Source organism: Sceloporus undulatus, chromosome 6 (genome assembly GCF_019175285.1).
Source record: "Sceloporus undulatus isolate JIND9_A2432 ecotype Alabama chromosome 6, SceUnd_v1.1, whole genome shotgun sequence".
Lineage (NCBI taxonomy): Eukaryota > Metazoa > Chordata > Lepidosauria > Squamata > Phrynosomatidae > Sceloporus > Sceloporus undulatus.
Window position 1 is genome coordinate 83,733,808 of NC_056527.1, and position 109,753 is coordinate 83,843,560.

General features: G+C 42.9%; 1 protein-coding gene across 1 annotated transcript; it reads right to left on the minus strand.

Annotated features, from left to right (window-relative positions):
• Positions 1-19,858: 19,858 nt before the first annotated feature.
• C1QL1 (complement C1q like 1) lies at positions 19,859-69,037 on the minus strand. The gene is given in 3 exon segments (XM_042471132.1): positions 19,859-21,978; positions 68,055-68,348; positions 68,350-69,037. Coding segments are annotated over 3 exon segments (798 nt in total). The 5' UTR covers positions 68,674-69,037; the 3' UTR covers positions 19,859-21,798.
• Positions 69,038-109,753: the final 40,716 nt, after the last annotated feature.

Genomic DNA, 109,753 nt, shown 5'->3' on the forward strand with positions numbered 1-109,753 from the left:
CATGAGAAACTCACGAAAAAATACCCTCAAAGGTCCACAGGGAGGAGAAAGAAGGGCAAAGACAGGCAGAACAGTTAAATGGTTAGATTCTGCATCATGAAGCTAGCACAGAAGTGAAAGCATTTGCTAATAGGGCTGGCTGTTATCCACCCAAATCTCAGCTGGAAACAGGCAGCCCAATGGCACTTCATCACCTCAAGCAAGGCAAAGGCCAGTGGGTCGTTGGGTTGTCTTGTGCTTCTCAGTTGCTCCACTCTGTAAAAGAGAATCTCTCCACCTCTCCCTGCCAAGAGGCAAGCTCATATACCCAAGGCTGGAGTAACTTGGTAGGTTGCCCCTCTCTTGCTCTCCTGCAAACTGTCCTCTGGTCATCCATGTGCCTGGAAAAGTGGAAGGCACAAGAAACAGACTGTCAGGTCTTGTTAGGCATCAACTATCTTGTGGAACGGAAGAGAATCAGTGAATCGTGCAAGCTGACAGATTTTTAGAGCTGCTACTAAATGGGAAAGATGGGGTGGAGGAGGCTAAGAAAATTAAAAGCGTGCCATAGATCTCCCCCTCTCTCTTTCCCCATTCTGACAAAGCACAGTATAGAGTGATAAAGAAGGGGGAGTAGCAGAGGCGGTTGGGAGTTTGCCAGGCCAAATCAAGTCCCATCGTTCTGTCCATCAGCATCTCTTGGAGGCTATAGCAGGCCCCTCATCTCCTCCAAAAACTGTGTAGGGTGTCAAAACCTTTTGCTCTCTGCTCAAGTCTCTCCTCCAGACTTGAATGTAGAAGAAAACTGGAAAGATTGGGGGGAAGGAAGGTGACTGCTCCCTGCCAAATATTCTCTGTATGAGTTATATGTACCTACTCCTTGCACCTCCCTGGCCGCCCACAGAAAGAAACAGCAAAATGAGGCTTTTTAAAAAAGTGATTAAAAAAAACTGCTGCAGAAATTCCAGAGCTTTGAGTTACACAGAACTCTTCAATATGCAGAATGCAAAAGTAGGAGGTTGTCAGCCGCACAGAGGGCAAAATAATGGTTCTAAGTGCAAATATAAATAGACATGCCAAGTCCAACTGTCTCTATGGCTTCCTATCAGGCCCAGCTGCCTCAGCAGTAAGAATACAGCCAGCATCTGTTAAGACTAAGCTCCTGCTAAGACGTACTACATGTCTGAGAAGCACCGGTGATTTATAATACAGTGTTTTGGCCTTTTTGACAACTTAAGGAACAAAAATATTAGGGGCCTGAGAAATGATTTGAAGACCGTGGCTCACACTGATGTTTTGCAATAGAAAATTATATAAAATGAAATCTAGGAGGAGGATTATAACTTCTGATTTGTGCTGGCAGTGTAATATTTCCCCAGTTTCTCTTGGGCATACATTAGGGAATTATTGTCAAATAAAATTCCATTTTAGTCAGAGGTATTTAAATACAACTAGAGGCTTACGGTCAAAGGCTTGGCTACTTATTTCAAGTAGCTAAATGTGAGGTTCAGCTATCCTTACTTCTTTGCTTTTTGGCCACAAATCCCCCTCTACTTAGCTTGCTCCGTATCCTTATTTCCCTTCTTCTCTCAAGCCTCCTCCACATCTTCCAACATTTCACAGATAAAAACTGGCACATTTGTGCCCATGGAACATCAGAGTATGGCCAAGGTGGCAAAAATTATTAATGAGGTAGAGCACACAACTAGAAGAGGGTGGAGCAGTTTGCTTTTGCCTGGGCTTCCTGGGAAGAGCAAGACTCCATTTGTTCCTCTCCTTCCCCCTGAGTTTAGTTGTTAGTGTGAGAGCCCTAGTAATGATAATGGGACCGTGTTCACTAGCACTTTTCAGGAGAGTGCAATCTCCTTTTGCATTTTGAATTCAGTTTGTAGCAACTGAAATAAGCTGAAGATAAAGAGAGACAGTGGGAGGAAGAGAGAAAAACCAGAATATTTTAAAAGTTGAAAAGGTGGAATGACAGAGGATTAATTGTTACTGTCCCTGCTAAATCACAACAGTTGAAGGATATGTGCCTTTTTTTTTTTCTAGTCTTCTCCAATCTCCTTTCTTCCATCTGACAACCTCCTGTTCCTGGTACAGTATCTGTGGCCCTACTTCTTCTGGCCTTCCCTCCCTACCCTTTGGGTCCTCTCTGCTCATCCAAAGTAATGTGGGGCCCACTGTTGGACAGCTTAGAGAAACTTTGCTGGGCTGCTCTTCTATGACAGGAAGGTGTTGGTGGTGGCACCCAAGAAACAGTAGACCAGTGAGCAATGGAAGGTAACAGTGGCAAGAACAAAAACAAATAAGTCTCGGGGAGACAATCCAAAACTCCCTTTAAAGGGCTCTTTCACACTACATAATTGCATTGATTCAACCATCCACAAATTCAACCTTCTTCCGGTTCAACCATCCATGGCTTGAACATATATATATTTTTTAAATCGAAAAAACAAACCTTGATTTTGCCATTGGCTCAGTGCTTACCTTTGGCAGCAGATACTAGCAGGAAGGAACCATAATGAAGTGGTAAGAGGACAAAACTCTTTGAAGATTATCGCACTGCGTTCTGAGAACGTTCCATATCATCACGTGATGAAAACGTTCCTGGAACGGATATTACCGCATTAGAAATCAAAACGGGATCAGAACGGGATCAGAACGGCAGTTTACCGCACTGCGATTCCTTTTTCTTGAAACCATTCTCAGAACGGTTTGCTGTATTAAGTTTTGTGGGCTGTCTTCTGATGACGTCGCCACTCAGTGGTTGGACGGCTCGGGAGAGGCGCTGCCCCCAGGAAAGAGGGAAAAGGGAGGCTTGGGCCATGGAGCTCGCCTCTCCTGAGTCCCTCGGCTTACTGAAATCCCTCACCTCCCTTCCCCATAGGAATCAATCCAAAAACGGAGCTTTAAAAGAGCAGTGAGCCCTATGGGTCTTCATCTGGGGGGGAGCAGAGGATGCTCCAAACAGAGGAGCTTTTGTGGGTTCCCTCTTTGAGGGAAGGAGGAGAAGGTCCTGGGCATCCCTGCCATCCTTGCCTCCTGCAGGCTGCAAGCACAGGAGCCCCGCTGGACATGACACCAGAGGCCCCCGCAGAAGCAGCCAGACCCTCTCCCTCTTGCTCTCTGCCCTGGTCCCCTCTTCCTTGAGGGAAGGAGGAGCTCCATGGAGGTCCCTTCAAGCCGAAGGAAAGCAAGTTGCCAGGGAGGGGACTGGGCCAAGGGCAGAGCCCCGGCAGCCATAGCAGCTCTTTAAACCGGTTAGAAAAGAAGAGTCCTCTGCTGTCATCCCATTTCCCCTTTTTGGCAGCTTGACACCCTTTTGCTCCTATGTGTGTGCATGTAATGTGTGCCTTCAGGTTGTGAGCTTCCCTCCCCGCTTTAACTCTTGTCTGGCTCTTTGCTATGGAATTCTGGGAGTTTTTTGCTTGCTTTTGTGTGGTGCTCCAAACAGAGGAGCTTTTGTGGGTTCCCTCCTGGAGGGAAGGAGGAGAAGGTCCTGGGCATCCCTGCCTCCTGCATTGTGACAGCACAGGAGCCCCACTGGACATGACACTAGAGACCCCCGGAGAAGCAGCCAGACCCTCTCCCTCTTGCTCTCTGCTCTGGTCTCTCCTTTCCCTCTCTTTCCCTGCTTTCCTCTTCTCTTCCTTGTCCCACCTTTCCTCCCTTTTTCCTCCCTTCCCTCCCTCCTTCTTTCCCCCCCCTCACACACACACACCTTCCCTCACTGCAGTCGCTCGCCTGCCTGCCTCCCTCCCTGCCTGTCATTCTTTCAGCCAATCAGAAGACAGAGGAATGAGGGAACGGATTTGAGAACGGATAAGAATACCGCACACACTTCTCTTGGAACGTTTTCATCACGTTTCAGCTCTCTGGGAACACATTCAGAACACATTCAAATCCGTTCCCTCCTGGAACACATTTGGAACACATTTAAGCGTTCTGAGAACCCGATTGGAACACATACGTGCGGTATTCTCAAATGCGTTCCGTTCTCATCACATGATCAGAACGTTCTCAGAACGCAGTGCGATAATCTCCTTTGTGTTAAGGGGCCTTTCCTGAGGTCCATAAACTGGCTCCAGTGCAGTGGAGGACATGGTCCGATTGCCAGTACTGGAGTAAGCTGAAAGTACAAGTCAATTTGTGGAGTATCCATTTGTGTAGTCATTATCTTCTCCTTTGCTTCAGGCAACAAAATGTCATGAGCAAGCTAGCAATGATAACAAACAGACCTTTGTTTCTCTAATCCACCCTTCATTACCCTTGTGTTAATCCTGTAAACTATAGAGTTTTGCTGAACCATGGCCCTATGGGAGTTTGGGATATAGAATCAAACTGAATTGGCAGATGAATATTCTTTCAACGCTGGAAATGGAAGAAGTCCTCTCCTACCTCTGAGGAATGCAGGTCAGTGGTGTGGCAGCCACAATACTGTACCTTACCAGGAATAAATCCCAGATTTATCAGGAATAAATGAGGCAGAAGACAGAAAGGTGTCACCTTTCCCCATTCCATCTACAGAAGAAAACTGAATTGGCAGCTGAATTTCACTTCAGTAGTGTTAGGGTTGTGCCTGAATGAAGCTGGGGACAGCTCCTGTACCTTTAATGGTTGTGTAGAAATGGGATTTTCAGCGGGAGTTGCTTATTGCCTGCAGAATTACAGCACTACAATTCCCCTTTAACTGCCATATTTCCATCCCCGGGAATCCTGGAATTGGCAGTCTAGAAAGGGGATTTTAGAATTCTCAGCAAGAGCAATCTAGTGCCCAACCAAACTATGTATCTCAGGGTTCCATAGGATGGGACCCTGGTAGTTAAAGTGGAATCATAGCACTATAATTGTGTATGGTTGCATGATGAGCATTTTCTTTGCCATACAACTGTGAAAGACATAGACAACCACACCAGTTGTTAGTGTGAGAGCCCTAGTAATGATAATGGGACCGTGTTCACTAGCACTTTTCAGGAGAGAAAGTAGGTGGTATGGCCTAAACAGTTCTGTCTTCCTACAAAGGGAAATGACCAGATGATTAAAGAGAAATGGTCGAGTGTTTGCTATGCTGCCTCCAGGAGTAGGGCTAACCCTGCATTCAGGTTTTGCAGCTTGAATTCACTTGCTGTGGCTCTCCCAACACTCTCACTTGTGTGTGTGTCAGAGAGTGTGTGTATGTGTTAAACCCACTCATTCCGGTGCCCGCTTCCTTTGCTAATCAGCCCTTGTGCCACCCAAGGCAAAGTGAGCTGTGTAGGGGAGCTGTTGCTGACAGAAGCAGGCAAGTGTGGAGGAGGAAAGGAGCGAAAATTTGTGCACTCTTGAAGAGGGCTTCATTGCAGCCAGACTCTGTCAATTTGACAAGCCTCAGTGGGTTCCCAGTGACACTGAGGAACTGTGATGCCAGAAAAGGAATTAACATAACACAACTGCCCAATAGTTAAAGGCAAAAGGTTTCCCCACAAATTGTAGTCATACACACATCGGGAAAGGTAGGGGCAAGTGCTTCTCATTCTCTTGGGCTTAATTTAAGTCAAGCAACGGTAAAAATTATTTCCAGAATATGCTTCCACTGGAATATGTGAGATAATTATATTAAAAAGGCATATTCTGAGCCTGTGCTGTGCTCTTCTTCCCCTACCCACCAACTTTTCTTACACAAAAAACTTATTTCATATTGATAGCTGCTTTCCCATACCCAGCTAGGGGTCTCTGAATGTTAAGAGTTTTGTATCAAAAGGCTTAAGCAAAAGCTTGAAGGGAAAACTTCATGGCTGACCCTACTTTTAGGCAGAGTGAAGTAACTGCATGAGATGACAGATGTTGAGGGAAACAGTTTCTCTGCCATCCCCTTCTTACAGAGGACAATGTTGTACATGCCAGTGTGTCTATCCTGCATGTGCTAGCATGGTCTCTTGAGTATGGTGAAGTACAATTTAGTCTATGCTTGGAAAATGTTCCTGATATGCAACTAAACCCCAAATCCTTACCCTTTAATTTAGCGCTCGATCTCTTGCATCTTCTTTGATTTCCCAGCTTCTGTGTCTGGGTACACTTTTCTGCTTCTCTCTCAATAGTCCAACTTTCTCTAGGCTCCAGGTAAGAACACATGGACCAGAAATTCCCAAAATACTTTGAAGTGTGCTCCTAACATCTAAATTGATGTATCATGATGTGCACAACAGCTACACCATTTATTGACATGATACAGCTGATACCTTTTTTCTCACTGGTTAGAATGTATGGGAACATTCCATGGTATCAGAGCTGTTCAGACAACAGTTCGGTGATGGCAATGATGGCACAACAAAATTCCTTCCTAAAGGTGTAGATGTGGGGGCATACTAATTCTTTGTCTTTTAAAATGTCTGAGTCAGGACATGGCTTTCTTCTCCCTGCCCCCCTCCTCTCCCCACCTGGCTACCTCCCAGTTAAAAATCTAAATAGCCCTGGGGTCCATCTTAGTCCAAAGGTTACTGCTGCAGAAGATCTGGCTGGAGAAGAGCCAGGGATTAATTGTCAGTTCCTCATCACATTTTACAGCTGATCTTGCAAATTGCTGCAGTGCTGAAGCCCTCCTCCCTACCACCTCTGCTAACAAATTCCACTTTGAGAAAGCACCTGTTTCTTTTCTCTTCCACACACTGTTTAATGAAACAGAAGACAAAATCCCACATGTCATTACTTAAAACGTTCAACTTCAGAATGGCTATTCAAACCTGCTTTAGTTGCAGATGGCAACACAACACAGGGTCATAATAAGGAAAGAGAACAAGGGTCCTCTCATGCAGTTCAGAGAACAGTTTGCATAAACTCCAGGGCTGATCTGATTGTTTCCACTAGCTGGGATAACAGTTGCTTCACCAACAATCAAGACAAATTTGAATATCTGCGCATTTCAGAAAGTAGCACTAGCAGGAATAGGCGAGGCCATCCCTACCACTAGGGCACCTCAGGCAATAGGTATATAAAAGAGGAGTAATGATTAATACTACTACTACTACTAATAATAATAATAAATCCTCATCTTCCTCTTCCAGTGTGATGTAGTGGTTTGAGCATTGGAAACCTGAGTTCAAATCCCAGTTCAACCATGTAAATCCACTGGGTGACCTTGGGCAAGTCACACTCTCTTAGGGGGCAAACAGGATTTAAACGAGAGTTAAACAGGAAATGCCAGGTGTTTATCACACAACATTTCCTGTTTAACTCTCATTTAACTCTCGTTTAAATCCTGTTTGCCCTCTAGTGTGATAAAGCAGCTTCAGAGGATGACAATGGCAACCCCATTCTTGGAAACTTGCCAAGAAAACTCCATGAGGTTGTCATAAGTCAGAAACAACTTGATAGCACACAATAACAACAACAACAACAACAGATAATCACCATCATCATTATCCTTTATTTTACTGCCAGGAGTGGGGAGAGAGGTCTGTTTCGTTCTGTGTCTCAGGTGCCAGATTACCTTGGCTGGCATTGGGTATTATGTGACTTGACTTGAGTGACTGGAATGGTTTGGATGTCATTTCTTGCTCTGCCTCAAGAAGCAAAATGTCTTACAGGGTTATGGATAAGGTTGCCAGAGTGCAAGAGGTTGGAAATGTTGCGTTTGATAGAAGACAACGTTTGGACTACAACTTTTCTAGATTACAATTTCCAGTGGCTATGCTGATTGAGGGATTCTGAGAGTTATAGTTCAAAAACATAATGTATCCCAGTTCTGAGAAGGCCCTAGGCCAGTGCATACAGTACCAGGTTATCTGTAAGTAACCAGCTAAAGATGGAATGGGACAAGTAAGATAGTCAAGGTTAATTTAGGTGATAGAACGGGCTATGCATTTTAAGACTGCAAGGAGAAGGGAACATATCTTTCAATATTTTCTGTGTGTTTGAGACAGAGAGAGAAGCCTCTTGGGTTGGTGGAGCTGATGATTTCACTCATAAACTGAATGAAACAAAGGTTTGCGTGGTAGCATAACTGTGCAATGTGAAGGGGCTCTTAGTGAAAAGCTGTTATAACTCCCTTCTACTCACAGGAAAGGGCAGAATAGGGCATATTTCTATATGTCATGTTAAAGAAATAAAGCAGATATTGTAAACTGTCATTTAACTTTTTAACCTGTTTGATGCTGGTGCTTATTTAATGTAGAGGCTGTAATTCGAATCCAAGTCATTGTGACGGTAACGATGTTCTGTACCCTTCAAGTAATTTCGAACATGTGGTGGCCCTAAGGTGGTTCACCTTAGGGCCACCATATGTTTGAAATGGAGTTTTCCTGGCAAGATTTGTTCAGAGTGAGTGTGCCACTGCCTTCCTCTGTGGCTGAGAGTGTGTGGCATGCCCAAGATCACCCAATGGGTCTCCAGGGCTGAGCAGGGATTCAAACCCCGGTTGCCAGCGTTGTCCTCCAACACTCAAAGCGGCTATGGGTTGCAATTCAAATTGTCTTCTCTTGGTGTGCCTGTGCCTTGAATAACACCCTGGAGGCAGAAATCCAAAGCATCCACTATTTTCCTGCACTTATCACTAAATCCTGTATGATACTTCCTACTCTTTTTATGTGGCAAAGTGAGTTCCCCATCCTGCATCTCTGTCCAGGATACAAATAAGGGCCTTGGACATTTATCCAGAATCTTCTGTTCTTGTCCTCTCCTGCTCTACCATCCCTGAAGAGTTGTTGAAACCGCATGTCCAAGCACAGCTGGGCAAATCCCCTCTTTGGGACTGTGGCTGGCAGCCGTGAAGAATGCCTGACAGATGGCACAAAGCAGCCTGTCTGGTCAGTTTAAAATTGGACAGTTGTTCTTGTCAGTAAAAATGGTTGTCCCTTCCCACAGCCGCATCAGCCAGTGTGTGGCTTCATTAGAGGAAACTATCTCTGTTCTTTCTCTCACAAACACTTTGGCAGATCTGCAGAGATATGTTTGGTGGAGCAAGGGAAGATAAATATAAATATGCTCAGTGGTGTCACTAAGGGGGTGTGTGGTGTGTGTACCACACCAGGTGACATCCTAGCAGGAGTGACACCATCGCTCCTCAAACATCTACCTTTGGTCAGAAATGGACTGTGGCGTGTCCCTTTAAAATGCTGAAGAGATGACGTGAGTGTGGTGAGGCTTTGTGGGACGAGAAAGGAGAGGCCCCAGTTTTTTAATTTTGCTAGCTGTTTAGAGAGCCAGTGTGGCATACTAGTTTGAGTGCTGGACTGCAACTCTGGAGACCTGGGTTCGATTCCCAGCTTGACCCTGAAACCCACTGGGTGACCATGAGCAAGTCACATGATCAGCCGCAGGGGAAGGCAATGGCAAATCTCCTCCAAACATATCTTGCCAAGAAAAATGCCTTAGGGTCATCAAAAGTCAGAAACGACTTGAATGCACACAACAACAGACAAAGTTGTTTAGGTCACAACTATTACCATTACATTCAGTATTATGCAGGAATTATGATTAATGAGTATCATTACTGTAGTACAAAAAACATTATTAAAGGATTCTGTATGGTGTGGTATGGGAGGAGGTCAATGGGAAAGTGACACGATATCACACGACTGAAATTGGAAGTATACTCCAGTGTCGTCCTGAACCGAATCATGCATATTCACGTTATTGTGCAAAAGGTTACCACACGCGATTGCTGGCAGTCCGAATGCACTCCGAATGCAATCATGCATCAGTCCACTCAGTGCACTGTTGTTTGGTGTGATGTGCACGTCTCCTTTGGTCCTGGTTTCCTCTCCCCCAATCTGGAAGGGGGGGGGTTCCCACGAAGCCATGCTGTAATTCCACTTCAATTTTGCTTCCGCTTGTCCTTCAACATTGCTGAGGGGGGGAGGCTGCTGCCTGCTAGTTAAGAGGCATGGACCCGGAGCTATTGGATGACCATTATATTCACGTTTTAATGTGACAAGAGTGAATATATGTTCATTTTAACGTGAATAGAGCATGTTCGTTCAATCATTCTTCTCACCCACCCCCCTCCAACCTCTTTTGTAAATTGTGGGGTTCCTTGGTTCCTCTCTCTCACTCGCCTAAATATGCTATGCTCCAGTCATCTGGAGTCTCACTGAGCATGCGTAAGGGTGCCAATTTGCAATTAAGAACCAACCGATGTGATGGCTTACTGTGCACAGAATCTGGGTTGCGTTCGGGGAGGACATTACAGCGAATTTCAGGTGTGATAAGTAATCACATAATTGCATGAATTTTCGAATTGACCTCACTATCTTCTCTTTCGAAATTGAGAGCCTCCCGTCCTGTTTGATAAACTCTTATGAGTGCTACACTGGTGCCAACCCTAGTGACGCCACTGGATACGCTAGACCTCTAGTCCAAGAAATGGCTTGTTCATAGTCATCTGATGCCCATCAGCACCAGTCTGCCTTGCCAATGGTCAGGGATGAGAGTGATGAGATGCCAATTCCTGATTTAAACCAAAACAAAATCAAGGTCTGCATTTTCAGAATCTCCCATCCTTTTCTGCTTTGTTCATGCCCGCAATACACTACATCTTCATGCTATCTAGTTTTCTCTAACCCAGTATCCTCCAAAGCAGTCAACTAAAACTCCCATCACCCCCATGTTTCTCACATACAAGCAGAGAACAGTAACAACCCTGACATTTTTGTACAGCAATTTCCTTCACCGTATGCTCCAGTCATCTTTTGCTCTTGGTCAAGATAGAGACACTGTTGGCTGATGCAGGTGATAATACTTACATTTGAAGGGACCTCTGCAACCTTTTACCTGGCACAGGTTCTTATTACTTTACTGAAGAGGCAGAAGTTTAGCAGTACTCCCTATCTCTGCATCACATATCTACAGCAACATGGTTGAGAAAAATTATTTCCAGATTCTAACCGTACTGCCTAGAGGATTTGGAGGTTTATATTTAAAAGAGTCACCTTTCCATGTTGTGCTAAGGTTATCTTTGTCTTCACTGGATCATCTTAAGCTAGTTACTATGTAAACACCCTACCCGAATAAGTTCCATTGGTGAATTATAGGCAGATAGGTTGGGATACTTTGGTTCATCTTAATTTTCTACCAGTGCTGCCATTTGATATTGGCTTCTTAAGTTTTAGGGGCAGAGATAGACCAAGTGTAGCCCTTCAGATATTGCTGGACTGCAATTCTCATCAATCTTATACAGTAAAGCCAATGATTAAGATAGTGGAAAAGGAAATAAAATAGCATTTGGAGAATTGCCCTTTGCCCACTTGTTTAAAAAATGATTAAGTTCAGTTTTTTAGTCTCTCTGCCCTCTTATTTTGAATGTCTCAAATACATATGTATCTTCTTTCTCCTTCCCTGTTGACTTCTGTATTACTGTTTGAAAGGTTAATACTTATTTCTTCTTTCATATTAGGGATCCTGTGTTCACTCACTTTTTATGGATGATCCTAATGACATTCTTGACAAACTGTTGTGTTCTGGTGTTATATATATTCTTTCCTCTTAGCTTTTTCCCAGATGTGTTCTGTTGCAGCATTTTTACTTAAACCAGGAATGATGCCTGGGCTGCACAGAGTCTCCGAACACTTACAGGTACCCACCATTTTTTGCTGTCTGAAAGCTCCCATATCTACCAGAAACAATTAGGGATTTTACATAGTAGATCACAGGACCCTGCTGCAACCTGTCAAACATCTTGGATGAGTACTCCAAAGTTACACTCCTGATATAAAACAATTACAGGCAGTATAGGCATGCATAGCACTATTGAGGTTTTCAAGGCTACTGTACTTTTAATTAGCAACTTCCTCCTCTGTAAGAAACTGCATCCTTTGCTTCTGATGCTTCATTCAGTGGGATCCTACATTGACTCTTGATTATCTTAAACAGTTCCTAGTCCCTGCTCCAGGTGGATGAGCTTTAATTACTGGTTTTCGGATTCAGTTTTTATTTAGAGAAAAATAGTGCTGTACTATTCACAACAAAGCAAAAAGACAGTTGAAAAATTAATAAGAAGGGTGAATCAAATTCCCTGGAGAATGTAAACTATTAATGACAAAGCAGTTAAGGGACAATTAATCATTAGCTCTTCCACTGGGCTCAGGAGGAAGCAACTAGAGAAAACTTCTACTAAACACTGTAGGAGGTCTTACCAGACTACATCTTATTTCCGAATAAATATTGTACAAGGAGCTTGAACATGGGAATGGGTGTTATTCAGTCATAAGCATCTTCTTAAATATCTTTTTATGCTTTTAATAAGTTTTAATTCTCACCCCAGCTGGTTGCAGAAAAGCAATGTTGTAGCAACACCAAAAGGCCTTAGTGAGATAGCAGCTATCGTTTCCTAGGATTACAGCAATTTGTCATGGTAAATGCTTAATATAAATGTTTCCCATGTGGTGAATGATGCGGTTTGTTACATCAGGGACTTTATGTCAGACTAATGCAGTTTGTTTGATAGAATTTATGTTCCTAGTCTAACATTTTTATACAGTACTTAACTGTCACGTCAAAGAGTTACAATTCCTTGAATTGAGAAAATTGCTATTAATTTCAGTCTGCAGTGAAATGGGGGCAGGGTATCTATATTTCTCTTCCCATCCTGATACTGATCTTTACATGTTTCCTGATCTGACACATTCCTTGACTTAGAATTGCAGGTTGCTGCTTTTGTCTGAAATGCATTCATGTATTTGCACAATTTTACTAGTGCCTCCTCCCCATTAATTTTCTTGGCTTCCCCATCCAGACAGCAAACAAAATATTCATCTTTACCCCAAACCTCTGGTGACTAGCTGGACTGGAGGAAAGGAGATAATTCTTCTGGTTTAGTCCATCTCCCAACAGTGGCAGATCAGTCCCTCCAACTGCCTGGCTTTGGCAGGAACAGTCATGTTTAATCCCCAACTATCCCACTTTTTTTTCAGCTGCTTTAAAAATGTCCCAATTCCTCTCTTCTTTTCTGGCTTTGTGGTCAGCTTACTTCCATTGCTGCAGACTGAGTTCAAAATGCAAAAACATTTTTCACTCAACTCAACAGATGGGAGAGGAAGGGGGAGTCTTGCCCTTCCCAGTAGACTCAGGCAAAAGCACACTGCTGTAGCCTCATCTTCTAGCATGTGTGTTTTTGACTCATTTAATAACCTTTGCCATCTTGACCACACTCTGATGTTGTTTGGCCACACATGTCCTGGTTTTCATCTGTGAAATGCTGGAGGTTACATAGGATGTGTGAACTAAGTTTTCTTCTCTCTTGATCATCTTGGGTAGAAAAATAGTGAAGCAAGTAATAAATCTAGACTGGAAGCCTTTAGATTTAGATTATAGGTTGCGAGTTCAAGACCAGCAAAAGGGCCCAAGCTCGACTCAGGCTTGCATCCTTCCGAGGTCGCTAAAATGAGTACCCAGACTGTTGGGGGCAAATTAGCTTACTTGCTGTTCACTGCTATGATCTTTGGAATAGCGGTATATAAATAAAACTAATAATAATAATAATAATAATAATAATAATAATAATAATAATAATATGTACTGTATTACTTCAGTTATTTCAAAATGTAGTAAGCCAGCTCAGCTGCATTTGGGTCCCTTCCTGGTCATTCTGCTGACTAGAGCCTTGAACCTCTGCACTGAGGTTTTGTGCTTATGTTTAATCTGGTGAAAATGATGGAAGCAATAGGCCCTTTTTTGTTCAGATTTGAACCCCCAGCAATGTTGACTGCTTCCCCCTCTACAACGGGGAGCAGAGAACCTGACATCCTCAAGATGTTTTGGCCTACAATTCCCATCAACCCCAGCCAGCATAATGAATGGCAAGAGATCATGGGAGCTGCACTTCCAAACATCTGCAGCGGCAAAGATTGACCACCTTTGTTCTAGATGTTGGCTGGACTACAACCTCCACCATCCTGGGCATTGGCCATGCTGGTGGGATTGATGGCTAGTAACAAAAATGTTACTTTTTTTGGACTACAGTGCCCTGAATTCCATGCCTGGAAAATGGCAGATTTCCCACCCCTCTCTGCACTACAATTGGTTTGCATTATTTTTTGTATTGTGTCTTGAATTTCTGTAAGAGCAGAGGAATTAAAAAAAATCAATTAAGATAATTGAACATGTCCTAAAAGTAAGGTACAATTACCGTAAGAGTGCTCAAAATAAAAAGCAGGAGTACAATTGAGATAGAATTGTTGCTTTTTTGGACTGAAACCTCCAGAATCCCCCAGGTAGCATGGTCAAGGACAGTTTACAGAACCCCACAGGGCATTGTAGTCCAAAAAAGTATCTTTTTTATTATTAGATTTCCTGATAGTGATAGTAATGCATTATCGTACTTTTCATTAAAATGAAAAAATACACTAGCTTTATATTCAAATAAATAATTGGCCGATAAATAGGGCCACATGCTACTAATAAATAAAGAGACCTATTGCCATACTAGCACACTTGTTCTGTATTCCTTTATCTCTGCAGTCAATGAGAAAAATCCATTCGGCTCCAAGGGATACCTGTACATTTACAAGGATCCATCTGGTCCCAGTGAAAACTTGTAATCAAAAGCATAAAAATCCTACATAGTCAAATAAATAACCATTACTTTGAGCCTCTGTGAATTCTCTCTCTGCATTTATACAGCTTTATAGTTGCCAGAAAGAGTGAGCATGAACCACATTATGCATAAGGAAGACATCTGTCTTCATTATTATGGAACCGTTCAAAAACATCGATTTTGAAATTAAATGGACTGCATAACACACAGGATCTTGGCTTCCATGCTTTCCTTTGGATATATGCTGTTTCTCATTTTTCTGCATGAATAAGGTTAATTCAAACTGGAACAACATCTGGTTTCAGTCAGATTTTCATTGTAATAGTGGAAAATGTTACACGCATTCATGGACTTCTGAGTTTCATTTTGACTCTTTTTTATTTTGAGCTGTCTGTATATTTGTGATTCATTCATTCTTATTTGTTTGATCATTATGTGAAGATGGCTTACCTCATTTGTACATTTAGTCTGTGCATACTTACCTGGAAATAAGTTTTATTGAACACAGTAGGGTTTACTGCTGTATAGGATCACATTAAGTTTCCCAGGGCTCTGGGCCTGGCCTTTCCTCACCAGTCCTCAAGGAAAGGGGAAGGAATTTTAGGTCGAGAGCATTGCCTCCAAAATTGTGTGTGTTAGATATTCCCCCCCCCCCCGCCCAAGTTTGTATGATATACCTTTGAGCAACTACAGTTAATGCTTAATGCATGTTGCTTAATGACATTATGAAGGTCTGCAGAACCTTGTGACGCCAGCTGCAGCCATGCTTGGGTCTTAAGTTTTGGCTGTGAAATCATAGGGCCTGGGATAGGATTAATCTGGCTACTTGATCTCATGCTGTTAGTGTGATTCCTATTATAGTAGTCCTTTCGTATCTGCAAGGGATCTGTTCTGCCCCCCTCCCCTCCTCCCACAGATAAGAAAAAACATAGGACCTCAAATCTTGTTGTTACCAATGGCAGCAGGATGAGCAGCTGCTGCATGCACACAATTGCATTAAAAACAATGAGGATTGCCATTTGCGGAAGCTCAAATCCATGGATGGCAAGACAGCAGATAACAAGAGCCCACTATACCATATATACTTATGCATAAGTCAACCTCATGTATAAGTCAGGCAGATCTTGGGACCAAAATTATGAATTTTGATATGTCCTGGGGTTAAATCAAGGGTAAAACTTAAGGGCATGTAATAAATGATGTAAAGGGCAAAACAACGAAAAACGATGCCAAAGAACTTACAGAATTCCAGCAGGCATAACTGTTTGTGCTAACCCTAAAGGCTGGATGGATAAGGAGGGAACTACGGTAAATGGTGGCTGTGTGATGTATGCAGGAGGCAACTATTCACAGGTGGGGTTAATAAGATGCACACATGTCAAAAAGGCTGTAAAGGCAAGAGTTGAGGTACAGTGGACAATGCTGCACTACACTGTGATAGCACTATTATTCTACTTTAACTGTTATGGCTACCTCCTGTAGAATCCTGGGATTTGCAGTTTAGGGAGAGTCATTTTGAATTCTCAGCCAGAGAGCTGTAAACTACAAACCCCAGAATGCTATGGGAAGCAGCCATAGCATTAAAAGTGGCATAATAGTTCTATAGCAATATGCAGTCACCCTCTGGTATCCACGGATGTGCCATCCACAGATTCAAGCATCTGCAGATGACAAGCTGCCACTGTGCCATGTCACTGTGCATGCACACAGCTGTGCTGTCATTAAGTTCTGTTGTCCCCAGTGGTGGCACAGCCACATGCACACACGCACTGCCACAGGATAACGGGGGCTGACCTGTGCATGTGCCGCCATTGGGGACAATGTAAGCTTGAGCATCTGCAGATTTTGGTATCTGTGGGGTTGTGGTGGTCCAGAACAGATCTCCCGCAGTATAAATTTTTATCAAAAAAAGAACCATCCCCTTCTCTTGAGTAGCATGGCAAAAGGCAAGAATCTGTCCCAAGAGAGCCTAAAAGAAACACCAGTCCCTCTATCCTCTTGGCGTTCTTTTGAGGAAAAATGCCAGAGAGCCACTGCTGCCATTTTCCTGCCCAGGCATTCAAAAAGGCGTGAAGAAGTGCCACGGAGGAGAGAGGAGAGGGGATTGGTGCTTCTTAGGTGCTCCTGGGATGGACTAAACTCTCACCTTGACCCATAGATAAGTCAACTCAGTTTTTTTGGTTAATTCTTTGACTACAATTTCTAGACTTATACACGAGTATATATATTTTTTCTTATTGCATTCAGTTCACATTTTTCTTTGTGTTCTGGGTTTCAGTAAGCAATTGGTGAAACTGACTTGGCAGGACACAATACTGTGGCAGTCTCAACCAGTATTGGGCTAGGGTTCAGGAGACCAGGGTTCAAATTGCCACTTGGCCATGGAAACCTGCTGGGTGACCTTAGGCAAGTTACACTTTCGCAGCCTCAGAGGAAGCCAAGGGCAAAGCCCCTCTCAACAAATCTTGCCAAGAAAACCTCGTGATATTCCACATCAGTCGGAAATGACTTGAAAGCACAAAGCGCGCGCACTCAAACAGATCAGTGCCACTGCCAGGCAACTACCTGAGATCCAGCCAGCTACCACCTCTTATTGGCCTTGGATACTTGACTTGTGTGACCACTCACAAGTTTTTAATTTTTAAAAATTACTCAAGATACTTGCCTGAACTCACTAGCAGACGATGAGAAGGGAGAAATACCATTATTTGGGCTCTAACTGGGCTGTTTTAGGCATCCCCTGCAACATTTCACAGATGAAAACTGGGACACATGTAGCAAAGCAACATCAGAGTGTGGTCAAGGTGGCAAAAGTTATTAATGAAGAAGACAAGATATGCTAGGAGAGGCTGCCACAGTTTACTAAATCTACAGGGAAGAGCAAGATTTTGTCCCGTCTTCTCTCCCCCTGTTGAGTTGAGTACGAACACCTTTTGCAGTTTGAATTCAATTTGCAGCAATTGAAGTGAGGGAGGGAAAGTGGGACGAGGAGAGAGAAAGGACATTTTAAAAGCCATTGAAAATGTTGAATGACAGAGGATCAATTGGGACTGCCCCAGCCAAACTGAGACAGTTGGAGGATATATTTTAGGCCCAACCCAGCCCTTTCTCCTAAACAGAAGTGAACTGAAAATCCACTTGTGGTTTATTTCTTGCTTTACTAAAGGCCATTTGTACACTTAAAGCAGCAGGGGAGAGAGGGAAACCTGATGAAATTGGCCAGCAAACCTCTTGGAGGACCATTTAGAATGCTCCTTCTCTATTTTGGAGGTTGGTAGGGGTTTTGTGGGTTGTAAAAAGGATTGCCAGTATGAAATCTGGAGAGGGCTTCTGTACCATTAATGATTATATAGAAAAGGGAACTTTTTACCTGGTTGCCTGACAAGCAATACCTGCTGAAATTCTACACAGTCCTTAAAGGTACATGAGGTGTCTCAGGGTTTCAGTCTGGCAACCCTAAACCAGACTTTGGGGAGAGGATTGCACTCACACTGCATGACAAGTATGATAGTGAATTATAAGCTTTCCAATAAGGAAAGATGTGGCAATGAAGGGCTGGAATGAGTTACAGTACAGTGGGGCCTTTGTTATCTGCTGGAGTTTTGTTCCAGGACCCCCTGTGGATACCAAAATCTGTGGATGCTCAAGTCCCATTGTAAAATGGCATCCCTTATATAAAATGGCAAAATTAAAGTTTGCTTTTTGGGTTTTTTTTAAATTGCAAGCCGTGGATGCTTGAATCAGTGGATAAAAAATCCATGGCTACAGAGAGCAGATTGTATAGGCTTTCCAATAAGGAAAAGGGTGGCAATGGGGGGCTGGAATGGATCAGGCATTACTTGTCACCCTTGACATTTAGGAAAAACAGGTTCTTGTCTTAACTGTATCTGAACACATCTTATCTACAAGTTGCTTCCCCTACATATATGGGAATTCTCTTTCCATACTCAGTTGTGGAGATTTTTTTTTTCTTGTGTATTAGAAATCAGCCCTGGCATGGAAAACAAATATGAACTGGAACCCAGGAATGAACGAATCTGTTAATTTTGCATTCCTTCAGGGTCAAAGTAGATCAAACATGGGCAACTGTGCAGGGGGCATGTAATGTCACTTCCAGCTGTCATTTTGTCTGATTTTGGGCAGATTGTTAAATGTCTTTTGTGTTTGGGGAAGTCTGGAGGTCTTTGAAGGATTAAGCAAAGCAAACTGTTGTAGTTTGGGTGGTTTGAGAGTAAAAATATTACCCCAATGTTAGCCATTCATTAAAAAAATGTTTAGTCTGTGTACTTTGGGTGGATTCTGGGAGGCTTCAGGGGACACACTTGGGATCCCAAGGGCAATATGCGGCCTGCTATTCACACTTTGCCTTCCCCTAAAGTAGATAATCAGTCTATCGGATTTATTGCAGAGGTGCTCCCTCCAGTGGTGAAATATGTCTATTTGTCATAGCATGTTGTTTCCCCTCATCTGTGTATCTTGCATGTATCATGCTTTGTTGGTCATTGCAAGGTAAAATGCTTAATTTGCAAGTATGATGGATGAAGCATGAATTTCTAAGCAAATCCCAATGTGAAAAATATATATATTTTTAATCATTTGGCATACCCGTTATTCTTAATGTCCAATCTGACCCTTGTTTTCTTAATTTTGCCAACATAAAGTTTGTTTCTTTCCAATCTTAATTTAGATCGCCTGAAATTTGGAAATTGAATTTTAAGTTCGTATGAAAAATTGTATACATTTTGTGTGCACATTTATCCAAATACTGTTTTATATGCAGTTTTTTCCAATATACACCTTCCAAGCAATTTTTAAATTTAATGTATTTCTGAACATTATTTTCACAAATATACATTTTGTGTGCACGCTTCCATAATATACACATTTTTGTACACTTGTTTTTTTAACTGGAACACTCAATTCTAAAATTCAGATAATTTTAGCAGATTTCAAAGGATAACTAAGTTTTGTTTTATGTAGTGAAACTGTAAAATTCAGTAAATAGGAATGAAAAGGTGAACTGGGCATATTTCTGCCCATCTCTTACTGAACTCCAAGCACTGATTGAGAAGATTGTCTGAAAATCTGCCAGTTTGGATGCAATACATCAGGACTGTATTTGGTCTTTTCCAGCTTGATTTAAAGAAGTATGACTTTTCACTGTTCAGGTTCCTCGGTTTTGCCAGTTGCCACCATCTGTGTGTCCATTTGTTTTATTCTTTATAAGAATTGTTTTTAGTGTTTTCTTGAATCCACACTAGGCCTCTTCCAATTGTTTTTTAAAAGCAAGGCATGGTTTGCTGAGGTGGTCCTATGGTCTGAAGAGTGAACTTTTTCCTCTCTGAATTTTAATTTTTTTCTTAAGAGTTACGGTGCAAAAGGATCATTTAACTGATGCACTATAGCACTATAATTCTTTGAAAAAGAGAGGGAGGGAGGAGAGAAGACTTTCATTCCGATGTCTTGGAATTCAAAAAAAGAAACCTACTTGAGGATGGGAATAAAACGTTGTAACTAATGCCAGGCATTTCCAGAACGGGATTGATGAAACATCATGTGGATATTTTTTTAACACCCCCAAAAGGATTCTCCATGCCATCATAGCAACTATAGCAACTTATACTACAACTTCCAACCTATACCCTATCTAGAGAAGCCCATTTTAACCTACTGGTATCCCATCCATGCCTGTTGTGCAAGTCATGTTATCCGTTTTTTGGCACATGAAAAAGAGAAATGTGAACTTACTCTCAGTCATTACACTTTCTTTTTCTATGTGTGTTTATATAAAGGCCACTGTTACAAATTAGTTTCAAAGGGGGGGGGTCCCTAGTATGAGTCTTATAACATGTGCGTTCATAGTTTTTTTTCTTGTTGTTGTTTTTCCCTATCTTTACAAAACAGAAGAAATAAGAATTCAGGTGAGTCTCATTCTCATTTTCAAAAAAATTCAAAGCCGACAGGAGACTGGCCAATAGAAGAAGAGACAGAAACTCACAGAAGATCACAGCTCTTATTAAGTAAGATCATGGATTTTTGCCTGGACATAGATTAAAAGAAACAAATCCCCCCATTGTGGTCCTATCCGTCACATTTCTCCTACCAGAAACCCAACAAAATAAAGGTCACCACTGTGATACTCAGTTGGGAAAAGAATGGTGAGAGATTATCCTATAGATTATGGATAGGGAGAAGACTGACAGATAGGAATCAAGGTAGATGCCACCTGTACCACTACTGCTGCTTCTGATGTGGATATAACATTCATGGAATAAGATCTATCTGAGTATATACACATATATTGTACATATATACACAATGGAATGATTGGGGCGAGCATTGGAATCCACCCAACTCCTGTTAATAGGGAATAGGTTAAATATGATTTACATTGGATGGATTTGGGTGTTGGTCCAGGAAGGCCACTTGGGTAGGGGATGGATGCCAGAGTTATACAGAAGGCCTCTGGTCTGCACAGTATTAGCCTGAAATGAACAGGGGATGTTTGTAGGGGAGTATTCATGTGCTAAGGCATCCAGTGTCCTTATGGATTAAAGGCGTGTATGTGTATGCATGCACATATACAAATCACTCCCCCTTTCCCCTGGAGAGGTAAAATGGAGGTGAGTGGACTGGGAATATTCCTGGACTCACGCAGTGAACATAATTTTTGCTATTCCATGTAAAGGGGAAAAAAAAAACCAGACCAAATTAAATGTTTTGCGATGTCACTGTTGACATTTTAGATAATTCCAAATGTAAATATTTCATTTAATCTACCCCTATTTTTCTGTATTTGAAAGGTGATGTCTTTCATGCATCCAGGTGCATGCACACACAAACACAGGATCTTCCACATGCCATACTCAAATCCAAATGTGAAGTTCTAAAATGTAGATTTGAGTATTTAAATTCAGACCTTTGCCTCTGGCACAAAGATGAAAATGTGTCTGTGGATGGTGAGATGATAAATTCATTAATCACTGTTTCAAGCAATAAGACTGTCCCTCCAGGCTCTACCTTAGATCATTTGGGAAAGACCTTTGCTTTCTTTTTAGCCTCTTTCCCCCAAATAAATACACCCTTGAAAGTGACCAGTGACGCTCCTAGAAGTGCATGAAGGAAAGGAGATGGGGATTAACGTGAATATCATAGGATGTTCATCCACAGTGCCCCTTAGGAAAAAGGGCAACAGGGACACAACCAGGGCACCCTGGAAGGGAAAGACTGGCTGTGTGCAAGATGGCAGTAGTGGCGGATTCCCCAGCAGACTTTGCCACATGTAGAAACCAGGTTGCATGTGGGCACAGCCCTCAGTCTGAGTAGATGATGAAGCCTGAAAAGGTGCTGTATTTGTTGTTATTGCCCCCATGGGCTTTTCCTCCGTCCAGCTTGATAAACACCTCATCACCGGCATCCAGGTGTAGGATGACACTGTTGCTGGCATAGTCGTAGTTCTGATCCGCATCTTGTGCAATGGCACTGGCTCGCACCTGCGGATGGGAAAGGGCACAGGCAAGTGGGAGAGAAACACAAGAAAGAGGGAGGGAGAGAAGCAGACATAAAAGAGTGAAAAACAGTGAGTGACTAATGGGAGTGCAAGTCATCTATGGCTCCACGCAGTACTTTAAATAAATTATTTCCTTGACTTTTAACTTCTAGGGCCACAGGCCATGTTGACTGGGGATTCTAGCTATAATCCAAACAAATAACATTCCCAACACCTACAGGATAGAGACATAGCAAGGAAGCACCGAGGAAGACCTATGCCTCTGTTGTGTGCCTCCTGTTTAATTTCATCTTTTAAAGTGAGCCTCTAATTCACATTATGTAGGGAACAGGACACGGTAAGGTTTTCAGCACAGTCAGCCAATTAGCTTCCTGATGGACCTGGGGCTAAAAGCCACTCATTTATTCAGAGTCCAAATTCTGCCACAGCCTAGATGTCTGTCCTTTTGCATGTTACAGTATGTGTGATCAAGGTTGATTTGGCCATGACACTAATGCAGGTCTTGGATGATGATGTTGTTGACAGCAGTCAGCTTCAACGTACAGCAACCCTATGAATGGGAGACCTCCAAGTCACCCTCATCAACAGCCCTGCTCAGATCTTGCAGCTTCAGAGCCGTGGTTTCCTGGATTGAGTCTACCCAACTGTAATGCAGCCTTCCTCTTTTCCTTCTACCTTGCCAAACAGTATTGTCTTTTCTAATGAATCATGTATCTCAAAATATGACCAAAGTACAAGAGTCTCAGTTTAGCCACCTTGTCTTCTAGGGAAAGTTCAGGTTTGATTTGCTCAAGGACCCACTAATTTGTCTTTCTAGCAGTCCACAGTATCCATAGAAGAACTCTTCTCTAGCACCACATTTCAAAGGAGTTGATTTTCTTCCTATCAGCTTTCGTCACTTTCCAGCTTTCACAACCATACATAGAAATGGGAAGTATAGAGGCATGGGGAATCCTAACGTTAGTATTCAATTATATATTTTTACACTTCAAGATCTTGTCTCGTTCCTTCATAGCAGCCCTTCCAAGCCCTAGTCTTCTTCTGATTTCTTGTCTGCAGTCTCTATTCTGATTAATGACTGAGCCAAGGGAAAACCTTTAACTATTGCAATGGATGAACCCCTTTCTTTTCTCCCACATAAGTCAATGGTAGCCATTAGTCCTATGAGGAAAACGAAAGCAAAACAAGACCTTTTGGGAATAATGAGGGAATCTACACACAGATCTATAATTCCCATGGTTGAAAATGCTTCAGCAAATTTTGGTTTGTTTGTTTACTTGGTTTTTGCATCACCCTCTTTGGTGTTAAATCAATGTGCATATACACACAAACACAGAGTCTTCCACATGCCAATGTAGTCATTCATATTACTTCTCAGAAACATGCCCTTTTCTGGCTTTTAATGTTTCACACATTCTTTCAGCTGATATCAGTTATCTCAAAAGAGGAGTGCATAGAAGCATGAACAATCTTGTGCAATAACCCTGTGGGTGCATATGCCCCTCCCTATATCTTCATGATATCCAGGCTGTATGATGTCTTACTAGCTTGATGAAAGTCTTCTTATTGAAAAAAAAAATCTTTGCTCCATTTCATTTTTAATTGCTTATTTTTCAATTATTTCTAGCCTTTTGAAGTTTTACACAGCAAAAGACTGTACAGTAAAACCCATTGGCTGTATTGGGACCTGCCCCCAGATTGATGCCTAAAGGAATTACAAATTTGGTGGCAATAATAATAGTAATAATGGTGGCAATAATAATAATAATAATAATAATAATAATAATAATAATAATAATTCATGTATATCTCATGGTTTCTCCAGTAGTGAGACCTATTGACAGCTTACAAAAATGAGAACAAACACAGTTAACAGGACTGACAAGTCATAAATAAAAAAATGTATAACATTATTATTGAAATGCAGTTAAATTGCTCATAGAATTGAAACCTTAAAAAAACACCAGTAAAGCAGAGATCAGTTACTAAAAGCATTCATTTATTGATGGAAGGGCCTCAAGGAGGGAGCCATCCAAAGTCTGGAAGCAGCCACCAAGAAGATTCTCTCCACTTTACCTTGTTGGGTCTGGCTACTCAAATGAAAGCCCAACTATCTTTACTGGGACTTATCTCAGGCTGATACATATAGGTGTGATTCCCAGTGGAAGTGCCTACTTAGGAGTAAGCCCCACTAACATCAGTGGGACTTACGCCCAGGCGGATGTGTAAAATATCACAATCTTGGTTGGAGGATCTTGCGTCTGGACCCATCATCAGTAAATGCTGTCCTCCTATCAGTAAGTGAAAGTCTGGAAGCAGCCACCAAGAATGTCCTCTTCTTTTTTCCTTGTTGGGTCTGGCTATTCAAAAGTAAGCTCAACCAACATTATTGGGACTTGTCTCAGGCTGGTACATATAGGTGCGATTCTCAGTGGAATTGCCTGCTCAGGAGTAAGCCCCACTAACTTCACTGGGACTTACTCCCAGGCAGATATCCCACAGTGTTGGTGGGAGAGGGATCTAGTGCATCCACACTGTGATTTCAGCATGAAACAAGCAAAAGCCAGTCGTAACAGTCACTCTCTGCCCTGAGGGAAAAAAGAAGTTAGGGTGAGAAGAACCAGGGGCTGGTGCACACACCAAATAGAAAATGGGCCTTATAATGTAGCTGGGAGGAAATAAAGATAGGCAAGACTTTGCTTATGGGGCAGAACATCACCAATATGGGACAAGAACAAAAGGCGTGGGATAGCAAAACGTGCATGCACCCCCCCACCCGCCCAAAGAAGCAATTGTAGATGCTTCATATTTCAGTTGTCCCTTTTATCACACAAAGGAAAGGTGCTGATGATAGTGCTAGACTACAGGAATTGTACCTGAAGGCTTCAGATTCTTGCATGCATCACATGAACGGCAAATCAACATGCAGAAACAGCAGTATATTATTAGGCATAGGTAGTATAACTTTCATCCACTTTGGATTCCCCCAGTGTTAAAAGATCAAAAATTGCCCCTTGTTGGGTCAGTCTATGTTGATAGGATGATGTACTATGCCTCTCTGTGAAAAACACAAAATCTGCCTCTCCCTTGAAATACCTGTCTCCTACTGAGACGTTCTGCCTTTGGATGTATGTATGCGTATTTGTGTATGCACATTATGTGTGTGTATGTGTACTGTGTGTCATACATCCTGAATATATGGGCTTTCTCTTTCTGTATCTCTGTACCATCTGCCAGAATGGAGTTTTCACTAGTAGTGAATATACAAAAGTATTGAGAGACAGTTTGGATGAACAGGGAAGTGGACAGCTGCCATCAAGCCTGGGGCAAGATGCGTGATTGGGCCTCCTCCTTAAATTTAGCTGCAGACATTAAAGCCACTTTTTGGAATGGAGCAATACCAACATTTATTTTGTAATTTACTGTTTGTTTGTTCACTGCTCAGGTCCCTGTGCCCTCCCTCCTCAGCCCTGTGGATAAAACATCTGGATGCATTTTGTGGTGTATGAGTTAGGCAGAGGATGCTGTTTTGAAGACTTCAAAGCTCCCCATACCTGACAAATCAACCATCTTAAATGTTTTACTCCGCATGTTGGGAAGTCAGATACTTGAGGCATTGTCTGTTAGTCTGTTTTGCTTTAACCAGGATCCCGATGCTTTATTCTCAGTATTATCAACTGCTGACCAATAAAGGTTCTGACCTGTTCTCTCCTGCACTACAGCACCACCATGTGAAAAAAACGTTTTTAAAAATTTGATTCAAATGTGCACATTGATGAAGAGGATTTTAAATATTAATATTCAGTTAAAACCAGAACTTTCTCTTTTGGGATTGATGGATGCACAACTGGAAAAGAGTCATGGAAGATTAATCCAATATGTGTGACCATGGCAGTAAGTCTGTTGTATGTGCAAAGATGGAAGAATTCAATAATATCTGCTCTGGAGGAATGGTTGCTGAAGCTGGCAGATTTGGCAGAAATGGACAAGTTGTCTGGTTGATTAAACAATGGTCATTTCGGTATAAATGCCGAAAGGAAGATTGGAAGTCACTTTTTTCTTCTTCCTTTTTCTTTGTCAATCTTAATGTATTTCAAAATTACTATATATATATATATATATATATATATATATATATATATATTAAAAAACAAAATGCCCAGTTTATTTTTAAAACAAGCATTTGGATATTTGCCCATCACTAGACTGAACAACATGTTGCTAAGGCACAGATGGAGCTAGTCTTAAGCTGCCCACACTAGTTCAGATCACTAGTAGTTCAGGTCACTAGTTCAGAGCGAAGGCACACACACACACCTTGCAATGCCCAAAGACAATGAAGTGTCTTTGAGAATATGGTCTCTGCCCACCACCCTCATGGTACACAGCATGGTCTAGTAGTTTTTGTGTTGCTCTAGAGCCCACACTTGGCCATGGAAACCCATTGGGAGACCTCGGAAAATCAGACTCTCTCAGAAGAAGGCAAAGAAAATCCCCTCTGAACAAATCTTGCCAAGAAAACTGCATGATAACCTTAGGATTGCCATAAGCTGGAAATGACTTGAAGGCAAACAAGACAAGACATACTGCCATGCAAATAGAACTTGCAAGTTGCTGGGTGGAGAATAGAGGCCTAGCTATTGGTGTGGGGTGTGGGAATTAAGGCTTTGCTCGTCCCAAATAAGAATTAATTTTGCACTCTCTAATGAAATTTTTCTTCATTCTACAAATTTCTAGCATTGTAGTAACTTAAAACTTCCATTGAACATTTAGAAATAAAGTGTAATAACCCAAAGAGAAAGGGAGTCAAAGTTACCAAGGGAATGCAAACTCAGAGAATACAGTGGACACTTCCCTTATGTGAGGGATCCGTTCCAGATCCCCCACCCGCCTAAGGGAAAGATGTGTATGTTTGAGCCCCATTGAAAACAATGGGGTTTGTGCATGTAGTGCAGCACAGCGCACGTGCCATGGGCACATGCTCCATTCTTTTTATTACAGCGCGGCTTCAGTGTAAGCTGAAAGCTACGTATGGTGCAGCCACGTATGGTGCGGCTGCACTGTATAGCTGTTCTAGGAGTGAACAGTTTTCAATGCCTCATTCTCTGTAATGCTAGAAAATTGAGGAACCAAAAATAATAATTTGTGGGGGCAGAATTCTTGTCTGAGGAGCTATGCCTTAATTTTGCCCCAACCTCTTGTAGCAGTATCCCTGGCGGTGGTGGTGTTGGGGAAGCTTGGATTTTAATTATGAACCAGATACCTGAAGAACTTTGGAGAGAAACCTGAGTTTGCATTACATTCTTTTTTAACCACAACTGCCAGAATACTCCAGCTATTCCAACTGGTGGAGTAACATTTCTCAATCTCTGAATGAATCACCCAGTCCTCACATATGGAAGTACACGAATATCATTTGTCAGTGGTTAAAAGGAGGAACTCCTTGGCTGAAAACATATTGGCCACAAGGTCTATTACTATCTTTTTCTTCCTACAGATCAATCAAGTGGCAAGACCATGGAGGTTAAAAATAACAACAGAAACATCAATCGTTGCCAGAGTTATGAGCTCTGTGAAACAGATGCAGAAGGCTTAATTTTTGCATTCAAGAGGAGAAATCTTTATGGCAGCACCTATGCTGCAGCCTGTGCTCAGAATGTACTGCAACTGTCAGAAACAAGAATTCACAACTTAATATTTTTGGTTTTGTAAAAGTAAGAAATAGCTAGTCCTCATGAGTCTAGGCACAGAATGCCAGCAGTACAGAAAACAAGTTACTGAGGTGAGGTATCAAAATTCAAGTATAGCCTTAGTACAGCCATCTTTCATTCACTTACATTTTGAAAAAGAAATTCCTGACAATGTCATTATAAAACTATTGAAAAGAGAATTCTAACCATGTCATTGTGAAACCATTTCGGTCCTTCCCTGCTGCTCCACCTGCGTTCTCAGTGTTGTCTTTTTGTCTTTCCCACTAGACCTAACTTGTGGTGATTATTTTACCTTGAAACGTAAATTGTAGCCCCAACTTCTCCGGTGTGTATTGGCAAAATTTCTGCTGAGAGTTTCACAGCTACTGTACCTTTAATTAGTAGCTTTCCCTTGCTTTGCGTTCATTTCAGAAGTGACAGGAACGATTATTAGGCTGTTAATTTCACTTTAACTAATCAATCCCCTTTTTCCAAGAGAGGTGTTTACTGACATTTTCTTTTATTTCTATATAGTACAATACAGTAATGTTATTTATCATTTTAAAGAGGGAAAAGAAATTGGAACGAGAGGCAATCTTCAATCAAGTCCTTCCTCCTGGCCAGAGCAGAAATGGAATAAATAGGATATAATGAGGAAACAATTAATCTGTAATATTGCTATTGCTGATGTTGCTGCTTTAAACTGGAATAAACAGAGGGAGCAGCAAGAGGAAGCAACTAATTTACATTACAGGGGATCTCTAGTGAATGGATTTTTCTTCCAAGCAATGCTTTGGTATGTGGGCAAGCAAGGATGTTGTGGTAAATTCCGAAGTGCTAGCACTCCTTGTGACAGTCATCACAGCCAAGCCCCCAAAGAGAATTTTAAAAATGCAATCAGCTGTGTTGATCTGTATCATTTTTAAACCAGTTCTATCAGTCTTCATCTCCACCAGGAGCAGATCTTTGTGTTTTAATTTCCTTTTCACTTACATTTTGTGAGTGACCCCAAAATATAATGCAGAGAGCACACGATAATACATCGTTGCTAGGAAAATTGATTTCTCCCCAGCTCCTGCAAAGACTGCAGGTAAGCTCAAAGGGAAGAGGAAAACCTGAACACAATGTGATCATCCTTGCTAATCAGAAAGTCCTGGCACTCCAACTCTATAAATCCTGCTCCACTACACTACTGGATATACATGTTGCTGGGTAACATATGGTTATATTAAGTATCCTGTAGAATCATTTGCTTTTAATCTTTATGAAGCCTTTGCCAGGGGGCAAAGCTACATTACAGGTGCCTGCCAGGCTTGTTTAATAATGGCAAGAGAGGAGGATCCAGGAAAGCAGTTACCAAGCTTGAGTGCACAAGTGAAAGTTTTGCAAAAGCAGAAATAAGGTAGGATTTCCCCCCCTCCTTAAATTGCTTAGAATCTGCTGACTTGGTACAAGTATTCCTCAGCACAGTAAGGGGGCTTTGCCAGCCATATGCCCCCTTTACTATGCAACTAGCAGATACGATGTCAGTCTCAGCATTCCTTACGCCTCCCTTTGCTGCTTCAGATGATGATCATTTCAGCAGTCATCTGGACTTGTTTGTCTCTTTCCATAAACCAAGTTTTGCCTCTCTCTGTGCTTGTACTATTGGTGAGAATTGCTTTCGTAGACAGAAAATCTTGCTCTGTGCCCCTGTGGCAAAAACACAGGGGCAGGCAATTGCATAGGGGTTGGGAGGCAATTCCCCCCTGAATTTCTTGTGTCCTTCACCCTCCCCTGATGACACTTTTCCTGGCCAAAAGGGCAATCGGAACTGGCAACATTATGTCACTTCCATTCACCGTTTTTGTCCAGGATATGGCTACAAAAGAAGGTACTGGAGGGAGGGATTCTAGGGGTGTGATATGGTGTGTGGGAGGATGTTGTCACACATTTTCATGTGTTGGGGGGGATTGATATAGTTTTCTGGTAAAACTGACCTAAATATTGTGCTGAAAACATTTTAAAATCTAGAGGGTTGAGAGAGCCTTAGAACATCGGGAGAGCACTTCATGGGCCACAAAAGTGGGCTACAGGGGCCACATGCAGCCCATTGACCACTTTCCTCACCATGACTCTAACAGCCCCATATCTGCTAGCATTGTCAGATAGTCATATTTTCCTTTTGTGCTTTCGCTTGCTGATTCCTGCTGATCAAGCTATTACAATGGCCAAGGGACAAGCAAGATTGATTTCAGGCCATGTAGGTTAGGGGATTCTAGGACGCATAGCCCCTCAAACTAAAATTTCTAAGCTCTTCTTTGGCACAGGAACCAAGGTTGAGATCTTGCACTGGCAACATAGCCATGATGGCTGTGCTCTGTTTCCAGCTTAACCTATCTAACCCACCTTAAATGACAGACAGCTGTATTGAGTGACAGAGTTCTGCAGCACTGGCAAGTGGGGTGCTGAAGGATGGCACATCCAGCTCCTTCCTGCCATTGAGTGGCAGTGTGCTGAGCAGAAGCAATTCCTTGTCACATCATTACTCACTGGCATGAGGGGAGCAGACATGTCATTCTTCAGTGTTCTGCTCACCAGCACTGCAAAACTCCATCCTTCCATAGCTGCCTTGATTTTAAGGTGAGTTTAGATTGTGTCAATGTGCCACAATCACAAATGTGAATACCAAACAGTTATGTGGTTATAGGTCTAGCTTACAAATGCATAAGTGCCTATCATCATTGCCAGACTGTGTGTGCAGTTTTACACATGTATTTCTATCCCAGGATGACCACAGCACTAAATAGTGAATTTCATGTCTGAAAAGACACCATCAGGGGTCAACTATGTTTCATGGCACTTGATATCAACTGAGTTTCAGTCTTTTTCATGAGTGTGGTTCATCTATTCAGTTGGGACGTTACCTTGGCCCAGCGTTGATAGATGGACATGTGAGACCCAGTCAAAGAAAAAACAATGTGGTATAGTCAGATTACTGGACTTGGTCATGGGAGTTCCAGGTTCTAGTCCTCACTGAGCCATAAAATTCACTGTGTGACCTTGGCCCAGTCACTCTCATCCTAACCTATCTCACAGGGCTTTTATAAGGCTAAAGCATTAAGGAGAGCCACATGTGATGCACTGAGTTCATTGGAGGGAAAATGGGATGTTGATTATGACAATAATGACAAGGCAATTCTCCTATTACATTCTGGTACTGATAGTATCACTATAGCCTCTTTGGCTGTCTAGGTATCTTCAGCACTCTTCTCCAGCCTCACATCTCAAATAAATTGACTTTCTTCTTGATTGTCATCTATTCCCATCAGGCCTCTACCTATAATGTGCAGCATTGGTGTTGGAGTTTTGCAAGATTAGTACATGTGTGTATTCACTGAATGCTAGTTTGCACATTTTAATAGATATTTAGCCAGAGTATATATCTGTAGTAACTTTCTATTTTATTATCTGTCTGTTTGTTTCCAAGATCATTCTCTTCCCACATCATGCTTTCTTTGTTCTCTCACCTTCCTTTCTCTCTCACCTCCATAACAGCATGTGTTATGCATATGGCTCAGGCCTAGGCTATTTGAAGGACAGGTATCTTCCCATACGAAGATCTAAGATCTGCAGGGGAGGCATTTCTTTCTATCCCACGCATGGCTGGTGGGAATACAGGAGAAGGCCTTCTTTGTGGCTGCTCCCACCCTTTGGAACTCTCTGTATAGGAATGTAAGCATGGCTCCTTCTTTGTTGTCCTTTTGGTGATAGCTTAGGACCTTTCTCTTCCAGCAAACTTTTGGAAACTGATTTTAACAAAAATGACTTTCATGGCATCATACTGTTTTTAATCTGTTTTAAAGTAAGATTTTAAATGGTTTTAATTTGGTTGTTCTTTAATACTGTTTTAATCTTGATTTTGTTTGTTTTTAATTATATGTGTTTTATTGTATTCTGTCTTTTTGTAAACTGCCTTTAGTCCCATCCTGGGAGAAAGGCAGGATATAAATAATGGGCTGAATGGATGGGAAAAGCCTGTCTTCATGAGAAGCTCCAACTTTTCTTATACGATGCAGCAACTTCCCCTTTTCCTTTAAGAAGTATTTATGAGTAAAACTACTTTTATATGAATTATGAAGATGGCATTGTTGATTTCTTTCTCTGCTAGATCTCTGTGTTGGGTGTTTGTGGGACTGGCAGTCGTTCATCTTCTTCTTCACCAGTTGATTGTGATACTAGAGAAATCCATCACTATTTCTTGGATTTCCCAGCAACTGAAGCTCTGCTCTCTTTTGTACTTTTGTATTTCTGTAGAAAGTGGCTTCAGGAAAAGAAATGGTTTGCTCCTTTTGGAAGGAGGAGTCACAGCTGGACTACATTGCTGCTGCTGCTACTTTTTTTAAAATCTACATGTGTCAGGTTCTTTGTGAACTGCCATGTTCCCACGCCTTTGGGCTGTAACAGGAGAGCAAAGCTGCTTCTGTGTCAAAAGTACCGTGCTCCTCTTATACAGTTATCTCTAGCCCTGGCTCCCTGGTGGGTGTTAAGAAAGTGAGAAAGCAGGCAGCTTTGCCACTTGGGAACAGAGGACACTGCGATCAACTTATATCTCAAAAGCTCTCTTAATTAGGACTTTGTGTTTCACAAAGGAAGACTGGATAGAAAGATAGTTGCAAGCTTAAGGCAAGAGGGATTCATTAGTTGGACAAGTCTGCAAAGCCTCTCCCTTCCCACACTTGGTCCTCTGCTGTGGGTACAAACATTCTCTCTACCCTTCATAGTGTCTTCAACACAGGTCAAGCATTGACCCATCAAGCAAGAGGGCTTGAAGCCTTTTCCACATGTTGAGCCAGCCGGGTGCAGTGGTTTGAGTGTTGGACTATGACTTTGGGAGACCAGAATTCGTATCCCAGCTTAGTCATGGAAACCCACTGGGTGACCTGGGGCAAGTCACACTCTCTCAGCCTGAGGACAGCAATGGGAAATCCCCTCTGAAGAAACTGCCAAGAAAACCTTATGAAAGGTTCACTTTAGGGTCACCATAAGTTGGAAATGACTTGAAAGCACACAACAACAACAACAACAACAACAACAACAGAAATTGGGTTGAAGCCTGGAAAAGTTCATTTTTTTAAACTATAGCCCCCTCCCAAATAACGTTAATGAATGGTCATATTGGTTAATGAATTCAAGGAGCTGTAGATCCAATAAGGAATTTTTTAAACTCTGAGTTGAGTTAGGAGAGAGTATGTCTAACATTAAGAAGGCCCCATGTTCAGCCTCCAGCAAATTCATATAAACCAGCCTTTGACAACCAACCAGATGTGTTCGGCTACTACCTAGCTACTACCACCATCATCCACAGTCAACACAGCTCATAACCATGCTGGCTAAGGATAATGTAGGCTGTAATACATCTGATCTAGAGGTGCCTGGTTGGGGAAGACTCATTTAAAGGAGTTTGGTAGCACTTGGGGAAAAAGATCTGCTTGTGTTTAGAGAATATGAGAACTAATGAACAGTATTGAGTGCTGCTTTGTTCATTTGTACAGAAATTCCCTGGGTAAGGCTGTAACTCTTCACTTATTTCATTTTTGCAGGCAAGAATTAATCATTATATTTCCCTCCACTGCATGAGAAGACAAGGCCTTCTGTGCAATTTTCAACAATGGTTTGCATTTTGCGTCTTTATTTAAAATAAAATGTACAAAAAAGTAAGGATTAATATTCACTATCATTCCTTCCCAAGTTGAAAAATGGAGTTCTCAATAGTTGGAAAATCCCAATGGGAAGAGTAACAGGCCAATGGGAATTATGTGCAGTTGTTTCACTGTATTTGAATACCTTGAAGTGTCATGATTTGTGGAGGAAAACATGTCAATTTTTTGTATTTTTTCCATTTTAAAATTTTTGCCCTCCCTCATTTTTTTCACACAGTGAACAGGTTTCTGTGCCATTCCCTCCCCATTTTATGTTTTATGTTTTGAAGAGCAAATTTTTCCTCTCTGAATTTTTGTTTTTGTCAGGTGGCATCCTGTTAAGCAGTTACAAGATCACAAATTGCATTTAACAATCTTGTAATTGCTAGAGATTCACGTTTACAATCATGAATGAGCGAATATGACCCCCAAATTGACATTTGCACGCCATAACTGAAGCATTTCTGAAGTGCTGAAGGTTGAGGTGCTAGGAAATGACATCTGCAATGCTCTCACAGTCATGGGCACTTTGAGACAAACAGTTGTGGCAGAACCACAAGCCTCCTATTCTTGATATGCACCACAATGAAAGAGTGTTGCAGACATAATTTCCCAGTGCCCCAATCTCCAGTGCCTTCGAAACACTTTGGGTGGGTACTGCCAGCCTGGAAGCTTATTATCATAGTTATGTCTGACAGTGACACTGTCAGACATAACTATGATAATAAGCTTCCATCATTGTAGTTACATTGTTGATGTACACGCTTGGGTATCATTTTACTGATGCACTATAGAACTAGAACTCTCCCCCTATTTTTAAAAGAGAGAGACATAGTAGAAGAGAAGGGATACTTTTCTGTTTCAATATATGTGCATCTATACTGTAGAAATAATAAGGTTTGACACCACTGTAACTGCCATGGCTTCATCCTACAAAATTTTGGGATTTCTAATTTTGTGAGGCACCAGCACTTTGGCAGAAAAAGCTAAAGACCTTGTAAAACAGTGGTTCTCAACCTTTCTAATGCCACGACCCTTTAATACAGTTCCTCATGTTGTGGTGACCCCCAACCATAAAATCAGTTTCTAAGACCAATGGTCTCAGGTGACCAAAGGGGTTGCGATCCACAGGTTGAGAACCACTGTTGTAAAACAACAAATCCCAGGATTCCATAGGATGGAGCTGCAGCACTTAAACTGCATTATTTCTACAGTGTAGATGCACCTTATGTCCCATTATGAAAAAAGAAACCCACCTGAGAATGGGAATAAAATATTGCAGCTGGTGCCAGGAATTGCCAGAAAATGGAAAGCTTGTTTGAATATTTAAAAAAGAAGGGAAAAAACACATTGAGAACTGCAGCAATAAACACCTCCAGCAGCTTCCAGCAACCTCCTGACACATTTGTCCTGTCTGGAGGAGCCCTCTATCATAAGGAATACAATGAGCCATAATTTATGTTGTTAAGTCCAAAACACACTGCAAAAATAATCCAGTTTGAGACCGCTGTAACTGCCCTGGCTCAGTGCTAGAGAATCCTGAGAAATGTAGTTTATTTTGGCACTAGAGCTTTCTGACAGAGAAGGCTTAAATGTCTCTCCAAACTAGTTCCTAGAATTCCCTAGCATTGAGCCAGGGAAGTTAACATGGCCTCAAACTGGATTATTTCTGCAGTGTGTTTTGAAACATAGATTGCTTATCTTCACTTGCAGAAGGAATCATCTCACAGAGCCTGAGGACAGGAGAAGCTGTGTGCTGGAAAGATGCAGAGAACAAGAGTTAAGGACAAGGGGCCAAGAGGAAAAGACAAGGGAGAAAGCCTCGCCTAGGGCCTATCTCGGGGTGCCAAACTATGTGACTGTTCTGGTGACTGCTATGCCCATAATTCTTCACTCATGGCTGTGCCAGCTGTGGCCAATGATAGTTCCAATCTGACAACTTCTGGAGGGCCACATGTTTTATCTCCCCTTCTCTCAGTGTAGCACATAGCTTGGAAGTTACTTTCTTTACTAATGAGAGACGTCAGTGCAGTAATAATTGGGAGGTCAGGAGATATTCTATTTTTAATCATTGTATCTTTTAAAAAAATGATTTTATAATGTTTTAAAGTAGAATTTCAGAAATAATGATTAAAATGTTGAGAGTTTAAGATGATATTATGATTGCATCATGTTTGGTATATGTAAAGATTTGAAGGAACAGATGCATGGATGCAAGAATAGTGAGGTTGTTTTGTTACTGTTATTTTATATTGGAAAAAGAAATAGAGAATATTTATACATTATTATATAAGTATTTTAATAGTGGTTTGATTTTATTACTATGTTTTTAGCTGATTTTTGTTTCATTGTTTGTGAGCTGCCTCAGGTCTTGCACTGGAAGAAGGGCAGCATATAGATGCAATAAATAAATAATTGGAAAAGAGTTCCTCTGTTGGCTGTAATGGCTATGGCTGTAGTTCCCAACTTTTCAGTGGAACAGGAGTGAGTTGTCTACCTATCGGGTGTGTGTGCTGAACAATTGGGGAGGAGGAAAGTCCACCTATGTGGCTGCCTCTCTTTGGTATTATTTTCAGGATTTTCAAGGGGCAATACAGTGTGCCCTTGTCATGCGCTGGGGTTTGGTTCCAGGACCCTCCACATGGATATCAAAATCCATCGATGCTCAAGTCCCATCAAATACAATGGCATAGTAAAATGGTGTCCCTTATATAAATTGGCAAAATCAGGGTTTGCTTTTAGGAATTTATATTTTTTGCAATATTTTCAATCCATGGATGCTTGAATCCATGGATAAAAAATCCTTGGCCGACTGTATATGGACCGGCTACTTGAGGGAAACAGAGAATCCCCCTCTGTATTTTCTAATGGCAGAAGAGTAACAATAATAGTAACTTGTTATGAATGTGTAATTCAGGGAGTTACCTTTCCAAACTGCTGTAACAGTTAACAAATAATGGCCTGCGGGATGAGCAGACGAATGCGACAAGTGATCTGACTAATGAGTCAAGTAGCTCCTTTTAAAAAGACACACTCAAAGCTTGGATGCAGGGGCCATTGCATGTTGACACGGGGTGAGTTGATAAAGGAAGTCAAAGCTGCACACTGGTTCAAAACCACTGGCTAGAACTTTGTCTGCCTCTCCTTACTCCTTTATTTGTAATGTTGGCTTTTAAAATAGACCAGGCTGAGAATCCTCATTACTAGACTCTTGAATGATGACGTGATACTCATCCAGACATTTTCCACTCACAGCCAGTCCTCTTCCTTTATTTTCCATTAAAACCATTCCTTCCCCCTCTGCTTTCTGCCTTTCTGCAATGCACTCTCTAGTTAAACGCCCATGGCAGCAAACAGCAGCTCGGTGCTGTCACGGAGGCCATTTATCTCCACTCGTTAAGGAGCTGCCTTGTCACAGCACATGAGCCCGTTATGACATTATCCTCTAACTAGTGAAGATAAATTGCGGCTCCAGAACCGACCTCCTGGTGTTGCTATGTCTTCCAAGGTGTGTGTGTGTGTGTGTCAGGGAAATGGGTTGGTGCTCCAGTCCTAGGGTTTCACACCAACGGCAGACTGGATCTGAGCCTCTGAGGCAGAGTCTGGTGACGGAAACATAAGAAAGACAGCTGGGAATGATGGATACTGAATCTCGAAACAGCGATGCAAAAACTGAAAGAAGTGAGCCCAGAGGATGCGGTAAACAGTTGGTCTTCCACATTTGCAACTTGGACTTTTGTGGATTTGATTGTTAATGGATTTGATTAATATGCTCTCTCTAGGAATCTCTAGATCCCCCATCTCGACTCTATGGCCAACGTTTGCCAAACATTGCACTGGAAGACCTAGAGATTTCTAAAGAGAATACTTCTCTAGGCATTTGTATGTCCTCCAGCACAATTCTATGATCAACCTCCTTCTGATGTTGACCATAGAGTTGTGCTGGGCGTCCTAGAGTTCCTAGATAGGTGCTCTCTCAAGTAAAAAAACACAACCATTAATGGTTTTTTTATTTGTGGTTTTCCCACTTTCACGGGGGTTCTGTGTCCCTAGCCTTAGTGAATGTAGAGGGCTCACTGTATATAGGACTCCTTGCCCTGACTCTGACGTGTGAAAGCTTCTCTGTGCAATAGCAAATCAGTCTGCACATGTTCAGGGACTTCCCTTCCTTTCTGACAAAGATAAGATGGAGCCTTTCCTAAGATCAAATCTTTACAAGTATCTGGTTTACTTAGATGTGAAGGGGAAAAAAGGTCATATCTTTCCCTTTGATCTGTACGTAGAGAGAACTTGTATCACCTTTGAGACTAACTGAGTGAAAGAAATTGGCAGCATGAGCTTTCGTAGACTCCAGTCTACTTCCTAATACACAATATACAAAAAAACAGTGGCAGAACATTTCAGTCTCCCTGGGCATTCCATCTCAGGCCTGAGAACAGTGGTCCTTGAACAAAAGAAATACAAAGGTTGATTGGAAAGAGAAACAACAGAATTGGAATTTATCCACAAACTACATTCCTCAGCAATGGATGGATTGAACAAAGACAATGGTTTCCTGACTCAGTACACACACTTCAACACCATCTGACCACATCGTCATGGAGGTGCTCTACCTTCATGTTAATGAGGCAGTGAATCCACTCCAGAGTTTAATCCAGGCTTTAAAAGAGGGCTACTTGAAGGCACACAACAACACAACAAATCCAAGGTGCTGAACTCTATTCCTGAATTAGCTACTTCAGAGCTAGCCAAAATCTAGAATGGATTTGCTGTCCCACTGAGATGGAAACTACCATCAGCTGCATTAAGTTTTCCTTATTGGCTACTTCCTGGGCGAATGCATGCAATCTACACCTTTTGGATTAATGCCTACATTGTGGCTTAGCTATCCACAAGATTCCACACATCCCTAGATGATGTCCTTGACATTTTCAAAATCTACACATTAAAATATGTATTGGGAGGGGAAAAATAAAAAGTAGGATATATTCTTAGAAGATTTTAAAGAAAGAACTGCAGGTTTGTTCAGGTCTGGAGTGGAAATGAATTATGAGTACAGTATAAACATATTAAAGTAATGCAGAACAGCAATAAACAGATTTGCCTATACTTAGCTGCTGTAATTTTGGCTTTCTTGCTTGTTATGAATGAATGCGTAGTAAATTCAATAAAGACATTAACAAGAATAATAAATGCTTCAACCCTTAAAGCTCCTCATAATGACTAGGGTGGGCTGGTTCCTCTAGCTCTATATAGGTTTTTAAAAAGCAAACTTAAAATGACATGCAGATTGGATGTCTGGTAAAGTCTATATACAGTAGTTGCAAAGTAGCATTCCTCTGACTTTTGGAAATATGAATGGAATCTACAGCTCAGAAGTGTCAATAAGAACTTAATACAGTATTTCCTATGTTCACATTGCTGTTTTCTTTTAGCAAGGCTGGAATACACCCTTCTGATTGAGATACCACTCACAGTCAGAAGGTAGGAGAGGAAATAGATTTTTCAATCAAGTTTTCAGTTTTGAATTTCAAAGTACAGTCTCCCCTCCATTTTTGCGGACTTGAAGTTTACTTCCCTCACCCGTTCACAGGTGGCAAATGGAGGGGGACAAAATGGCGCACGCACCAGCAGTGTATTCTCATGACTACCTCTGGACATGCACCACCATTCAAGTCAATGGGACTTGAATAATGGCGGTTTTTCATTTTTGTGTGAGGGTCTGGAGCAGATCCTCTATGAAAACAGAGGGGTGACTGTATTTAGTTGGAGAGAGGGGATATGATAATTGGGAATCTCAGGGAATCCAGAAAGAAAAAAGAAGAAAAAGTGGGGAGTGGGGAGAGACATTCTTAAGATGCTGACAGATGGTGTTTAACAGATAAAAGGCCATTGAGTTTTCAGCCGGTAGATACACAGTCAGCCCTCCATGCATTCATTATCCATGGATTCAACCACCCACATCTTGAAAATACTGTATTTTTAAAATATATAAATTAAAAAATAATAATCTTGATTTTGCTATTTTATGTAAGGGATGTAATTTTACTATGCCAGTGTATTTTGTGGGACTTGAGCATCCACTGATTTTGGTATCTATAGAAGCGGAGGTCCTCAGCAGATACCAAGGGTCCACTGCATTTTAAGGCTTTCTTGGAAGTTAAATCAAAAGTCTGAAGAAATTGCCCTTCAAAAGAACTCGGATACAATCTGTGGCTCCAGGCTTCTGTCCTAGCCAAGACTTTTCTCTTCTCCAGCTCGGATTCACCCTTTTCCACTTGCTGCCCCCTGTTCATGGAATCAACTCCCCAAACATCTGTGGACGATTACTTCCTTGGTTAATTTTAAATCTGAATTGAAAACATTCTTGTTTATGAAGGCATTTCAGATCTCAGCCTGATATTCGGACAGGTTAGATTAAGAGTACACTGCTGCTCGGTAATTCACAGTTTTAGAGTTACTTGCTGGTTAATTTGTCTATTTTAAAATTTTATGCTTTGTAATTTTAGACAGTAAGCCATTAGCAAGACTTGTTTTATTTTTACCTTGTTTGTATGATTATGTAAATCGCTGTGTAAATTGTACATCACTATATAAATAAATTAATAAATAATAATAATAATAATACAGATTTCAATTGCCAGGAAATTCTTTTAGAATCATCCTGAAAAGAAATTTCTCCAGACCTTTCCTTTAACCCCATGAAGAGAGCCTAAGAATATCTAAAAGTTGAAACAGGTTGGACTTTTTAGCTATTAAACATGTTATTTTTCAGCTTCTTGAGATAGGTCTCTCCCCTGCCCTTTTTTTGTAGGTTCTATTGGATGCTTTCTACTTTTCCTCCCCCTAAGAGACTGTGATGTCTACTGAGTGCCTTTCCCTCCCCTCTGCTCTGCTTGTAGATTTATAAATCAATATAAATTGCATGACAACTGCAACAGGATGACTGCAAATTTCCAGTGCTCTCTCAGCCAAAGGAAATTAAACCCTTGTAGCTCTCCATATGGAACTCCTCAAGGTTTTGGAAGATGGGAAGATGAAATAAGAAGCAAACCCCTAAATGAACTTCAGAAATGTCTTAAGAAGTATTCTGAAGATGTTTTTGGTAGTGTTTAGGTTTTGTTTTCATTTTGTATGCCAACTATGAAATTAACCCTATTTACAGATGACAGGAACACAATGGAAAGAAAGGCACATTTGACACTGGGGATATTTGCTCTACCTAGGATTATCACAGCAGCTGACCCAAACATTTTACAGTGTGAGATGAAGCATAAGATTCAGCCTCCACACTGCACACAGAAGCCAACAGCACTGTTCTTGTAGTTATTGCTGTTGTTGTTGTGTGCTTTCAAATCATTTCCAAGTTATGGCCAACCCTAAGGCAACCCTATCATGGGATTTTCTGGGCATGGTTTGTTCAGAGGAGGTTTGCTTTTGCTTTCCTGTGAGGAGGAGCAAGTGTGACTTGCCTATGGCTGAACAGTGCAGGAGCTCACCGCAGACTGGGGATAAAATGCCCTCCACCAGAGAGAAATAGCCAGGGGGCACAGAAGAAACAGCTAAGGAATTGCCAATTCTACTCCTAGAGGCATCACTATGAGGATGTGTGTACAGGGGTGCAGATTGCACAGTGTCACCCCAGAGGGGTGGAGCGCCCTGGTGGGGCAGTATACCCAGGGGGACTAGTGTGGCTACTGAGCGAGCAAGAAAGAGTGTCACCTCCCTTTCCCCCATGCCCAGCAGCCACGCAGGACCCTAACTGGGCCCTATGGAGGCTGCAGTATTGCAGTGCTGTCTGCCTCAATATCTGCTGCTTCAGGGTCTGGCATGGCTGTTCTTGAAGCAGCCATGCCAAATTCTGAAGGCCTTTCTGTGGGGGAGGCAATTCCTCCTGGATCTAGTTCAACTGCTGAGGGAGCAGCCATGCCTCCAGAGGCTACAGTGCCCCCCCCCCCTCAGAAGGGGTCTGGCCAGCCGAGAGGAGGCAGTTCTTCCCCCTTGCACCAGGTGTTAACAGTTCAGTGATGCCACTGGCTTCCCCCACCCTCATCTGCCACCTAAGCCAGCTGCCTCCGTTGGCCTCATGGCAGGGCTGGTCTTGATCTACATAATGGATTCATTCCTTTATTGATTTATGAGACAATGCTTTGATAGTATCTCAGGATCCCTGACATACAACTACTGCTGTGGGGATATACCTCCATGAATTCGGGAGAGTATGAAATTCATGGGGTTACATAAGTCAACAGACAATTTGAAGACACACACACACACAAAGAGAGAGAGAGACATAGACACACACCACACACACACACACACACACACACACACAATATGTTCAGAGTACAATTAAGGGCTACTCCCCAGTGAATAATGTTGTTATGGAGGGAGAATAAGGTGGTATTCAGAGCCAGTGCTCTATAGTAGTTTGGGTGTTGGACTAGGACTCTGGATACCAGAACCTGAATCCCCCTTCACCCATGGAAACCGACTGGGTGACATCTCTCAGCCTGAGAAGAAGGCAAAAGCAACCCCTTTCTGAAGAATTCTTGCCAAGAAAACCCTTTGATAGGTTTGTTTTCAGTTCTCCATAAGTTGGAAACAACTAGAAGGCACACACAGCAACAACAAAACAGGTGTTCAGAAGATATTCACAAATGTGTTTTATCATTTGTATTCAGTATACCAACATATGCTACAAGCCCCAGTATATTAATTGTGCAGTTAGTCAGCCTGGTCACAGAGCAATTGGGTGCTCAGTGAAAAGTAGTCTCCAAAAATAAAAAAATAAACCATAGATTTCCTGCTTGCAAATTCCCCATCCTTTAGTCTTTCTGCTTGGGACAAAGGGCCTGACTTCTTCAAAAATTAACCCTATAGCCTCCACATTGCACAGATAAAAACTAGGACACATGTGGCCAAGTCACATCAGATTGCAGTCAAGGTGGCCAAAGAGACTGAGGAAGAACCCACAAGCTAAGAGGGGCTGCAGCCATTACCTTCTGTCTGAACCTATCAGGAAAGTCAAGATTCTGCCTCCCCCACCCATCCTCCCCCTAACTAATTTAATTGAGTGCAAATTACTTTTGTCCTTTGAACTCAGTCTGCAGTGATGGAAGTAAACCTAGGATCAAGGGGGAAAGTGGGAGGAGATGAGAAAAAGGGGACACTGTGAAAGCAGCTGAAAAATTAAGAAGTCTGAGGATCAATCAGAAACTCTCCCTAGATGCCAAGGTGACTAAACTGAGACTGTTGTACTCTGGCCACATCATGAGAAGACATGACTCACTAGAAAAGACCAATAATGCTTAGTAAGGTGGAAGCAGTAGGAAGAGAGGAGGACCATATTCCAAATGGACAGCTCAATCAAGGAAGCCTCAGTCTCAGTGGTGTTGCCAGCCCTGGGGTCACGTGGTGCAGGGGGCATAGCTGCTGGGGGGTAAGGTCCAAAAGGCCACACTCACCCCTTTCCCTTTGTGGTGGTAGCAGCTTCCATATGTGGAGACTACCGGTGCCATAGAAAAACATGTGTCCTTAACCTTGTCTTTCCCCGCAGGGGCAGCAGTTTCCTTGTGAGGAATCACTGCTGCCACAGGGAAGCAGGACCGGGGTGCTCACCCATCCCATCCCAGTGGGAGAGTGACCCAATCAGGTGTCACCCCTCTTCTGGGGTGTCATCCAGTGCAGACTGCACCCCCACACCCCGTGTTGATGCCACTTCTTGGCCCAGAGTCTGAAAGACCTGACCAGGGTGGTTGCTGATAGGGTAACTTGGAGATCTTTCATTCACAGGGTCGCCGTAAATTGACATCAGATGCAAACTGATGACATAATCTGCTGAGGCCTTGGCAGATTTCAATGGATGATACATTCAGCCTGTGTCTGGCTGTGGGGCATAGCCAAACACCTCTCCAATGTCCCTCAGTGCTCTGACAGCCATGAGATGGCCATTCAGAGCAGCTACCACAGCAAAACCTTCAGTCCTAGGCATGATGAGCAGGGAACTGTATAGAGTTCTGCCTGTGGAACTCTTAACACTATGCTGGGATGTGTATGCTCTCGACTAATAAAAATGTTTAATATCAAGACTGGAACACACAGTTGCTCCCAAAGCATAAAACTGATGGAAGGGATGGATCTGGAAACCGAGAGAAGAATTGCATCAGGACAGTGAGTGGAAGAATGCCATGTGCCATGAGCATGACCCAGACATTACCATTTTCAGAAAAAATGTCAGCAAGTACTGAACCCTAGGAAACACTCCCACTTGCATTTCCCAGCAACTAGTTTTAAGAGGTTCTCCTACTGGAAGTAGTTATCGATAGCAGCTGGGTACTCTCATGTCTCTGGAGTGATGAGTCTGCTCTGAATTGTAGTCCTAACTTTAAAGGAACTATCCAAAAAGTGCTTAATCTGTTTGGGAGTAGAGCTCAGAGCCTTGGACAGTTTCTTTACAGTTCAGACTAAAACTTGTAATGGATTAACCACCACATTAACACAGAAGCTACCAGCTGCCACTGTGTAAAATATTTCCATCGGGGCTTGTAGTCACTGACTGCCTTGATTTTCCATTAATTGGTCTAGTCACCTTTTAGGGCCATTCAAGTTGGCAGCCATAACTACACCTTGTGGCAGAGGATTCCATAGTTTCACTCTGTGCCATGTGCAGAAGTAAGTTGTTTTTTGCTTGTCCTGAATCTCCCATCATTCAAAATAATTGGGCAGCTCATTCCTAGTACTGTATTATGAAAGAAGGTGAAAAACTGCAACCAATCTACTTTCTCTGCGCTTTGCGTGCTAACAAATGGGTACGATGGCAGCAGCTTTCATGAGCCAGAGTGAAAATTGTGTATGATGGACATACGCTTTCATGGGCTAGAGTTCAAAAGTGTGCACTTGTTTATGGGGGAGGCTTTGAGAAATTTGTTTATACCCATAAAAATGGGGTGGAGGCTCATTTTTGGTCAATTGATGCAAACAGAAAGAAACTGATTAAATCATATTGTTTTCCTTCTTTTTCAGATAGACGATCTCCATAGCAGCTTATTAGGTACTGGCCCAGGAAGAGAGCTGGCAACCTAGAAATACTAGGGCATTATCTGTCTCCCTGTCATAATCTTCCATGTGTGGCTGCAGCTCCTGTATATTCCTCAGGGGAGAGAGATTTGTTTCTAGAGGTGGCAAATTACCATCAAACAAGCACAATTGACCCAAAGTGGTATTGACAGTTATAGAGCCAGATCCTTCCTTGTTACACCAGGAAGGAAAACCACTGATTTACAGTCTGCCTCCAAGATAATACAGGGCATTTTTATCCAGAGACAGATCAGATTGTATTAACATAGTCTGACCTGGTAGGGCAGATTCCTATTTCTCCATCTAGGCCAGCACTGCCCCCTCTCATTGGCAGTGCCAAAGGGTGTAGAAGAGCCAGGATTCACAGGGTTGGCATGCAGGGACTTGCTTTTTGATTAGCACAGACAGTGACAACTTCCACCACCCTCACAGTCTCCAGATTCCTCTGTGCTTATCTGCAATCTAGTTGTGCTTGATGGCTCCATGTCATTGGGGCAGTGAATCCATTCCAGATTTTGACTAGCTTTTAAGGAGCTAGAAATAGGGTTCAGAACATTGGATAGCTCCTTTAAGGGCCAGATTAAAACCTGGAGTCGATTCACCACTCTGCTGACATGGAGCCACCAGCTACAACTAGAATGCAGGTAAACTCTGAGGAACCTGGAGACTGTGTGGGTGGTCATCACCCTAATGACATGGAGCCACCAACTGCCATTACTGCAATGCTCACAGTAGATGGAGGTGAAATGGATATTCCTAGCAATGGTGCATCATACTGAGCTGCTCCCATTGTAATGCAAAGTAATGAGGGGGGAGGGGAATGGCCTGAATAAACAGCCAGGACCCATTAAATTTATAAAAGACCTGGCCTTCCTGGAAATGAAAACTAGATCCAACACAGATTTTTTAAAAACTTTCTCTGGCAGCGGCTCTCCTGAGTCTCAGGCAGAGGCTTTTCCTATCACCTGAAATCTTTTTAATTGGTGACAGCAGGGATTCAGCTTGGGATCTTCTTCATGCAAAGGATGTGCTTCTCATCCCCTGAGATACAGCTTCTCCCCTTGGGATTATGATGCTTAAATGATCACTCAGGTAAGGAACAATAGTTGCAGGGGCTCCAGTGATGTATCATGAAAATTAGCACATAGGTTTATTTTCTCAGTGTTGCAAAGGATGTGGGACTGTTGCAACGAGGAACTTCAATATCCCTTTATCTACAATACAGGCTCATGCTGATTTTTCCTCTTCCTCAGGGAACTGTGGGATCTGTAGTTCAAAATTTATGGAGGTGCTGGTTCACTGGTTTTAAATCAACAGAATTTTGTGATGCAGATATGCAGAAATTATAGGGTACAGTGAACTCTTGTTATCTGCTGGGGCTTGGTTCCAAGACCCTCCGTGGACATCAAAATCCATGGATGCTTAAGTCCCATTAAATACAATGATATAGTAAAAGGGTGTCCCTTGTATAAAATGGCAAAATCAAGGTTTGTTTTTTGGAATTTATATTTTAAAAAATATTTTCAAACTGTGGATGGTTGAACCCATGGATAAAAAATAAGCGGATATGAAGGGCTGAGTGTATTATCACTGGAAAAATGCTATAAAGGATGTTGTATGATGGTATAAAGTTGGACCCAATACAAACTTCCTTCTTTTTGAACACCATCTTTAGAGGGTGATCCCACTGAAGACTTTTCTGAAAACCTTAGGAGTTTTTAAACCTTTCATGTGGAGCAATTATTATGGCTTGCCTCACTGAGTTTGCTCTAACTGTGTGTTTTCCAGGCACATCTGGAAGTATTACTCTCAGTAGGAATCAACACTCTAGAACCTGTGTTTAGAGAGTGGGACAGGACAGAAATGGTTGGTAGGTAGACTGGATTTCCTTACAACAGAGTTGGGGCTGAACTGGATGATCTTTGGATCCCACACCTCTAAATCCATTTGCAGCCTCAGGGCACCTGAAGGATGGATTCCAGGTACATCTCACATCCAGCACTACTATGGGCCTCCTGCTCTTCCTGTTCAATTTTAGTCATTGTCACATTGTAAGGTCACAGCAGATGCCATATGTGAACTCATATCTCCTAGCTGTATGGTCAACTTTCAGTCTGCAGGGTATAGTCCAATTGTCTGTATTTGGCTTCCTTGTGCCCACAGCAAGAACCCATTGGGCAGCAGAGAGTTGACATAATAGATCAAGAGAAAGATTATAGTCGCTGAGCGGTGAGTTATTTCCCGCCCCCTAGACCAGAATAGCTCTGATCACTGGTAGAGATAGCAATTACATGGGACGTTGGCGCTCCTGAACTGCCACGGCTGATTTACGATGGTAACGATCTTGCATCTTTCATCCATGGTGACCGGGGACAGGCAGTTTCACTGATTGTGAAAGATGGAAGGGCCTCTCTCCCGAAAGCCATTGAAAGTGACAGTTCAGGAGTACGGCAGAGGTGGATGCTAAAGCTCCACACACAGCTCCCTGTCAGTCCCCACACCTCACTTTATTATTCCTTCTCCTGCTAAATAAGCACCTTTTGCCCTCTAATAATCCATAAGAAGGATGGCAGTGTTCTTTCTACTAGAGTCTTGGAACACTTTTTGCACATTCTCCTGAGATCATTATTACAAATACCCCTAGAAGGTAAGACACATCTAGGGGATGAATAAAAAAGGTTTTGGTTTTTTTTAGCTAAAGAGAGAATTAGTTGTCAGTGCTAAATATTAAACTGTTGATGGCAGCTTTAAGGCCTTGTTCAGTTTCTCAATGGTCCTTGTTTTTGAAACCAAACTAGACTGGTTGTTGTTGTAGTAGCAGTTGTTAAATGCCCTCGAGTAAATGACTCATTGTGACCCTGTGGATGAGACATCTCTAAGACTTCCTATCTTCCACCAATCTGCTTCGGTCCTGTAGAGCCCTTTAAATACAATACTGTCCTCAGACACCTCTTCAGTAAGGTCTTTTCTAACACAAATGGGTCTTAATTGTCCAATCAAGAGATTGTCCTCTGTAAAGTCCCAGGACAGTAAAGTCCCACAACAAACTGCATTTCTGAGAATTCCATAGCATTGAGCCATGGCAATTAAAGCAATGTCAAACTGGATTATTTCTGCTGTATGAATGCAGCCTTGTCACCACTGACCTCCCCTTGGCTTCCTTCTTCTCTCTGGGCTTAGATGCAGTCCTCACAGTAGCTACTAAGGGGGCAGGATCTTTTTCCCCCTAATGACATGTCCTCTATACAGTCGGATTTGTGGCCATCTTATGGCCAGGCAGGATGTATTGCAGTAGGCAGCAACCAATGTCCCTGTCTCTGAATGGCATCAAATGTTCCATAGTTCTGGCTCCAATTAATAACCAGACAGCTGCTCTATTTTACTCTTTCTGTCATTCCTGAACAGTCTTCAAAGACATTTCTTTGAAGCAACACTCTAAGAAATGAAAAGTTACAAGTGCATGGATAAATGTGTCTAGGTGGGATCATAGCTGCCACACAAAGATCAATCTGTACAAAGTGCTTGAAGCCACAGCTTGAAGGCACTACTTCAGTGATAGTGAACCTTTTGGAGGCCGAGTGCCAAAACTGCAATCCAAAACCCACTTATTTATTACAAAGTGCCGTGTCCCTCTGGGGTTCTAGTAACAAACTCTGTGCTGGGGTGATGGCACATGTGCCCACAGAGAGGGCTCTGAGTGCCACCTTTGGCATGCATGCCATAGGTTCACCATCACTGCACTACTTCTTTGGACTATAACTCTCACAATCAGCCATCAGTGGCTATCCTGGCTGCAGGGATCTGAGTGGTATAGGCCAAGCCACAAAGTCCACTTGAGTCTTTCAAGATAGAGCCAAATCTAATCACACTCTCCAACATAAACCAATTTTAAAGTAGAATGTTACAACATATGCCAAATCCATTCCAGATATTCTATCTTCGGTACAAATAATGTAAACATCAACCTTCCATTGACTGGCCACCTTCCAGTCCATTACTGATTACAGACAATGATTTAGCACTTATGAAGCTTTTCCTGAATTGAATGAAAAAAGAGAAGTGGTGTCTTCGGCATACTAACATGTCCCACTGATATGGATTACACTGACTACCCCAAGATGTCTCGCATTAATTTTGATGGTTTAGTGATTTTAATATGATTTTATAATGTCGATGCTGTATGTATGTATTTTATTATTGTTTTTATTATTGTAATTTTTTACTGTTGTTACCTGCCTCAATCCATTGCAGAGGTGGGATAAAAATAAAATTTATTATTATTATTATTATTATTATTATTATTATTATTATTGTCAAGCCAGATCTCCAGATGACCATCCTTAGTGGCTTAAAATACATGTTGAATAGCATGTTGCTAGGGATAAAAGTGACCCTTCTGGAACACACTGGGTAATGATACCAGAGCAAAGCAAAGCTCTGGCGCCACAACAAACTGCATTTCCCAGATGTCCATAGCATTGAGCCATCAGTTAAAGCAGTATCAAACTGGATTATTTCTGCTATGTGAATGCAGCCTTGGTCATCTCTGACCTCCCCTCGGTTTCCTTCTTTCTGGGCTTAGATGCAATCCTCGCAGTAGCCAGTGGAGGGACAGGAACAGGATCTCTTTTTTCTCTAATGACATGGTTTGTGTCTGGGTTGTAACATAAAGTATTGGGGGTGATGGCTTAGTCAATTAGGCAATTAAGAACTATCTATATTACAAAAGACCTGCTCCTGGTGGGAATGAAAGCTGCAAGAAATATGCTTTTGAGCTGGAGCAGCCTAGCTGCCAGCATTTTTAGTCTTCTTGGGAGCATGGCTATGGGAACTGTTAAGATAAGGGCAGGAACTCCAAAATTAATCACTGCCAGAAACAGGAGTGAAATGAATCTAGATCTGGGCTAAGCAACTTGTCTCCTTCAGAAATTCCATATGCCATCAGCTCCAGAGAGCACAGCCAGTGGTGAAAGACCATGGGAGCTGTAGTCCAACACTATCCAGACTACAGCTTTCTTTCCCATATGCTGATCTAGATAAATAGTGTTATTTGCAAGTTTCTGGAGTTGCCCAACTATTGCTTACTGGGTGCATTAGTGACTAGCTGGTACTTGACACCATCCTCTTTAGGAGTCACCACACTACCACCTATTTCAACGCAGCTGTGACCACCCCTTATTCTGCAAGGAAGAATTGAAAAAGGAAGCTCCCCAAGTTCCTCCCGGACTCAACCAGTCAATCTATCCTGTCTCCTTTCTGGCTATTAGAAACCAAGGTGAGGATCAGAACAGTTTTTTATGGTACACTGTATGCCAGTCAGTAGGAATGAGGCTAGTCAGCAGGAGCAAAACATGAAAACCTATGTTTTTGGACTGTGGTGGTTATGCTGGCTGGTGGACTGTTGGATCTTAAGTTCAGAAAAGTATTGTTTCCAAGCTCTGGGTAGAATCTCAAGTGTAGCTCAGTTTTTAGTTTAGTTTCTAGACCAGGCTTTGGCAAGCTAGTCAACATTGCTCAGCCCCTCACCTGTGATGAATCTGACCTGTGTTTGCTCTTCATATCTTTAAATAGCATGCTAGCTTTATCAGCCAACCAGTTTCAGCCTGGAGTGTGAGGTGGGGGCCTCCACTGTGTGTATTGCAGCAAGTGGAGAGGAGGACGTATTGTTTGAGATGCCTGAGGGACTATAAATATCTCCCTGATATTGAACATATTCATTAAATACCCTCTCCTTCTTCAAACAGGATTAGGGTTAGGATCATGCTGCAAGAAAGGAAGCATGGAAAAAAAGCTAACTAATCCAGGGCACAAAAGAAGCACTCAAAGATTAAACTTCTCTCTCCCCCAGCTCTACAATTTAGACATGCAGGGGCTGCTCTCCCATAGGGACCAGCGTGAGGTTTGAATTGTGCCCCTTCCAGATCTCATGTGGCTTTGAGAACCTTTGACAGAAATACAGCTTCAATCTCTGTGTTAGGGAAAGCTATACCAGAATGGTATACCAGAATAGAATGGAGCAATAGGACGAAGAGTACAAGTGTTCAAGGGCCATTCAGAATCTGATAGTGGGACTCTGGATGGGGCAAAGCAGAGACATAACTCATAGCTCCAGGAACAGAATTGTTATCAAAAGGCCATGTTTGTCCAACTGGACTCAGATCTGATGACAGCTTTGTCTGCAGCAATAAGCCAATGATTCTTCATTAATGACAATAAATAATGTAAATGCTGCATATATATATATATATATATATATATGCGGCATTTACATTATTATATATATATATATTATAGATAGAGAAGAGAGAGAAGAGAGAGGTGGGGGGGGGAGAGAGAGAGACATAGAACTATTGGAGCAGGTGCTGCTCAGTAATTACACAGAATGGAATGAAAACCAGTGATGTTTTTAATGCTGACAGAACTGGTTCCATCAGCGGAATTGGGAGGCAGGCCATTCCCACTAGCCTCAACTCAAAACCTTTGGAACCAATTTTCATAGACTGCAAGAGTGAGGGGGGAAGGAAATGTTTAGGGCTGCCATGTCTCAGTGCACTGGCTAAAATCTCAAGGATGGTTGTGGTTCTCCGGGAGCCCTTTCACATTATGCAAGCATAACACTATGAGTCCACTTTAACTGCTATGGCTACAACCTTTGGACTTCTGGAGTTTGTAGTTTGGGGAGGCACTCAGGCTGAGAATTCTAAATGCCTCTTCCTAAACTGCAAATCCCAGGATCCCATAGGGTATTATCATGGTAGTTAAAGTGGAATCATACTGCTATGATTAAGCAGTGTGAAAGGGACCTCAGATCTCCAGGTAGAGAGCTGTCTTAAGGAATGTAGCATTCGAGTAATGGGAAGTTTGACATTTGTATGTGAGATGATCTCAGAACCTGGGCACCTACCTTCAGCTATCCCCAGCTGGTTCTATGGCTCAGCACAGAGACTGTTTGCCTTTCTTTGAAGGCTGGTAGGGAGTTTGCTATAATGTCCAGGGCCTGAAAATACTCCCAATGTGTCATGTGTGTTTTAGGTAAGGTGACATAGGATGTGAAACACAAAATGGTGTCAATTTCTACAGCTACTGCGCATAGTTTGCTGTCTGCTGGTTGGCCAGAAAATGCATCTTTCCCCAGTTTCCTGGGACTTAGGGTCCAAACAGACAGGCCAAAATAAAGCTACTTTGGGTCATTTTGGAGGTATGCTATTTAAATGGCACATGCATATTAAGAGGCCAGATGCTACGCCAAAGCCTCACTCCAGTCCTTAGGACTGGAGCGTGGCTTTGGTGCGGCTTCTGGCCTCTTAGGATGCATGCAGCATTTAAACAGCATTCCTCCAAAGTGACTGAAGCAGTTTTATTTTGGCCTGTCTGTCCAGGCCCTTAGTTGCCATATTATATACCCTCCAACTGTCCCAGTTTGACAGGTACAGTCCTGTCTAATCCCCCATTGTCCCACTTTTTCAACTGCTTTTAAAATGTGCCAATTTCTCTCTCCTTTTCTTGTCTTCTCCTTCATTTTCAGTTTACTTCGATTACTACAAACTGTTTAAAGTGAAAAAGTAGTTTGCACTCATTTAACTCAGCAGGAGGGAGAAGGGTATGTGTGGAACTTTGCCCTTCCCAGTAGACTCAGGCAAAAACAAATATCTAAGGAGTTTATCACACGGGAGGAATTTCTCTTTATTTCGAATGAAAAGAAAGTGGGACCAGAATGCATTCATTCAAACTGACTTCCCATTGCTGGAAAATAGCTTGCCATTGCCCGAAATTGCATGTGGTAGTCTATCACGCAGTAACGTGAAACCCCATGGTTGCGTTCGGACTGACTTCCCATTGCCCAAAATTGCGTGTGGTAGTCTATCACGCAATAACGTTAAACCCCATGATTGCGTTCAGATTGCCATTGGATTATACTTTCAATTTCCCTTGTCTGATAAACCCCTGAGCCTTTCCTAGCTTGTGTGTTCTCTCTCATTAATAACCTTTGCTATCTTGACCATGCTCTGATGTTGCTTAGCCACCCATATCCTGTTTCATCTCTTAAATGCTGAGGGTGTGGATAGGTTGAATGACAACTCTCACTATCCCCAGCCATGTAGGTGGGGATGATGAGAGTTGTAGTCCAAGATATCTGGAGAGCACCAGGCTGAGGAAGTCTGCCCTAGCACTATACAACTATGGGTGTTGGCAGCAGGAGAAATGAGATTTTAATCTTTTCTTGCATCTTCCTTTGGGTGGTATATGCAGTTTCATTTGATCTATGAATTCTGCTGCCCTCTCTTCCTCTTTCTCCAGCATACATTAAGTGCAGGCAAAAGCAAAGAGCTGCAACCTCTCCTTGCTTGTGTGTTCCTCCTCAACTGTATGCAAAGAGAGCTTATAGCGCCTTTGAGACTAACTTAAAGAAAGAAACTGTTTCTATCCCATTCATATTAAAAAAAAATCTCAGGGTAGTGTACAGGTATAATCAATAATGTTAAAATAATATAAAACAATTAAAATAATTTAAACTAAAATATATTAAATTCATTAGCAAGTTAAAAAGTTAAAGCAGTTTTTAAAAAGAAACCTAACTGTAGCATCTGAAGTAAAAGGAGGGCCAAATGAGTGGGGGCCAAAAGCTTTAATAAACAACCATGTTTTTACTTGGCACCTAAACGGAACTAGTGTTGATGTCAGTCAGGCTTCCAAAGGGAGGCCATTTCACAGTTTAGGTGCCACAGTTGAGAAGGTATTCTCCCAGTATATTGGCCTTATTAGTGGGTCACAGAGGAGAGCTCAGGCAGGCATATGTTGCAAGAGATGCTACCTTAAGTAGTGAGATTCCAACCTCATGGCTAATGTCAGCCTGACTGAGTTTGATGGTTCTGCTCTAAGTATCACTAACACTGGAGCCACACCATTTGCATCCTGGCTCAGCTATGTAAACCCACTGGGTAACCTTGGGCAACTCATACTCTCTCAGCCTCAGAGGATGGCAATAGCAAACCGCCTCTGAACAAATCTTGTCAAGAAAACCCCATTATAGGTTCGCCTTAGAGTCGCCATAAGTCAGAAACTGACTTGAAGGCACACAACAACAAAGGAATGAAAAACCAGTAGAAAAGACCAGAAACCAAAGATAGGAAGGAGAAAGAAAGCACTAAACACACACACACACACACACACACACACACACACACACACACATATATCCACCATCTCATACAGGGGAAAAAATCCTAATGAAAGAAAGGAATGCCATCAAAAGAGCTGAAGTACTTTCAAGGATTCAGAATTCAAGATCTTTCACCTGCTGATGTCTGCACATCAGACAGCTGTTAAAGGCATGGGAACAGGGGTTAGTTAAATAGAAAAGAAAAAGGTGGCAATCTGACGAAAGGTCCTTGTGTGTCGCCCCTGTCCCCACAGGTAGGACCATTATCTCCATATCTTCCTCCTGCTAGAATTCATACGGATCTTAACTAGATTTTTCACTCTCTTGGCCAGTTGCCAGGAGACCGTAAAACAAGTTGGGGAGGGGATGGGTTTTGTCAGTGTTTTTGCTACTAGTATGCATGCATGAAAATTCTCCCTTTGATGTGCGGCTCCTGTGGGACATGCATTGTCTACTTTTAATAGTAGCGTTGAAGGACACCAAGCATTTGGGGCCCCAAAATGAACATCACAGATTTTCCTTTCTGCATCCTGAATGGTACAATATTGTATTACAGCTAAAACAAAACCTGAATCTGTGCATGGGTGAGACATCTAATGTTCTCAGATTCTGAGACTGTCATGACTTTAGGAGGAGGCATTCTACACATGTTCAGACACAGTCCAGTCTTTAAAACGTCTTAATCCTCTTTTGGAAAAGGAGAAGGGAAGATGTTGAGAGAGGTTTGCATGTGAGTGTGAACATATATACACACATGCATTTGAAATGTGGGAGCCGCATGGTATTACTAGAAAACATATTTGAAAAAGGATAATTGTTTTATGTAACTGCAGGACACAACAGTGTTAGCAGTCATAAAGTGTTGTGAAACTGCAGATCTGTGCCTAGCTGCTGCACTGCAAACGTCCAACAAAGTATGATTTTAAAGACACAGGAGCTAAAAAATGGGATCATAGGAACTGAGGAAGTTGCCTTGTGCTACACATATGAAGAATACTTGCAGATTTCCATGTCCTCACTGGCAGAGGGAGTTGCAACACATGGAGACACCCCTTTGAAAATAATGGTCAACTACTGCAAGATTTTTTACTTTTGAGAGTTGTTTTACAACAACTCCTAAAATATGAGAAGTCAGTGACAAATGCACACTAATTCTCATCACTTTTGCAATCCTATGTTCTTGACTGTGAGAATGGAATAAGCAAACGTTTACACCATCCTTTATACTGAGTCTGACCTATAGTCTATATAACCTAGTAGTGTCAACACTGACTGGCAGCAATGGATCTCCAGGGCTTCAAGTAAGATTTTGGAGATCTCTGGTATTTCCTGTTGGTCTCTCATCAAGTGCTATCCAGGCCCAACCCTGCTTAGATGCTGAGCTCAGATGAGATTGCGTTTGGGATGGTATAGTGCTCATATTTATGATTAAAAAATTGCCTTGTTGTTAATGTTGTTCTTGTTTGTGTTGTGTCTTTCTGTTCAGGTTTATGGTGACCCTATCTTAGGTTTTTCTTGGCAGGATTTTGTTCATTATGGGTTTGCCATTGCCTTCCTCTTAGGCTGAGAGAGTATGACTTTCCTAATGTGACCCAGTAGGTTTCCATGGCTGAGCGAGGATTACAACCTTGGTCTCCCAGAGTCCTAGCCCACCATTCTAACCATTATACCACAGTTGTTGTTGCTATTTGTGTGCCTTCATTTCTGATTTATGGCAACCCTAAAGTGAACCTATCATGGGATTTTCATGGCAAGATTTGTTCAGAGAAGGTTTGCCTTTGCCTCCCTCTTAAGCCAAAAGAGTGTGATTTGCCCAAAGTCACACAATGGACCCTGGTTTCTAGAATTACAGTCAATGCTCAAACCACTATCCTATCCCAGCTCTCTCCAAAGTGGCTCTCCCTAAAAAAATGTCACATCTGTTGAATTGGTACCTGTCATGCAACAGCTATCACAGGTCCAAGAGCCCTTCTTGAGCTAACATGACAAAAAGTACCATGACCTCCCACCCTTTCCCAACAGAAAATGGTTGAGGGTCTTGAAAGCAAGCCAGTTAGATTGTGGCGATGACCAGATGCAGAAGAGAACATGGCTTCTCCACTTTTGACAGCTGGAATTTCAGCAAGAGTAGCTTGCATGAAAAGCAAATGAAATCCCCTCTTCTGCATAACAATTAAAAGCGCAAGAACCGGGTCCCTTTTTGTATCCAGCCACCCTGGAGCTGGCCCTGGAGCTTGAAATGTTCCTCCAGCTCAGGTAAAGAATGCTTCCAAACCACTTTAATTGGCTAAATTTGAGAGCAGCGGACTTCAGGTTTCAGCTCTAATTGACCACAAAACCAGAGGCCTGGAACGGAGCTAGCGAGACTGCTCTGCCCTGTGCCAGTGCCCCTGGGACTCTTCAGTCGTTTGGCACCCTTTCTCATGTGGGACACAGCAGAGAACGTGGTACTGCGGTCTATTGAAACATTTTCAAGTACATCCAACTCAAACGTAGGCCCATGTGTCATCAAAGCTGAGCTCATGGGAGCTGGGAAAGGGAAGCAAATATAACTGAATATGGATGAAGCTTTTCCCCTTCCACTGAGTAACACCTCTTCCTTTGTAACCAGACCCTGCTGTTGTACATTAGTTTGATCATTGAAAATCAACAAAGCTGCCATACCACATCAGCCCACCACACTCTGTATTGACTGGCAGTAGCTTTCCATGGTTTCGAACAAGAATCTTTCCCAACTATACTGCAGATTCAGCCATTGGGCTCAGGCAGTGGATTTGGGGTGGTATCATAAAATGGTACCTAGGTATTTAATTTGTTGTTCTTGCATCTTCACCAGAGGGATGGGGAGAGATGCTTGTGGGGGTTTCTGCCCCATTTGTCAAAATAGGTTGGCACTGGCAGGCTTTCAACACTATGTGCTTTGACTTAGGCAGGAAAATGTCTTTAGGAATCTATGGGGAGACATGTCTGGGAATGAACATGGATGTGCAACGGGTGTGCTGTTCCCAATATGTAATAAGAGATTTATGTGTTTTTAATTGCTTTAAATTAAAGTCATGTTTTGATTGGATTGATTAATGCTTTTAAAACCTTTGTACTACCTAATATCTTAACTAATTTGTTTTAACTTATATTGTAAGCTGCTTTGAGTTCCATTTTGGGAGCAAGCCCACAGATATAAATCAAATAAATAAACAAACAAAGGGACATTAGCATAGAAAACATGTGCTCTGCCTCTAAGCTATGGTCCTTTCTGATAATACTATGCTGTTAAAGAAAAGACCCGCTTCTGATTCCAGAAGTTCAAGATGCAAAGGACACTTGAGTAAGCCAGGGCCCTCCTTCTGTCTTTTATGATATCAGCTACTTTCCAGTGTCAGCTGGTTGTTCCTAGGTCAGTGGGACAGTGAATCTGCTCTTTAAAGAATCCAAGGTGCTGAACCTATTACACACTTGGAGAGTTTCATTAAAAACTCAAGAGTAAAATCTGGGGCAGTACTAAGCATTTCCGTTTTAAGTTCTTGGCATCCCAATAACCCTCTCTTTCTTAAGGACCCAATTCTGCCTACCCTAGCTGTAAATACTTTTCATGCTGATGTGATTTCCAGTTACATGAGCTTCTATGCCCAGCCCTCTAGTTGTTTAAACAGCTTATTCTGCTGATATTAGTAGTTTTCCATAGTCATCTCCATCTTAAAAAACCACAGAAGACCACCTCTGCTGGCTTTTACACATTAAGCAGTTGTATCACTAATAATGCAAGTCAGGCCATCTTTTCCATTCAGTTGGCAACACTATTGGTAGGAAAACTAACAGAGGAGAAAAGATTGTGAAACTACAGGGTAGGGAACTGGCTATGCCTCTAGGAAGGTTCAGATTTTCATTCTAAACACCAGGGGACTTTTCGGTATCACAATCTGATCTATTAACAATGAACATTAGCCACACAGATTGGGGATTCTGGGAGGTGAAATCCAAGCCCTGAGCCCATGATCTCAAGCTATAGGCAGACATGACTGGGTTTTCCATTTGTCTTCTGGGGTACACAACTGAGCCTTCCAAATGCAAATAGACGAAGGGAAAATTGAAAAGAGAAGGGAGGGAAAAATACATTTGCAGATTGGGAACTTATTAAATATTTAAAGTTGCAGAGCCCAGCAGCCTTTTAGACTTTCCATAGCTACAAAATGAAACACAGAAAGAGATATCCTTAACTACTCTCTCCTCTCTCTCTGTCTTGTGCACAATGATGAAGAAAATTCAGGTGTGACATTCGAGGTGTGACAAGAGCGTCCCCATTAAAAGTTGACAATCTGAGTTTTAAAAATCACATGCTGTTTCTAGCCTCGTCTGTCTGGTTTTTTTTTTAACAGCACAGAGAAGGGTTTCAGTGACATTGTGCGTTGCAGAGGAAACAAAGCGTAAGACGAACAGATAGACTGGTACTGAATAAGTATTCTGTGCAACACACTATAATAGGTACACAATGTATAATTGCAATATTCTGCAAAGTAAAGTATGATGAGATTATGAAGAGAAGTAAGACGAAAGAGACTTTATCATCCAGTCTTTTAAATATATATTTTTGCAGACCTCCCTTCCCTGTCTTTTTGCTTTTATTTTCCATTATATTCTCGCTCATGAACTTCCCTCATCCAGTTCTACCACAATCAGCATCAAAAATTCCATTGCTCCCTTAAACAACACAAATCATTTTATTTATATAGGATTTTGCCCATATATAGTGCCCAAAACAGTTCAAACAAAGCATGATTATATATATCTCCACATAAGAGGCAATTCAAAACTAAAACTCTTCCCAGAATCCCTTGCTGCTCCACCTTTTGTCTGGAAACTTCTTCAAGGATACAAGATTGGTGCCATACATCTTTTCCTCTGTGCCTTAAAAATTCCTCCTCATAAAGAATGATTTCCCTGTGATGTCTGTTATCCCCTGTGGAAATAAATGGTACACACTCAGATATGTGTACCAAATGGACCTATTCAGGCCCAAACTCTGGAAAAGTTCATTTTTTAAACTACGACTGCATCTGCACTGAAGAAATAATCTGGTTTGATACCAGAGCAAAGTCACAAACTACAATTCCCAGGATTCCATAGCATTGAGCCATGGGAGTTAAAGTGATCTCAGACCAGATTATCTCTTCCAGGTACAGGAGCGAACTTTTACTTCATCACTAACAATGGGTGGGATAAGTCACTCCACTACATCTGAGGACACCAGACTGGTTGAAAGAGGTCAGTGAAGGCCATGCAGATAGGATGACCATATGCACTGTACTACCTTGCACTGTGCAGTCCCCTGTTTGAAGGCATCTTCTATATAAGGTATGTGATGTGAATCACGTAGGCTTCCAAATACTATTGGACTGCAAGTTCCAGCAGTCCTAGTCATCACAGACAAAAGCGAGGAATACAGGAAGTTACAGTCCACCACCATCTGAAGAACAACATGATCCCAATTCCTGCTCTCTATGAAAGCCTGTCAAATCCAGGTGCTGTTTAAAGATTTTAAAAAAGCAAAAGAAAGGAAAACCTTTTTTCAGGCTGAACATGTCACCTGGCGATTGGCTCTCCTCCCATGGCAAGATATGCAGTATTTGTATAGGAATTATACAGTGGGCCCTTAGTATTCACTGGAGTTTGGTTCCAGGACCCCCATGGATACCAAAATCCATGGATGTTCAAGTCCCATCAGATGCAATGCTGTGGTAAAATGGTGTTTCTCATATAAAATGGAAAATTCAAGGTTTGCTTTTGGGGATTTATATACTCTATTTTAAAAATATTTTTAAGCCGTGGATGGTTGAATCTATGGATAAGGAATCCGTGGATATGGAGAGCCACCTCTAGTATTTACAAATATGTATGTATGTATTCAAACTGGCATATACAAGTTATCTCCAGACCTGTGGCTTCTTTTACTTTTACTCATCCGTATCTTATTGCTGCTCCCTGGCCCATCTCCCAGTCTCCGCTACCTGATGCAGCTGCTTTACCATAGCTAACAGTAGGGCCATCTCTTTTGCCTGTTTTTCATTGTAAAATGGTTTTATTAGCCTGATTTTATGTTAGTATTTTTAATTTAAAGGGTTTCTTTTTACATATTGGTTTCAAGGGCTGTTCTGACATCGATCGGAAGCCACACTGGGAAATGTTTGTTCTGAAAGGTGAGCCATAAGGTCTTAAACAGCAGATATATTTTCCTGATATTTATCCCCTTCTCTCTGCAAGAGAAGGTAGATCTACAAATGGCCAAGCAGACATTCCTGTTCAAATATTACATCTGGCAAATCACCACAAGAGGGCCTTCAGTAAGCACCCTTTATTTCCAGCCTGAGAATGACAATCGTGAAGGTCGTAAGGATTACTAAAATAATGCATGTGAAATCTGAGCACTAAAGATTGCTGCCTAAAGGATGATGGTGATGACTGATGCAGCTGACACCTCTCTGCAAACAAGTAAAAAACAAAGTAAAGGGAGCATACTAAGGAAAGAGCATGCTAGCCACCCAAGATGATGAGAAGTAAGTTAGAGGGAGTATTCTTTATATCACTGTGTTGTTGTTGTCTGCCTTGAAATCGTTTCCAACTAATGGTGACCCTATTATGGGTTTTTCTCAGCAAGATTGGTTCAGAGGAGGTTTGTCATTGCCTTTCCCTGTGGCTGAGAACATGCGACTTGCCCAAGATCAACCAGTGGGTTTCACAGCTAACCCAGGAATCGAACCCTGGTCTTCAGTCGTAGTTCAACACTCAAATCACAACACCATGCTGGCTGTCCTGAACTGGATTATTAAGAATCTTCCAAGATTCCTTGGAAGCTTCTCCTTAATGGGAGACATTTGGCAAGAGCGGACAATCATCCATCTTACAAGGTACAGATACAGAGAGGAACCTGTTCTAGTGCAGTTAAGTCACCAGAAGAATGTCTTCCTCAATCTGGCATCATCAAAATATGTTGGTCTACATTTCCCATAAACCTCCAAGATCCAATCCATCTCAAAGGTGGTACCAGGTTGAGGAAGACTGCCTCAGGGTGTAAGCTGGGCCCTGCACATCTGTGTGAGTGCCACAGGGACCTTCACACCCAGAACCATCTCCAGTACAAAGTAAGTTTGTGGGTAGACATGGAGGTGTTCTTCAGCAATGGAAGCAATGCAAAAATGAATGCATGGCAGGAAAAGTTTAATAATCAATACACTGTCAAAGCTCCAACTCTTGTCCTCCTCTTCCCTTTTCTCCTTCAAACTAAGGACTGCTTTAAATGCCACAGTTTTTGCATGTGCCATATGCTACTGTGTAGGGAAATAGAGAAAGGCCACATAGTACCAAGCATTTACTCCTCATTTTTGTGTGTGCACACTCATATTACTAGAGTGTTTGGTTAGACCGCCATCTTTTAGATTATGTGCTAATATGAAAGATAGGTTGCATTAAAGTTAAGTTTCTATCTGTGAGACCAAATGTGGTGGGAAGACAAAGTATCCCAAATGAAACTTGGATAAGTTTGATTTTGGGCTACATTTGAACCAGAGCTGAATTCCAAAACCAGTTCTGAGTGTGATGTCTCCAATCTAGGAGCAGTGTTGACTTCAGCACCTGGTGTGACACGGGTATGGGCTGATACTGCTCAATGCAATAGCCTCTTTTTCCTTTTCTTTAAAATTCATAGCTAGGAGCAACCAGTTGATCATATACATGGTAAGAAGTGTTCATTTTATTTTTACTTTGAAAGTTATCAACTTTTTTAAAAACAAAAGCTTGAGTATTCCTAGATAAAACTGTCCAGCAGTAGAGAACCAAAAGCAAACTCCATTTTATTCTTCTAGACATGCTGAAAATATTTTTCTTGTCTTTTAAAATAGGGGTTGACAAACACTTCCTGGTTCTTTGCTCTAGCATCAAGAATGTAAAGCATGAATGAAAGAAAGGAGAAATTTTAATGTTGTGGGGAGATTCTGAAACTATCACGATAGCTGAAAAATGATGGGAATTGTAATTATTTTCCAAGCTGCTACTAAAGCCATATACATGGCCATCTAAAGGCAAGGACAAGGGGGTCATAAGACCATGAAGTCTAAGGTTTAAAATTACCTAGCAGCACCATGACCTGGAAATAGGATATAGTAGTGAAAAGAGTGTTTTGAGGGTGTGCAAAGCAGAGCTATTCCCCTAAACCGAGTAGCCACTCTTGTCACTAGAACTTCACTGTCACTAAAAGGACTGAAGGCTGACTACCAGACAGGCTAGAACTGCCAACCCACCCCCATTTTTTAAATTAAACTTTGGATACCCTCCTTTGTGGCATTTACGGAATGCATCTCTATTTGAAACATAATAGATCAACAGACTATTGTAAAAAAAAAAGATTGTATATTGAATATCGTTAAAAGGCCAGTTGAAATGGATTTATGTACACCACCTGGGCAAACATCCCAGGGGGAAAATTCTTGCTCCGCTTGGCTGGCTTTTAAGATTACATTTGGCAGGTGGCAATAGAGATGGATCCTTCTCTTTCCCCCTAACGTTCCTGATATTAAAAAGAAGAAGATAGTAACTGGAATCCTTATAAATGCTGACTTCAATGTGAGTGGGATGTTGTATTAGTTCTAGGTTTTAAAGGAGCTATCCAGTGCTGAATGTTAACTTCAGCTAGGTTCAGCACCTTGGATAGTGCCTGTAACATTTGGAGCAAACCTGGAATGACTTCACTGCTCCCCTGAAAACAGAACCATAAGTTTTCTCTTCATCTAGACCAGTCTTTGGCTTCTAACTAGGAGGGCCCTGCCATTAGGCAGAGTGAGACAACAGCCTAAGGTGGCAGATGGACTAGGTAGCTAGGCAGATGGGTATATACCTTATGGCTTGCTTTGCAACCCTTAAACTAGCCTGCACACCATCAGGCGCAGTGGCAGAAGCTGTCTTAACATCAGTGATGAACTGAGATTCATTTGCCAGTGCAGTTCAACTTTGTACAGGGAGTAAGTGTGCACACATGTATCTGCGCATCTTTGTGACTGCCATCTTCTTTTTTTGCCTCACAACAACATTTATTTGGCTGACCCCGGTTGTATGGAGGTGACAGTGTTATGATTAAAAATAAGGCTGGCCCAAGGGATTTTCCTGCTTCAAATAAACCCACTCTAAGCTATATCTGCACTACAGAAATAATGCAGTTTGACACCACTTTAACTGTCATGGCTCAGTGCTATGGGGTTTTTAGTTTATTGTGGCACCAAAGCTCTTTGATAGAGAGGACTAAATATTTTGCAAAACTACAAATCCAGGAATTCTATAGCATTGAGCCATGGTAGCTAAAGCAGTGTCAAAGTGCATTATTTCTGCAATGCAGATACAGATCAAATCAAGGCACATAGGGCCAGCCAAATTAGTTTGGCACGTTAAGTGGATAATACCACAAATGCTTCTCTTTCTTGGTTGCTGTTGTGCGTCTTCAAGTCATTTATGACTTACGGCAACCCTAAGGTGAACCTATCATGGAGTTTTCTTGGCAACATTTGTTCAGAGAAAATTTGCCATTGCCTTCCCTTGAGGCTGAGAGCATGTGACTTGCCCAAGGTAACCCAGTGTTTCATGGCCCAGCAAGGAACCCAACCCTGGTTTACAGAGTTACAGTCCAAAACTCAAACCACTATGCCTTCTCCTTCTATCCAGCATCAAAACTCAGAGTATGGGGGATTTATTTTTGGACTATAGTTCACTAAACCTTACAGCCATTTTGGCTATTTCCAGAACATCTCAGCCAATGTGGGGAATTGTAGAAGTTGTAGTCCCAAAAAGCAGTTTTCCAAACTCTGTTAGGCCCTTATCACATGAACAAAATTTGAAGTTATCCCAGGGTCAATATGAAGGCAATGCAGGGGCAATCATGGGGTTTCAAGTTTGTTTATCACACAACGCCAAATGCAATCCGGAGCGATCCTAAACACAATTGGGTGTCATTCCAGGGTTAGGTAAATTCAGGGGGAAAGAGGATTTACCTAACCCTGGAATGACCCCTGATTGTGTTTAAGATGACTCCTGATTGAAACCCCATGATTGCCCCTGCATTGCATTCACATTGACCCTGGGATAACTTCATTTTGATCGTGTGATAAGGGTCTTAGAAAGAATGTAAGAATAAACAAGTTTCTGTCCTTTCATGAACTCCCAAAACTGCTGCGCTTTCACAAAACCCAAAATGAAGTAATAGCCTCATCCTGCCGAATGGTATGGCCATCCCTAGGCAAAAGCTCCAAGTGTTTGTTGGACAACCCCAAGAAACTGGTCGATGTAGGATTTGTCTGGGGGAAGTACAGTCAGTTGCATATTCAAGCATGTTTCCTCAATCACATACCATGTTTAGAAACTGCATATACTGTAATAATACCTCCACAGGACTGACTGGATATAAGATTATAACTACTGCCTACAGAATTCATCTCCATGCTTGAAGAAGATGTGCTGCCTGTGAGCAGAGACACAATACCATCCAAAATCCTCAAAGCGATAGCTTTATTGGGCGAACCAAAAATGCACAAAATATATCATGTAACCTTTCGAAGCTCTGTTGCCTTCTTCAGACCTCAAGGGTGCTAAAAATCATATAGGAGATTTTTTTTTAATGACTACGATAGAGTCACAAGTTGTGAGCAGAGCGTTTGAACTTTCACAGCTAAGATCTGTGATCTTTCACTGAGTGGGCAGCAGTGCCTCCTGTGGGCCAAGAAGCAGCTGAATATAGCCAGTTGTTGAAAGAGAAGGGCTAAGGGCTCAAGATGGAAGCAACACTCTCAGAGCTGTGAAGTTCTGCCTCCTGTTCCTTGTCTGGGTAGATAGGCTGTCAATACAGAGGCATGAAAACTGCACTTTAGAAATGTACAGAGGCACTGGCTTGTTCACACTGAGGCTGATTTTGACATTAAGGAGAGATTAAAGCGCATTTAAAGCATCCTGCAAATGCAACTGCACAAATCATGCATTGTTGCTGATATCCTGAAACTAAAAAGATGTGCATTAATGCTTCTTTGTGACTACTTTAAGGGTGGCTTTTGTGCGACGTTGTGTGAAATCATTATCCAAAATCATGCGATTTTCCTGGGATATTTCCAGGATAAACTCCCAATCTCCTTAGAATTAAACTCCAGAGTGAAGAGCTGAGAATTGGTCCTGAAAGTGGGGTGGGAACATTTTTCTTTCCGTCTTCCAAATTGAACGTGTGACCTTTAGTGTAAAAAATAAATAAATCTCTGTGCGTTGAATATTAAGTGTGAGGCCATACACACTCCATTTCAGATCATTTATAGAAAGGGAAAAACAAACACAATTTTGAGAGGTCTAAGTTGCAAGTATTAGGAACTGAGGCACCGGCAGCAGAGGCACTGACCTTTCTCTAAATATTATACATTGTACTTCCCTTTTTTAAAATTCTACTAGCACAAACACACACAGAAATGCAAACTCAGGATCAAGTTACACTTGCTAAGTTACCCTTTAGCACTCCTGATAAGGATGGTTTTTAAAAGGAGAGTTACCTTCCCTTCCAGCTAGAGGTAATGCGGGATAATTTGAGTTTAAACAGCGGACTCTCCAGTGATATTACAAACTAATACATTTATTACGATGCACACTTTTGTGGACTGCAATCCAACGCTATTAGAGTTCTTTTTTAATGCCACAAGATATGGTTGAATTTGCCGCAACAGCTTAACGCACCTCCTGGAAGCTATGGCTTGGGGTTAGTGATTCTGACAGCCGAACCGGAGCTGAGATAGTTTTCTTCTGAAGTAATTAATGGCAGGTACCAAGGCGTGCTCTTTTGTGTGCCGTTTTGAAGCGCCGCTGAGTTATTACCAGGGAGAAGAGTCACGCGGAAAAAGGAGACAGAGATGGATCTGTAACTGGATGCAACATGAAACGCAGTTCTGCGGAGGCCGGGCTTAATTATGAAATTCAATTAAGAAGCGTCAAGAATCCTTTGCTGGTCTCCCTCTGGCAGGATTAACTGGTGCTATCTCAAAGGGACAGTCTGATGAAGAAGGAGGCGATTATAAGGATGGCGGACAAGGACGCCGTGGATTGGGCCGCTGCCTTCTTTGGTAGCATCTTCCCCAACCCCTGCCATGTCTTCGTTTCCGTTACCTGAGCTGACTTTCAAAAACGGTTCCCGCATAACACAGCCCTACTTTGAAACACTCCCAAAAGCGGGGGAAAGGACTTCAGAGATAAAATCGTACCGGACGCGTATCCACTGGTTCATATACTTGATAGATGAAGTCCTGAAAACTGTACTCATTCTAAACTCTTTTATAATTAAAGCGACATGTATATCAAATATTCAACATGACAGCTAGAGGGTTTCCAGAGACAGGAAAGGAAGGGTTTCAGTGAAATTGATGAAAGCTGCAATCCAATGTGGATTTGCCGGGGAGTCAAGTTTCACTGACCGCAGTCCGGTTTACTTTTGGATAACTATGCACAAGCATGTGCTGTAAAATTCATCCGCCCAAAAGTTTAAGGAAGATCCCTGCCCCACCACAGCAGTTGGGTTTTTCCCCCTACTTAGTGTAGTTTGCTAAAGAAGGAGAGTAGTTGGAAGAAGCAGCCAGCTAAAAGAGAGGCAAGTTTCCTTGAATGCAAAGACTTTTTAATTGGACTTTAAGGTTCTTTGGCAAGGAGCTGAAGCTATGAAATTACCCTTTTGATTTTGAAGGATGGAGTCGTAATTGTATGTGTTCAGTATGTGTAGGTTCTTTGCGGTGCCTGGATGCAAAAACATAGTGGACTTTTGCACCCAGTTCCCTCTTCTGTGCAATGTAAAAGGTCAGGGAGCCCTCTCTTTTGCTTCAGGACACTGAAAGACTCCAGGCCCCATTGACTCTTGCAGAACTGACCTCAACATAATGTTGAGGAGTCCCCCATTTCATATTGCAAACCACATTCCTAAGAGATGGGTTGGGAAACATTACATAGGGATGATGTGTGTCACTGACATAACCTATAGAAAAGCTGTGCAATTTTTAGAGCATCCCCTCCTCCAATCACCAATGTCAATTTACAGTTATCCACGAATCTTACAAACCTATGCGCTAGTCTCACAGTCATTGATGTAGTGAATTAAGTAAATGGCTCCCCAAAGTTACTCCAAGGGGCAGCCAAGTGGTGAAGCCTGTGCCTTAATCTTCTCCAGATTACCAAACAGCGTGGTCCCATCCATAACTCTTCAGAAGTCACTTCCCTCCAGTTTCATGGGGCTTGCAACTTGACTGAATGGACTTGGACAAAACACTTTACACCCCTTTCCCCATTATCCACAAACACACATCCAAAAGTTACCTAAGAGCAAGTCAGGGGCAGCGTAAAGAGTGGGAGATTTCTCCTAAGCAAAGGGTTGTTTCTTAAAGGATGGCCAGAGAGACAAACAGAGAGAGAGAGCCATTTTCCACTGTGATTTAATGGCCTTTTAGAACTGAGATTGAAAGTGTGTGAAGCTTCTAACGATGGGCAGTTTGTAAGGTGCATTTAGAAGTGAATCACAACTTTGAAAACAAGAAAGAGGGAGTGAAGGGAAGGGAGGGAGAGAGGAATGAAGGAATGAAGGGAGAGAGAGGGAGATCATGAGAGGGAGAAGGAAGGAGGAGAAAGAGAGAGAAAAAAGAAAGAAAATGACAAAGAGAAAAAAGGGAGGGAGGGAGAAGGAGAGAAGAGAGAAATTGAGAGAGGAGGAAAGAAGGAAGGAAGAAATGAGAAAGAGAGAATGAGAGAAAAGGAAAGAAGGAAGGAAGGAAGGAAGGAAGGAAGGAGAGGGGGAACAAAAGAGAAAGAGTGTGTATGAGAGAGAAGGAAGGAAGGAGAGAGAGAGAGATGAGAGAGAAGGAAGGGGGAGAGAGAGAGTATGAAAGAAGGAAAGAAGGAAGGAAGGTAAGAAGGAGAGAGAAAGAGTATGAAAGAGAGAGAGAAGGGAGGAAGGAGAGAAGGAAGGAAGGAAGGAGAGAGAGAGTATGAGAGAGAGAAGGAAGGAAGGGGAGAAAGAGAGTATGAAAAAGAGAGATAAGGAAGGAAGGACGGACGGACGGAAGGAAGGAAGGAAGGAAGGAAGGAAGGTGAGAGTGAGAGAGAGAGAGGGAGAGAAGGAAGGAAGGAAGGAAGGAAGGAAGGAGAGGGAGAGAATGAGAGGGGGAATGAAAGAGAAAGAGTGTGTAGGAGAGAGAAGGAAGGAGAGAGATAGAGAGTATGAAATAGGGAGAGAAGGAAGGAAGGTAAGAAGGAGAGAGAAAGAGAGTATGAAAGAGAGAGAGAGGGAGGAGGGAAGGAAGGAAGGAAGGAAGGAAGGTGAGAGAGAGAGAGAGCGGAGGGAGGGGGCTCTGCCTGCCTGCCTGTGGGTGTCTGGGGGGTGTCTGGGGGGTGTCTGTCCCCGGTGTCTCACCTGTCCGTTCTTGCAGAGGTCTGCCCACATGGAGGTGCCGTCCCCTCCGCGCATGAGGACGTGGTACGTGAAGAAGTAGGTGCCGGGGACGTTGCAGGTGAACTTGCCGGAGGCGGCCTCGTAGTTGTTGCCCAGGTTGGTGACCACGTCGTCGAACTTGAGCACCTCGTAGCCCTCGTGGGGGTTCTTGAGGCCGGCGTAGAAGGCCACGCGGGGCACCGTGCTGTAGGTGGCCGTGCTGATCGGGCCCGAGGAGGGAGAGCCAGGGAGGCCGGGGAGGCCGGGGGGGCCCCGCTCGGCCGGGATCGCCCTTCTCCCCGGGGGGACCCCTGCCGCCGGGGGGCCCTGGCTCTCCCGGAGGCCCCGGGGGCCCCATCTTTCCGGTGCGTCCGGGCTTTCCCTGGGGCCCCTGGAGGAGGGTGGAGGGGGGCCCGGGGCCCTGGAGGCTGGCGCCGGGGGTGGTCGGGGGGTCGCGGAGGTAGGGCTCGCAGACCATGCGGCAGGAGCCCAGCATCTCGTAGTGGCCCGAGGCGGCGGCGGAGGCGGCGGAGGCAGAGGCGTCGAGGCCGACCGAGGAGTTGACCAGGACCGGGATGAGGACCACCAGCCCCAGCAGCATCACCACCCCGAGCCCCGCCGCCAGCAGCGTCTTCCGGCCCAGGCTCAGCCCCGGAGCAGCCGGCGGAGGCCGAGGGGCCCCGGGCCTCCCCCCCCGGAGGAGCCGGAATGGTGGCGGCCGAGGAGGGCCCCCGAGGGCCCGGGACAAGGCAAGGGCCTCCCCCTCGGCTCCTCCGGATGGGTCGCCCCCTCCGACGCCCCGCTTTTAAGGAGAAGAAGAAGGGAGGCTGCTCCTGGAGGAAGAGGAGGCAAGGACCAACTCCCCCGGATCGGACATGGAAGGAGGGAGAGGAACAGAGAGAGAGAGGAGGAAGCGAAGGAGGAAAAAAGTCAGAGAGAAAGAAAGAAAGAAAGAGGCAGAGAGAAGAGAGGGAGACACAGAAGAGGCAGAGAGAGACACACACACAAAAGAGAGAGAGAGAGAAGAGAGGGGGAGGGATCGAAGGAGGAAAAAAGTGAGTGAGAGAGAAAACAAGAGGGAAAGGGCAGGAAGCGCAAGAGAAAAAGAGAGAGGGGGAGAGAAAAAGGGAGGGAGGGAGTTAAAGGGGAGGAAGCGCAAGAGGAAAAAAGTGTGTCTGAAAGGGAGACAGAGAGAGAGAGAGAGAAAGGGGAGGAAGCTTAGGAGCAAAAAAGTGAGAGAAAGAAAGAAAGAAAGAAAGAAAGGGAAAGACACACACAGAGAGAGACAACAGAGAGAAAGGGACACACAGGAGAGACAGAGAAAGAAAGAGGGGAGGAAGTGCAGGAGGAAAAACGTGAGAGAGTGAAAGGGAGAAGAGAGAGAGAGAGAGAAAGAGAAGGGAGACACGGAGAGAAGAGTGGAGGAGGAAGCTCAAGAGGAAAAAGGTGTGTGTGTGTGAGAGAGAGAGAGACAGAAAGAGGGGGAGAGAGAGAAAGGAAGAAAAAGAGAATGAGAAAGGGAGACAGAAAGAGGAGGGGGAGAAAGATAGAAAGAGATACAGAGAGAGGGAGAGAAAGGGAGAGAGAGAGAGAAAGCGAGAAACTGTGTGTGTCAGAGAGAAGAAGAGAGAGAGAGAGAGAGAAGGGGAGACACACACAGAGGCGAGAGAGAGAGAGAGCTTCCCTTCCCTCAGTCCATCTCAGTCCAAGATGCTAGCATTGATTTGTTTTCCCCTCCTCCCTCCATCCTCCCCTTCCTCTTTTGAAAAGAAAGAATGGGAAAAGAGAGAGGGAAGAAGATAGATCTGGGGAAAGAGAGAGAGCGAGAGAATGACAGGAGGCTTAGAAAGGAGGGGACTGTGTGCTGGGTTTGTGTCAGAGAAACTCAGTCCCACCTGTGGGAAAAGTTCAGCTGGCACCCCCCCCCCCATCAGATAGCCATGCATCCTCATTGCGGAATCAAACCGGGTTCTTTCCGCAATGAGGATGCAGCCAGAGTTGTTGCTGATGCTCTTCTGAAGTCTGGCTTTCCATCCATGGACGAGCCAGAATTCGAACCCTGGTCTCCCAGTGCCCTCCTAGTCCAAACCATGACACCAGGCTGGAGTCCCCGACCTGGTGCCCAGACAAACTACCATTCCCAGAATTCCATAGCACTGAGCCATGGCAGTTAAAGCGGTGTCAAACTGGATTCATTTTGCAGTGTGGATGCAGCCTTGTGTGGCTGGATGAGAAGACTCCCCGGTGCAGACAAATCCAAGCATTGCAAACTACACATCAGAGGTTTATGTATCAGAATAGCTCAGGATACTCCGCTTTTAATGTATTGTAAAGGCTCCATCCTTATATATTGACAATGTTCTCTGTCTCTCACACACACTTTCCAAAAGAAGCCTTTCTAAGGCCATCCATCTATCCTCCCTGGAAACCGTACTCCTTCATCTTAAGCAGGTAGAAGTATTATTATTATTATTATTATTATATCTTTATTAATGTTGATACATAAAAGACATAGGAGACCCATTTTAAAAAACCTACAACCAACTGATAAACACTACATTGCATAAACAATACATACATGCACGCAGCCATCACCATTCAAAGCAATATAAAACATATATTACACATTAACATTTAAACTTCCTGGTTTCCAGTCCTTCAATTATACATAACTAAATGATAATTCAATTTGTAGCTTTTTATTTGAACCTATTTACAGCCTAATCCTTTCCGTTTATTATTTCAACAGTCTCCTATAGACTAAAGTTGTTGTTGTTGTTGTTTTAATCCTGTCTGGGATTCATTTACTGGCTGTAGAAAGCTCACCTTTGCAGAATGGAGGGAACGATATTGAAACCTAATAGTTGTTGGCAGTCTCTCTTGGTTTTCCCCCTCCATGTCTACCTCACCAGCCCTGGAAACCCAGCAGTTTCTTTTTAATGAAGAAGGGAGGCCGAAAGTTTAATACTGTATTCCAGAATGATGTGGCCCTCCTTTTTCCAAGACATTGATCTGTTTTGGCTGGGGAGGTTGGGAATAACCCAGGGACCTCAGTTCACTGGATATCTTGATGGCTACTAACTTAGTGGTTTTTATTCTTCCGGGTATCAATAACTTCATGGAGGATAACATCCATCGGCCTCAATAGCTAACAACTGAATATTCCATTGTCAGAGCCTTGACTGCCAGGAACTAGAGAGTCAACAGATAACATTCTCTATTGTTCTTTTAATATTGTGAATCTGAGTCCCAGTTCTGGGGAAAGAGCGGGATACAAATAAATATAGTAGTAGTAGTAGTAGTAGTAGTAGTAGTAGTAGTAATATCCTGCTCTTGTGTTTCTCAAGAGTATTTGGTATTGTGGAAGATTTGGAACTTGGGGTCATTGGAACTTTGTGATCCACCAAGACTTGTATATACTGTATATGTAAGTCAATAGCAGTATAGTGTCTAGATCATGGGAAGGTATAGTGTCTAGATCAGAGGGTCTCAACCTGTGGGTCATGACCCCCTTGGGGGTCGAATGACCCTGTCACAGGGATCACCTAAGATCACAAGAAAACACATATCTCCGATGGTTTTAGGAACTGAGACGCCGCAATTGTATGGTTGAGGGTCACCACAACATGAGGAACTGTATTAAAGGGCCACAGCATTAGTTGAGAAGCACTGGCCTAGATCAAGGGATTGCAAAAGGGGGGTCCCTGTTGAGATGCAAATGGACTTTAAGGCTCCTTACAGACAGGCCAAAATAAAGTTGCTTCGGGTCACTTTGGAAGTATGCTGTTTCAATGATGCATTCATACTAAGAGTCCGGTAGCACCGCCAAAGCCATGCAGTTCTAAGGACTAGAGCACAGCTTTAACGCAGCTTCCAGACTCTTAGCATGCATGCATCATTGAAACAGCATACCTCAAAAGTGACCCGAAGCAGCTTTATTTTGGCAGTCTGTAAGGGGCCAACATTTCCTGGACTTTGAAAATCTCCCTATTGCCACATGGCTAGAAGGCGGAGGAGCCTGCCTGCAAAAGATATCCTAACCATCATAACATTTTTTACTAAGGACTGAAACAGCATGCAGGCATCTGACTAACATCTCCATTTTTTCTTCTTCTCCTGTTTGGTTTGTAACATCTTGCCTGATGAAGGAGCCCATGGCGCTTCGAAAGCTTGCAACAAGTATATTGTGTATTTCAGTTGGTCAGTAAAGGTATCACTGGTGGATTTTTATTTAGATCAAGGGAAGTAACTCTATAGTGCCTCTCTATTCTGCTTTGGTCAGGCCTCACTTGGAATATGGCATCCAGTTCTGGGCACCACGATTCAAAAAGGATGTTGACAAATTGGAATGTGTCCAGAAGAGGGTGACCAAAATGGCAAAGGGTCTGGAAACTATGCCCTTATTAGGAGAGACTTAGGGAGCTGGTGATGTTTAGCCTGGAGAAAAGATGGTTAAGAGGTGATATGATAGCCTCATTTAATTATTTGAAAGGGTGTCATACTGAGGATAGAGCAAGCTTGTTTGCTGCAGCTCCAGAGAATAGGACCCGGAACAATGGATGCAAACTACAGGAAAAGAGATTCCACCTAACATTAAGAGGAGCCTCCAGACAGTAAGAACTGTTTGACAGTGGAACACACTCCCTCAGAGTGTGAGGGGTCTCCTTTTTGGAGGTTTTTAAACAGAGGCTGGATGGCCATCTGTTGCAGGGGCTTTGACTGTGAGTTCCTGCATGGCAGGGGGTTGGAATGGATGGCCCTTGTGGTTCCTTCCACCTCTGTGAGGCTATGATATATTTAGGAGAGATGATGCTGAAGTTATAATGCTGAGGACAGGCTGGTGTGTGCGCTGCATGCCAGGGCTTTTTCCATAACTGCAGCCTAAATGTGCAACAAAGGAAAGCAAGCTGGCACCATCCTTTGAGTTTCCAGTAGGTAACTAAGGCTGTCTAATGTTTGGCATAGATTTTGGTCCTTAAAACCAAAGGTGGTTGCTCTGGTTGTTTATACTGTTTGAGTTGCTAGGACAGGGCTCCTGCACCTTTTAACATGCAGAAAAAGGCATTTCAACAGGTGCTCTCTTTCCGTGACAAATTCCCTCTTTTACACCAACATTTATTCAAGCTATGATCCTACTGTCTGTGGTTTTAAAACTATTTTTTAAAGATGTCGCTTTAATCTGTTATTCAGGGTTGCAAGAGTGAAAACTGGAGAGGGCTCTTGTACCTTTAATGCTTGCATAGAAGAGGGAATTTCAGCAGGTGTTGCTCGTCTGGCAACCAAGCAACACACAACACCCTCTTCTACACAACCTTTAAAGATACAGAAGCTTGTTCCAGTTTTCACTTTGGCAACCCTATGTTCTGCAATCGCACAGTGTGGATGCACCCTAAGGCTGTAATGCTAAGCATCTTTCCTTAGACATCTTTCCTGTTGTGCTGAAGTCAGTGGAGTTACGTTTGAGTAGACATACATAGGATTGTAAAAGATTGTTGCTCCAAAGAATGAGGTGAACAAAGCCAGAACAAGCAATCCATCATGCCTTGGGCAAACCTCAACTTTCATGGCTAAGAAATATGGAAGGAGAGGAGCAGTCAGCAATCGGGTTCCATCATACCTGCAGCCTCTAGAGAGCTAAGCCCTGGGATGCCCAGAGGAGAAAGAGCAAGCACAAACCAGAGAAACAATACGCCTCCAACATATTTCTGCTATCTCAGGAAATATTATCTTGTTATGTCTACAGCTACAGACTAGCTATCAGCTCTTATATCTTGCCTTCATTTGTTTATTTCCTCAGACTAGGTCTGTCAGTTTACAACTTACTCTTCACCCCTCCAAGCTTTTCCTCCCATCCTCTATTTGTTTCCCTTCTTCACTGGCTGGAGGAGAACAGCTTGAATGATAGGAAGAGATGGTTTGGAAGGATCAGAAGGGAATAAACTGGAGCTGTCAAAGCAGGGGTTAAATCCCCCTCCCAATACAAAGATCCAGAGATATGTTTTTTTCTGAACCATCCCCCACCTTTTTGGTCCCCATACTCTAGTTTTACTTGCATAAAGTGTTGAAATTTGAATCTCAATCAATTTGTGGTTTTTTTTAACTGCTGCAATCCCAGAGCTTATGCTGCTTGCCTATTTGTTCCAAAGTAAGTCCTACTGATTTTAATAGGATTATGGTTATAGTAGTCTAAGGGGTTCTACAAACCACCCCTAAGGGGCAGCCTGCAGCCTCCCCTTTTTGTGCTGTATTGGAGCCGCAGCAACCACACGGTGCAGCAACGGCACGCCATGGCCCCAATCTGGCCTTTCGAGGGCACGAAAAAGAGCTGCAAAAAGCGGCTCCTTTTTGTGCCTTTGAAAGGGTGCCATAGCTATACGGTGCTCCTTTGGCGCTGTGCCATATGGAGGAGAGCCATGACACTACGCACCACGTGGAATGGCACACAATGTCATGATGCCTTGGGGGCCGAGTCGGGGCATGTGTTATCTGGATGCCCCGCTCCGATTCCACCCCCAGCCGACCTTTCAGGCCGGTCTATACAGGGCCTCAATCAAGCTGATAGAAATAAAATCAACTCATTTGAGATGCAGTGCTGGAGAAGTGTTGAGGATACCATGGACAGCCAAAGACAAACAAATGGGCCCTAGAACAGATCAAGCCTGAACTCTCTGTGGAAGCCAGAGTGACAAAACTGAGGCTGTTGTTCTTTGACTATATCATGAGAAGCCAAGACTCACCAGAAAAGGCAATAGGGGCGCGTTACAGACCACTCTGCCGCCGCCGCCATTTGCGGCGTGGAGGAGCCCCAGCGTCCAAATGGCACTTCTTTTCGTGGCACGGTTATGATGCCACAAGTCGCCAATGGCACACTTCTGGCATCATTTGTGCCGTGCGACATGCGGACGCAACATATCCGCTATGTCAAGATGGAGGTGCCCATGTGAAACGGGCACCGCCGTTTTGTGCGCGCTCCACACATATTAGGGTTAGGGGCATCAGGAAGTGACGCCCCTTTCTAATCCTAGTACGTGCGGAGTGTGTACTATAGGCCCATGCAGAACGGGCCAATGTTAGGAAAGGTGGAAAGAGAGGAAGACCTCATGCCAGATGGTTGGATTCAACCACGGAGGGCACAGGCCTGAGCAGAGCAATTGAAGACAGGGGCTCTTGAAGATGTCTCATTCACAGGGTCACCATGAATTGAAGTCTACCTAAAGCCAGTGGCATTGCTAATCTAGTGTCGCTCAGTGAGGAGGGGTGAGGCCAAAAGGCTGTGTTCACCCATTCACATTAGTTGTTGTAGCCTCCTCATGAGGATACTACTACTGCCACTGGGAAGCAGGACTGGGAACATCTGGCCTTCTCATTCCCCATGGTAGTGGCAGCGCCTCATGAGGAACCATCGCTGCCATAGGAAAGCAGGACCAGGTTCCCTTGGCCTTGGCCTTCCTATTGGTGAGGGTAGTGGCCTCTGCGGCTGTGGGGAAGCAGGGCTAGGTCCCTTCGGCCTTTTCCTTTCCCCCAGTGCTGGCGGCTCTTCACAAGGAACCACCACCACCATGGAGAAGCAGTGCTGGGGACCCTCAGCCTTCATTGCCTACAATGATGACAGCTCCTTGTGAGAAACTGGTGCTGGGAAACAGGGCCAGGGTGCTCCCCCCTCCACCCCTGAAGAAAGATGGCCCAATTGGGTGTCATCCCTCTTCTGGGGTGTCACCTGGTGTGGGCACACCACTGCACTCCCCATAGTGACACTGCTGCTTGAAGGCAGTTAACAACAACAAACCTGGTTTTCATTGCCAGTCTCCCATCCAAGTCCTAAATAGGACTGATCCTGTTTAGCTTCCAAGATCAGATGGGATCTGGTGCCTTCAGGGTATTTCCAGCATTTAACAGATGAAAACTAACTGTTCATGTGGCTCAGCCTCTCCTTTTGTCACTACCCCCTCCTGCTGGGTTTATTGACTGCAAACTACTTTTGCACTTTGAGCTCAGTTTGCAGCAACTGAAGTACTGTATATACTTGACTATAAGTTGCCCTCATGTATAAGTCGAGAGCAGGTTTTGGGGCCAAAGTTATGGATTTTTATATAACCATGTATAAGTCAAGGGTAAAACTTAGTAGCATGTAACAAAGGATGCAAAGGATGAAGGATAGACAAATTATGCCCAAGCACACTGCTGTTTCTCCATCCAGACATTCAAAAAGGCCAGAAGTGGCAACACGGTGGTGAAAATATAGAAGGGTGGTGCTTTTAGTTTCTTCCAGGATGAACTAAACTCTTGCCTTTTGCCACTCCACTCAGAGAAAGGGATGATAGAGTACTTACACTGACCCATGGATAAGTCAACCCAGGTTTTTGAGGTCAATTTTTTGGCTAAAATTTCTAGACTTATACATGAATATATACAGTAAGCTAAGGAGGAAGGAGAAAAGGAGGAAGAAGTGAGAGAAACATTGAGACTTTAAAAGCTCAAGTGAGATAGTAGAGGATTAACTGGTACTATCCCTGCTAACTGGAATAGTTGCAGTGTATGTCAATGGCAGTTGTTCAGGTGGAAAAAAGAGTTAATGTAAAAACTGTCAGGCTGGTCCCAGACTGAGCTCAATATGTTGTGTTTGTACAGTGATATTTTATCTCCTCCAGAGAAGTTCACTAGCAGGGATCAGGGATCAAATATAACCTCTTAATAATCCGGGGCAGACAGGAAGGACATATGGCCTTTTAGACTGCTGCAAGACTGCAATATCCATCGGCATTAGACGGAATAATCAATGAAGATGGATTAGAGTGCAGCTATACACCTGGATGACCATCCAACCTCCATCCAACCCTATATTAATCCTTCATTTGGGAGATTGAATTTCTGGTGGGTATGACTAGAAACACCACTTAAGAAACATCTCCTGGTTTCAGAGCTGGTCATAAGTTTGGGGATGTACATGGTGAAGTGACCTCTGGCGGCCTCTGGCAGATTTAGAGCTTGGAAAACATATTTTTGAGGCCTATAGTCCCCAGAATATCTCAGGTAGCATAGTCGGAGATGCTGGAATCCCAAGATCAGATGGAGTTCCTTGGATAAAATGCTAGGATGAGTAGCAACCATCTTTTAAGTAATAGCAGGTAGCTCTCTCTCTCTCTCTCTCTCTCTCTATATATATATATATATATATGCATACATGTGTCTGCCATATTAATTTTCCCACAAGGCCACAGTAGGGAATTAAAAGGTATCCTAGGCCAACCTGTTTAAGGCACCACATCAGGAAAAAAAATGTAAAGGAAGCCCTTGTGAAGATGTCACTGGTGAGCACTGCCAGAACATTAGAGGCCAGGCAGCTTCCCAGTGATACCATGTCAGCTCTATTTTGAATGAAATTTGAATATGGATGTTCACCAATGCTTATACACAGCCTTCAGTGGTTTTGATGTAATTCAGACAACAGAAGCTCTTGGTAGTTTTTCCCTGTGCGTTTTCAATTAAAATATTTCTTTTCCTCTCAGCAGTTAAATTAAGAGTCATATTAAAAATCTACAAGATACAAAAATAAAAATATCCAAATATAAAAAATAAAATAAAAAATAAAAAGAAAACATTTTTTAAATCCATAAAGTTCAAAGTCAAAATGAGATTAAACAATCAAAACATTAAAACCAGATTAAACAAATATTATTTAAATACACACACTAGCATAACAGTTAGCAAGATCCAGCACATTATTTTGGTGTGATGGGTCTTATCTAGTCTATCATTAAATGCCTGCCTGGATTTGTACGCCGCTTTGACCTGAATTGGAGAAGCGGGATAGAAATAAACTTTTATTATTTATTATTAAACAGAAAATTCTTTAAATTTCTGTGAAAAGTGGGGAGAGTGTCAGTCTAACTTCTTTAGGAAGGGAAAAACCTGGGCACCTGTGTTCCCAACAGATGTACCTGTGAAAGTGTTGGGACAGAGGGAAGGGCCTCCCCAGAAGATCTCAAAGCATAGGCTGGTTTATGAGAGAAAATAAGGTCCTTTAATAACTTGGACCTGAGCCGTGAAGGGCTTTATAGGTCAAAACCAGCACTTTTATTGTGCCCAGAAAGAGACCAGCAGCCAGTGAAGCTGTTGCAACAAGGGAGTTGTTCCATGTAGCTAGCCTCAGTTAGCAATCTCTTTGGATCAGCTGAAGTTTCCAAACACATTTCAGAGGCAGCACAACATAGATCATATTATGGTAATCCAGCTAGGATGTGTCACCATAGTCTGATCTAACATCTCAAGGAACATATATATAAGCTTTAACTGTGCAAACGCACTCCTAGCCTCTGCTGAAACCTGAACTTCCAGGTTCAGAGCTGAATCCAGGAGCATACCCAAGCTGTAGACCTGCATCTTCCGGAGGAATTTTCAAAGAGTATTCTTGCAGCATAAAAAGGAGGAAGAAAGGAGGGGGAAAGGAAATGTGGCAGCACTTCATGGGGAATGTAACCCAATCCAGCACAGGCTGAATCTCTGTTTCCTGATTTGCCTTTCAACTCACCAGGATTAAGTTTCCATGTGTTACTGACATCAGACATTGGTTCTATACCAAGACAGCTTCCTCAGAATCAGATGGGAAGGAGAGATAGAATTGGGTGTCATGAGCATACTGGTGGTACTGAACCCCAAAAAGCCCTTCCCAGTGGTTTCATGTATATGTTAAATAATGGGGTAGGTAAGGGGAAAACAGAGCCTTGAGTGAACCTGCAGGTCAAGGGAATGAGCAGGAACTTCCCAGTACCACTTTCTGGGGTTGCCCCTTCTGGAAAGAATGGCTCTGTGCAGACTTGAACCTAGATTGTCTTAGACTCACTCCAACTTTACTCTTTTTGGCACTTTTTAGCACTTTGTCTTCCAGTGTCAAAACTTTATAAGCTATTATCCTTCATATTGTGATGGGGTGCACTCTGCACATGTTGTTGCCTGCCCAGGAACATCAACAATCTAAGATATGTGGATGACACCATACCACTAGCAGAAACCATCATGGACTTGGAAAGTCAAAGAAGGAAGTGCAAAGGTAGGTTTGCTGCTGAACATAAAGAAAACAAAAATAATGACCACAGAGGACCTACATACATTCAACCTAGACAATGAAGAAATCAAAATAGAGTTCCCATATCTTGTTTCAAACATTGATCAGAACAGAGACTGCAGTCAAGAGATAAGAAGACTAAGGCCTGTTACAGACAGCCAAAATAAAGCTGCTTCGAGTCACAGTGAAGGTATGGTGTTTCAATGATGCATGCGTCCTAAGAGTCCAGAAGTCGCACCAAAGCCACGCTCCAGCCGTAAGAACTGGAGCGTGGCTTTGGTGTGGCTTCTGGACTCTTAGGACACATGCATCATTGAAACACCATACCTCCACTGTGACTCGAAGCAGCTTTATTTTGGCTGTCTGTAACAGGCCTAGGAATGGGAAGAGCAGTGATGAAAGAACTAGACAAGACCTTAAAGAATAAAGATATACAACTGAGCACTTCACTTAGAATCATCCAAACCTCTGTATTTCCCATCACCATATATGGATGTGAGAGTTGGACAGTGAGGAAAGTGTTTAGGAAGAAAGTAAACTCATTTGAGATGAGGTGCTAGATAAAAGTACTGAGGATACCATGGACAGCAAAAACAAACAAATGGCTGCTTGAACAATTCAGCCTGAACTCCCCCTGGAAGCCAAGGTGACCAAATTGAGGCTGTCATAATTTGGCCACATCATGAGAAGGCATGGCTCATTAGAAAATATATTAATGCTAGGCAAGGTAGAAGATGGTAGAAAGAGAAGGAGACCACACACCAAATGGCTAGACTCAATCAAGGAGGTCATGGGCCTGAATCTACTATACCTCAGAGAAGTAGATGAAAGCGAGGGGGGGGGGGCTTGGAGATGGTTCATTCATAGGGTTGCCATGAGTTGAGATCAACATCTGGTCCTTATTAGAGCCAGCACTGTGTAGCGGTTTGAGTATTGGACTATGACTCTGGAGATCAGGATTCAAATCTCCACTCAGCCATGCAAACTCACTTAAGGGCTGTGCAGACTGCCCCTGAAGGGGCAGCCTGCAGCTCCCTCCATCTTCCCCAGATCGGGGCTACAGCAACCACACACCGCAGCCCTGATCTGGCCTTTTCAGGGTGCAATAGCCGTGGTGCTGTGGATTTAAGATGCTCCTTTGGCACTGTGTCGGGTTAAAGCAGTGCCAGAGGAGTGCCTTGACGCCATGCGCTGTGTGGAGCGGCATGCAGTATCACACTGCCATGGGGGTGGAGTCGGGGTGTGCGTTGTATCCCAACTCCGCCCCCAGGCCGGCTTTAATGGCCGGGCTGCACAGCCCCTGAGTGATCTTGAGAGTAACACACACTCAGTCTCAGAAGAAGGTAAGAGCAACCTCCCTCTGAACAAATCTTGCCAAGAAAACACTGTACAGTATTAGGTTTGCCTTAGGATCATCATAAGTTAGAAATGACTTCAAGGCACACAGCAACACAGACTTCCTTACTTGTCCTGTTGAGTTTAATTGGTCTATTTTAAGCTTAAATCTGTATCTAACACTTTCTCTCCAGAGAGAGAGTGGCACACACAAGGACGTAGCCAGGATTTTGGGAAGGGGGTGGGGTCCAGACTACGTGCCACCATTATAATGGGACTTGGGCACGGCGGCATCCACCATTCATTGTATCTAACAGAAGGAGGGTCTGGACCCGCCTGAACCCCCCCCCCGACTATGTCCCTGGCATATACACAGAGAGAAAAGAGAGAGAGAGAGAGAGGTGGACACATTCTGATTCCAGAATCAGAAAACAAAGGATATACTCATACAATTGCAGTTAAATTTTTAAGTTCTTTCTCTAAGAATGGACTTGCATTCCTCTCTGAAAAGTTAGTTTCAGTTCAAAATAAGACTGTAATCCTATTTGTGCTTATATGAGAGTAAGTCCCATCCAGCTCATTGGGCATTCCTTTGAGTAGGCATGTATAGTTTTGCACAGAAAGCTGCTTTCCTGCCACCTTTTCTACCCAGGTTTGGAGTTCTGAATCCAGGTCAAGTCCTTTCCCCCAATGTGTTATTTCCTTGCAAACTGGCATTGTCATTTTCTAAGGGATCCTTATTAGTAAGGAAATATCTTTATTCCAGCAGATCCTACCCCTGCTCTCAAGAGTTTCTTCTGCTAAGCAATGGCCCTGTCTGCCCCAGATGGATTTTCTGTGCTTCGGTGGACTGGAAAATAACACCTTCAAACTTCTACAGAGAAGCAAAGGTGCTTTAATTACCAGCCATCTTGCTGCAAAGGCTGCTGCTTGCCATGACTTTTAGAAAGATGAGGATAAGATGAGATTTTCCTGCTTTTGGTCTTTCTCTCTGCCTCCTGCAATAATTAAAAGTGTAAAATTGTACCTTGGCTGGACACTTTAGCTCTAAGCACACAAACACAAAGGTTCTTGGTACTGTAGCACATGCAACCGGGAGGATAGGTGATACCAAAGCTACTTGATGCTGGTGGTAAGGCACTCTGCACATGTTCATTGAAAAAACAATAAACACTGTCCAAGAAAAGCAGAACTCTGTTTTAAAAGTTAAAACCAGCACTTTGAGCTTTTACTGGAAGGGTTAACCAACAAAGCTATTTTGGAATGGCAAAACATACCTAGTATGATCAGATCTGGTTAAAAAAACCCTAGCTGTCATATTATGAACAAACTACAATTTCTGGATAGTCTTCAAAGGCAGCACCAAATACAACACATTGTAGAAGTCTACATTTAATATTATTGGGGGTATGAGTAACAATGAGTAAGTTACATCTGTCTGAAATTAGGTGCTGCTGGTGTACCACCCTCAGTTGGTAAAAGATGGTTTGTGGCACCTGGACATTATGAAACAGGCAAAATTATAACAATTTGATACCACTTTAACTGTGATAGAATCTTATGGAATCCTGAGATTTGTAGTTTGGTGAAGTACCTTCCTCTGAAATTGAACACTAGAACTTTCGGGGAAAGAATCTTACAAAACTATAAATCTGAAGATTTAATTGGATGGAACAGTTAAAGTAGTATCAAACTGCTATAATTGGGTAGTGTGGCTACAACCATAGTTTAGCAGTACAACTTCATCTGGAACAGGCTGAACACCCAGTACCTGGTGTAATCAAGATATGGCCAGTCTTACAAATTGACCACTAACCACCCACTTATTGAAAAATGCTTACTCTGCTCTAAATACAAATACTGTAAAATTAAATTGGATTAAAGTATTAAATATAATTAAAATGAACAATCTGTTTCACTACCAAGAGTTAAAAGGTCACATATTGTGACTGGTGCTCAGAACAGAGTGGAGTCTTATCTTTTCAGATGGTCATTATTGAGGGCCAGCATATAACAAGTGTGGGCTGCACTATTGCCAGCATGGTATAGTTGTTTGAGTGTTGGACGAGAACCTTGGAGACCAGAGTTTGAACACTTGGCCATGGAAACCCACTGGGTGACATTGGGTGAGTTACACATTCTCAGCTCCAGAATGCTCCATGCTAGCATCACCATAAGCCAGAAACAATTGGAAGGTACACAACTTTAACAATTTTACTTTATTTTCCCTTCCCACTTCAAAATAATTCTACTTCTTTTAAGAACTGTCCCAGTTCTGAAGAGAATGGATGGGGAAAGTTAAAGAGAAGGTAAAGTAGGTAGTTAGAGGTAAGAGTAGGTGAAAAAGGAATAATTGGAGACTAAACTGGAAAGAAGGAGAAAGTAAGGAGAATATGGAGAGAGGAAGAGAAAAGTAGTAAGATGGATAGAAGATGAAGTAGAAGAAAATACTGTAGAGGGAAGGGAAAGGTAGGGGGAGCAAAAATAAAAATAGGATAGAAGAGAATGAAAGGGAAAAGAGAGAGTAGAATCAAATAAGAATACAGTTGGTCAGGTTTTGGGGTATAACACAATGAATGTAAATTAAGGATGATATATGAAAGGAGTAATGTATGTATAATGTTGTTATTGCTTAATTGTTTGCAAGGGGTTTTTGTTGTTGTTTGTATTATTATGAGCAAATGTATGTTTAATAAATATATTTTATTAAGAGAACAGAACTGTCACAGTTCCTTTTGCCCTTTTCTTCCTCCAGGCACTGATGCACAGGGACATCACTAGGAGGGTACAGACCACACCAGCTGACATCTCAGAATGGGCCATCACCTGGGGCATTGATGTGAAGGTGTGCCAAAGTTTTGGATCTGGAGGAAAATTTCCTCTTTCTCTCACCCAAACAGCAGCTCTGTAGACCCAGAAAAACTGCAGAAGGTGGCAGGAATGGGCGCTGAAGTTCTGGGTCTCTGGGTCTCGTAGCTTTGCTAGTGGGGTGGGAAAGGGAATCTCCTCCCTCTCTTGCCTGGTCGGCAGCTCTTCCTCCTCCAGCTCTTTAGTGGTGGCAGTAGCCTGATGGCTCAGCTGGGCAGGATGGAGGGAACTAGAAGAGCAAAGCAGTCTCCCCATCTGCCTGCCTCCACACAGCCCGGACAAGCCACCAGGCTACACTTCAGTGGTGCCATCACTGCTGATAGCCTATCTATTTGGGGGGCATGGAGCCCTGAAGAGATGATAATTGATGGCGGTGGCAGCAGAGCAACATGGAGGACTTTGGCCTCCACTCAGTGGCATCACTAGGGGGGTGCAATGGTGTGGACCACACCAGCTGATATACCAGGAGGGCTGTCACCTGGAGGGATAGTACACCCGGGAGGGGGGGAGAGATAGGCAGCTGCCTTCTGAGTCCCACGTGCTTATGGCCACGTGGGACTTAGAAGGCCAGGGGGTCTGCTGAGAGGGTTGAGTGTGGTCCTCTCCTCACTGCCATGGCACCATCCTAAGCACCGCAGCAGCGATGTGGGGGGAGTGCCCTTTTGGCCCCACTCCCCAGAAGCCCTGCCTCCCAGAAGGCCCACCCCCTACACTGAGTGACACCCTGGGTAAAGACGTCACTGTCTCCACCACCACCCTGCCACTGCTTTTCTTTTTGGGACTGTACCAGTCATTTTGCCCTGCAGAGTGGTATTTTGACTTTCCTGTCTGGAGCACAGAGAATGAAACAATGGGATGCTAGTGTTGTCTCTGGTTGTATGTCAGGATTACTATGTTAGCCTATAAAACTTCTCTTTGCTACCATTTTCTCCTCTCCCTTTCATCACCCTGATTCAGAGCCCTTTGGAGCAAGATGGTGTGTACGTGCATGTGCCTACATGTGTCCACATGCATGTGTCTATGGGTGCAACTGGGACAGATCTGTTTGTGTTCCTTCCATCTGGATACTTATCCCCCATTCCACCCACACATACCAAATATCCTTTAAAGATCACTCCCCAGGTGAAGAAAAGGCTCAATCAAATATAAAACCCACCCATTTTCTTTTGCCACTAGCTAATTTGGGGGAACAATGTAAGATTTTTTTTTTAATACCTTTTAAGAGAAAATGACACAAAATTGGAAATGTAATTTGCTATGGACTCCTCCTTCCCCCGCTCCACCTCCATTCATTGAGCTTTCCAAAAGAGATGCGTATATAAATAATAAAGCACAGCCAATTTAATGTTTGAATCCATTGGCGGGTCAAAGGGAAAGAGAGAGAGAGAAGAAGAAGACATTAGCTTTGTAAGAGTGACAGGCAGCCTAATGGGTATATTGAAATAGAAGGGGCATGTTGAGAAGTATCCTAGCCTTACTACTGTATGCTGGAGACAGCGGAGGAGAGGGCAGCAGAATTCACAGACCAAATGAAATTACATATATCTCCAAAAGGAAGATGCATCAAAAGGAGACTAAAAATCTCCTTTCTTCCTGAAAGACCTGCAGTAATATAGGACTGGGTCAGATATCCCCAGCCTATTGTCCTCCACATATCTTGGTCTACAATTCTCACTAGCCCCATCTACATGGCTTATTCAACACAGTCATACCCTCAACATTTCAAAGGCCCCATTCACACTATGAAAATAACCTGGGGTGAACCCACATTATTTCCTTGGTGTTCACACTTGCCCCTAATGCACTTGGTACACTTTTTTTTGGGGGGGGGGCACCCAAAAACCCATTTAACCCAGGACATCTGATACCGAAGATCTGCATCTTCGACAGTGTGAATACACTACCAAATTGATCTAGATCACCCGGTTGAGCCCCCTCTGGCCCCTCTGAGCCTTTTCCAGGGGGAGGAGTAGGAGTAGTAGGAGTACTAGGGAGGGCTCCCAAGGCTGCTGGCCTTTCCCCAGCTGGGATGGGCTAGGAGATACTGGCGGTTGCCATGGCATGGGGGCTGCCCAGACATGTGTGAATAACACACAGGGTTAAAATGCCTTAGAGAGATTCGCAAACCCAAAACACAATGAGAACAATGATCTGGTATTGCATCAGTGTGGCAATCCAAATTCCTCCAAAAAGTGAGTTTAAATGCACCCAGAGATGAAAACTGGGACATATGTAGCCAAGCAATATCCAAGTGTACTTATTAATGAGGAAAAGCTGCAGCAGTTTGCTTTTGCTTTAGTCTACCGAAAGGGCAAAATTCCAACCCTTCCTCTCCCTGCTGGTGAGTGCAATCTGCTTTTACATTAGTTTGCAGCAACTGAAATAAGCTGAGGATGAAGTGAGAAAGTGGGAGGAGGTGAGAGAAACTGGGACACTTTAAAGGCAGCTGAAACAGTGGGATGACAGGAGATTAATTGGGATTGTTCCAGCCAAATTAGGACAGTTGGGAAGTATGCTCATTTGAGAGAAACTAGGTTAGGGAGAGCTAACCTCCTACCTATTCTGGGTTCTCTGTGTCACGCAACTAACAACTCCTTAAAGATTACTATTTTCACTTCATTACAGGCACCCATGGGAGGTATTAACCACATTAAAAGTGCTACAGATGAGCCTTTTGGCTTAAAAGGCAAGGGATCATAGGAGGGTTTGGACTTGGGGACAAGCTCATTGTAAAGATTGTAAGCTTTTTGCAGCTTCTTCTTTGCTGCGCAGCAGCACCGCACAATTTGTATGTTGTGGCGCTTCTGCGCAGCAGAGAGAGGTGCCAAGGAGGTGCCTCTTCTGGGCGGTCTGAATCCCGCTGCAGTTAGCCCAAGTTTTCATGGAAGAGGTACATCCTCAGGGAATTTTTTAAATTGTGGGTGAGGGAGGGAGAGAGAAGGTACCACACAGGGAATATAATGTATCTCACAAATTCAAAATCGTGCTCCAACAGTAATAACTCTTCTGATGCCTGCTCCAATTGTTGCTGTGTGCCTTCAAGTCATTTCTGACTTTTGGTGACCCACCATAAGCAAGATTTGGTCAGAGGTAATTTGCTTTTGCCCTCCTCTGAGGCTGAGAGTGTGTGACTTGCCCAAGGTCACTCAGTGGGTTTCCATGGTTGGGCAGGAATTTGGACCCTGTTCTCCATAATCCAACACTTAACCCACTACACCATGCTGGTTTTCCTGTTAGGGATCATACTGGCTAGAAATTATGATAATTTTGGAGGGCTTATCAGAGGAAGCAGATATTGTCTAGAATAGGGTTTGGTGATGCATCTTCTTCATACACGTTTGGTTCCATGGAGGCTTTTCACCTAAATAAGCTTACTCAGAATGAGCATCTTTCCTCCTCCTCCTCCTCCTCCTCCTCTTCCTCCTCCTCTTTTTCTTTTTACAACAGGTCAGCCTGGAGCATCCCTTTCTTTGAGTCTGGATGCATGATGAAAGAAGAATCAGGTTTCTGAAGCATGAAAATCCTGTAGTGAACAAATATGAGAGACACACAAGCCATGGGAGTCAACTGACAAAAGGACCTTTTGCTTTTTGGAAGATGACCTGGCTGAAGGTGGGAAGAGAATCATAACCCTTGAAGCTCAATGCCTGTTTTTAATTCAAAGCAAAGGTAAGGTTGCCAACTGGCAAGCCCAGCCTTCTCCAACCTGGTACCCTGAGGATGGTGACCAAATTAAAACAAGCATAGATACCCCAATCTCAATTGGGACCACAGTTGTTAAACCTTCTTCCATTCCCACTACAGTTCTGAAAAGATCCCCCAATCATTGAAATATGTGAAGGATTTCTTTTTTAATTTCCTAGTCAGAAAGAGAATTCCTTCCTAACCTTAAACTGACCATCAGACTCTGCTAATGAGCAAAATCCACCTTATATCATCCCAAAGAAATATTTTCTTTCTTCTGTCATTCTTCCTCCTCCTTGATAATGTTCATTGTTCACATTTTCATACTGTATTACACATACTTTTAACAGCAATGCCTTAAGAACTAGAATTTCTTGTGTACAGCTTATTATAGGCAGATTAGATAGATAGAGAGATAGAGAGATAGAGAGATATAGAGATAGAGATACACACACACACACACACACACACACACACAACACACACGATACCAAAAAAAATGCATGGTGCTCAGCAACAACAAAATTGGTTCTGTTACCTAAAATGCTAGGTCCTGAGAGGGCATCCACAATCAATATTCAATGGGGGAATTTGATTAGCTCAGTGAAGGCAGTGAAAGGGCTTGGGCAACTTAAAGTGGGGATCAAGCGTATGTATACCAGTTCCGACAACAGAACTCCAGAGTGCAAAGTTCAAATTAGGTTTATTTGTTAATCACAAGGAAGTCACCATTCACACAAAGATACTCTCTCACGCACACATCCAAGAACAAAAAAGTAGTAGTAGACAGAGGGTTTGAGGGGGTGCAGAGGGCAATTACTATACCATCCAGAAATCAGGGCTTCAATTGGGGGGGGGGGGGGGGGAGAGACACCGGGAGGTGAAGTGTGGCTCAGCAAGCTGCCTGGGGATCGTGACATGGCCATCAAGCTGAGGAGTCAAGTGAAATGCAAACAAAGATGATTTATCTAATCTCAAGCAAGACCAAGAGGCTTATTGCATTGGTTATTAAATCAATTTATCTCTATCCAGTTTAAAGCTGCATTTGGGCATCTTATCAGATTTTTTGTGTGCCAAATCTGCCGCCCAAATACAGCCTGGGTCCACCCTCACTTCCAAAGCTGCTCCACCAGACATTTTCTTAAATCAGAAAAGAGCTGGGAAGAGCAGCTTTGGAAGTGGGGATGGACACGGGTTGCATTCGGGTGGCAGATTCAGCGGCAAAAAATGTCTGATAAGATCAGGTGCCGCCCAAATTCAGCTTTAAACCGGATAGAGGTAAATCAATTTAATAACTAAATTGAAAGTGTCCAAGTGGGAATATTTATAGTGTAAAACCTATCCCAAGGCAGAATTCAGGATGAGAGTGGGTTTTCCAGGAGAGAAGGACAGTGAGGAAGGTTGGGAATTGTTGGGCAATCAGTGCAAATGCACCTGGACAAAGGAATATTGCTCCCAGTGGAGTTACTCTTGGTTTTCTGTTTACTTGCAAACACAGGGTGTATCACCCTCACTTGCTCTCATCAGTAAAAGGATTATGCAGATTCCCATCTTGATTGATCTCTCCTCACTTATGTGCTCTAGTGCTGCCCCAGGCTGAGCTTCCCAGATCCCCAAATTTGGCTCAGATCTGCTTATATGGCATTTTTATTTTCCCTGTACTGGAGCACCCTCATGGCTATATGCCTCAAACATCCCTTTTAATATCACCTTAATATCAGAAAAGATGGCTGATCTTGGGTTAACAGTTCTTGACTCTGTTGAAATGTGACAGTAAAAACAGCACCAAGGAATGAGAAAAGGCAGTGGCAAAGGTAATAGGGCAGGGCCACATCCAAAGATCCTCCCCCCACCCTTTGAGTAAGTGTGCATAGTTCTGATTCTTGTTCAGGACCAGAGGGATGGAAAGCAATTTAAAGCAGGAGTGGGAATCATATGGTGCTACAGGTATTGCTGAAATACAACTTCTAGAAACCTTCCCTCAATAGCCAATAACAAGGCATACAAATCCAGGAGGTTCCGATCCTGGTTTAAACCATTCTTCACATGATTTTTGAAATTTAAAAATCCACTCACCTGTATGCAAGGGTTAAAAGAGGGGAGGGGAGAGACCTATTCTGGAGGCCAGAAGGATGGGGAAGGCAACACTCACTGTTCAAAGCCACACTGCCAATTGCTTTCTTTATAGGAAATCAGCATTGTGTGACAAAATGGCCTTAAGGAGAGATGGAAGATGGGGAATGTGTGGTATTTTCACTCGACGACGCTGTCCTGTTAGATAAAAGAAATCAAGCTCTGTTGGAAATACCTCCATACTAGGCAGGGGAGGGAAGACTGCTTTTGCTAGTCCTTCCTGACAGACCAGCACCTTGTGGAGATACAAGCTTAATTGGCATAGCAACCAGGGAACCATTGGTAGTCTGATATTGATCGATAATTAGCCTGGCTTAATCAGGCAGCTGCTGCTGTCAGCTGAGGGTGGTGTGAGACGGGTTTTGCCTTGTGCAAATTGCTCCCTCTTACTAGTTTAGTTGCAAGATTGGCTGGTCTCAAGAGAAGGGATTTGGGCTCTCCTTTTGCTAAACAGTTATAAGCTGGAGCATCATCTTCCTCTAGGAGGGGGTGGAAAACCTTTGACCCTCCAGTTGGTGGTGGGCAATAACTCCCATCAGCTCTTCCTGATAGCCCAAGCCTGCTCAACATAAGGCCCGAGGGCCACAGGTGGCCCATCAAACGATTTTGGGTGGCCCACATGTGTCTGGAACAACCTTAAGGCTCCTCTGCCGCTCAGCCTCCTACTGAGGAGAGGGCTACTGTAGAGGAGGATGGGCAAACATTCATCCTGCAAGGCTCTTCTGCTACTCGGCTTTCTTCTGGGAAGGCCAGGCGGCAGAGGAAGAAGAGGGCAAATGCTTACCTCCTCAAGGCTTCTCTGCCACTTGCTTTCTCCTGAGAAGAAGGTCAGGCAGAGTAGGAGGAGAATGGAATTAATATTAATAATATTAATTAATTAATTAATATTTAATTTAAACCAATTTGCAGTCCGAAGAAGTTCAGCCTATTTTAATTTTGGCCCCTACCTACTGCCAAGTTGTGCAGGTTTGCGATAGCCAATAGTAAGGGATTCTGAGATCAGCAGCCCAGTAACCTCTTGGAGGGCTGTGCATTGCTTGCCCATGCTTCAAGTCACACCTTGAGTCCTGATGTTTCTAAAGCTGGCTCCAGAGACTCTTTCATACTACACAGTTTTAACACGATGATTAACTATCATGGTCTGTGTCCTATAGAATCCCAGAGTTTGTCATAAGATGAGGCACAAGAGCTTTCTGACTGCGAATTCCCAATACTCTTCCCTAATCTGCAAATCCCAGGATCTCATAGGATGTAACCATGGGAGTTTATCACATGAGCCCCATTCTCACTGCAGTTATGCCTGTAAGGGGAACCAGATATATACCAATTCTGAAGCATTCCCAGTCTCACATGTCCTTGAAATAGGGCAAATGGGGCCTTGCGCTCTTTTCCTCACTGTTCTGCACTCCTCCCTAATCCTGTATCCCTGCCTCCTGCCCTACCCAGTGTGCCTTTCAGGGTTTTTTAAAACACAGTTCCAAACATATGCTAATATGCTAAAAGTTAAAAAAAAAATAACTAAAAGAAAGCTTAAAAGGGGGGGGGGAGCCTGCCTGGGAATAGCAAGGGGACACTGACACCACATGACTGCCCAATTCTGGAACTGTCAGGCAAAGACCTTATCACACTTGTGAACTAAAAAGTCAGCCACACATTTGGGAGTTCATTGATAGGTTTTCCTGTCAGTGACAAGATGGGCTGTAACCATACTTGGATGGCAAAGAAGCAATGAGATAGAGACAGTGTTGTGCGGTAGGTAGGCCAAAGTCACTCTTTTTTTTGAACTTTAAAAGTAATTTAAAAGCCTCATGTGATAAAGCAGAATGAAAGCACTATAATTCTGTAGATTGAACAGGGCTCCAGGAAGTGCCAAGATAGTGCTGGTAGCAATCCCAGCAAGGAGATTCTGGATGTTTTACGTTAAAAAAACAAAACAAACAAACCAACAAACCTTTCCCAAACTTTGCCTTCTTCCTTTGAGCTATAGAGGACAAATGATGGTCTCTTCCTTGTAGGCCCTCCAGCTCCTAACACTGACCCTAAAAACAGCCAAGTTCCACTCATCGGGCCATGATAGATATTATCTCATTCAGCTTTCCAAAGGTTTCATCAGGCAGTGCTGGCAGTGTGCTACCATCCATGCAACTTTGTCTCTGGCCCGGTCTGGTCACTGCTGACTCGCACTAAGCCAGTATGAATGTTCAAGCTCAGGGAAGGTCAGGCTTTTGCATGAACAATGTCAAAACAGAGCTGCAGGGAAGGGATTGTGTCTGGGAATGACAGGCTAGGAGGAGGCAGCTGTCTATTACAGCAGATGTGTACAGAAAGTAAACGCAGTATGGCAAACAAGGGGCATGATGAGATCAGTGTTGGCTTACCCTGGCAATGGGCAGAGTGCTGCATTACTTTGGGACCTGCATCCATAAAAGAGTGTAACACCATCTTCACCCATATTTTTACTCACACAACTATCTTCTGGTAATTTGGACTACAGTTCCTATCAGGCCCACGGGTAATATCACCCAAAACATCTAAAAATCAGAGAGTTGGGAAAGGCTACTGTAGCAATTTAGCAGGGTTTTACAGATGGAAGGGAAAGTATTATGTAGTTGCTAGGCAGCCCACTTTCCTCCTGCTCTGTCAAAACTGCTAGCCAATGTGCCCTCCTACAGGCCAGGCATGCACAGGCACACAAGGCACAACCTACAATGTTCTTGAAGCCCTGGAAGAGAGATCAGAAATGTTACTTTTGGGACTAAAAGTTATGACATTCACCATTGCTAGGGTTTGGGGGGGTTGTAGTCCAAAAAAGTAACTTTTCCAAGCTCTGCTGGAAAGGGACTGAAACTGCTGGATTTCAGTAAGATGAGGCTCTGAAGTGAGTCATGTTACTACAACACAGTATTGATTGAGGAGGAATCTATAGTTAAATTATAGACTGTCTGCTTTGTCTGCATGAGGTCTCACATTCATTCTGTAACATCTCCAGTTGGGGAAAAATAGTATCAAATAAATGGAAGAACCTCTCCTTGATACTTTGCAGAACTGCTTAGAATAGGCCACATCAGGGTGGATGTTGCCTTTGTTCCTAGTCTATGCAGAGTCCAAAAATTCCTGAAAACTCTGTTTATTTCTGCCAGATTCATTCTGGAGCACTACCTGTGATAGGCATTCTGCTTAGTTCTAACTGTGCTGACCTCTTAGATTCAGGTTTTGCAAAATTACTTTTGGTTTAATTTTCAAATGAGGTCTTGGAGAAGAAATAAAAACCCAACCCAGCCCTTTCCTTTGGCCTGTTACTGCCAAAATAAAGCTGCTTCATGTCTCTTTGGAGGTATACTATTTAAATGATGCATGCATCCTAAGAATCCGGAAGCTGCACCAAAAGCTGCACTCCGGTGCTTAGGAATTGAGTGTGGCTTTGGTGCAACCTCCGGACTCTTAGGATGCATGCATCATTTAAATAGCATACTTCCAAAGAGACCCGAAGCAGCTTTATTTTGGCAGTCTGTAACAGGCCTTTATTAAGTGAACACAGATCTTGTAGAGCTTAGCACTGAAACAGCAGGCAGTGTTTGTACACAGCACTCCATTTTCATGTTTAGTCAGATTTGTCATATACAGCTTTCCATACATTTGAGCAGCATTCTTTAGCAAGTATCTTTTGTGGAACTGATCTGAAAACTAAACCAATGGATAATAAAACAAAGTGGCAAGAAACTACAAAAACACACAGAGTTGAAAAGTCTGGGCTAGTGTTTCTTTTCCCCATTCAATAGGGGTCTGTCTCTCTCCCACCTCATTCAAACTATTCCCTTCCTGAGATGTTGCTGGTATGGCAACCAGGAATATCAGTAGTTAAGAGTCTGTTCTCTCATCCAAATAGTTAAGCTGACTTTTGCATAATGGAAGGAAAAGATACTCCAAAGAGAGAATTGTATTATGATATCTAGAAGGCATTTCTGTATTATTGGAACAATGTTGATTCCATTTGTACGTGTCCATGGGCTCAAATTAAAATTTAAAAAAAAATCCCTTTTTTCTTTTTGAAAAAGAATATGCGCACACAGAAACAAATCTCTCTTCTGTAGTATCATTGCTAATAGATCCTCTTCCAGAAAATCACCCTACAGTCATTGTTTGTCATGTCCTCTGAATCACATGGCAACTCCTCCTGCCTTCTCCCACCCCTGACTCTGGATCTTGTCACTCCCTATTTGTCCTTGTGCACTTGGGGAGCCCAAGAGGGGTAGGAAGAGAAACTGGAACAAAATAGCTGAAGGGACAGAATGGATGGGAGTGAGTGGGGAGGGGAGCAGTAAAACAGTGTCGCCCTGTCCAGACAGACATCACTCCGAATCATGTCAACAACTGATTGCTGGAAGTTGCTGGGCATTAGGATATGGTATGGTGCTAATGCAGGATTGCTACCACTGGCTGATCCTTTCACCATCAACTGGAATATGCCAGTGAGAAGCTGACAGTGAAGGGGAAGGCTGCCCCAGTCCGTATATGTGCTAGTATCATATGGAACACAGCATAAGATTCAGAGGAAGGAGATGCAAAAACTGGGGGAAGAACATAGGGGTTGTGCCAAGTGTCTCTAAGGAGCAGCCTACAGCTGCCTTCAGCTTTGCTGGATTGGGGCCATGGCAATCACACACTGCGGCCCCGTTCTGGCCTTTCCAGGGCGCAAAAGGAAGCCACAAAAAGCAGCTCTTTTTTGCACCCTGGACAGCATGTGATAGCCACGGCACCGCAGCTTTAAGGAACTCCTTTTGCGCTGTATCGTGCGGACGCAGTGCCAGAGGAGCACAATGATGCCACGCACCTTGAGGAGTGGTGCATGGCATCACGCTGCCCTGGGAGCAGAGTTGGGGTGTGTGTCATGTGGATGCCATACCCCGACTCTGCCCCCTTTATGGCCAGAGTGCACATCCCCATAGATGCTCAGATTAGAACATATTACTTGCAGAAAACAGCAAAGACTTGGAATGATTGTTGATGATTGTTAAGGAAGTGCAAAAGCAGGACTGCAGTTGGATATCAAGAAAACAAAAATAATAACTACCAATGATTTGCACAACTTTAAAGTGAAGAAATAAGTAAAGATTTTCTATACTTTGGCCCAGTAATTAATCAAGATGGAGACTGTGGTCAAGAAATCAGAAGATTAAGACTTGGAAGGGCAGCTATGAAGGAACTAGACAAGACCCTGAAGTGTAAAGATGCATCATTAGGTGCCAAAGTCAGAATCATTCAGGGCGTAGTATTTCCAGTTTCTATGTTTGGGAGTGAAAACTGGACAGTGAAGAAAGCTGACAGGAGGAAAATCAATTCATTTGAAATGTGCTGCATAGACTGCTAAAAAGACAATTGAATGAAGCCCTAGAGCAATTCAGTCCTGAATTCTAACTGTTGCTGTGTGCCTTAAAATCATTTTCAACTTACAGTAACCCTATGGTGAACCTATTTCTGGCAAGATTTGTTTGGGGGGGGGGGTTCCCTTGCCTTCCTTTGAGGCTGAGAGTGTGTGACTTGTCCAAGGTCACCCGGGTGGTTGAGTGAGGATTCGCACCCTGGTCTTTGTAGTCCAGTGCTCAAACCACTAAACCACGTTGGCTCTGTACTCTCACTACAAGCCAAGATGACTAAATGGAGGCTGTCATATTCTGGACTTATCATGAGGCAATACAACTCATTGAAAAGAATGACACTGTTTGATAAAGTAGAAGGCATCTGATAAAAAGAAAATGGAGTCAGGCTAGTTTCTAGGTTGTCTAGTTGGCACCCATATCACTGTCCTTTTTGCTTTCACCAAAGCCCAAAGTACACTTTAAAAAAAAATGCTTAAACTGGTCATAGCTTTAGCAGCTGAAAAACAGAATAGATGTCCTGTACTTTTAATAGCTGTATGGAAGAAGGAATTTTAGCCTGGGTTGCTTCTCACACAAAACCATTGCAAGTACAGAATCCCTGTCCTGTTTTTCACTTGACTACCCTAACCGACTATCACTACTACTTTGAAAAGAAAATATATACATAAGGCTTGATGTAGATGAGGACTTCTTCCCAGTTTCCCAGCAAAAATCCACAGACACACTTCAGATGTTATTCCTGACCACTCTGCCCAAGTTGATATTTGTGGTAAAGACAGTTTGGAAGCAAACAGGTGGTGGCAAGGAGTAGCAACAACAACAAGATGGAGCTTACAGTGGTGATAAACCCTCTTGATGTGCTCTCGAGTAGCCTATCTCTCTATTAATGTCCCTTGGAAGAAGCAACTCACAAATGAGAGCTAAGATGATGAATCTCAGAGAGCAATGACATTACATAATTAATGTATCCCATTTGGTAGAGATTTCAAAGAGAAATGGGTTGGAAGCAGCCACATATCACTCCAGACATTATTAAGGCCTTAATATTACCCAGCCCAGGTCTTCAATTAGGGTCAGTCCAGGCTAATAGTGCCTATTTAAGATGGGCTTAAGGATAATACTACTGACAGAAACAACAACAACAACAAAAACAACAGTAATAAATCTCCTGCATTTTTCCTAGTCCAGGATTCAAGAAGGTTTACAAAAGTGAAAACAGATATAGCTAACTAAATTTACACCATTTATTGTTGTGTGCCTTCAAATCAAGAGAGAACATGCAGTTGTGCGCCTTCAAGTCATTTCTGACTTATGGCGACCCTAAGGCAACTGTATCATGGGGTTTTCTTGCCAGGTTTCTACAGAGGGGAGGCTTGCACTGCCATCCTCTGAGGCTGAGAGAGTGTGACTTGCCCAAGGTCACCCAGTGGGTTTGCATGTCCGAATTGGGATTCAAGCCCTGGTCTCCAGAGTCCTAGTCCAATGTTCCAACCACTACACCATGCTGCCTACAAAAGTTTAAAATATAATTAAATTATCAATAAAATTAGAAGCAGGTCAAAGCATAGCCATTAAAAAGAACAATAACATGCATAAACAACACAGCATAAAAGAGGCCCTTTTCCCTTTGCAGTCCCTGCCAGAAGAAAAAGGTCTTCACCTTCTTACAAAAGAATAGCTAGGAAGGTGCCAGTGCAATCTCTTTAGGCAAGGTTTTTCAAATCTTGGAAACAGCCACCAAGAAGGTCCTTCTCTCCTGTTCCCACCAGATGTGCCTGTGAGGATGGTATGACTGAGAGAAGGACCTGCCTAGAAAATGCACAATCTTCTCTTGTTTATTTTGGAAGGAGCAGAGAATGGCCTGGTGGATTGTATACAAAATTTTGGGTTTACTGCTATAAGGCAGCTATCCCCAAATCATGCAAAATTACTTTTTATAAAAGCCTATTTGAAGACTTCCCTAGTTGCTAGTTGCCATTATAGTAGCAATTTTAACAAATCCCCTCACTTTCCCATTTCTCAAAAGTAACTGAAATAGTTACTTTCAGTTCATTTTTAGACAAACTCAGCGTTTTTCATTCAGTAGTGCAAGGAATGTCACAAGCCAACTCTTGGACACTGTGACATTTCTTCTTCACTATTAACTAATATTCAAGCCATATCCTTGCAATTATAAAAATAACTAAAAGTTACAGTTCCTCTTCACAATGTAATTATTCTTTGTTAATTTGTGGCATAATGCAATACGGTTGTACATTAGTTGTTATGAAAAGAAATTAACTGCAAACAATTAGTGGTTTGTTATCTGGAATTAGTTAATTCCAAGGTCTGGCCAAGGGATGATGAGGATGAGGATGAGGATGATATTTATATTTATGTCTCACCTATTTTCCAGTTCTGGTACTCAAGATAAGTTAAAACAGATACAGCTAAAAGTACACATCATACAAAAGATAAAATGCAATGAAACAAGAATCAAAAGTATATGTCTTTAAAAAGAAAAACAACAAATATAGCCAGCATGGTGTAGTGGTTTGAGCGTTGGACTATGACTCAGGAGGCCAGGGTTTGAATCCCGGCTCAGCCATGTAAAAACCCACTAGGCGATCTTGGGCAAGTCACACATCCTTAGAGGATGGCAATGGCAAACCCTCTCAAAACCCCCATGATAGGTTCCCCTTAAGGTTGCCATAAGCCAAAAATGACTTGAAGGCACACAACAACAAAAACGAAGTGGTGAATTAGGGTTGCCTCCTCTTTTGTTTCAGAGTGGCTCCACATTTTTGACATCTGCATGGCAAACAGGTATGATATAATGCTGTGCAAGGAACGGCTGTCCTTATAGAGTTTGGCTGTGGCAAATGGAGGAGAATTTCAGTTCAGTTCATTTGAGAATTTACCAAAATTTGCATAACTGACATTTAAGGCAGAAAGAATGTGAAGTTTTAAAAATTCAAAGCAAGACAAGTTGCATCTGCACTGCAGAAATAATCTGGTTTTGCACCGCTTTAACTGCCATGGCTCAATGCTATGAAATTTTGAGAACCAAAGGTGATGCAACAAACCCAGTTCCCAGAATTACACAGCATTGAGCCGTGGCAGTTAAAGTGCTGTCAGACCAGATTGTTTCTGCAGTATGGATGCAGCCACAGATTTTTCCTTTCCTTAATTTGAACGTAGCATGGGGGGGGGGGTGTCTAAGCAGTGTCTCTCTGCCCCTCCTGAACTGTGACAGTAAGTACCCCTTCCATAAGCAGAGAAGCACCTCTAAGTGGAAGGCTGCCACCAAATGATTAAAGCAAGCATGCCATGGACCCATCTGCAAGATAAGTCAGGGAAAAAGAGGAGGCAGCCTGGCCTGACCTGAAGCTAGTAGCATCAGCATCAGCCGTCTGCCGCTTCTCAGTCTGGGCCTTTCCATTGTCTGCCATATCACTCGCTATCGATAAGGAATGACAGGTGCCCAAAGGGAGATGAAGCTCTAGAAAGAAATGAAGAAACAAGCAGGCTCTCTGCGGAGTAACGGCATTGATGGGAGGGATGTTGTTTCATTTCTTTTTAGCAGCATTTTGTACTCACTGGCTCAGGGCAGCCTCTCAATGCTCCCCCTACCAAACAAATGGACAAAGATGATTTCTCACTTGTTTTGCCTGCTTTTATCCATAGATTTTGGACTGAAGAGGAAAAATTATTTTAGGGTTACAAAGGAATGTGACACAGGCATCATTCTGTATGTTTAAGAGTCCCCCCCCCCCAATGTTTGGAAATTCAACATGGCAGCTCCCATAGAAATGCCCGCTCTGTCGAGAGATGTAATTGTTTGCTAATGCTGTTATTCAAAGAACCAGTGAATAGATATAGCAATTTTCTTCCAAATGTTTTAAAAACTTTTTAAAACTTCACAATGTTCAAAGATTATTGGCGGTTTGGGATTTATTCTGCACAAAATTTGCAAATGGCAAATATACAGGAATCAGCACTTTTTGCTGCTTTTTTGCACCAAAAAGTGAATTTTGTGCAGAATAAGTTCTGCAGTGCTTAGCATCAGTCCAGGATTTTCCTGGACAGGGTTTCCTGACAGGGTCTTTCTAGCATTTGGGGAAAATATTTTTGAACTTTCTTTCAGTGTTTACCTCCTCTCTTTCTTTCTCTTTCTCTCTCTCTCTCTCTCTCTCTCTCACACACACACACACATTTTTACCAAATGTTCACTGTGACCTGAAGCAATTCTCTCATCCGCAGTGACCACCACACCATTCCATTTACAACATGGGGATAACAATCTTGTCCTACATGTTGTTGTGGTGGTGGTGGTGGTGGTGTGCCTTCTAGTCATTTCTGACTGTTGGCCATCCTAAGGTGAACCTATCAAGGCCTACATTACAGGATGGTAAAGATTACTAAGGTTAGATTATGTGAACCACTTTGAATTCTCTAAAGTAGGGTTTAGGAGAAGAATCAGCATAGTGTAGTGGTGTGGACACTGGACTACAACTCTGGAACATGCTTGCAATGTTTACCCCCCCCTCTCCCACGCACGCATGCACCACGCACGCACACACACACATTTTTACCAAATGTTCACTGTGACACTGAGTGGGGTTCAGTTCCCCACTCTGCCATGGAAACTCACTGAGTAACCTTGGGCAAGTCATACACTCTCAGCCCCAGAAAACCCCATGGTTCACCTTAGGATCACCATAAGTCAGAAAGTATTTGGAGGTACATAACAACAAGGCTTAGGGGACTTCTCCTTTTTTCTTTAAGCCTGATGTCTAGTAACCCAAGAAGGCTAAGCAAGTACAGGATTGCTGTCCAAGCCACTCTCAGGCGGGCCCTCACTTACAATCTGCATGAGACATCTTGACTGAAGCCCCTGGCTGGTCAAGCTTTCCCAAACCTATGCCCCTGAGATGCTTTGTACAACAACTGTCATCACTGGCAATGCTGGCTAGAAGAGACGGAAACCTCTGAAGGGCACCAGGGTGCAGAAGGTTTCCTTGGGCACTTTTCTTCCAATGCTCAGTATTGTTGACACTTAGATTTAATTCTTCTTCTTAACAGAGTCTTCAAAAATAATTTGAAGAATTATGCATTTGTTTGAGACATTTCCCCACCATCACCAATTTTTCAAAGTGAGAACAATTTCATCTCTGTTTTACATCCCATTTTAGAATCCCTGCTCTTTACTTTCTTTAGGTCACATCATTTTCATATAGCTTGCCAATGTTTTTTATTTTTCATATTTTTATTTCAACATCTGACCTGGAAAAAAAATTTCTCCTGCCATATGCTTGTTCTTTGCAGTCAAATTGAATTTCTTAATACTGATCAGGGGAAGCCAAAGCAAAGGCAATATGGGTTGAAATCAGAATATGTTTTCCTGCGATCTCATTGTTATGCATTCCCTCAAAAATGCCTTGCAGCTTGCTCAGCTGGACTTGACTCAAAGGAACAGTTGTCTGATGGCGCTAGTGAAGAAGAGGTCCCACTAGGTCAGACAGTTCTGTCTCTTGGACAGCCATAATGAAGGACCATCTCTGCTTGTGCTCCTCCAGACAAGGATGTCCTTCAACAGCATACAACAGAATTGTTTCTGCCCTTCTTGGCCACCAGCTCCAATACATCTCTGACTATGTACCAGACACACTGCAGATACCTGGGGGGAAGATTGGGTGACAAAGGCTCCGGTTTCCTCATTTTTCCATTTCACCTCTTTTAAACTGAAGAGTTTATCATACTGGGGCTAATTTTGGTGTTAAACAGACATTAAAGCAAAGTTAAATCATTCCACAAATAATGTGGAAATGACACGCAATTACACAAATGAGGATCACACACATTTGCATTCCACATGTAATAATATGAAAATTGGGGGGAAACCTGAAGTTGCATTTCATATTCAGCAATGTTTAAAATGGAGATAGAGTAGAAATAAAGGAAAATTGGATGTATTGTGCATGTCCACAAATGGAAGAGAGTCATGCCGTAGCCAGAAATCATGGAGCCCCACAGCTTCTTCCTCCTTTGGACTGCCCCTGAGGTCCAGTGCCACATGGGACTTTTGGGAAGGAGTAGGCACCTAGAGATCATTATGGGGTCCTCCTCCCACCCCAGCAAGGGAATCTATGCCAGGATTGTGAGTAGGTTGTAGACATATAAAGGTGCTTTTATCTATCTCCTTTATCTATCTACCTTTATACAAATACAAAGGTACCTTTATCTATCTTCCTGTTCCACTATCTCTCTCACTCTCTCTGTGTGTGGAAAGACACTACATGTATGCATAGCGCTGTTCCAGTAAATATATGGTCTCAGAAACCAAAACATGTTCCCACACATTTTCCTAGCCAGCATCAAGTCCCACCTAATGCTGTCTCCCAGAGGAATGGGCAATGCTGTGCCTAACTTCCCTTTCCAAAAGCAAAATGACCGCAGATCAAAACTGGATGCAATCTCGGGGGGGGGGGGGGGGGGAGGCATCAGCTCTTTCTCCAAAGCACCACCGACAGCAATCCCACCCCATAGAACCATGGGAAAACCAAAAAAACAAGGGTTATAATGAAGATAACGTGAATTTGGCAATCGTACCATCGCAATTTCGCAAATAAAGCGAATTAAAAAATGCATTTTTGCTGAAGTTCCAAAGTTAAAAAGATGTGGATTAATCCTACATTATGTCTGGTTTAACTGCAGTCTTTGTGCAACATCATCCGAAATTGTGCTGCGTAATTGCGCGGTTTTGGTGGGGATGTTTCTGGGATAACCCCTCGATCTCCTTCATGTGATAAACTCCTGAGATTCATGTCTATGAGCACAGCCCTTTCTCCAACTATATCCTCCCCTAAACCGCATGGCCCCCTCACTCATACTTCTTCCTCCCAATGCCTCATTAAAGATGACAGGCCTCAGCATCATGCTCCAAATAAATGTGATTTCTTCAATGAAATGAGACAAAGAGAGAGAGAGAGAGAAGGGGGAACCCGGCATAAAGTGATTTAGCCTCTTTTTTTTTTTTAAACCCTTACTTAACCTGTAAGGAGGTATTCTGATGGAAAGCTACCCACATCCTTAGGTCTACTGCTGGATTTTCTGCTGTGCTGTCATTGGGGTATAACAGGAGATGTGGTTAGGTTTTCAGTATGTTCAGACATTTCTCCGTTGCATTCACCTACTAGTTTTGTCTTACTTCTCTCTCATATATTCTAATGTTGTATACTCTGTTCCTCATCCCATACTCTCCAGCTGTCCCAGTTTGACAAGGGCAGTCCTGATTTTAAAATATCCCAGTTTTCCTTTCTTCCTTCCATATGACCCCTTTGTTCTCAGCTTACTACCACTGGTGCAAACTGTGTTCAAAGTGCAAAGGTAGTTTGCAACCAGTTAATTCAGCAGGAAGGAGGGGGTAAAATTTTGCCCTTTCCAATAGGCTCAGGCAGAAGCAAACCGCTGCGGACTCTCCTAGCTTGTGTGTTCTTCCAGCTTGACTTCATTCTGATGTTGTGTTGCCACAAGTGTGCCAGTTTTCATCTGTGAAATGTTGGAGGCTATGCCATCCATCTCTCTACTTAACCAACCATCCAGTCATCCATCCAATTTATTCCCTCCAGCTAACACTGTCATGCTGGCCTTGCCAGATGGTGGAACTCATAATCTTAAAGGTACCTCTGACCTTTATATTACCTACATTATTTATGTTAAGTGTGTGTGGGAGGGTCACACTTGCCACATTTTCCAGGCTCCTGGACTCCTAGGAACACTCCTGGAGCTTTGTGTGGAGGAGACTCTTGCATACTCCTAAAAATTCCATCCAGCCATGGACTATCATGACCCATGGTGGACTTCGGGTGTGGAATTTGCAAATATAGGTCCCTCTTCCGCATGCACTTTTTGATGATGGGAGCCCTAGGCATTTCAGGAAGGCATTGTGGACCCCATTAGAGTCCTTAGCTGACCATGTGCTGGCCATAGGCTGTGCAATTCCCACTTCACCTCTGATCATGATAGCTCAACGGATATGGATACAATATAAAATGCTTCACTCTTTTGTATCAATTCTATTCAAACTCCTGGGGCGTCGTATTGTGACAGTGCCTGAGAAAATGAATAGATGGCTTGAAAGAGACACCCTGCCCCAGGGAAGAAAGACGTGGCCTTTGCTTCACAATATACAACTTGTATATCTTATGTAAATAAAAAGAAATCACTTACTAGAGGACACTTGCAAAACAACCTGATTATAGTTGTTCTAAACCAGCAGAAAATAATCTGTGAAAAGGAACTGTTTGAACATCCAGGTGTGCATTTCCAAGATAATGATACCTATGATTTGTACTGAACCAGGTAACCCAATGTTTCTGCAATCCCTGATCATGTCTCCCTGACCATACACCAGCTTTTACTAATTCACCACAAGATGTTGTTGTGCTGTAGTTCTCGTCACCACTGACTGTTTAGCACATTGGCTGGGGATGGTTGGAACTGTAGTTTGGGAAAGGCTACTGTATGCTAACAACTTGCGATTAAGAGACCCACCGCCTGGAAATGTTAATGTGGGAAACCTTCACTCTAAATGTGTATGGAAAATGGATCCATAAGCCTTTAAGAAACTTTCATAAAATTCATTTATTACTTGATTTGTTAAATTCACTTAAAATTGCTAAAATGGCCAGTAATGAATTACATTAATGGGCTGCATAAATAGTTATTTAGAAAAAAGCCCTCACCATTGGCATCTAATAACTGAAATAAATACTTCTCAAATTAGTGTTGAAATGTTAATGAATTGGGGCAGCAATTTTTTTTAATTACACTTGTCCCTCCACATTTGCAGCTTTGACTTTTGCAGATTTAATTATTCATGGATTTTATTAATATGTTATCTCTAGGAATATCTAGGTCCTCAAGCGCAACTCTATGGTCAACTTTAACCAAATGTCACACTGAAGGACTTAGAGATTCCTAGGGAGAACACTCCACTAGGCATTTGTAGCTCCTCCAGTGCAATTCTATGGTCAATGTCTGGCAGATGTTTACCACACAGTTGCACCGGAGGACCTAGAGACTCCTAGAGAGGTGTTCACAGGTAAAAACAAGCCTTTCACAGGATCGCAGTCAAAGACGGGATAAGGATGGGGGAGCGATCCTGTCCTTATCCCATCTTTGTGTGATAATCTCCCGAGAGATACATTAGAATATCAGAGTGAAGGGGAGGGAGACAGAAAATCTGGTTGCAGTCCCTTTCCAAATGGAGGGCACCTCATGCAAGCAGTTAGGTGGCACTGTGCAACAGTTTCATTTTTCCCCTCTTTAACAAATTTTCTGTTGAAAGGGACGGAGGAAAAACAACAATAGAGGGTTACAAGTGGATAATGACAGTGTAAAGCCTCCATAAAATTCAGTGAATAATGTAGTTCAAACCCATAATAAAAGTGCCTTTGAAAGCCACTTGCAGTCCATATCCTCCAACATTTCACAGATGAAAAACCAGGGCACAGGTGACCAAGCAACACTAGAGTATGGTCAAGATGGCAACAATTCTTAATGAGGAAGAACACAGAAAAGGCTGTGAAGAGGCTGCAGCAGTTTGCTTTTGCTTGAGACTACTGGAAAGGTAATGTTTTTGCTGCTCTTCTCCTGCAGCTGAGTTAACTGAGTGCAAACTACTTTTACACTTTGAACTCAGTTTGTAGTTATTGAAATAAACTACGGACAAAGGGGGAAAGAGGGAGGTGACAAAAAAAAGCTAAGAAAGTGGGATGACCGAGGTTGAATAAGTATTGTCCAGCCCAAATCAGGACAGTCGAGGGGGTTGAGAACTCAGGTGTAAATTTTATAACTCCATAGATCTCTATGAGACATGGACAAAAACCTTGCTAATATTAGCCCAGGAATAATATTTGTTGTTGCTGCTGTGTGCATTCAAGTCATTTCCAACTCATGGCAACCCTATAAGGTGAACCTATCATGAGGTTTTCTTGACAAGATTTGTGCAGAGGAGATTTGCCATTGCCTTCCTCTGAGAGAATTTGACATGCCCAAGGTCACCTGCTGGGTTTCATGGCCAAGCAAGGAATCGACTAAATTCCCTTTTCCTCCTTTCTGCATAAAACTCCCTCCTTTGCCTGCCACTTATAGTTGTAAAGTTGTCAAGCAACCAATGTTGGATTTAATCTACTGCTACAATAGCATGAAAACAAAGTTGGGAAATTCCTTGTACTGAAAAGAATAACATATTGAAGCCATCTTTAACTGAGAAGGTGTAGGATGATGCTCTGTGTCCTAAGAGCATCATCCTGCCCCTGTTCAGTTATAGATGGTTTCAGCATGTCATTACATGCTTTCTTCTTAATAGGGAACGTTCCCAGCTGTGCATCAAAGGCGTCTCTGCCCCATTTTCTAAAAAGAAGACTATAGTGAGAGGCTTCAGGAACCATTCCTCCCCACCATATCTATTGGGAAAATTATCTTTGTCCAGCTCCAGCTGTTTTACGAAGGGGCAATCATGGTGTCAGAAATAGAATGTCAGTTTCCCAAAAAAGGGGGGCAAGACATCACATTTCTTCAAAATGCTTGCAGCACCATATCGAATCTTCCTTTCTCCAGCATCTCCCCAAGGCCTCTGATATGCCTCCGCCTTCCTTGTCAATGCAGCAGGTTAGAAGAACAAATCGGAGCGCAAACGCAACATCCCACCGGCATCTGTAGAGTCTTCTAATTAATTCATCTTGGTGAGAACCTCAGAGACTCATTTAGGTCCATTCTGGCAAGGAGAACATTTAATCATTTCTCAAAGCATCGATTTTCAAATCAATTTCTTTGTCTCTTTCACAACGCGGCATAGCCTCCGTGACCTCCTTATTTTTCGCCCATTGCTCGTGTAAAGTGCTTCAAATTTAATCCGCGTAAGAAATCAATTAGTCATTTATGACCTGCAGTTTTACTTACTGTAGCAGGAGATAAAGACACCACCCTGGACCAAAAAAAAAAGTGTTTCGCAATAGGAAGACAATTATTCTTTTTTAATTTATCTTAACGAGAGCTCCTTCTTCTTTTTTCTTCTTTTTTAAAAAGGGATTTCAAAAGGCCCATCTGCTCCACTTCTCCGGCTGTTACAGAATGTCATTTTAGGGAAGGAAATTTTGTTTTTGGAAAAAGCCTTCCGGGTAGCTTTGGGACTTTGATAAGTGTTCTGTGGAGCCCTCCCAAGAGTGAAGGGGTGTGGTAGAGCTAATCAGAATTAATTGAGCTGCTCTGAGAGCTGCCATGCTCTCTCTCAAACATGCGCGCATGCGCAACACGTGCACACACTCAAAGCGGAGCAGAGACAGAGGCATTTAAAACCGCTCATTAAAGGCTGAAACCCACCCAACCAATTGAAGGTCCATTGAGAAATATCACATTTAAATTTCTGATTTTGCACTTTCAGTGTTCTGAAGAAAGGAACAAATTTAACAATTTCAGTGATCTCTTCCCAAGTTGCTCCCAGTGTAATAATGCACACTCTGGATACCACATACATTAATTCAGTGGGGCTCAAATGTTCACTCAGTTTGAAAGGGACCTAGAGATAGCTTGTCTGTGACATTTGATAGTCCAGACGTCATCCTGAGGGATTCCCACAATAGTTTACAAAATATGAAAGCAATATACATTTATTTAAAATGCTACAATAGGCAGCACAGAGCTTAAGAATACTAAGAAAGAAAGAATACGCTAACACATAAAATTGCTATTGATCCAGTGGAAGACCCAAATCAGCCCACCCCAAAGACCTTCCTGAAAGGTCAATTTTTTTACTTATAGCAAATGGTAGTCAGGTCTGCTTTCTCCAAAAGGACCAAACCTGGCATGGCATTCTAAATTGATAAAAGTCATTCCTGGCCATCCCTCAAGTACCCAAGTTGTGCACCTGATCTTTAAGAGCAAACTAATCCAGAACACGTCTGTACATTGCAATCAGCTTTCACACTACACAGTTTTAGTGACATGATTTCACTCTAACTGCCATAGGCTGCATCCTATGAAAACCTGGGGTTTATAATTTGGGGAGGCATGAGACCCCTCTGGCTGAGAATTCTAAATGACCTTCCTTAAATTGCCAGTAGAGCCACCTCTGAATATTCCTTGCCTAAGAAAATTCAATGGAATTTATGGGGCTGCCACAAGTCACCAGGCAACGTGAAGAAGGCATACACACATACACATACACAAATTGTCAGTACCAAGATTCCAATCCAATGTACAAGAGAGCAAGACCTGGCCTGTCCTTCCCCCCCACAAACTGCAAATTGAGAAATGAATCTTCTGTGGGTATACTTAAGTAGCTTGAACCTACTGAATGATGTGTCAATGCTTCTGCAAGTTGTACTGAGTTAGTGGGTCTATTGTAGTTTGATTTTTTTTGTTGCTCAATGCCTTCACATGGACTCTGGTTTAGGGTGGTCCTTTCCATAGCTTTTTATTTAGAGAAGATTTCCCATTGTCTTCCTCTAAAGCTAAGCGAATGTAACGTGCCCAAAAGTCATCCAGTGGGTTTCTGTGGCTGAGAGCACATTCGAACCCTGGTCTCCTGGAGTCCTTCAAACACTGGCACTAGCTGGGACTATCAACAGGGTTTTGGCCAGGGATAGGAACTGTGCATTATTCCAGAGGCAGCTTGGAGCATTCCTTGCCAGTGTTCATACTGGCTAGAGCTGATGGAAGTTACAGTTCAACAACACCTGGAGAGCCAGCCAATTTCTACTCAATTAGATTCCTGTGCAATTGCTTTTTAAGTGTAGATCCTGTCATTTCAGAGGTGACATTTTAGGAGCAAACTTCAGATTTTGTTTTGATTCAAAATATATAATTTCAGGAATGGCTACAATGGAAATAATGGATCATTCTTTTATTTCAGCATTCTGCTTACTAGCAATGGCCAGCACCAGACTCTCAGAGAATCTCAACCTGTTGCAGGTGACTTGTAAAGAGCACAGGTTGTCACCTGCATGTCTCTTACTGTTTTTGTATTCAGCGCTTGTAATTCAGTTTCAATATCTTTTTTTTAAAAAAAAAACGTGAGGTGTGGACTCCATAGCCAATGACTCTTTCTGCTCCTGGTGAGTGAAGCACTAAACATTTTGCCTTTGAGAAGTTTACAGAGATATAGCCATGTTGGTCTGTAGAATCAGGATGTAGAGAGAGAGGAAGGGGAGAAGAAGTGCTGCATTTGCACATTATGCATGAAAGTAACCGAAAACTATATTAGAATGAGGATTCAGTTTCAGGACCCATTCTTCAAAACAAAAATGTATGAAGAAAATTTTATACTGTGATCTCCTGATCATGTACAGAGTTCCTTCAGTCTCTAAATAACCATGCTTGGCCTTACATATTTCAAATTCAAAACCAAGGTTATCAGAGCAACGAGTGTGCTTGAAATTAAGATTTCATTAGTATTTTGTGTTGATTTGTAATTTGGGGGGAAATAGTAAAAGAATCCAAATTCAAGGTTCTTTCTACCCATTACTGTGACCAAGCTTCCCAGTGGCCAGTCAAAAGCAAGTAGTTTTGCTCGTAAATGCACTGTTACACGTGGGTGCACGGTTGTTCTCTCTCACACACGTGTGTGCACAAAAGGCCTTGACCGTATTAGTCTCAAGCATGCTATTGCTTCGTCTGACAGGCCCAGTGGCACTGCTAAGAGCTGTCACTGGAATAAAAAATAATAGCTAAGCTTTGGCTTCCTTCCTCTCTCTCACCAGCATCTCTTTTTTATTATTATTCTTCAGTCTTCTTTCTCTTTTAATGAGCTCCTAAAAATATTCTTCACTGAGGCTGTGGGCTAAATGAGTCAGCCTCTCTCCCATTTTGACCAATTGCTGGCAAATCCTCACATGTCCCAAACCACACAGGATTCTGACATTTGAATGAAGCATTTGGCAATATCTATGTGAAGGGTGGCACTGAAGGTTTGGGCAAAGGATGGGGGTGCTGGGTTGGTACCGAGGTTTGAAAAAGAAGCCCCTCGTTTAAAAATCAACATCATTGTGCACTGTCTTGGAGCTACTGCTAGAATTTTCCCCTCCGATCCATCATTGTCTGTCGGAGAAAGCCAAACTCCTGTTCATGAAAAACCTGGATTTAAATCCTTGCTTTTGAATATTTCAAAAGATTGGACTGGGTGTGTGCCTGTCCCTGATGGATTTTTAAAATTTCATTATATTTATAGAATATAGCCTTCTTTTGTTTTGTAGAACTTGGCAGAGCCTGGAAAGTTACTTTTGAGAATGAATATAACGATATGCTGAAGCCATCCATAACTAAGCAGGTAATATTTGGTTTCTCAGATCATCATCCTACCACCCATCAGCTGTGGATGGTTTCAGCATATTATTATATTCATTTTCCTAAAAAATAACTTTCCTAGTTCTCCTTCAGATCTATGTAGCCTTTCAACCCACATTTGCCAAATATAATATGGGATCATGAGCCAACCATTGCTCCTAGGTATATCATTACCTTGTGTCAACAGGTATGATTCTCCTCTTCAAATATGTTGCTTTATTATCAGTAGTATGTCCATGGTATAAGATAAAGTCACCTTCTCTGGTGGCACAAAATGGTTGCTTAATACATAATGCACTAGGGAAACCATTTATAGTTGTCTAAAATAATGTTAGGTTATACTTGGATGGGAGACCACCAATGAATACCAGATGCTGAAGGGTATATTTTAGACTGAGGAACGAACACCTTTGAGTATTCCTTGCCTAAGAAAATCCTATGTAATTTATGGCATTGCCATAAATCGACAGGTAACTTGAAGTCACATACCCACATAGATGATGTTACCTTGCTCAAGAGGCTTAGGAAGGACGGTAGAAAGTGTTTCACCACTGAAACTTATCATCATCTTTTTGCATGTAGTTTAACAGTCCAACGCATTCAATGGCTGCATACTGCATGTGAAGCTATAACTCTGTGACAGAACGTAAAGCTTTCATGTGTGAATGCCAGCATGTCCAGGAAGAGATTGTATAGCCTGAGGCAAGGAGTAAGAGAGCCCCACTCTTTCACTGCGTGTGCAAAAGCCAACTATATTGGTAACTGAGGCGGGTTATAGACCGCCCATTTGGGGCGGGCTGCACCCACCCCTTTCCCCGGTGTATCGGGGCCTCAGCTGCCAGAACGGCAGCCGCTGAGGCCCCGATCCGCCGCTTTTCAGGCTGTGGGGAAGC